The sequence below is a fragment of the Cupressus sempervirens genome, chromosome 9, assembly GCF_028749045.1.
Source record: "Cupressus sempervirens isolate cs-2001-9-10 chromosome 9, ASM2874904v1, whole genome shotgun sequence".
NCBI lineage: Eukaryota > Viridiplantae > Streptophyta > Pinopsida > Cupressales > Cupressaceae > Cupressus > Cupressus sempervirens.
The window spans coordinates 829231456-829375634 of NC_143126.1; the positions used below are offsets into that span (position 1 = coordinate 829231456).

General features: G+C 34.1%; 1 pseudogene; it reads right to left on the reverse strand.

Moving 5' to 3' along the window:
* Positions 1-32577: 32577 nt before the first annotated feature.
* On the reverse strand, positions 32578-87613 carry LOC149541244 (uncharacterized; annotated as a pseudogene).
* Positions 87614-144179: the final 56566 nt, after the last annotated feature.

Below are 144179 nucleotides of genomic sequence, written 5' to 3' on the forward strand. Positions count from 1 at the left end.
AATATGCTTTTCTTTTATCGTTAATAAGACTATTGAAATCACGACCACAACCAAACACATTGTTAATAAGAATTAAAGTAAAACTTGTCCTAAATGATGCATCATTGTCTTTTATTACTCTTTTCACATCATTTGCTAATTCCAACAACCAAAGAAATTATAGAGAACTAAAATAGACAATCCATTATATTCAATAAAATGATTGTTTGCATTCTCAAGCTATTTTTGCAGCCTCCTACAGATTCAACCAATTAAGGCATCACAGTCCAATAATAAGATACAATATAATTCTGTTCTAATTCTTTCAGTTTTACTTGAAAATGACAATTGAAAACTTAAATATTGCAAACTCTACTTGAAAATTATTTTTTCCAAAATGACTTGCATAAAATTCTTTCTATCTTGAATGGTAAGTGTGTCAAAGAGCCACAATCTTTAAAGTGTAGATACAATTGTAGAGCTCAAAACTATTAAGTAGCTAATTTATGAGTCATTCAATTAGTTGCAAACAAGAAATTAGATGGTTTCATTAATAATACAAAAGTTTCAATTCCAACTGAGAATGGATCTATCAATTTAATACTCGGGATTATGGTTCTGACACAAAAGACTAAAATACAACCTATTATTACTGATAGCTTCAATTTTCTAGGGTAGAGATATGTGCCTTGGAGCTATCAATTTTAAACTTGGGAGGGGATTTTGGTTCTTCGACAAAAGACCAAAATGTGGCCTACAATTATTGGTAGCTTCAATTTTCTAGGTTGTTGCTATGTGCCTTTCGTCCACTTTCTACCTGTTTGGGTTTAGGGCAGGTTCGGATACTTGAAAAATGATGAAGAGCTAGTCCTTTCTTACAAAAAAGTTCATAAGCCCCTTGAAGCTCATGATAAAAAAAATTTCTCAATAAGCATTCTCAACATCTTGACTAGAATTTGCTATGCTAAGATTGGTGACAATGATCCTGATGCGAGTATAAGCTGTAAAAATTAGCCTAATGCATCACTAATATAGAGCACTATTGAAGAGGCTCTAGAAGATGTAAGTACATTATTCTATGAAGTATAAAGGAATGAAATTTATACTGGCACTACATGAGGCCTTGTACATATCTAGTCAAATTGATCCACAGCTTCCAGTTTGGTCAGGGAGTATGCTAGTCCAAGTTATGGAATATTGGCTCTTGTACTTCATTTTAAAAGCTAGCTTAGATTGTCATGAACAAGACAAATCCATTTTCAAACTAAAGAATATAAGGGCATTTCCACAAACGTTCTACTCTTTAGAAGCATCTATCAGCTATATTCATTAAAACTTGAAGATAGCACTATTGAAATTTTTGAAAGAAACAAAGTTAGTGTTACTTCCACCAACCAACATGGTGTCCTTTTCTTCCATGTCAGTTTGGCCCATAGTGCAAAAACTTCTATGTGAAGAAGAAACAATTAACTTTTTGGAAACATACAAATAAAATGTATACCAAAACAAAGATGAATTTCCAAGTTATGGAATATCAAATCTTGTACTTCATTTTAAAATCTAGCTCAGATTGTCATGAATAAGAAAAATCTTGTTTTTAATGTTTTGGGCCACAAGTTTGATCAAGGACCCTGCTCACACCAAGCAAGGACCCCCGCACAAACTCGAATCCAGTTTACACCTAGACCTATTTCAAGGGTCCAGTGTGTGAACCTGGTAACTAAGCCTTTGTACAATGAAAACCTATCATGGTTAGCAAGTAAGCTCTAGCTACCATTACTAAGCACTAGACAATTTTGATAATATATATCACACCATGTCAACAATGGATTCCTTGAATTCAGCACAACTGCAAGTTTTATGCTTTAAAAAAAACTGTGATGCAACATTGCTTTAAAAATCTTACTGTAAACGCAGTTGTGTGGTCCTAAGCTTCCTCTACACTGGCTGCAAAAATGGCCGTAGATGAAAAAACCCTACCTCCCTCTGGCTAGGGACAAAAAAAAAACCAAAAACCTCTTTCTCGACAAAGCAACATTTGAGTGCCAACAAGAATAGGGCTTCATGAACACGGGACACAGACCTAAAATTTCATATTTTTTAGCACATAAAAATGTAGGATTGGAATAAGTATTCCAATTCCACCTCTTTGGGTGGAATTGCAATACCTTTTTTTCGGTACAAAATGGCATACATATTCCACTCGTATGCCTATTTCGTATTCCTACATGGCACACCCAAACGGAGAATTTGACAATTTTTGGAATAGACAAATGCCTATTCCACTCCAATTTCGCTTGCCAAATGGGCCCTTAGAGAAAATTAATTTTACAACCCGTATCATGGCAAGAAAGATGGGAATTGATTTTGTGTTTCTTTGTAAAGTACTAATATTGCACTTTGCTCCACTTACACAACTAATTTTTGTGGCTACATAATGTGGCATATATCTTAGGCACTCAAACGCTCTCTACTTCATTTCATTGCTTGGGTTAGTATCATTTCATTGCTTGGGTTAGTAACTATTGAGCCAAACCCTCCACATGCAATATATATCACTAGCACTTGCACCTACACCACAAGGAGCAAGGGGTTCGCTGATAGTGGCAAAAGGTGGAAATCTATAAAAGATGGTTGTCCAAGTAAATATAGTAATTGGTAAATAGTAAGATTTTAAAATGTTTTTTTCTATTTTATAATGTTTCTAATATTTAAGTTTTTATTTCCAAAATATAATTAGTTAAAGCATAATCATGAATGTTTGTATATTTAATTAGAAAAAGCTATTTTTTATGTTTAAAAATTTCATATTTTAAAATATCAATGTAGTAATAAGTAGTATTAAAACTATATTTTATGTTTTTTTATGCGTGAATTAGACCAAATTATTACTTTGACATTTTGCAAGATTTAACAAGAGTCATTGTAGTAATTTATTTGATGTAATTTTTAGTTCTAACATTTAAATTTAAATTTAATTTTTAAATGTAAGTGTAATTGTAGAAATAATTTTGATATTTTTGTACTTAAAAGTAATAACTATAATCTTAGTTATAGCCATCATTGTTATTGAATAATCAAATAGTACTTATGTATTATTTTTGCATAATATATAATTGTATATAAAATCTATAAATTGAAAAGTAAGTTAAACCAATCTTGATTAAATATTAACAGTAATGTGGAAATATATAATTATGTTATGTAAACTAATTGAATAGTATAATTAACTATTATTAATTTGACTAAGAGATAAAATTTGATTAACCAATATTTTAACTATGTATTTTTTAGGTGGCTAATAATTGTACTATAATTCTCGTTGTGTTGAAAATTGTAAGAAAATAGATTAGAGTAGCATACAATATACATTGAAGCTCCATATCTTACTAGAAATGAACTCCTTCAAACCAAATTGATCATAACAAAAGTAACTAAAAACTCTATAAATGATAATGAAACCTCCTATATATTATTTGGAAACAAGAGAATGCATTTGATTATTTGATAAGTAGATCATTATTTAGGATCAAATAGACCATATATGATCTATATCTATTGTGGAAGTATCATACTACCTAGGTTTAAAATTCAAATAATTGCAATCCTAACCAGTCTGATATAATTTTAACTAATTAATTAATTATCTTTTAAAAACTTTTGTACAAGACAACAATAGATTTTTCTTAACTTTAAAATTATTTCAAATCAAAATCAAGACATAAATCTAAGAATTATAATTCTTAAAATAAAATAGCTAGTAAAACTAAATACTATATCAAAATGAACTCATAGAGGTTGCAATTTACCCGGCTTCAATAGAGCTTTATGCAACTAATGATTATGTTTGGTTGATTCATAAGATCATTGTTAAACTTAAATTGAAGCAAGATCATGTTATTTTTTTCTGATCAATTTTCTTCCAAACCAATCTAAATTAGAGTATCCATGTAGATCTAGGTCTATATTTTTGTATTCAAGACCATATCTAATTGTACCTCAAAGGTATCTTAGAATATTCTTTGCAGCAACAAGATATCCATGTCGATCTAGGTCTAATTTTTTGTATTTAAGACCATATCTAATTGTATCTCAAAGGTATCTTAGAATATCCTTTGCAACAACAAGATGTATCCCTTTGGTTCACACAAAAAATGGATTAGAATATTCACTGCATAACACATACCATGGTCTTGTGTTAACCATTATTTACCTTAAAGTAGAGGTTTGGATTTGCATCATTCTTGGAAAACCCTAGTCCCAAAAGATAGTGATTAATCCTCTCATACCAAGCTCTGGGGACCTATTTAAGTCCATAAAAGGCCTTCTTTAATTTGCATACATGAGATTCAACATTATATAACACATACTGGTTCTGATTTGATATCTCACTCATAAAGGCAATGAATAACAAATTAGGCAAGAAACAACCTTGGTTTAGCATCTTCAATCACTACCTTTATTGGATAACTTAAAGAAGAATTTAATGACTATCAACTTCCACTCAATTATGTCTTACTAGAGGCATCATAACAGGTATTAAACTTTTTTGAAAAGTTTATTTGATTTGATTGTGTGGGACCATCTTCTTACTATTGAAAGTGTCCTTGGTCACCAAATACTCTAGGTTGAGAGTTATTTTGATACCATCTAAAAATATTGTTGGGTCTAAGGCTTTATGTAACCCTGTTAGTGGGTCAACAAATCCTTCTACAAAGAGTACTATTAGCCTCCTATCTAGCATATCAAGCACATATTACTCCAAGTTTCTAAAATGTTGATACATAATCTTGCACTCTGCTTTCTTACTTTAAATAGTACTAAGTTATGGAAAAGAACTTTAGGGTAATATCTATCAAACCTTTCAATAAGTCTCTAACTAAAATCTTCTATGCTAGAGATTGAATGATGTCCTTGAGTTACAAGTCCATGGTACCACCACTCATGCACTACTCCTTCCAAGTGTAAGGTGGAAAACTTGATGGCCCCATCTTCCTCATTGAGCTTAATGAGTATTCAACTTATATAACCATAATAGATGTTTCTTGTTTCATCAAAATTAGGTTAATTAATTTTACCCAAGCCACATTGAATGTCTCTTTTCTTTCCTTGCACTCCTCTCTTTGTATCTACTTCTGGATTTTAGTCCATAGTACTCAAGTAAGGACATGTTACTCTTAACTAACTCATTCAACATATTATATTCCACTAAAAGGAAGTTTGTTTCATCAATCTGAACAAGTTATTTAATTTTCAGCACTTTGTTTGACAAAAGAATTGCCCTAAACATTATAACTGATTTCCTTTCACCACCATGGACTTATTTTACTTCATTGACAATGCTTCCTTCACCCTAATTGTTAGACTTTCCTTTATTAGTAACACTTCATCACTCTCATTGGTAGACTTTCCACCATCCTAGTTTAGCTTAAGTCATCTGAGAAATTGGACAACTTCCTGTAATGTCTCTGATGAGCCGAGTTGCCTTCAGAGCATTTAACAAAGGCCTTTGCTTCTTCATTATTGTTGCCCATGTGTTGGAACTCTTCTTTTTCTCTCTTTGATGGTATTATTGTTTCCTATTACTCAAAGAAATCCTAGAGCTAGCAATATTGAGGCTCTAATACAACTATAAAGACTCAAGGTCTATGATATATATCTTTGTTTTTAAGCTATCAAGTTCAAAAATAAATTGGGCGCATAGTATAAATTCAAAAGAAGATAATTTCAATGCAAAAGCCTCCAAATTTCTTCTAGATAATTCAAATAATTAAGAGTGCGTACATAGATTCAAAGCATCAATAAACAAGTTTATTATAGAAGCTACAGATTTGGGAATCAATATATTCATAGAACTAACATAATTTTTTTAAAATGCAAATAGTTTGAAGCTTATAGATTACATAGATCTCTTGAAGATTTCATCCCAAGATTCGACATGCTCAAAGGCAGAAGCAAAATAATCAGCATACCAAAAAACAAACTAGTCTTAAATATATACCCACTTAGGGTAGTATATTAATTTGTAGTGCAAGGCAAGTAAACAATTTAATTGCATTCAATGAAAAATTGTCAGTCTGTAAAGAGCTAAGTAACCCAAGAACACATTTCTAGCCCTAAGCCCCAAGTTTTATAAACCATACCCATTTCACAAACTTGGAGATATCCAGAGATGTTTCCAAGTGGTCCCCACCCACATAAGAAAAATGGATACATCCCCAATGTAGACACCTAAAAACTTTTAGAAAATAAAGTATTTTTATTTTCTGAAAAAGTCCTGATGACATCATCATTTATTAATTAATTAATTATTTAATTTATTTATTTATTTTTATGCCATTAAATCCCTTTATCTTAATTAAAAATATTTAATGAAGGAATCCCTCCCAAAAATGTTTAAATCTTATTTAAACATTATTTCCTTATTTATAAATTATTTAATTAATTAATTGACAAAAAAACTCCAAAATAAATAAAAAATTTATTTTTTGGCCAAAACTTGGCCAATTTCCTTAAGACCACTAACCTCTTCCAAAATCTTCTAATCCTTCTTTAATTTTAATTAAAGGCTAATCCCATCATTTCCTACCCCTAATCCCAACTCAAAATATTTAATTAAGATTAAATATTAATCCTCATGTTTATTAAAAAAGTTTTAATAAATATCTCCTCAACCCAAACCCTTGAAATAAATAAAACTTTATTTATTTCCTAAAAATCTAATTTATCCTCATCCTAAGAAGTTCTAGACTCTTCTAGAAAGTCTTCATCCTCATCCTAGGAAATTCTAGACTATTCTAGAAAGTCTTTATCCTCATCCAAAGTCTAGACTCTTCTAGAAGATGTCTTTAAACCTAATCCTAATCCCCTCCTAACCTTGTCACATTCCCTAAACATGGGTTAAGAATTACTAACCCAAGCCAAAGTTAACAAATATCTCCTCCTTCACCCACCCTCATTAAATGTCATCCACTTGCCTATCCCTAAGCTAATCCTAAACCATCCTAATCCATCCTTTAATCATTTGCACAAGCCTAAACAAGCTTAAAACCTTTCTAATCAAGTCCAAGTCGAAATTGCTCTCATCACCCTCAAAATATCTCAACCATAAAACTTTATGAAGCCCACTAGGCCATAAATGACTCTTCCAAGCCCTTTTATTGCTCTTACAAGTCATTATGAGGGTCTTTATGAAAATTTTATCCCTTGAGCCTCCTTTGTTGACTCATCCTTCCCCTTTCCTCCATCCTCTCACCATGTGACATGTGTCACTCTTTGATTGGCTATAAGGAAGCACAATCCATGTGCTCTCCTCTCATCCAATTTGAGCCCTCCATGAGCTTTTTCCCATCCTTGCATCTTAGCCCTTGATCCCTCAAGCCCTTTGCCTATTTAAGGAATCCTCTCCCAAGCCATTTTAACACAATCCATGAAGTAAAGTCATAATGCCATTTTGAGAAGCCATTTTACATCAAAACCATACACTCACACCCAAATTCCAACTCCATTTGAAGCCCTTTTTGAAGCATAAAGCTTGAGCATACATCCTATCTATTTAGACAAAGCCACTCAACAAGAGAGCTTCTCATTGAGAGATTCCATTAATGGCTCATATTCTCAATTGAGATTTCATCTTAGTCTATCTTGAAGTTTATGAATTTTGTTTAGTTTGTAGAAGTTTTATTTAAATTTGGTTTCTATTAGCATACTAACATTGCTCATATACATTTTGGCACGCCCGGTGGGACCCCGCATGGGTCATCTTCATTAGCTTTTTTAGTCAAGTTTTGTATGTCATTTGCTGATTTTGGCTAATTTTGCTTGTTTTTGTGATTGGTAGGATTGTATAAATTGGTTTTGTAGGTCCACATGAGCATGAAGAAGACAAAGGAACTCATAGTCTATCTCATAGAATTTGCAGATTTTTCAAGCTTATAGGTGGACAAAGCACTTGGAATTCTTCTTCCTCCTCTTGTCTATATTCTTCTTATTCCATCTACTTCTACTTCTTCTTCTTCTTCTTGTGGGAGATCTTGGCCATTTTTTTTTTTAAGGAAGAAAAATCATACACACTTCTTTTTAGTGCTTAAAATGAACCCCCAAATCATACTTAAATCCATTAAAAAATTAAAAATTTGCAAAAAAGAAAAAATCTTTTAACAAGTGGAACTAAACCAATCTAATCATTTGCATCCTTGCAACATCAAGGTTTTAGATGCATTCATGCAAAGTTAGGAACACTTCATTTTTGGGAATTTAAAAAGAATTTAAAGTTTCCATTTCAAAAGGTTCAAAATCAACACTAAGTGCACACTAAAATCTAAATCAAACTCAAAGCATCAATAAAGGATAAAATGAACCTCATTTGCAAATATGTTAAAGTTCTTTTAAAAATCTCATGAAAACTAAGAGTCCTAAATGGTTGCCAAAATTGTCCTAAAAAGCTTTGTTATTTGTTCCAAACAAATGTCTTGTTGCAAAATCTTGAATGTTTCTTAGGTTTTTCATGCATCAAAACAATCTAGGAATATCATTTTTGGGCTTAAAACATGCAAACTAGAACACAAAATCTTGAATAAAAAGCAAAGTCCAAAGAGTCATTTTCACTTTTGAGTCCAAAAACAATCTTGAATGATCTAAGGTTAAAACAAAGCACTTCAAAGTTCTTAAAACAACACACAAAATCTCAATCTTCAATGCTCAAAGGAAAAAACTTGAATTTTTAATCACTTGTCTTTGAATGCATGTTGCTAAACACACTCTTGAATGCCATGGATTAAAATCAAATTTTCCTTGAATGCATGATTAAAACAACAAATCCAATCTTGAATGTCAAGGATCAATTAACCATTGCAATATCAAACACTTCATTTGGAGCTTCTAAAATTGAACAAAACAAATCTCTTTTCCACATGCAATTTAGGTAAAGTTTGATTTTTGGATATTTAAGAGACTTTGTTAAGTTAAATAAAAATTTGCAAAAATCAATTTGAGTAGTTTCTTGGACTCACCTCTTTTCTAATCACCCATCAATTCAACCATTGGTTGCAATCTTAGTGCCATCTATGGGGATGGGTCCACCTAAGAGGGTGTTAAGTTCTCCATGCAAATCAAACTCCACTCAGTTGGGTTTTTAGTGGTTTTTCTAAGTTAGAAAATTCCTTGAATGCACATTAATCTCGCTCACACTTCATTTGGGCATAAAAATTGGACAAATCTTGACGTGGAGGGCCTCCGGGCGCACGCTTGAAATCGAATCTCACACACCTTTGTTTTGGGCTTAAAATAAGCTCACACTCAATCTTGAATGCCTTAAAGAAAAATCAATCGATACTTGATGTGGAGGGCCTCCGGGCGCATGGGTTTACCTTCTTGTTGACCCTAACTCTTCTTCTTGTTTGCATTCTTCGATCAATTTTATTTTTGTCGACGCTTCAAAGTTGGAATAAACATTGTATCTTAAACATGAGTGCTTGCAAAGTCTAGATCAGAAAACTTAAGCGTCAGTTGGTAAAAGAACAAGCGTGTTTTTTAGCCCAAGATCATCCAAGTCTTCTCTCCCCTTGTCGTCTTTCGAGGCCATCTTGGGTGCATAAGATTAGGATCCAAAATCTTGTCTTAGCTTTTTAGGAGGCCTGCTTGGGGATTTCATCACCCCTTGGGACGACCTCAACTCCAGCGTTCCGGTAGAGTATAAAGATCGGGAGGTGAATCCAAAGACACCTCTCTTGGGATCAAAATTTTGTCACTCGAGCTAAGCCTCAAGGAACTTTATACCCTTGAGAAGTGAAAGAGGAGAAGTGGGTTACCGCTCCTCTCGGCTGTGTGACATCTTTTTGGTTTCATCTACAGATTTGGGCCTCACGTACCTTGTGTATATCGAGGACTCCCTAGGTAAACCAAATTTCATCCTTGTAGAAATCTTCCTAAGATGTTGGTGTGTTTAAAGTGCTTGTTCAAAACTTTTGTCTGCTTGTTTTTTCATAGCTTTTGAATGAATGTTTGCCAATTTTGGTCGAAATTCCAGAAAAGAAAAAATCTCCCAACTCAAGGCATACTTAGCGTAGTCACTGCCTCATCAAAAAATCATCCAAGCTCCCCCACTACAACTGAATCTATCTAGTTCCTTGCTTTAGAACAATCCCAAATCCAAAGTCTCTCCAAATCATCCCCCCAGCCAGCTAGCAACCCAATCCAAAATCACACCCAAGCCTTTAGAGATTTGTTGTCATTCTGCTAGAATTTGCTATCCAATCAATCCGACCAATCCACCAACCTCACCAAGGTTATCCCTTTGACAGAGCTTTGTCTAGGGTAATCTAGCTTTGTCACTTGTTATCCCTCATCACCTTGAGCTAAAGGTTGGGATCCACAAGTGGTCAATCTCATGTCATGCCCATAAGATCATTAGTCTATCCTTAAGTTGACACAATCTCCACCAATCCAGCGCATAGAAAAGCAAAACTCTCACTTTTTGACAGCATGCCCTTGAAGTCTTCCATCCACAGGAAAGCCAAAAATCTCTAGCCAATCCTCCTTAGGTCTGTCATGCAACTTTGACTCTCCCTAGGAAATCTTTCATCAGCCAATCCAAAATCTGTGCTTAACCCAAATCCAACCATGAGCTTCCGTGTTCATCCATACGCAAGACCCCATCCCCATCAAACTCATCATCAAAGCATGAAGTACCAATCCTATCATGATGTGTTTGGTCACATTGTCCTTGCTCCCGCCACCTCCTATTCCAATGATGATGAAAATCTTGTTGACTATGACGGGTATATTGAAATCCTTAGAAACATTCCCCCAAGCATCCCCCAAAATCCAAGAGTTATTCCAAACTATCTAGTCATGCCATTTGATATTCCAGCTTCCCCTCCATCACCCCATCAACCAAGCTTCCAATCTTCCACCCCCATCACACTAGCTATTCCTGTCAATCCACCTCCACCTTCGACACACGAGTCTCCAAGGAATCTCCTAGAGGAAATACAAGAAAAGTTGCCTCCAACAGTTGATAAGCCATGTCATCTAATCCAACCATGTGAAGTAGTCAGTGATGAAACTTCCCCATCTATAATATCACCTCCATCTCCCATAGCTATCATCCCCATACCATCCATCAAATTGCTTAAAATCCTTCCACTTCCCACAAGCATCAAAATCCTACCACCTGTCAAATCCCTCCAAATCCTATCCACATTGCCTCCAAACATTTCCCAAATCTCTCGTAATGACCCTTATGCATCCATCTTCTACTCACCCATCTCCACTACTAAATCTCCCATCTATCCATCTGCTGCCTTTGAAGAATCCATCCCTTCACCTCCTATCGCACCATCCACTCCAAACCAATCCTATCAAGATCCTGCCCAAAAGCATGTTGACATCCCCCAAAGCATAAATGAAGATATCATCGTACCATGTCTTCCATCCATAGTGCAGTCACCATCTCCTCCATCTCCAAAACCTCAAGCCATATCTCCTCCACTACAAGATATCTTGTCATCCCACCAGCTACATCAAGATCCTATCCTTCCATCTCCCTCGCTCCATGCTTCCATCTTACCACCTATCCAAGCTATTCCACCATCTATAATCTACCCTCTTGGTTCACTTACATTCATCCACGGTGGCCCTCTCTCAGCAGAAGAATTAAGAACAGTATCTCCCCATTGCAATACACCTAATAAATCACTTCTACCATTTTCTACAAGTAAAAAGTTTCCTTAGATTGTTCAAATGCTCAATCAATGGCATTATCAAGGTCAAGGTTTAGGACCACAAGAGCAAGGAATTAGAGAGCCTATTATTGCACAAAAAAATTTAGGATTTCATGGTCTTGGGTATGTATCCAAAGGCTCACCATCTAAAGGTGTTGGTACACCACACCCCCAAACCAAGCCTATCTCCAAGCCCACCATGCCAACCTCCCATCACTCCTTCAAGAAATCTTATGTCATCCCCCCTCCACCATCTTTGCAACCCAAAAAAACCTACCATATCCCCCCTTCATCCGCTAAATCCATTTTGGGTCCCTATGTCCCAAAATCTACCATCCTCCATCCTCCTATCAGCCATCATAAAAATTGTATTCCATCCATTTCTATGCAAGATCAACAAAGGCACATATTAGGGCACATCATCCATCATCATCCCCCTAGATGCTCTTTCATATCCTCTCCATCTCACAAAGCTTCTCCTAACCATCTTCCCAAAGCTTACCACAACAATGTGAATGCCAACTTCAAAATGCATAAAGCTAAAAATCCACATCCTAGGCAATCATATGTCTATTCTAAAAGACATACTCCAAAAAGGAAAAATCCAATCAAAGAATGCAAAACAATGCAAAAGCCTATGAAAAGAAAATCCAAAACCATGTGGATCCCCAAGAAAAAAGTTGAAACCCAATGCATAATGGCATCCACCATTGCTAATCCCCCATCTAGTGACTCATGTCCCCCATCTCCTAACTCCATCTTGGGTGCCTATATCCCCAAGCATGCTTCCACAAATCCTCCATCACACCCGCATCTACCATCTATCCCCCATATGCTCTTTTCACACCCGTTCCAACATGTGCCAATGTTGCTCTTGCAAGCATCCCCATCTCATGCTCCTTTTCAACATTTTCATCCCTCCATCTCCTACCATCAATCCCATCTAATCCAATCTATTGCATAAATCACACATCCGGTGTACCAACAACTAGCAAACTAACATTGCTCATATAATCTGACTCTTTGAAACCCTGTTGCATCAGCTTTTTTAATCCCCTCATCCATCTCCCCATCTTGGATTCCTTTTATAGCGCTCTGCTCCTTCATCCTCTGCAATCCCTGAGATCTTAAGCTTGCTTCCTCTTGTACCTATGATTCTCCCTTTATCATTCTCCCATAGTGAGAGTTTGAGCTAACCAAACCTCTTCTCTTAAGAAAATTTGAGTCTTCTTGCTCATCTCAGATTCTTGTACTTTTCAAGAAGCCATCAGGACTTTTTCAGAAAATAAAAATACTTTATTTTCTAAAGGTTTTTAGGTGTCTACATTTTTCCCCTCTTTGATATGATGCTGCAAGTGGCATGACATCAAAGATAAGAAAATAAGATGCCCAAGGCTAGAGCAGAAGAGGAGAGAATGGGCTGTGAGATGCCCCCTCAAGAAGGCAGCGGGGAGAGAAAGCAAGGCTCGATGGCTTCTTGAAAAGTACAAGAATCTGAGATGAGCAACAAGACTCAGATTTTCTTAAGAGAAGAGGTTTGGTTAGCTCAAACTCTCACTACGGGAGAATGATAAAGGGAGAATCATAGGCACAAGAGGAAGCAAGCTTAAGATCTCAAAGATTGTAGAGGATGAAGGAGCGGAGCGCTATAAAAGGAATCCAGGATGGGGAGATGGATGAGGGGATTAAAAAAGCTGATGCAACAGGATTTCAAAGAGTCGGATTATATGAGCAATGTTAGTCCCACCGGGTGTGCTAAAATGTATATGAGCAATGTTAGTATGCTAATAGAAACTAAATTTAAATAAAGCTTCTACAAACTAAAAAAAATTCATAAACTTCAAGATAGACTAAGATGAACTCTCAATTGAGAAAATGAGCGATTAATAGAATCTCTCAATGAGAAGCTCTCTTGTTGAGTGGCTTTGTCTAAATAGATAGGATGTATGCTCAAGCTTTATGCGTCAAAAAGGGCTTCAAATGGAGTTGGAATTTGGCTGTGAGTGTATGGTTTTGATGTAAAATGGCTTCTCAAAATGGCATTATGACTTTACTTCATGGATTGTGTTAAAATGGCTTGGGAGAGGATTCAATTTATAGGCAAGAGGCTTGAGGGATTGAGGGCTAAGATGCAAGGATGGAAAAAAGCTCATGGAGGGCTCAGATTGCATGAGAGGAGAGCACATGGATTGTGCTTCTTTATAGCCAATCAAGGAGTGACACATGACACATAGTGAGAGGATGGAGGAAAGGGGAAGGATGAGTCAACAAAGGAGGCTCAAGGGATAAAATCTTCATAAAGACCCTCATAATGACTTGTAAGAGCAATAAAAGGGCTTGGAAGAGTCATTTATGGCCTAGTGGACTTCATAAAGTTTTATGGTTGAGATATTTTGAGGGAGATGAGAGAAATTTCGACTTGGACTTGATTAGGAAGGTTTTAAGCTTGTTTAGGCTTGTGAAAATGATTAGAGGATGGATTAGGATGGTTTAGGATTAGCTTAGGGATAGGCAAGTGGATTGCAATTAATGAGGGTGGGTGAAGGAGTAGATATTTGTTAACTTTGGCTTGAGTTAGCAAGTCTTAACCCATGTTTAGGGAATGTGATAAGGTTAGGAGGGGATTAGGATTAGGTTTAAAGACATCTTCTAGAAGAGTCTAGACTTTGGATGAGGATAAAGACTTTCTAGAATAGTCTAGAATTTCCTAGGATGAGGATGAAGACTTTCTAGAAGAGTCTAGAACTTCTTAGGATGAGGATAAATTAGAATTTTAGGAAATAAATAAAGTTTTATTTATTTCAAGGGTTTGGGTTGATGAGATATTTATTAAAACTTTTTTAATAAACATGAGGATTAATTTTTAATCTTAATTAAATATTTTGAGTTGGGATTAGGGGTAGGAAATGATGGGATTAGCCTTTAATTAAAATTAAAGAAGGATTAGAAGATTTTGGAAGAGGTTAGTGGTCTTAAGGAAATTGGCCAAGTTTTGGGCAAAAAATAAATTTTTTATTTATTTTGGGGTTTTTTGGTCAATTTATTAATTAAATAATTAATAAATAAGGAAATAATGTTTAAATAAGATTTAAACATTTTTGGAAGGGATTCCTTAATTAAATATTTTTAATTAAGATAAAGGGATTTAATGGCATAAAAATAAATAAATTAATTAAATAATTAATTAATTAATAAATGATGATGTCATCAGGACTTTTTCAGAAAATAAAAATACTTTATTTTTTAAAGGTTTTTAGGTGTCTACACCCAAAACTTAGGAAATATTCCGTTCATCCTAGGAAGTGAAAAGTTTCTAATTTTAAAATAAATAAGTAAACCAAAAAAAAAACATTTAAATTTTGTTTTTCCCCACACAACCCACACATTGGAACACAAGAAAACATTAATAATAGAAGAGCATGTTACTTTGGGTTTAAAAAATAAGATATTTTAGGAAATTTATATTTATTCCTACCACATGCAAATGAACAATGGCAAGGTTCTTGCTTAGGTTGCAAGGTTTTGTTGTTTTGCAGGGTGTAGAATTTTTTCAACAATAGGGACAACGTTATTTCAACTGCAGGGGCAACATTAGGGTTATTTAAGAGGTTGGATGCAGGTGGAGTTAAAAACATGGACACAAGCAAAGATTAGACTTGGACACAGGTTGTAGATTCAAGGTAAGTGTTTAAAAAAAAAAAAAAATTAATTAATTATGCCCTATTTATTAATTATTCTAAATGTTTCCAAGTCTATTTTTTCCACAGTTTACTTAGTACTCAATAGTCATACCGTTAGTTGATAGACTATAAATGATACTTTAAAAGTTTTAACTTTTTTCAATGTTCTCATTTTGTTGAAAGTATGAAACTTTAAACTTGAAAATTGCAGTCTTTGATATGAATCTATGATGTTTTTTGTTCACATTTGATTCCTTTGATCATGATGTCATCCTATGTTCTTATTCTTAGACTTGAGTATTCTTAGATGATGATGCAAATTGATGCTATGTCTAAAATGATTAGAATTGATGCTAATTGCTATGTTTTATGATAATTTGATAAATGGAATTGACAATTTTAAATTATGTTGCTATGATGAATGTGAAATTCATGAATAGATTTGAAAATCTTGATATATGTATGTGTAGTCATTCCCTGCTCTGACCCAAAAAAATTGTCCCACAAACCCATTTCCCTGTCCCCCCTTCCCCATCTCAGAAACTTGGGGGTAACATAGGTAAAGAGGCAAACCACAATTTGCAGAGAGAGCTAAAATTGGTAGAAGCTTCTAGTTTGCAATAAGTGTCAGAGAGTTGGCAAATAGTTGCCAAAGAGAAACAAATTTGATTTTCCTCTCAAATTTGAATTGGCCCCTTCAAGAAGTTGGTTGTCACTAGAAGACAAATAAAAAAATTTGGTTTTTTATGAGAATTCATAGGGGGCAGCCAACATTTTTGTCCAAGCCAGATGGCTCCATTGCTGTCCAGGCTAGATGACTCCATTGTTGTGAAGACTTGAGGGCACGAAGTGCCTAGAAACATTGTCAAATGGATACCAAAACCAATGAACAAAAGTAAATACACTCTTGATTCTAGAAGATATATTTGATGAAGAGTGAGTATATAATTATATATGGTTGAACTAAAATTTCAAATTCTTGTTACTTAACCTTAAAAGTATATAATTGAAGAAACTCTAGTGTTTTGAGATCAAAAACTACAAATTGCATTATATGAAAGTACAAAATGAAGTTAGGTACTTTGAGTTCTTTTCTCAGATAATTATAGAATCAACTACATAGATATATCTGTCGACCTGTATATGTTATCTGCTCTAAAAATAGAGGCTATTAGATATTTCCTAGGGGAAGAATAAATCACAAGGGAATTTCAACCTTTGAAAATATTGAAGGACCCTGAAAAATTAAAGGAAATCAATAATATCATAACAATGTTACCCCATATCATAATAGATTTTTCCAACTATGAAGGAATCATAGTTAAAATAGTCATAGCAAACTAATTTTCCCTATCAGATCAAAGTGGAAAGTTATGACCATGTTATATCCTTCACCTATGTGAACAATTGTCGCATGTCCCTTTCACTCTTAATGAGTCATTTTGCTCAATATCATTAGCTAGCATCTCTAAAATCAAAGTCTATGGCTATAGGAAATAATACACAAGAGAACTCACTACCTTCCAACCATCAGGATCCAGGAAAGAAATAATTTTAATACTAAGCCCTAAAATCAGTTTTGGTTCCTGGGTCATTTTCCCACCAAGTTCCTGTGTAACTATACAAATAGCCTCTACACTCTTGTATACATCATCTGTGCCAAGTGGAATCTACTAGCGCAAATTCCAAATTTTGATTATCAAATAATAAGGTTAGTCTCCAAATCATGAATTGAGTTATTTATATGACATGCTCTTACTTGTGCATATGCATTGCCTTTGGTGTATTCAATGACACCATAATTGTATGTTAGGTCCAATATAGTTGTCTCTTCCTCTTTTGCATATCCCATCATTGCTAACATGTACTACAAGGCATTAAAGTCCATTAAGGCCATTTGCTCGCCCCCAAAAAATGGAAAACCAACATTTTCATGAATTGTGAACAAGGCCACTTTATTATATTCAAAGAAAAATCATGCTATGTATAGAAAAATCAAAGTTACCTTGTACTCAGGGTTATCCTTTTTCTTCAAGAGTTTCATTCCACAAGCCTAAATTGGAGAATATAAAGAACAATCAATTTTTTTGACTATCAGTGTGTAAATTAGAACAAGAATTTAATACATCATCTACTTATTAACTCTAAAAAATAGCATTTGCAGAGTACATTGAAACAATAATTGATTGCTGAAGTTAACACCATTATTTAGAATGTCAAACGAGTAAATAATATTTATTAACTTTTTTAAAAAACCACTATAAAACCAATTTAGTTGAGTGGCTCTTATCAATTTTTAGTTTGTTGCAGGAGTCAACCACACAAAGAGAAGGGAAGGTCAAGAGGTTTACAAGCGAAGCTAAGGAGATTACCAAGTGATGTCACATTTTGGACTGCTTGCATACATATTATTGTTTTGTTAGGCTATTTCTGCAAATAATTTGCAAATGAAACATTCAATTGAAAATTAGAATCAAATGAAAATAATTACAACTCTAAATTCCTAGAAAGTTTTATTACTTGTGTGCTTTGGATGCAACCCTCAACAACTGATTTTTTCATTTCTTGGAGATGCAGAGTACTCAATCTTTTCATACGCTCCAAACTTGGTTTATCCCACCCCTCCAACCATGTGTATGCTTTCAACACCTCCAATCCTCTGCAGTGTTTTAAACCTTGGATTTTCCTAGCTTGGTAGCAGCTTCTCAATTCAATTTCTCAGAGAGAAGGTAATAGTGCAAAATTTGGAAGGGCATACAACTTGTGGCAATGGATTATTTCCAATGTCTGCAAGTTTAACATACCAGTAATAGTCCTTCCATCTCTAATTGTACCTACATCAATGGTAATCCATACTACCTACTCAAGATTCATGGAGTTGCTTGATTTAAAAGGATAGCTCGCAAAGCAACTTTGTTATTCAAGATTCCAACTGATATTGAAAATGGATATTGTTTACACTGTTCACCGATACAATTTACATCATTCATGGAGATTGTTTATAGAAGGTAGGCAGTCACAAACATGAAACCAATATAATGATCTCACATATCATTAAAAGATCTGTTGAGAAATATAAAAATCTAGGATTTGAGATATGTAATAAATATGGTCAATGAAGAAGATTGATCTAAGATTTGAATTCATTTCTCATTGAGCAATTTTCAACTTGGAAAACAACCAATGGTATCCTGTTTGTCTAAACGAACAGGCTTGGACTGAAATGTCCACCTATAATAGCCTATCGACTAAAAAAAATACCTCCTTCAGGGTGATGCAATTATTAATTCATGCCTTCATTGTCATAGGGTTTTATTTACTTAGCAATAAATAATATAGATTTTTAGGCACAACATTTTACTGCACTTAGTATTCATTTTTTTTAATCATATGATTGTCATCAAAACTTTTAGCTTCTTACCATATCCCTATTTCTTCTAATTTCATTGAAAGTAGACACCTTGCACCATTCCAAAACCATGTAAGGCAATTGCTTGAGATGAAAACTTGGAAACAAGACTCATTTCCAATAATACAAATTTGGTATCTCGGTGATATTAAAAACTTTAGAGCTATCCTCATGTTTTTAGGAAAGGCCAATCAACCAACCTGAGTCTCTAAACCTTGAATATTGTTAAATACTTCATGTAATCATTGGTTGAGTTTATCCACTCCTTTTATATCTATACATCCATTTGGTGATAGAGTTGCACTACGTGATCATCCAAATGGGGCATAAGATTGATCACATTGAGAAACACAACACGATTGATGCCCAGGCTATCATGAGCACTAAATGTTTTTTAATGATTGTTGAACAATTTACCCATTGTGCAGCAACAAACTATGGGCACCAAAACTGATAGGGCAACATAGATACAGTAGAGATGATCATCCAAAAAAAGTGTACCAAGAGCCACATCTTGTATCATTCACAAGATATTTCCATTATCTTGAAAAAGATCATTTCCATTATGGTTGTAGCACATTAATTTTGTTTTTGAAGTTAAGTGCGTTCAGGTTGGAGTAGTACTAGGATGGGTGACCTCCGGGGAAGTCTCAATTTGCTTCACCCTTGTGAGCATCACCTAGATCCAATGAGTGCTATGTGTTCCATTTATTCTCATGAGAGATGGATTCATGTTGAATCACTACTCATGAAATATGGGTCAATGAGTTTGACTCAAAATTCCACATTTACCATACTTGAACTTGGTAAACACTAATCATCTCATCACTTGGTTATCACTGACTTCATTTCATATAAACTGATGGCTTGGTAGAAACTACGAAGCTTGGTAACCATTGAATTGCTCATTTGGAACTTTAAGAATTCACATTGCCTAAGTTTTCTTGGTAACCACTAGAATGCTCGGTAAGAGCTATGAAGCTTGGTAACCACTGAATTGCATGGAAAACACTATAGACTGTTCAATGAGCTCGGTAACCATATAGAATCTGAATAAGTGTTGTCACTAATAACAAACTTGACTTAATGTCAACAATCTCCCCCTTTGGCATTAGTGACAAAAATACTTATCATCCAAAACTTATATACATCATAGTGTTCAATACTGGCTCAGTATTGGAATACTATTTTTTTTTTGAGATTTTTCCCCCATACAATATACATACTACGCATTTCTCCTCATATATACATACAGACTCACATAGAATATATTCTGGCTCTCCCCCTTTTTGACAATAATGCCAAAGATTTACTTCAAAACTTATTTACAAAGATATACCAATGTAAGAAAGAAACTCATAATGTACCTTAAGAATAAGAGCTAAAGTCTTATCCCAATTTTCTTTCAAAACTTTGGATGTTTGTAGAACAACTTGTACTTCTGTAGAGAGTTCGATCATGTGATCTGCAATTGAGAAACTATTGTCATGGATCAATTTTTTGGAATAGGCAATGTGCTTCTACATTGTATCCATGATGGTAAGGATCATATTATGAATGTGTATCAGTGAAGATCGGATCCTTGCTTCCTCTCTCAACAATTCTACCTGCATATCTTACAAGAATCTAATTTTCATATGATGTGCATAGCTTGAACTAGGGTCAAGTTGCAACTGTTGTGCACTAGCCTTCAGATATTCATCAATCTTATTCAATTTTCTCTTTATTTTCTTTGAGAACTCAGTAACATTACATAACTTAGCAAAAAATGATGTAACATTTGTGCAAGAATTTCAAGATTGGTCAAATTTGAGGAAAGCTCCACTTGTTGAATAGCAATTTGTTGAACAATGTGCTAAAAGAACTTTGTTATCAAATTTCTTCTCTGCTTTCTCAATTAATTTCTCTTGATCACTGGAGTCCTCATTAAATTTTTGAATAGCTTCTTCCAATTGAAATAAAATGTGCTAAGAAGTATCAACTTAAACACCTATTACCTCAGTCAACATATCCTTAGCACTCTCTATGATTTTATATTCTCTATCTCTTTCTTGTCTTAATTGCTTCTACTTGGATTTCTTTTGGAGGAGTAATAGCTAATTTCATTTGATCTACAGTGGCATTGTCAAAATTCCACTTTGGAATTTCAATTTCCTCATCTAAATCAATATCTTCCTCTATCTCCTTTCCACTCAAAAGTCTTGTACAAGGTTGAGCCTTGAGTTCAATTACATTATTACAAACTACCTTAGAATCTAGAATGGAAACAATAGTAGAGATAGAAGGGCTAGTAGTAAAAATTGATATAACACTAATAGATGGAATAGTGACTGGAATGCTTACTAGATCCAAAACTGATATACTTACAAAAGTATCCAAAGCTATAGAAAAAAAAACTATAGAATCCAAAACTGTACTTACTGTTGAAGAACACAAAATTGCAGAACATGTTGTAGTCACTGGTGATGAACCTGACTCAGGAACTAAAGAAGAGGGAGGCTACAGCTTAGTAGATGAAGTGGTAGACACTTCCATTAGTGATATGCTGAGCTAAGAGGAGGAAAAGAGTGATTAGACATTTGATGTATCTGTTGTGGTCACAATCAAACTTGCTAAAGTTGACTCTAAATGTGATGTAGCTACTAATTTTCTTGGAGAATGACGAAGTGAGGCAATGACTTCTGCTGCTATCTTCATAGGATTAGTCTCTTCATCATCTTCTTTGACTTCCTTAATAGCTTCTTCCTCTTTATCTTCTTCAACTCCTTCGTTATCAAACTGAATTGTTTCAAAATTTGTTTATTCTTCCTCATCGTCACTGTCATCATCCTTCACTTCTACTAGAGAGTCACTTGGTTTCTGCAAGTGATAGATATTCTTCCACATGCCTATAGCATTCTTGACTACATGTTCTATATCCTTTAACAAAATTAAACAAGTATTGAATCTAAGAGTCATCATGTCTTCATATTTCTTCATAGACTCTTTAACCTCAATAGTTGTAACGCTTGGTAACAACTGCCTCAAGTTTTTCTCATAGATGTCTCTTGTTGTTTTCATGGTTGAGTCCCATCTTGGCTTCAATCTTTCTAGTAGATCTTTACAAATCTAAGAAGCTGTCTAATTAGGGGAATACTTCCATTTACCCATCTTGGTTAGCACCAAATCCTCAATTTTCTTTTTCTCAACCTCTATCCTAGTCTCATACTTCAATGATTTGAAGTTGGTCATGCCTGCACCTTCTTGCATTTGTTTCAGTATTTCCTAGAAGGTGAGAGGGGGCTTGCTAAACACAACTTCACTACCTTTCTTCCTGAATCTTCTGGTAAACACTGCAGTGGATGGATTTGATGGCTTGGTGATGATCACCTTGCCTTTCTTCTTCACTACCTCTTCTTCCTTCTCTAACTCATCTTCACCCTCTGCATCATCATCATCATCTTCTCCTTTACCTTTGGTCAAAAAAAGAGGTGTGTTGGTTTTGAGTTTTGTTATTCTCCTCTTACCTTTGTTAACCGCCTATGGAAGCTTAATTTCAAGCTCTATTCTTGCCTTGGCCTCATCATAGGTTCCAAAGTGTGGTGCCTTTGGATCAATAGGTTCATTTAATAAGGCTTCAATTATGTCTTTTACTTCGTCAATGTTCACCTCATAGGGAAGAGGTTTTACCCATAGAATTCTTGGAATCATTGCCTGAATGTAGACTCTATTACTGTCTACCATGAAACATAAATCATCTTTGTAATCTTCAACCAATTTCATGGGAATCCTGAATCTGTTATTCATTTTCTCCTTGAAAACATCGAAGTAGTTATCCATTATGTTGTCAAAATTCTCACCCATTTCTACAATGTACTTGTTAATTTGATACAAAATTGGCACATCCTTTGTCTATACGACTGTACCTTTTGAAGGGTAAAACTTTTGAACATAGAAAAATAGACATGTCAACAATGAACCAAATTTACAAGGATTGTTCTTGTATGTCCTTATACTTTCCATGTTTTTGTTGAATTGTTTCAACAATAAGTTTGCAATATCATATGACATATTGCTTTTTACTACTTTGAATGCCAAATCTACTACTTCACACGACACACTATTGAGATGGCTCAAACTATAAATCTTGTGTGCTATCACATGTATGCCAAATTTTAGTTCTGCATTAGTTACACTACTAATATTCATGCCTCGACCATCCCAGTCGGCTAAGGTTTTCTTTTCTAACTTCACCCGACCTAGGGTTTTAGTAGCTTTGGCTTTGAAGAGTAAATTTTTTAAAATACTCCAAAAGGCTTCCCCAGCTTGAGATGTGTACAATATACAAATTATGCTACCAATGTAGTATTTTTTAAGTTAATAATAGTCTCAATCATCTTCAAGCTTGGTCTCCATGTGATAATCCATCTTCTTAGTAATCAAAACTCATTGCTCAAGCCATAACTGACCATTGTGAACTTTGCTTAGGATGTATCTAATCCATTTGATTTGGAAACTCTAGGGTAGGTGGAGAATGTCAGTTAAACCCTTATCTTCCAAGTGCTTATGCTCGGGTTTAAGAACACCATTCACACATAATTCACCTAGGGCATCGTCCATCTCTAGGGTTCCAATTTCTTGAATTGCACACTTAAAATGAGTTCAGATATCATTAATGAGAAGTACCTTAGGAGGGATTTGCAATTGTGCTCCATTTGGATCAAGGGTTTCTGCAATTGCTGGTACAAGTTTGAAATCTAACAGTTTCCATTTGACTCCTTGGACCAACATTTCTAACCCTTTCTTTGCCTTGATGCTACCATGGTTACTCGGTAGAATATAGAAATCTTCAAAAAAATTTACTACAAATTTTGCTCAAAATCGCTTGATCGCAATAACACTTAAAATTTTCATGAAAAATGATTTCAATTTCCTACTCTTTTGATAACATTTTGCCATGAATGCTCAGTACAAAAGTAGCTGTGATGACATTATTATGCATAACAGACTGTCATCCACTATCTGCTCAACTTGCATGGTGAATACTTCATAACTCAGTAACCAAACATGTGTAACTAGTTACTCTCGACCTTGCTCGGTAGAGTCCATGACCCAAACTTACTTGGTGATAACGGATACCAATCTTTTGTGATCCCTTTGTATCTCAAATACTGATTTGGATCTTTTCTTCCTTTTCAATTTTGGAACTATTTTAGGTGTGACCATGATAATGGAATTCTAGTTCTTGCTTAAGAACTTAGATGGAAATGGTGGAATCACCCACTTCTTAAGTGACATGACCATCATTGCTTGGTCTAGCTTCCTTGGTGGATTTAGGAATCCTTTGCTACCTCATTTGGTTTTTGATGTTATCTACTTTTGACTTCTTTACATCTTCAATTCTACCTGTATTCATGCAATTTTTGGCTAGATGACCAAGTTCTATAAAAGTGTAACATCTTATGGTGGTATCTCTCTTCCTTGTGTGATGTTTAACACAGTTCATGCCAATGTGTCCATACTCTCCACCGTAATGGCATCTGCACTAGGTGTTATAGTCTCAACCAAATAATGCTTTCACAATTTGCTCTACTCAATTGAATGACTTGGTTCTGCAGTTTGATGCCTTGTGACCTTGTTTCTGGCGTTTGTGACATTTTCCTTCAAATTTTGGTTTCTCTTTGCATTCATTAGCCTTGTGACCATGTTGATTGCAATTATAACATTTACCATTGAATTTTTCTTTTCCATTACTCCAACATTTATTTAATGTATGACCTATCTTACCATAGTGATTGTAAGTAGGTCTTTGATTCCTTTAAGTACCTTGTTTGGAGGTTTCACCTTCTTCTTTGTATCCAAGTCCTACCTTACCCTTTTGCATATAAAGATTTTTCTCACTTTGTTGATTCAATTGATCCATGTCTACTTGGGATTTCATTATTCTTTCATTGAGTTGCTTTTCAAAATTTAGGTCAATTTTCATCCTTTCATTGATTTGTCTTTCAGTGTTTAAGTCATTCCTTAACTTTTCATTTTCAGATCTTAGACTCATGATTTCTTAATTTGCATTGGAGAGTTGATCAATAAGATTTTCTTGCTGAAGGGATTGATTTTGAATTTCATTGTTTCTTGCGTTCAGGTCTTCTTTTGCCTTGTTTCTTTGTTTTGAGATTTTACACAATCTTATTGACTAAATTTCTTGTTCTCTTTTCAATTTTCTTACTTCCTCTTGTAGGGAACCATTCTTTTCTAGGAGTTTTTCATATTGCATCATTTGCTTCATCTGAACTGCTTGAAGGGAAAAGATCTTCAATCTTTTCTTCAATGAACTAATAATCATTCATTTGATTTGCAAGTTCCTTCCTTCTTTTCAGGGATTGAGAAAGTTGCTCCTTAGCTTTCTTGAGTTGTGCAATGGTCATTTCTAGATCTAGCTTTTCATTGTCAATTGCTTTATCAAGTCTGAAAATCTCTATTGTCCTTGATATTTGCTCAAGTTGTCAAGCTTTATCCTGAGAACCACAAAGCTCTGATACCAATTGTTAGAAATATTCAAGACTATGCTAGGTTACTGAGAGGGGAGGGGTGAATCAGTAACCTTAAAAACTTTATCAGATTCATACCTTAATTGCAATAACCCAATAATCATTTAATTCATTAACTTAAATCTAACTGCATGCATGAGAAATTAAAAACATAAACATTCATGACACATGAACACAATGATTTGGTGACTTAGAAACCTTCCAACTAGAAAGTAAAATTAGGGTGGGGATGATACCCACAAATCTTCAATACTGCAGCATAAAGTTGGCTTGTTAAAGCTTACAATGATCACTTCTAATGATCTACCCTGTTAGGAATGATTTGGACTGCTAGGTCCACCTTGTTAGAGGATTTACAAACATACAATGAAGTATGTACTCAGTAAAGAGATTTGACAAAAGATTGTTAAGTCTACCTTGTTAGAGGATTTTGGAGCTGATTCACCTGTTAGGATGAAACAATAAATCTCTAACTTACAACTGATTTGCTGATAAAGATTCTTTGAAGTATTGATGACATTTATGTGATAGATATAACTTTGCTGCTCCTAATATGGCCTTACAACTCACTCTGTTTTGTTGCTGATTCACATTTGCATGCTTGCATTTCATTCACATTATCTCACACTTGGATATGATATAATACATTATATATATATATATATATATATATATATATATATATATATATATATATATATATATATATATATATCAATCCAATTTACAAAATTGCAAAGTCAGCCAATATACAAGTTAACACCAATATTACAAAGTCGGCCCAAATGAAGACACTCAAGTTCTAAAGACTAACTTGGTGAAGTTCTAATACACAACATCCATTGTCATTACTTGGCATCATCATGCATTCGGTAGAAGAGGAAGCTCGATCCATACTAAAACATCTCAGAGTAGTCTCAAACTCGGTCTACACTTGCAACTCAGTAGATATTGTGCAACTTGGTAGAAACTAAATTCCATATTTACCATACTTGAACTTGGTAAACACTAATCATCTCATCACTTGATTATCACTAACTTCGTTTCATATAAACTGATGGCTTGGTAGAAACTACGAAGCTTAGTAACCATTGAACTGGTGGGTAGGAACTATAAGAATTCACACTGCTTGAATTTTCTTGGAAACCATTGGAATGCTCGGTAAGAGCTGCGAAGCTTGGTAACCATTGAATTGCATGGAAAACATTATAGACTGTTCAATGAGCTTGGTAACCATATAGAATCTGAATAAGTGTTCTCACTAATAACAAACTTGACTTAATTTCAACACATCGGAGGAATCGGCAAAGCTCTAGAGCTAGTGAAGAAGCCAAACTAGATCAAAGATGGTCACTAATCTAAAAGGGTGAACACCAAACTCAGCCAAAACAATTTTGTGTGGTGTGGAATAGTGACATCTAATAATGCGTCGAAGGAAAAGAGTTTGGACTCTCTCAACAAAGGCCCAGTTAGACCCAAGAGGGAGGGGCCCCAAATTGTAGAGCCGTATAGGATAGCCGACTTGACCAGGGAATCAAGAAGAGACATCTTAGTCATGGTGTCCTAGAAGTGGTGTTGAAAATATTGTCATTCAAGAATAGCGAGGGAGTTGAGCCCCTTGTTGACTATGGGCTACATGGCTGATCTCAAGTTGAATCGCGGTCCAGAAAACTTAACCCCCATGTAAGCATATGAAGATGCAATCTCGATCTTGGTACCTTGGAAATAAAAATGGAGATGAGATGTCCTCAAACAGTTGAAGACCATAACTTGAGTCTTGCCCTAGATTTACAACTAGCTCATGTGAGTCGCATAAAGAGGCCAAGCCATCAAGGAGTTGTTGAAGACCATCGGGAGAAGATGCTAGGAGAATCACATCATTACCAAATAAAAGAATAGAGATCAATACCTGATGTAAATAAAAACCATCACCAAAGAGTGAGCAATAAAAGAGAAATTCCTTAAGCTCATCGATGTAGATGCCAAAAAGAGTGGGGGAGAGAGGACAACCCTGGTTCATCCCAATAGTGCTCTAGATAGGATCAGAGAAGCCCTGTAAAGTCCTGACTCTACCCTCGACGTGCTCATATAACCTCATAATAACTATAAGAAGAATCTATGAGATCTCGATATCCCTAAGATGCTGAAGGAGAGCTTCTCGAGGACTAGTCAAAGGCTTTGCAAAAGTAAACAAAACAACAATAAACTTTCACCAGTAGTGGTGAGCCTCCTCAATGATGGCTCGTAAAGTCAAAATGTGATCAGTGGTTTGAAAGTATGAACAAAACTTAGCCTAACCTCTAGCTCAACAATGTCATTGATCAAGCTCACTAGATAGGATATTATTCAGCAAAGTCACATAGAGTTTAGTGATGATATGCCCAACCATGATGGTCTTGTAGTTTTTGGGGTTTGAAGCTGGCCCAAATTTATGGATCGAATAAATATAATGTCGTGACCAAGAGTCAGGGAAGCCAACACAAACCACTTGATTAAAGAGCACTATAAGAAAGGGACCCATGATAGAGATACCCAACTTGAAAATTTTTGCTTGAAATCCTTCCTCATCTGGAGTTCTACTACTATTCATAACTCTAACTACCTCACAAATGTGGGAAAAGGAAAAGAGGTGACAATGGGTGGGGGGAGGATGAGATGGAGAGGGGGTTGGCCAAGAATATCATAGAGAGTGGAGGTGTGGGAGGCAAGGGAGTGAAGGTCCATAGTAGAGGCAGGGGATGGGGGGTAGGGTGGGTGGCAAGGAATCATGGTGCACCAAAAGAGCTTTGGAGACTGGAAAACATTGCACAATGAGACTTACACTGCAGTAAAGTGAACTTTTGTTTCTTATGGTGAAGAAAGTGGTGGTAGTTGAGCCTCAACTGAGAGGAAGGGGAGGAAGAAGTAGTGGATGGAGCAAAGAAAAGCATGTAATGAAAGGATTTGCAGTCCTCATCAAACCATTGGTTCATGGGGCAAGACCTGCGAGTGGGGTGAGGGGTGAGCGAGGAGGCGCAATGGGGAATGGAGAGAAGGGTAGACTCCCACAAGGTGGACACGAGTGGAACATGGAGGTGATATCCTTAGAGTCGGGGAAGGGGTCTTGGAGGAAAAGTCATTTGAGGTGGTGGATGAAGAGCTTTGTGTCACCATCAGAGAAGTGAAAAGAGGTGTGAGCATGGGGGGAGGGAAGAGGGGGGCAAGAAGAAGCAGATAAGCAAGAAGGAGAAGATGTCAAGGGTCCCTGAAGGGTGATGCTAAGGAGGGCATGGTCAACCAGAGGAAGGCACAATATGGTAAAGCAAAAAATGAGAGGGATGAAGGAGGCAGTAGAGAGAACATAGTCAACAATGCTAGCACCACCATCATGTGGCCAAAAAGTGAAGAGTTCGGATCCAGGAAAGCAAGAGAGCCCATTCAAAATCATCGAGTCAGAAGACTCACAAAGTTGTAACAAATTATGACCATACCTAGTGAAGGGCCCTTGACAACCCTCAAAAAGTCAAAGTTATCCTATAGAACCAAGATCAAAAGCATACGTACACATGGGATCAAACTTGCGATCATGGAGAGGAGGCTATAGGTCTCTGGTCCACGCATTAAAGTCTCACAGAATAATGATGTCCCCCATGGTAGAGAATTTTATTATGTACTCAAGAAGGTCCTCATAGGGGTCCCCACCCTCAATGCTAAGAACTGCATAGTACGAAGATGCTGGCGGGAAGTAACAGACAAGTTTCCTCGATCAATGCAAATCCACATTAATCTAACATAGCTATTAGAGTGAACCAAGGAAATTTCATTGAAAAGGTGGTCCCAAATAAGATAGGTGACCCCACCAGAGCCTTTAACCCCACCAAAGCACCTGACTTCGTCTCTAAAAGAGAAGAGCCACTAATAGCTAGAAATACTAGGAAGAGGACGCATGGGGCTCTCATGTGTCTTTGTAATAAAAAGGTTGGCAGAACCAATGGCATCATAAAGTAAGCTAGGCATAGATTAGAGGATGACTTAAACTTAACAGGGGTTTGATTTGGGTTCCTAGAAAGTTTCAATTAGTCACTGTAAGAAGAAAAGAAGCTCAGAGGAAAGTGCTTTGTTTGATTCCTAGCAGATCTCAAATCATTGTCATTATTTAGAGGAAGACTTCACCCTTGAACAACAAAAAGCTCAGTTGTGCTATGTAGGATTCTTAGCTAATCTGATCCATTGAAAATTGAACAGTTTAGTGCAAAGAAGCTTAGTGGATGATGCAAAGTTTGATTCCTACAAGTATAAAAACAATATAATCATTGCTAGAGGTGTTATATTTGATTCTAAGCTAACCTGGTTCATGGAAAATTGAACAATCAAGTGAAAAGAAGTTTAGTAGAAGATGCAAAAATTGATTCCTAGCCAGTCCCAGATCATTTTGTAACTTTGGGGTAGAAGATTTGTTCAATTCCTAGCTAACCTTGCCCATAGATAATTTCCAGAGCAAAAATGTAATATCATTGCAATACAGGAATTCCACAACATTTGCAAAGTAAATCTAATTAGTCCACATTCTAAGTTGTAGAATCTGAGATAGAAATGCATGATGCAGATCCATTTCTAAATGCTTGTAAGGAACTTGGAGCTTCAGAGGAATATATAGCTGAGAAAGTAATGCCATTAACTATATTAATTTAGATTGTTCCTACTGCTAAACATACTTCTATGCTCTATCCCACTTTATTAGTTTTATGCACTGCTAATGTTAATACATGAAAAGAGATGCTACATATCTGTATCTTATGTGACCTTCCCCTGCTGCTAAAGTACCTAAAAAATAGTTAAATAAACCTACAATCCTGCATGATATCCTCTGTTTTGCACTTGTTCTTTCATAACCAAAGTGCGAAGAAGAAACTGAAAAGAAACAATGCTTAAAAGAAATTAAACTGAACAAAAATACCAAGCACAAAGTTGTTTGTTGACTGTAAGTCCAATGTCGTTCACTGTTTTCTAGATCGCTCTCATTACTGCCGCTGATTTACTCATAATTTTTTGCAATCTTTCTTATAACAATAAAAAATGATTTCACCAACTACACAAAGCATGTTAGAGTGTAATAAAACATTTGATAGACTGACCAATTGTCTCTTGCTTCAAGCATAAAATTTACACAGAGCAAGCATAGAATTTAGAAAGCATGCACATTGTAGTAGTAGTTGGAATGTTTTAAGATTAGTCTGTTGTGTTATAAGATGGATATAAGCAGCACAATGTGGTCAAGTATCATTTTCTGAAACCCAACCTTCATAAATCTCTCTCAACTCTTTCCCACAAAAAAATCCTCTCATGATTTTCAATGTTGTGGTCTCCTCTTTCGCATTGGTTAAGGAAATCCTCAAAAGGGGTGATCAGAAATTTGCAAACAGAATTGCTCTATTTTTTATCAGACATCTTGCATATTTGACCATTCCAATATTCATTTAGACCCGTACAATGTAAATCTCAACTCTTTCTATTTCCTCATTGGCACTACAAAAGACAATCTATTGCACAATTTTAAAACATAATCCCTCTCGTGGGTTCTAAACAAACAGTTCCCAATGAATATATCATCCAAAAAAAAAAGGTATGAAATAAGAAAGGCAAATTAGGAAACCCCTACACACAATGTAAACAGTGGTGGACACGAATATCACGTAACATTCCAAAGCAAAAGAGGACTGGACATGACCTGTCATTTGTGATTAATTCCAGTTTGGTCACATTTCTTGTGTTCTTAAGCCGCAATAATGTACAAGAACATATTCTAAGCAAGAAGTACAAAATGAAAGAAAAGAAATGTAACCTTACAAAGAGCTTCATTCACTGTTGTTTCAAGCAGTTATTTTTATCATATGATATAATCAAGAAGTGGATAACTAAGGAAATTGTTATCAAATGGAAATTGATAAAGTTAAGTAGTATATTGCATCTATCATAAGGATGTCTTTGAACATTTGATTTGAAAATCACCCAATTCAACTGTTTAACAATCAGCAAAAATTTTCCACTTTATCCATATCAAAAAGCATTAAATATTTGTTCTTAATTTAATGACTAAAAATAAGCTTGTCCACTAAACACAACGATGTTTAAGAATAGCTATCTCTAAATGTCATTTTGCAGTCTGCTTGTAAGTCCCATTGACACCTTTACAACTGCCTTGATGTTTTTTAAAAAGAAAGATTGAGTTTAATTTATGAATAAGGAGAGGATTCAAGAGATATTGGGATATTGGGAATAAATGTTTAGCGGGTATTTTGGTCTGAAATATCCGCTGTACTTCTAGTATATGAAGAATTATGATATATGGTTCATAAACAGAATATGTTTAGCACTTAAGTCAACAAAACAATCACAATCACAAAGATAAATGTAGAGAAGTTTTCAAAATCATGAAGTGTAAGTAAGACTATTGCCAAGAGCTGAGCATTGCTGATCAAATTAGAAGCATCCTGCACCCACCGTGCAAAAGCACTTTACTGAGAAACCTGGAAGCCACCAAGATATTGGATGGAATAAAGTTCCAAAAGTCAAAAATAAATTTCAGGACTAATCTCCAATAACACCACTGTTGGGAATGAACTCTTCTTTGTACTATTTGAATGGACTCTATATAGTGCATTTAAATCTTATTATATTATATACTTAATACATACTGATATCTTCTGTAAAATCTCTGTAGGTGTTTAGTAGAAGTTAAAAGTGCAGTTTTAGTCCTTTTTGTTGCATCAACTCATTTAAAAGAAGTCAATAGAAGTTAAATATCAACATTGACAGTTCTGGGTTGCTAATACAGTTTCCAGGTAAATTTAAAGTTATGAGAACACCATCTAGATGCCTCATATTTAAAATATTAGAAAAATAAGGATCTGAAAATGAGACACGCTTACACCTATCTCTATACAATCTAATAAGCCCAGAATACTATTTATAAAGAGACCGTTTAAACATATTTCAAATACTTTATCATATAATTATTAAATTGCTAGGTTACAAAAAGTTTCATCTTCACTAAAAAGATAGGAATATACAATTATGTTTCATTACAAACTACCATATATGATTTGCATTTTTGAAAAGGAAGTGATATAATTAAAATTATTTAAGAACTGCCCCTTGCTTGCATGAAAGTATGGCTCTATACATGTGTAACGTTAAGATGAGTGCATAAATATCAAATTCTATCTGGGGAAATATAGATTCAACATTTTGATTTGCCAGCACTTACTAGGGCATGAGACTTATATTTCCTTAGAAACTATATAAGAATCATCATTTACAAACTCAATTAATTTTTTTGGCTCAATTTTACCATCAACAACTAGCCAGTGAAGTATTCTGACAGTTGAATTACTTGGAGCATAGCCTTCTTTCTTCATTTGATCCATTAACTAGATAGTTTTTCCACACTCCTATCTTTCACGAAATGCACCCAATAACATATTGTATGTGATAACATTTGGAGCCAAATCCTTTCTTCTCATCTCATTCACCATTGATACAACCAAATCAAGTTTGTTATCCTTGCAAAAATAATCAATCCATTTATTATAGGTTACAGCGGTTGGAAAAATACCAACCTCTTTCATGTTTGAAAAATACTTCAAGGCCTTATCTATTTCACCATTTTTGCAATGGGCTCTAATCAAATAGCTATAAGTGTCTTCATTGGGAGTCAAGCCTTCATCTCACATCTTATTCATGAATGAACGAGCTCTACAAATATATCCTACCTTGCACAGACCATAAACGACTGTATTGTATGCCACTTCATCAAGTTTCAAATTCCTTGTTGGCATCTCCCCTAACAACTTTCCTACCATGTCCAAGTTTCCTGTTCTACTGAATTCACATATCAAAGTAGTATATGTGATCACATTAGGAAGATGTCCTACATTTTCCATCTCAGAGACAAGTGTAAATGCTTCATTTTGCCTGTTACTCTGACATAAACCATGAACTGGAATGGAGTAGGTAACAACATCTGGAGAACAACCTCTCTTTAGCATCTCTTTGAACAACTTATGAGCCTTTTCAACTTCTTGCAATTCACATAGGCCGCATATCAAAGAACTATAAGTGATTACATCTGGCTGTAAACCATTTTTGAACATGAGATGACAGCAATCCCAAGCCTTGTCCATCCTACCATCTTTGCACAATCCATCAATAACTGCAGTAAATGTCACTTTATCGGGCAAAGGACCAAAGTTCATCATTTGTACAAACACATTGTAAGCTTTGCCTATTTTTCCAGCCTTGCAAAAGCCATCTATCAGGTCAGTATAAATATAGGTATCAGGAAAATAGTCATCTTGTAACATTTTTGCTACTAACCCTAGAGCTTCATCTACTCTTTACCTTGCAAAGGCCATCTATCAGAGTGCTATATGTAACAATATCTGGAGAGCAGTAACCATGTCTCATTCTAACAAGTAACCTGAGAGCTTCGTCTTCCATACCTACCATCCAGAGACCATTTAGAAGGGTACTATATGTAACATTTTCAGGAGACAGTCCATCCTGTATCATTTCAGCTACTAAAACAAAAGCTTCATTTACTCTAGCAATCTTACAAAGACCATATATCAGAGTTTTATATGTAACAATATTTGTAGAGCAGTAACCATGTCTCATTCTAGCAACCAACCTGAGAGCTTCATCTTCCATACCTACTATATAGAGACCATTAAGAAGGGTACTGTATGTAACATTATCAGGGGACGGTCCATCCTGTATCATCTCAGCTACTAAAACAAGACTTTCATTTATTCTACCAATCTTGCAAAGACCATCCATCAGAGTGCTATATGTAACAATATCAGGAAAACATTGAGCTTGCCTCATTCTATGCAAGAGCTCACGTGCTTCCTCTATTCGATTCTGTTTACGCAGAGCACTTATGAGGGTGTTAAAAGTGATAACATTTGGATGTACTCCTCTCCCTTTCATTTCACCAAGAAGGACGTTGATTCTGTAGGTATCACCGTTGTTTGCAAGACCAGCCAAAAGAGCAGTGAAAGATATGACATTGAGAGGGTAGCGTTTAGTGAGGGCCGAGTGGAAGAGATCCCAGGCCTTGTTTGTGTTTCCTGATTTATAGAGGAAATCAATGGACTGGGTGAAATGCACAACATTAAATTCATGCGTGCTGTGAGGAGGGGGTTTCTTGTGTTTGTGCATGTGTTGAGATGCAGAGGTTTTGAAGTGTTATTTTGAAGAATGAAAAAGAGGAGGAGACTTTACCAGTTTAAAGAGAGGGAGAATCTAGTTCAATTTGTGTATTATCGCCATCTTCATCGTCTTGCAGAATAGAACAGAGCAGAGTAGAACAAAGCCCTAAGTTTTCGTCTCCCGCGTGTTAACGAATAAAACATAATTTGCACACATCAAAATTTAGAATTGAAAATCCCCACTTTTAATTTTTAAGATTTTAGTAGGTATAAATATTGTCACAAATATTTTGAGGAAAGTGAAAATAGAGACTTGTTTCGGCACAAGGGGGCTGGTGTGCATCTTTTGTAAATTAATTTTTCATTTTATTCGCATTTGTGTTTGTTTTACAATAAAAAATTAAAATATTTATCTAGTTAAGATTTTTTTTTTAATTTTTTTTTTGATGAATAGTTCTTTTTTATTAATAAAATATACTAAGAATACAATTCACAAAAAAAGAGCCAGGGGATACAAGATCACCTCGCGAAAGAGTTCACATGGTCGAAGCTGGACTTAAAAACATGGCCTCAGCCGAAAACAACAACTATTCATTAAAAAATAAATAAATAAACAACCTCAGGCTGCCAAGGCAGTGCCAGCCAAGGGAGGAGGATTATCTTTATTGGGAAATCCCCACGTATCAATGGGATTGTGGGGCAGACTAGGAACATACCAGCCATCATCAGCAACAACAGGATAAGGGGCAACCTCCGCATCCTTAATCGTTGGCCGCAGAGGACAAATCACCAAAGCCAAGCAAGGAAATTTCCTAAAATGTGCTCACCGAGGCCCAGGGGGAGGAGCTAGGGACCAGCCAGAACCACCGCGGGGTGGGGAAGCAGAGTGGCGCCTCCATCTGCCATCACCACCACTGGGAGAGCAGTGGCAGGAAGCTTGGGAGCATGGTGTGTGCGAGTGGTGACCTGAGGATTGGCGGCGAGAACGACGGCCACGAGGCGTAGAGGCATCAACCAAGGCATCCAGAGGAACTCTAGCAATGGTGCAAGGAGCATTGCCCTAGTGATTTAACAATTTCTATAAGTGAGAAACTTCTAGGAAAACTTTATTAGCTTGCACCTAGATCTGCATAATCACATTGTTACAAATGCATGCCTTAGTGTACATAGCAATGTTAACATCCAAAAAATTGTGAGTGAACAGAACAACATTCCTATCTTTCCACAGAGAAAACAAAATTTCCATCCTAAAGGTATGCCAAATCTGAGTGAATTTTTGAGAAATTTTGGGTAAATCACCCAATAGGATCATGTGCCATGAAAATGGTTCGGGCCTTAAAAGCTTGAAAAAATCATGAATCCAGTGCCAATAATTTTGAGCATGCTTACAAAACCAAAAAATATGCAAAAAGGACTCAAGTTGACCATAGAAGGGGCATCTGGGATCAGGAACCCCAATGTGCTTAAGTCGAGGCCCCATGGGAAGACCTTGGAAGGCAAGGCACCAAGAAAAGTGGGCAATCTTGGGTTCTGTAATAGCACTCCAAATGGTGTCAAAACATTTTTGCCATTGAGAAAGAGAAGATTGCAAATGCCACTACTGGTTAAGCGTGTCAACCATCGAAAGATGGGGTGAGAGCCATCTATACCCCATATTGGGCTTATAATTGGCAAATGGAGTGGCAAGATACCACTTCCAATCATGCCACCAAGGCCGAACAGATTGAATCTCCACCTTATGAACTAGGTGCATAGGGATGGAAGACAACAAAAGGTCAAAAGTCTGTTTGACAAGGCGGTACTGAACTTGCATATATTCCCATGACTTGAAACTCATGGGGACTCTTGAAAAGAGATCCTTAGGAGTTTGGATGCCATGTTTGAAAAAATGCAAAGCACTGGCACCTTGAATCTTGGTGAGAGGAGTACCCTAAATTGCAAATAGGGGAGACCACCAAATGTTATGTTGATTCAAGGAGAGCCCATTGCGAAACTCATCTCCAACCCAATGAAGCCATGGCTTAAGAGCTTCCTAGGCTTTCCAGATACTCTTAATAACAAAAGAGCCCTAAATGGCCACTAGTTCACGCATGATGAGAAGGGTTTGAAAACCAATCCCCTTCCACGCAGGCCTGTTAACAAGGAAGCTGGAAGAAATGCAGTGCCTTACTAGAATCTTCCAAGCTTCGTCCCCAGAAAGAGCTTGGATAATCCATTTTGCATAGAGAGCAAGGCCCTGTTTCCCAGTGGAAAGTAGGCCAAGACCACCAGACTCCCTTGGGAGACAACAAAAATTCCAAGCAAATCTATGAAAACCATGATGGTCAGAACCAAAAGCCCAAAGAAAATCTCTGAGCAAACGTTCTAGCTTGAGATAGGAAGCTTTGGAGGGTGCCCAACAGGAAGAATAGTGCACATGAGTGGCAGCCAGAATCTTAGAAAAAATATGGAATTTACTAGCAAGAGAAAGCAGCTTGGTGATCCAATAGTCGAGCTTTATGCTAATCTTGGCAAGCACAGCATTCCAAATCTCCACATGAGAGGCTTGGAAGGCAAAGGGAATGCCAAGAAAGTGGAATATTTCCCCATGAGTAACCCATTTCCACTGGAACTGGCTGAGCCAAGGTGGAGCTAGCAAAAAAGAATGGTGTAGCAGAGCATTTTATGCCATTGGATGGCAAAGCCAAATGCTTGACAAAAGGTGTCCAGACAATTTAAAGCATTTTTGATGTTTTCTTCATCCTTAAGAAGCGTAAGAAAGGAATCATCAGCAAAATGACCATTGACTAACTGGGAGGAAGATTCAGGCAAGGAAATGCCATGAACCAGCCCTAAAGACACAAAATGAGCTAGCAAATAGCCAAAACCTTCAGCAGCAAGGACATAAAGTGCTGGAGCTAGAGGGCAACCTTGCTTGATTGAACGAAAAAGTCCAAAAGCCTTAGATTGCAAATTATTGATGGTAATGCAAGTATTAGCATCACCAAAGAGCATCTCCATGAACTAAAGAAAATTGGGACCAAAACCCATAGCCTAAAGCATAGCCAAGATGAAGGGCCATTCAATGCGATCATAGGCTTTAGCAAAATCTATCTTTAAAAAGATAGCCTGCTACTTGGACTCGCAAGCCCAATCCATATCTTTCTAGACAACAATGATGTTGTCAAGAATATATCTGGATTTGATGAAGCCAGTTTGCTCAGGCCGCACACTTAAAGGCAACATGTGCTTGATTTTGAGAGAGTGTGCCTTGGCAATGATCTTATAAGACACATTCAGAAGGGTAATGGGCCTCTAATTGCATATGTCCTCAAGATCACCAGCTTTATGTATGAATTTGATATTCCCTTTATTTATTATCACTCCTAAGCTTTTAGTATGATATGCTTCGAGATAGACTTTGTTCAAGTCAGGACCTATTTGTTCCCAAAGGTGTTTGTAAAATTCACAGGAAAAGCCATCACACTCAGGAGACTTGTCATCCTCCATGGAGTAAACTACCTCTTTAAGGTCTCTGAGGGAAAGAAGTTGCTCACACAAAGCACGTTGCTCAACTGCAAGATGGTTTGGAGTAACAGAGATACATTTTTTGAGAGCTTCCTCCTAAGCAACCAAATTTCCCTACAAAGCAAAGACATTCTCATAATAATGAACGAATGCTTGTAGGATGTCAGGGAGACTAGATAGAATAGTCATTCCCTGTTTGATCTTTTTAATCCCAACATTGGTATGACGGGCCTGGAGAGCCTAAAAGAACTCCTTTGAGGCTTTATTGCCAACCTCCAACCAGTGGAGATGGGCCTTGATTTGAGCTCCATGAGCATCATAGTTGTCAGCAATTTTCTTGTCATGGTGAAGCTTGGCAAGGTGAATTTGTGAATCCACATCAAAGGGGTTAAAGGTGGGAGCCTCAGAGGCTTTTTTTTAGGGCAAGGGTGTTGGCTTCATAAGAGCATTTCTTGAAAATTGCTAGCTGGCGCCCATAGATGCGTAGAAACCAAGCAGTTCTAGTAATGGCATCATTCCATCATTGAATCCATCTCCGCTGGGAGGGTAGACGTGGCTCCAAATTCCAGACACGTTGGATGTGCGAGATGGTGGAAGCATGTAGTAGCACAAACGTGTTGAGGAAGAACTAAGACTTGGCCACCTTGGGGATAGTTGTTTGCCAAGAAATGACAAAATAGATGGGATAGTGTTTGGATAATGTCATATCTCTCAAGGGAATAACAAGCAGATCTCGATCTTCAGTAAAAGAGAAAAAAGATTGCATAGAGATCATAGCACAATTGAGATGTTTTAAAATATGGTCAGAGCTAGTTCAAAAGTTGGACCAAGTGTGCCAAACCCCACTACCCTAGCAGCGGTTTGTATTAGGATCAAAAAGGCCCAATTTATTTCACATGTAGCACCAAGCTTCTCTTTCCCCAGCTGTCCACTGAAGGGGCAAAATGCCATCTTTGTCAGATGCCACTTCAACCATATTGAAGTCCCCACACATGACCCAAGTAGCAGGAGGCAAGTTGTCAACTAGCCAAACCCACATCTGGGACCTTTCCACAGCATCATTGGAGGCATAAACATTAATGACTCCAAAAGAATGATTGTGAATGGAAAGCAAAAGCCAGATAATTCTATGCGTGGGGTTAGAACCATGTGAAATAATAGCAAAATGAAGGTGAGGTGACAGGAGAGTAACTACACCACCTCAGCCAAGTTCATCCTAAGAGGAAAACATAACGCCATCCTGCCAAATGATGCGACACGTAGCAGAAAGCATGAAACTAGAAATCTTAACTTCTTGCAGGTAGAGAAAATCTAAATTACCAAGTCTATGATGGGTGTCCCGGACATAGAATTTTCTAGGGGGGTCTGTAAGACCTTGAACATTCTAGGAGAGGAAGTTCATGAGAACTCTTCCATATCATCTTCATCCTCAAGAGAGGAGTAGCTATTCTGCAAGAAGGTAGAAACCGGGTGGAAGTCAAACAGGAAATCCTCTAACCTAATGGCCTGCTATTTCACTTCTGGTATCTCCGCACATCCAGGAGGATTGCAAGAATGCCTTGTCACTAATGGTACGATGGAAAAAACTACAAGAGGAGCACGAACTCCATCCAAGGCAAAAAATGTAGCGACTGCCTTAATCCCCTGCGTACTAGCAGGGTTTGGAACCTGCGAAACCCCCAGAATAGGCACTGTAGAATTTTCTTGTGTCCCCACGCTAGCTGGTGTGGATGCTCTTGTGGGAATAGGAGGAATCGCGGTGACCGCCGCATAAGATTTCTTGGGGGACAAGGGATTCAAGGGAACCTTTCCCTTGCACCCAACAGTAAACCATTCTTCAGCTTTTCCTTTGGCCTATTTGGCAGGTGCTTCTTTAGGCATGGGCTTGACCCTAGGCATAGCCAGAGGGCAATCCTTGATCTTGTGTTCCATGGACTAGCACCTATAACAGGTGTTAGGTAGATTCAAGTAAAGAACCTTTTGGGAGAAGGTTTGAGCTCCAATCTGGATTTCCACTAAATCCTTGAGATCCTTGGAAAGATCAACTTCGACACAAATGTGTCGCTGTGGGCGAGCATTAAAAAATTTCTCAAGCTCCTTGGTGAGAACTTTGCCAAGGGCTTTGGCAATGGACTCAATGAAAGGCTAGCATGGCAAGGGAAGACCTGGAAACTCGACCCACATAGGAACCCTAAGCTTTTTATCATCCGAGACTGTGAAGTCTCGAGACCATTTTTGGAAAACAAGCAGAGAGGAATGCATAGACCAAGGTCTGTTTTTAAAGACCGTGTCTGCTTATGACGGGTTAGCGAAGAAAAATTAAAAAAACCTTTAGGCGAACTCCATGAGGAGTCCAGCATTTTTTAACCTTGTCTCGGAGCGGAGCTTTAGGAGGAGTCCTACCAACAAAATAACCTATCAAGGTATGTTGCTCTAACCAGTCACAAGCAACATCAAATTCTTGCAAAGGAAGGATAATGTTAGGATTACCTCATGAAAGACCTTTGGGAAAAACTTGCATGAGCATTTTTTTTGAGGCGGTGCCATGTCAGTCTGAAGTAGCAGCATGAATACCAGAAACAACTAGTTCATCGCTGGCCAGAGCCAATATATCCTAACGTAAAAGCTCTTGCAGTAAATGCAGTTTGACAAGTGGTGCCTATAGAAGGAAAGCTCAAACGAAGAGTCATACACAAGAAAACTAAAAGTTCGCATGAAGCAAGAAACCCTAGCAGAGCGAAGGCATCCGACTTGCTTTTTTAGAATTATTATTTTTTGATAAAATAAAAAGTATGAGAAAAAATGATTAAAAAAAATATTACATTTACATGAGTCTTAGGTTTCTCTATAGATAAGAAAATATGTAATCAAACATAAATATATAACTGTTTATTGTACTCAACTATTGCATTTCTATTCTCATGAAATTAATCAATAGTTGTTCACTCAAAAACTAATTAGACATTCCTATTTTTGGGGTTTGATTATTACTATATTTTTAATAAATTTTTCTTAATAATTTTTTTATTATAATTGATTTAATTCACTTCTGATTGGATGAACCCTCCATATTCATAAATTTCAACAAGATTTTAGGATTTCTTAAATTTTATTAGTTTCCGCCAATCACAAGTTATTATTATTCTCTAATTCACTTATTCTATAGTTTTTAAATTTATTTGTGTAATTTATATTTTATAAAAAAATATTTATTTCAAACATTATTGGTTGAATTGCTTTAGTGTTAGAGACCTCTTTTGCGGCCATTTCAGAATGCATTAAAATAAATATTTTTTAACTTTTCAAACAAATATTAGTTAATTTAAAAAAAAAGGTTCATAGAGAATGCAAAGTTGATCTCCACTCCAATCAAATGTGAAATAGTCATATATTTAATTTGTACTTAATATTTTTTATTTAAAATATTTTAACTTTTAATTATCATTTTTAAGTTTTAAATGCTTAAATTTCAAAACTTAATTTTTACTTGTATGTGATAGATTTTAACTATATTAATTACATTTAAAAATATTTCAATTTTATAATCTCATTTCTCCTCAATCTTAATTGGTTGATGAAATATTTAATTTATAAATAATAATAAAATTGTTAAAAATAATAATAATAAAATTGTTAAAACCAACTATTTTATATTATAAATGATAATAATTTCAAAATGAACATTGATACAATATTGATATGTATGGTCACTTTTTAACAATATCATTAAACAAATTATGATTTGTTTATCTCAATATTTACTAATTTCTTAAAATTGTTCACTATATTTTAACCTCTATCTAATAATAATATTTGCGAGATATTAATATATCTATACTATTTCTAAAAGAATATATATTAGTCAATTCTTAATTATCAATAGTCATTCTCACATTTTATAATTCAATTGACACATCATAATTTAAATCAATTCAGATATATACAATAAGATTTCTAATTTAATTTAATTTATTAATTATTATTGTCAACTATATGAATTAAATTACTTGTAACTAGTCTAATATTATTAACAATAATATCTTTAACAATACTTTAATCATTTTTAATATCTTAAATTTTATTGGATCAAACAAAATTAAAATAATATTATAAATTATTTTTAAACTATAACGATAAATACACGTCACACTTGTTACACTCATATATTTGTATATTTACTAGGCATTTCTATATTTGATAAATTATTTAAAATGTAGTAACTCCTAATAATATGTAAACCACTTCTTCCACCTTTTTACCATAAACCTACATGTATAAGTTAGTTACAAACCCTTTCATACTCTTATTATTCAAATAGACTAGCATACCTAAAAAATTAATTCAATTTTTTTGTAAAATAAGCCGAGAGGTAATTTTAAAAGAATTAATATAAATTTAGTAAATATTGTATTCAAATGAACACAAAAATTCCATGAGTAAACTATTGTATTTTTAAGCTAAGAGGTATCTAATGTCAAAAGAATTAATATAAATTTAGTAAACATTGTACTCAAATGAGCACGAAATTTCTATGCATAAAATTATTTTCAAAATGGAAAATGTTTACATTGAAGATTGTTGCCACTGTAGAAAGCCTCTCGGCTTAATTAACTGGTAGGGATACTATTAACAATCTCAGTTGAAAAATATGGTCTAACATTTCCTATATGCTAGAATAAGATTGACTTAAAACGTTAAATAATTTTACATTTTCCTTAAATTCATTTTCAATGAATAACTTTGTACTCATTATTTGTGGCAAGGTTTTTCAATTTGTTAAATCTTTTAATAAAATTTAGACTAAATAAATTATAATCTTATTCAATTTGGGTTTTTGGTCCCTAAAAAACCAAATATACATTACACTATTATTCACATTGAATTTTTGGTCTTTGAAACTAATTTTACATTACACTCGAAACAATATAGTATAGCTTACTCTACTTACTCTTATATGAAGACATATTTTATTGCACACTAAATTACTTTTTAATATGCAGGTATATTATTCTTATTTTATTGCACAATGTATTACTTTTCACTATCAATATGCAAAGAGTTAATTAACATCATACAACGTTGCACAGTATACTACTTTTTACTATGGATACATCTTATGTTACATTACTCAAATTTTAATGCACACTACATTACTATTCATTATTAATATGCAAAGTTAATTAATGTCAACTATTTATTTATTTTATTATATTTGCATAGGCATACTTGTTTCAATGTCTAACCTATAAAATGTTACACAATTTAATTATACAATTTGAAAATGAAGTAAACCAATGAAATGTGTAGAAATGGATGAAGTTTAGAATTATAATTTTTAGTAATTATTTGGAATAAGAATTGATATATTTTTCCAATTTTTATTAAAAAAAAATCAGTTACTGAAAAACTTTGAAAATTAGAGATCTAGTTCCCACCACAAAACTAGATGGAAATAAATTTATTTCACTTTGATCTCAGACTATGTTATAGGTTACATAAATAGGTAGAGCAATCAAAAATAAAAATCAACTTTAGACCTATATTTTCTCTTTTATAATGATTCAAATTTCAACTCACCTAAAATCAATAGTTTTCATCTCCCACCACATTTTCCTAAAGAAATCTATTCTAACCAGGAGAAAAAATGTACATTCTAAAAGAGGACTCTCTCCTCTAGAATCATATTATTTTTTTAAATTTTTTTTATATAGTTTAATATTTTCTCTTAATCAAAATTAATATCTTTTTGAGTGTTAATATATGTGTTTGTATAATTTTTAAATTACAATATACTATATCTAATTAGAACACCATAAAATCTATATGAGAATATTTTTGACTCTGAGCTCTATAAAATGGTGTTTATATGTTATTAAAAAAAATCATAAAAAATAGTAAGAGTTATTGAAATGCCACTTTTCTAAAATAATTGTATTTCTTTAGTAATTGGATACAAACTAGTATAAAACATGTATTTAATAGACATTTCCATTTGGAAAAGTGTGAGACCATATCTAACTTAGCTAAAATGAATTTATCTTAGATCATATGTTTGGAGAAAAATGATTTTTAGATAGAAATACTGAAATTTAATCGTTTTGATAAGTCAACCTAAAAGGTGACACAACTTCATACTTTTACCTTTCAATATTATAAAAGTCTATTTATTTTTAAGAAATTTAATATATTATCTAAAATGACTTATCTTGTTCAATCCATTTGGTGTTATAGACCCATTTTTTATGGAGGAGTGAGTATTTAAGAGATTAATTATCTTGAATATTTGATATTTTAAATGCACAAACCATCCAACAATTGCTCAGATAACCAATTTGGAAAATAATTATGAAAGATATTATATAAAACAAATTCATAGGGAGTATTAAATTTTCAATGCACACACAACTTAATTATTTATTTTTAAACTAATGTTAATATTTATTTATCTCTTAGCTATAATTAGTTTACAATTACTATATTAAGATATCATGATAACTATTTCTATTAACTATAACTATAATACAAGTACGGGCTACTACAAAAATTACATAATATTTCAAATAAGTTTGTACATAATATTAAATTATAATGTACACTAAACTTGTTTATTTATTTTTAAATTAATATAAATTTTTTATCTCATACTTATAATTGATTTATAAATACATCATTGTGGTTGTCGTAGGCAAATATCACTTCTCACAATTAGTGAATTAGTACTACCAATGATAATAAGTATTTCATAAATAATTATCTTTAAAGTTCATCTATATATTATAATTAAATATAGTATATAATTTTTTTTTTTATCTCAACTATGATAAGCTAATTCAATTTGGTGTTATAGGAGTCTTTTTTTCAAGCCCGTAGTGCTTTTTTGTGGCAAAATGTTAGGTGTTTAATTTATTAAAGTATATGTTGAATTTACATTTAAAAATATTTAATTTTTTTTTGGTCATATTTCTTTAAGTTGATTTTTTAATATACAATTTATTACATGCATTATATTATTAGTACTTCTTGGTAGGCTGAGTACTATTGTGCCACCTTTTCAATTACTCACCTTAACTAGTTATTAAATGAACTACTATTATACTAATTAAAACTCATTTTCTATATACTAGTTACAATTTGATTTGATGGTTTTTATATATATTATGTCAGTGAAATATACATGCAATTTTTTTAACTATGTAATTTATACATATGATTGGATGAATGAATTAGAGTCTTATATGAAATTTCTGAGTTCATGAAATATGATTTTTAAGAAAATATTTGAATTTGTTTCTCTTCTCCCTAATTTTTCATTTAGCACATTTGTTTTAGGTTAAATTCTATTTTAGAACTTTAGTTATTGTATATGAATTTTTAGATAGAAAATCATTCATTATAATAATATAGTTAATAAAATGATTTTTTGTATTTTAACTATTATAAAAAAAATTTTAAAAAATTATAAATAAATACATTGAAATAATTTTATTTTTAAAAAGATTTTAAATGTTTAGTCTAATTATTTATTACAATTCTTAGTTGAGTCCATTCCATTCCATTCAATTTTTATTAATTAGGGATATTGTGAAACAAAAAATTATTATTCCACTTATATAATAAAATTAAAACTAGTATTATTAAAAGCAAGTACTAAGCCACTACGTGGCACTTGTTAAGATATCATGATAACAATTTCTACTAACTATATAATAGGCCTAATTATATATTATATAGTTTCTAGAAATTCATACCAAATAATAGGCTTTTGTTTCAAATTCAGGCTTAGAAATGGATCTTTAATTCTTTCTTTTCCATTTAGCACTCATTATTGTTTCAAACTTGAGGGTTTCTAAAGCATTCAATTGGGGTTCATACCAAATAATAGGCTTTTGTTTCAAATTGGGGTTCAATGTTCATTCCATTGTCTTCTTTAGCTAGTGCCTAATTGTAGGCACATGCATGAGTTGACAATAGATAAAATGTTAAAACAAACACTAGCCATGTAAGGATTTTTTAAAAATAGTACTTGTTAAATCCTAGAAACATCCTTGATTTTTTTTTGAATTTTTCAATGTGAAAAGTAACAATACTATCAAGAAAAATGGACATATCCAACAGAAAAATATGAATTAAAAATTAAAAAGTCACTATAATAGAAATATTCTTTTAAACCATAGTATAAATGGAAATTGCACAAATTTTGAGAAGTAAACTAATTCAATTTTGTGCAATGAAAACTTTAGTCTCCACATTAGGTAGGTAGGACTAATAATATAATTTATTGTAGTTTCAGAAAGACCCATGGGATAAACTAATTTAATTTTGTGAAATGAAAACTTGAGTCTCTTCCTTAAGTAGACATGACTAATAATTAAAATTTATTCTTAATTTTTTATAATTTCATCAAGACTGATGGGAAATTTGGCCCAACTCAATCAAACAAAACCATCGTCAAGACAACAAATCCAACTTTGGTGAGCCTAATGGCGATGGTTTCCCTGATAACAATGCCTTGTCTTTGCATACCCATAGCATTAAAATTTGATGGAGAATAATAAATGGTCGCATAAATTCCCTCGAATTTCTAAAAAAACCACACTCCAATGTAACAATCAACGTTCATATAACTGATGTTGTCAGCCAAAAAATCCCTCCCCACTTCTGAAATGTTGTATGGCTCTATGATGAGGGCACAACCCAAGACAAAATGAATGTGACATGAAAAGGAGAATTTTACTATCAATGATATGATATTACATTCAGTACAACAAAAATAGACTCCCCTACATGCCTTATGGGATTACAATATTATCATATTCTAGAGAAAAACCCTTCTCATAGTAATTCTCCCAAACGCCACAAAAATTTCCTTTACAATACAATAAATTACCTTAATTAGCCCAAATTAAGTTTAGGGTTAGAAATATATTTTATAATATGCCATTTGGAATCCATTGCCAAAGCAGAAGGTTTTATAAGACACGTCAGAATTTGGTGCAAAATTAGAAGAATCTAGATATTGTAGTCTAACTTCTGAGAGGCATAACTTTTGATCCAGGACTCTGATTGACAAATTGTTTACATTTTAGGAAAACTTTGTGAGCTCTTTATACCCCAATGGGCCAAATTTTTTAATCCTCCATTTATTGGGCCTGCACAAGGTCATTTAGTATCTCAATTGTGACTTTGATGCATTCGTAGGGGGTCTCCAAGCAAATTAAAACTACAATAATTTTCAAACCGTAAAACATTTTGACCTGATTCTTTTTCTAGAATGTTGTAAAATATAAGTACAATCATCCCTCCAACTTACACCCTCTAATTCATCATAATTATGGCTCAATTAAAACATAACCCATTTTCTACATTGACATGTATCTTGAGGTGCTCAAAAACACTAACCTAGAAAAACAATATTGGAACTATGAGAGTTGGAATCTCTATTCAGCCTAAATGGCTATCCAAAAAATACAAACACATTAAACATAACTAACACTAAGAATATTTTTGGATGATACATGATTTCCCTTACATTAGTGGATGCTCCTGCATCACTCTATTGTCACTAACATTTTTCTTGGCATACTTGATTCCATCCACAATTTGAGAAAGCCTCTCATGTGCCTTAGAGAACAATCTTTACGTGTAGAAGATTATGATTACTTTTGTGATGTAAGAACTTTATTTAGGAATGTTCATTAAATTATGAGGGAAAACATGAAAGAGATTCTTTTGTTGAAAAGATGGAAATCAATGGAAAATTTCCAAAAAATCAATCACATTAGCCTTTACAATCACCAATAACTATTGTATACATCTAGAAGAATCTCAAAATTTTGCAAGCAATTGATAAATGATAATAGAATGTAAAAGTACATAATATTAGATGATTGTTTTAAAAAAATAGGATAGTAAATAATATTAGATGATATATTTAAAAAATAAATAAAAAATTTAGTGAATATATTAGGTGATAATTTTATGACCAATTTATTAGATTTTATGAAAATCAAATTTTTTTGTCGAATATTTTTTGTTTGCATACTTTTATGCTAATGTTACTATGCTTAGATAAAAATATTATATTACAAATTGATGTGACCATACATTTTCCCATTCCTACTAGTTATAACCTTATTTTTAATCATAAATAATTAATTAGAAAGAAATTGCCAAATACTTATTTGTTGGTTTAAAGAATAATTTTGACAACTGAGTGTCAATACACTTAACCATTTTTCACTATACATGTGGAGCAAAGAGTTTATCAAGTGTTGAGTAATATCAAGTGCCGAGTGATACAGAGTTTATCAACTGTCGAGTGATCTAGAGTGATCAGGTGCCGAGTGATACAGTTTTGTTTAGGTGCTAAGCTATCCAAGAAATAGCATGTGTCGAGCATCAGTAATGCTTCATGAGCCGAGTAACTCAGAATATCAGCATAAGAGTTTGTAATTGCACAAACTATGATGTAAACCATTTTTGTAGCCGACACAAGGTAAATCTCGAAAGATCTAGAGATAAGAACGAATCTTTTACATTTCCTATGCAATCTACATGCAACCAATTGGAAAATTGGAAAAGCATGCAACCAATCAGCAAAAGGCAAGTATTGAGCGAGAAATTGAGATTCAATGTGGATCGTAGATCCATACCTAACCCTAAGTCTTCGAAGTCTTTTTAAGGAAGACAAAATTCTCATTGTAACAAGGATGAGAGAGGGAGAACAGTGTTAAGGGGAAAACATAGTGGAATTCAGTGAAAGGAGACATAGAGGGTAAGAGCAGCAATTCGATATTCAGTTGATCAGAACAAAGCAAAGGAGACGAACAGAAATCAGATTTCAGAGGATCAAAATCAGAGACAGAGCCAGAACAAGTGCCTGAATTCAACAATCAAGGATTGCAAACTATCAGGTTTATAATACCTAATTCTCTCTTACCATTGTATTAGAAAGGAAACCCTATGTAGATAGGTTGGCTTAACAGCTATTTGTAGATCCTTATCAAAAGGTGATTAAATCCTTTAACAGGGTAACACTTCATGTAAAGTGTTGGTAAATCCTTTAACCAGGTCACTATTGACACAATGTAAATCCTTTAACAGGGCAGGCCTTTAACAGGGTAGACCATCAGAAGTGGTTGAACAATGTTGTTGCAGTGATTTTGTGGGTATCATCCCCACCCCAGTTTTACCTTCTTATTTTTGGAGGGTTTTTGGGTTACCAAATTCCAGTGTTATGTGTTGTTGATGCATGTATTAGTTTCATGTTTATTTGATGTGTTTACATGCATGCAATTTACTTTCAGTTAAAAGTTCTATTGGTTAAAGTGTGATACTTCTGATTCACCCCCCCCCCCCCCCCTCTCATAAGTATTCTTTCCATATTTGAATATTCCAACATTATTACTATCATTACTAATAATAAATAAGTAAAAGAGAAATTATTATTTGATTAAAGTATCTATAATTGACTCTTTGATTTTTTTAAATAATAATATAGATCTAATTTTATGATTTGTCATTTAAATTATTTACCAACAAAGTCATGTTATGTTTGAAATATGGATAGCGCGAGAGATCTAGAGGGAGGTTTAGTAATAGAAAGAGGTAGATATTGAAGAGGGCAATGTGACAAAGAAAGAGGTAAGGAGATAGAAATGAGAGGAAGATGAAGATAGAGATGGAGATGGGTATGTAGCAAAGAAAAGGATAGATAAAGAGAGAGGAGAAAGGGATAGATAGAGGTGGTGTGTATATATATATATATATATATATATATATATATAGAGAGAGAGAGAGAGAGAGGGCATGGATATGGAAATCATTTATTCTACCAATCTTTTATGTTCCATCTATCATAGTGTTATATGTAACAACATTTGGAGAGAAATAACTATGTCTCATTCAAGCGAGTAATCTAAGACATTTGTCTTCCCTACATCCCTTACAGAGACCATTTGGAAGGGTATTGTAAGTAATACTATTAGGAGATAGTTTATCATGTATCATTTCAGCTACTAAAACAAGAATAAAACAAGACTTTCATTTATTCTACTAATCTTGCAAAGACCATCTATCAGAGTGGTATATGTAATAATATTAGGAAAACATTGAGCATGACTCATTTTGTGCAAGAGCTTATGCACTTCCTCTTTTTTATTCCATTTACATGGAGAATTTATGAGGGTGTTAAAAGTGATAACATTTGGATGTACTCATCTCCCTTTCATTTCAGCAAGAAGGATGTTGATTCTGCAGATATCATTGTTGTTTACAAGACTAGCCAAAAGAGCACTGAAAGATACAACATCGAGAGGGTAGCATTTAGTGAGGGTCGAGTGGAAGAGGTCCTGGTATAGGAGCACCTAAAGTAAAAAAGAACAAGGAGTTTAAGAGTCCTTATATCAGATATTAAAACTTCTTTAAGACATTTATAATGTGTTTGAGTCCATAAGTTGAGATGTAACGGCAAGAGAAGCCATTTGTACTAAGTTATCAAATTGTGCAAGGAGGTCTTAAAATGGTCAAGAAGGTCAAAATATGAAAGAATTCCTTATAAAGGATAAAATTGATATAAAATATCCATTTAAGTCTATTTTAGGGTGATTCAATTGTCCATGCAAAGATTTGTCAATTATAGAGTAAAACTTGTAAAATTTGTAATGCAAAATGCATAAAATGTTGTCATGAAAATGCATAATGATTAAAAGAATGTAAGGAGTTGGTTAAAAATTTAGTTGGGAAGTTTTAAACTAAAGAAGAGTCTATAAAGAATTATGTATGGTCAAACCAAAGCATAATGGAAGGAAAGAGTTACAATTGAAACAAATTTGGAGTGATTTTAAGTTGTTATTTATGAGGGTGTTAAAAGTGATAACATTTGGATGTCCTCCTCTCCCTTTCATTTCAGCAAGAAGGATGTTGATTCTAAAGGTATCGTTGTTGTTTACAAGACCAGCCAAAAGAGCACTGAAAGATACGACATCAAGAGGGTAGCATTTAGTGAGGGTCGAGTGGAAGAGGTCCTAGTATAGGAGCACCTAAAGTACAAAAGAACAAGGAGGTTAAGAGTCCTTATATCAGCTATTAAAATTTCTTTAAGACATTTATAATGTGTTTGAGTCCATAAGTTGAGATGTAAGGGCGAGAGAAGCCATTTGTACTAAGTTGTCAAATTGTGCAAGGAGGTCTTAAAATGGTCAAGAAGGTGAAAATATGAAAGAATTCCTTATAAAGGATAAAATTGATATAAAATATCCATTTAAGTCTATTTTAGAGTGATTTAATTTTCCATGCAAAGATTTTTCAATTTTAGAGCAAATCTTGTAAAAGTTGTAATGCAAAATGCATAAAATGTTGTCATGAAAAATGCATAATGATTAAAAGAATGTAAGGAGTTGGTTAAAATGGTAGTTGGGAAGCTAAAAACTAAAGAAGAGTCTATAAAAAATTATGTATGGTTGAATCAAAGCATAATGGAAGGAAAGAGTTACGTTCAAAATAAATTTGGAGTGATTTTAAGTTATTTTGATTGGTTTTTTTAAATCTTTTGTGTTGGTTCCAAGTCTTGTACGTCCATGTATAGCCTGGAGACCATGTATAATCTGTATATTTTTATATTGTAGTGAGTAACTTTTCTTGACTTTGGTTTGGGTTTATTTCATAGAGAAATGAATAAGTTATGAACATTTTGGTAAAAGTTGTTATTTACAAATCTCAGGATATCCAACTATAGTCAAATTGAAACATTTGGCATGGCCACATTTGAATGAATCATAATATCTAATTATACTCAATGGAAAGATATGTGAACTATATTTTGTTTCATGTTGGATTGAGTCATTTTGATTAAAATGTATGACAGTCATGATAAGTTTGGTGAAAATTGTCATTTAAAGATATTCATTGAAGTTAAAGTCAACGATTTATTCTTGTAGAATTATTTATGCATTGGAAAAATTAATGGCTTACAAATTTGGAAACTAGACTCTCAGGTGGTTAATTTTTAATTGGTTTTGTTTCATTTGGACTTTTTGTAGAAATATATCAGATTCCCAAGGCAGGGTTTTGAGTTTTACTTCTGAAGTTTTACAGTAATATTGGGTCTCGATATAGAGATCATAACTTTCAATTGGTTTGTTGGATTGGGCTCATCTTTGGATGATTTAGAATGAATGATTTTAAATAATTTCTCCAATTGGTTTGGCAAGAAATTTTCTAGAACAAACGTTATGAATGATGGAATCCAAAATAGAAACTAGGCTATGGGAATGGGGTAATATTAAGCTTGGTTATGTTTAACTTCATGAAATGCCTCTATGTTGAATGTTGAATGTTAGAGATATCTAGATTTTGGTTTGTTTGAAATCCTTCTTACATAAAATTGGTATCAGAACCCAGCAAAAGATCTAGGTTGGTAAAGTTGTATTGTGGATTTTTCTTATTATGGTTGCAAGGTTTTCATCCATCAAAGCTACATAAAGAAAGTGTGTGAGTGGAAGACCTAAGAAGGGGTATTGATATTGTCTCCATCAAGATGAAGCTAGGTAGAAGGTACAAAGAGAGAAACCACAAAGAGAGAGTGATAGTGCATCTTCCAGAGTCTTGTATGGGTAAGATGGCAGTATGCGAGTAGTTGAGTAGCAACAAGAGGATTGATGGATTTCTGGAACCTTTTTTTATCAGTCATTTGAATCTATTCATGAGATTTAGTTGCAAGATAGAGTGCACAATAGAAGCATGAGGCAAAGCTTGTTTATAGATTATTCACAAAGGCATTTCCATGGGACACAAAAAAATTCAAAGTCTAGAGTATGGTGCAGGAGCACCTAAAGTACAAGAGCACAAGAGCATTAAGAGTCCTTATACCAAATATTAAAATTTCTTTAAGACATTTATACTATGCTTGAGTCCATAAGTTGAGATGTAAGGCTAGAGAAGCCATTTGTAATAAGTTGTCAAATTGTGCAAGGAGGTCTTAAAATGGTCAAGAAGGTCAAAATATGAAAGAATGCCTTATAACTTGGATAAAATTGATATAAAATGTCTATTTATGTCTATTTTAGGGTGATTCAAGTGTCCATGCAAAGATTTGTTAATTTTAGAGTAAAAGTTGTAATGGAAAATGCATAAAATGTTGTCATGAAAATACATAATGATTAAAAGAATGTAAGGATTTTTATTTCAAAAGGTAGTTGGGAAGTTTTAAACTACCAAAGAGTCTATAAAAATTGATGTATAGTCAAACCAAAGCATAATGGAAGGAAAGAGTTAAATAATTAAATAATTAGGTCTAAGTTACCTAGATGGGACATAGACCTAGTAAGTACAAATAAGGGGTCATGAGTGAGTCATGAGTTTGTGTGTGAAACAAGGAACACTAAGGTATTTTGCATTTGTTGTCAAGTAGGCGAAAAAGTGCAAAAAGTTGATTTAGAGGGCCAAATAAGAAAGGTAGGATAGGTAGACAAAGGAATGGTCAAAATAAGGCCTAAGTGTCTTCCATTCATGTTTTCTAATCATATGGTATGGTCCTACCAACTCTAAGTTGCTAAAGTGCAAAAATTGTCACTTTTGCAAAAATTGCATATTGACAATTTTGCAAAAAGTGCAATTTTTGACAAGAAAAGTTGTAAAGTTGGTTAATGTTTATTGGGAGGTTACCAAAATTTTGAAGTTGGTTGAGTTAGGTTTACAATGGGTATGTAAATCCCTCTAAAACATTTTGTACGGTTATCCTATAAAAAATCAACAAATCAATGATAGATTGAATGAGAAATCGAGTTTTTTGTTGCTATGTGATTGGAATCAAGAATTTTTTTTTCAGTATAGTTTCTACTTTGTGTTTACTAAGTTTTTGGTTTTGTTAGAAGTTTTTTTCAATCCATTTTGTGTGCGAAATAAATGTTTTGGTAAACAGACCACTTCTTGTCTTCTATTGGGCAATCTGGACAAAATGATGTCTACCAGCATTCCCCATGGTTGAAACCTCATGAAACCTTGAGAAATGCTAGTAGACATCCTATATAGTATGTGGAAAAATGAATGGAGTCAAAAATGAAGGGCCAAGTGAATTCCTTGGAAGCCCTAGGTGAAACCATGAGGTATTCGGCTAAAAATTAAGGCAAGAAAAGAGTGAATCTTGCAAGGGTGGAGCCATTTGAGTTGAATGGGTGTTATGACCTCGTAAAGCATTGATTGGAGCCACTATATGTGGAAGGGAAAGTCTCCAAGATCACTAGGAAAGAAGAAAAAGTGACTTTATTGCTAATTGGTCTAAAAGGCTGCTAAACCCTAGTAAAACCTTTAAAATAGGGTTAGGGCATCTAGTAGACATTGGGAGTTTGAGACCTTGAGAATATTGAGGGCCATGGAAAAGAGTATCAGCATATGGAGTTCTTTTGGAGACTTATTGAGGAAATTTTTGTACAAAACCCAAATTAGTCAATTAGGAGGGCTAATAGTCCTGATAGGAGATTTTCAAGAGTTTCAAGGGATCATATAGAAATCTAATGAATGAAGTGTTGGAAATGGATGGAAAGGAGTCCAAGAAACCCTAGGAAGATCCTCCAACCCTTGTAAGAACATATTAACCAATTAGGTGGCCAAAATGAAGTTTCAAGCTCATGAGTGAGCCTTCATAGATAGGTTAGGATATGGGGAAAGTTGTTCCTAGTATAGTAGGGATTAATTATGTAGGAAAGGATATCAATAAGCGTTTATCCTATAAATACATTACCCTATCCTCGTTCTATCAAATTGGTATCAAAGAAAATTTGATTTTGGAAATAGAAGTGCATGTCTAGCAATGAGGGAGAAACCTCCATAGGATCCATCATTGTGAAAAATGTAGAGTTGGCTAAGAAGACACACCCTAGGAAGATCCTCCAACCCTTGTAAGAACATATTAACCAATTAGGTGGCTAGAATGAAGTTTCAAGTTCATGAGCAAGCCTTCATAGATAGGTTAGGACATGGGAAAAGTTGTTCCTAGTATAGTAGGGATTACTTTTGTAGGAAAGGATATCAATAAGAGTTTATCCTATAACTACATTACCCTATCCTAGTCCTATCAAATTGGTATCAGAGAAAATTTGATTTTGGAAATAGAAGTGCATGTCTAGCAGTGAAGGAGAAACCTCCATAGGATCCACCATTGTGAAAAATGTAGAGTTGACTAAGAAGGTTCAAGAAAAAGATGAGGAGAATGTAGAGTTGAAGGTAAAGATAAGAGACTTGGAGGCAACTCTTGAGAGAGCAGCTCTCAAGATTAAAGCAGTGACCAATAAGGTCAATCAATAGGAGGAGTGTAGCTAGAAAAAGTAGCAAGTGGCTGATGAAGAGGAGGCACCCACACCTAATCTTGAGATAGTAGAGAAACCTTTTCTTAGGGCCATTAAAGCATTGAACCAGAAGGCATTAGAAGGAGAGCCACTTTTTTGTGGAAATTTGAATATAGATCATGTCTTGTAATGGTTGGAAGGCATGGAGAACTACTTTGAAAGTGAGAATGTGATAGAAGCATAAAAGGTGAAAGTGGCAAAGGCAAGAATGAGATGAGAAGCTCTCACATGGTAAAAGTTTGTTCAAGATGAAAGAGTGAAAGAGGGTAAGAAGCCCTATGCAAATTGGAAGATTATGGTGAGACAAATACAACAAACCTATCTTCCAGAAGACTTTGAATTACAAATGCATACTAAGAGGTAGAATCTAAAGCAAAGAGATAATGATGTGGCAAGCTATACTGAAGAATTCCAAAAGCTACGCCTTAGATCCAAGGTGTAAGAAACTGAAAGAATCAAGGTAGCAAGGTATGTCAATGGCTTAAGGTGGAATATTCAAGAGGAGGTTCAATTATGGACTCCTAATACAATGCAAAAATGCTATCAGTTAGCACATAAGGTTGAAGAGAAGCTAAAGAAGAAGCAACACTTTAGCAATAGAAGCAGGGATAAAGGCAGAGAGAAAAGAAATCAGAGAGGAATCTTTGGTGGTGGTAGAGGCCAAGAAAATATACCCAAAGGAGATAGTAAAAAAAATGAAGCAAGTGGTTCAAATAGTCCAAGAGAAGGATTCAATCAAAGACGGAGTAATAATTTTAGGGTTAGAGGTAACAATCAAGGAAGGGGACCTTCTAACATGAAATGTTATACCTAAAATCAATTGGAACATCCCTCTTATAGGTATCCAGAGAAGGCTTCTTCATTAGGAGAAAGGAAGGTGGCTTATGCTCAAGAAGATGGAGGAAGTCAGAAGGCAACAGATCTCCCATGGGATTCAGACGAAGGAGAAAATCTGATGTTTACGAGGACACTCATTAGAGAGCCCATTTAGGAGGAGCCAAGTTAAAGGAGAGCCTTGTTTAGGATCAAATGCAAGGTATAAAACAAGGCATGTAAGGTTATCATTGACTCTGGTTCTACTGATAACATAGTATCAAAAGAGGCAGTAGATAAGTTGAAACTTAAGAAGCTTCCTCATAACAATCCTTATAGGGTCACATGGCTAAATAAGGGTCAACATGAAGCGGTGAATGAAAAAGCATGTATAGACTTTAACATTGGAAGGTATAAGGATAGAGTGTTATGTGACATACTACCCATGGATGCATGAAATCTCCTTTTAGGGAGGCCATGGCAATATGACAGAGAGGCATAATATGATGGTAGAAAAAATGTATACAAATTTAAGAAAGGGGAAGAATCTTACAATATTCAATATTTTTTGGAAGGGGAGAACAACACAAAGATGGAACTTAATGGACTCATGGTAGGTGAGAAGGAGTTCCTTAACATCATGAGATAAGGAGAAGGTACAGGGTATCCCATTGTTGTCAAGCCCTAAAATGCAAAGAGAACAATCAGATCATAGTTTCATAAGAAAGTGTAAGAACTCTTGAATTAGTTTGAGGACATTATAGGTGATGGAGAGCACACATTTCCACCTTAGAGAGCTATTAGCCATCAGATAGACTTCATCCCTAGAGAAGCCTTACCTAACAAAGAAGCTTATAAAATGACACCTATCCAACATGAGATTTCCAAGCAAGTGTAGGAGTTCTTGAACCATGGCTTAATAGGGAAAAGTATAAGCCCATGTGTAGTACCAACTGTCTTGGTGCCAAAAAAAAGTAGGTACTTGGAGGATGTGTACAGATTCAAGAGTAATCAACAAGATAACAATTAGGTACAAATTCCCAAGCCCAATAGACTTGATTGTTTGGGAAATGCAAAGTACTTCACCAAAATTGAATTGAAGAGTGAGTATCATCAAATAATAATTAAGGAGGGAGATGAGTGGAAGAAAACTTTTAAGACTACTAAAGTGTTATATGAGTGGCTAGTGATGCCCTTGGATTGTCAAGTGCCCCCTCCACATTCATGAGGCTCATGCATGAAGTGTTTTTTGATTACCTGGGTAAGTTTTGTGCAATTTACCTTGATGATATCTTGATTTTTAGTAGTACTAAGGAAGAACATTTAAAGCACCTAAGTCTAGTTTTGAAAAATTTATCTGATGCTCAACTCACCATCAACTTGGAAAAGTGTAATTTTATGGAGGAATTGGTCTATTTGGGCTTCGTCATCTCACGGGGGCAACTCAAGATAGATCCTAGCAAGGTGGAGGCTATACTTAGTTGGCCAAAATCCAAGTTTGCATCAGAGGTAAGGAGCTTCCATGGCTTATTCTAGTTCTATAGGAAGTGCATTAAGCATTTTAGCCATATATGTGCACCATCTCTAGAGACTATAAAAGGTGGGATTAGAGCCAAGCTTAAATGGACTAATGAAGCCACTAGAAAATTTGAGGAGTTAAAACATCAGATTTCCACCCAACCTATTTTGGTTCTACCTAGCTTAGAGAAGTTATTCACTATTGAGTGTGATGGTAGTAACCTTGCCATTGGAGTAGTACTTAGCCAAGAGGGTAAGAAAGTTTCCTTTCATAGTGAAAAATTGAATGAAGCCAAGAGGAAGTATTCTTCCTATGACCTTGAGTTGTATACCTTGGTCTAAGCTTTGAGGATATGGAGGCATTATATATTGACTAAAGAATTTGTGGTGTATTCTAATAATCAGGCCTTAACATTTCTCAACTCACAAGATAAGTTAAGTCACAAGCACATGAAGTGGGTTGAGTACATTCAAGCATACACCTTCACCATAAAACATAAAAAAGACATTGCAAATAGAGTTGCAGACGCACTTAGTCATAGGTTATTGACTGTACAAGAAGTTTAGTTAGGACTATGAGGATTTAGAACTTCAAGGAGATGTATCCTGATGATCCAAATTTTTCTCAGCCTTATAAGGTGTGTATGGATTATGCTAACCATTTTCATCATGAATACTCTTATTTTACTTTGCAAGAGGGCCTCTTGTTCAAAGAATTTGCCTTAGGAAAAAATTCACCTAGGAACTAAGAACTCAAACACAAGCACTAGTGTAGACCAAAAATGGATATGATCAATTAATCAGAGTATGTCCTAATACATTGCTTTGTTCAGTATATCCACACACACTAGGAGTGCCTGCATATAAAGGCCTCTCAAGAAGCACCTAGAATGTCTCTAGAAAGAACCAGGAGATAGGATAAGCATCATGACAACTAAGAACATGCCTTATCTATCATTCTAGATGAGTGGATAAGAATGACAAGGTTTTAGACACCATGTGCTTAATTAGTGTACTAACTCCTATGTTGTAGACACCATATGCATAAAAGAGGTGTAGACAAGTGTGTTGTCAACATGACAACTCACAAGAGTATGCATACTCCTAGGTAGCTAATAAATAAATAATAATAAATGCATTAACCTAAGTAAACTTAAGTAAGTGTAAATAGTGAATACTTATTTACACCAACACCCCCCTTTAAGTGCAACTTTGGGTAATGCCCTTAAGATTATGAAAATTAGGATGAAATGCATGATGCGTCCCAACTACTAGGCCATGTTAGGTACCCATGTATATAATGATATGCAATGCAATCTCTCATAAAGTGGAGAAAGAGGGAAAACCTCATGGGAAAAACCCTCCCCCAAAAAGAGAGATAAATAGGGATTTATAGATGGATGGAGTAATTAAGAGACCCCCCCCCATTATGACATACATCCAGTATATACAAGAGAAAAATTGAAGAAGGACAAAAAACCCCATAAGAGAAAAAAGTCCCCCCAAAAAGGAGACGAGCTGATCCCCCCCCCCTGCCCAAAAGTAGTGTGCCGACCAATATACAAACTAGGGACAAGCCTCCTAGGCCATGTTAGGTACCCATGTATATAATGATATGCAATGCAATCTCTCATAAAGTGGAGAAAGAGGGAAAACCTCATGGGAAAAACCCTCCCCCAAAAAGAGAGATAAATAGGGATTTATAGATGGATGGAGTAATTAAGACCCCCCCCCCCCCCCCCCATTATGACATACATCCAGTATATACAAGAGAAAAATTGAAGAAGGACAAAAAACCCCGTAAGAGAAAAAAGTCCCCCCAAAAAGGAGACGAGCTGATCCCCCCCCTGCCCAAAAGTAGTGTGCCACAAGAAGTTATTGACTGTAATTATAATACTCCACAAAATTATAATAGGGAAATATGTGTCTTATTTATTTTATTGCTTAAGGCCCATTTTAGGTATAGTGGTTTTATATATATATATATATATATATATATATATATATATATATATATATATATATATATATATATATATATATATATAGTAGGGATGGCTCTCTAGTGTGACTTTAATAATAATTTATGTTATTTAAATGGTCTTAAGTTTGAACTTCACTAATGTTTTGTTGTGGTGCATATGATGGATCTTATTGACGTGAACCAATTTTTGAATGCCTCTGGGGATATAGTGATGCGTAAGAGCGTAAAGGGCATTCATTGTATGGACGTAAAGGAGGTTCGAAATTGAGAATCATATGAATGTAAAGAAAAAAATTAAAGTAGGCCGATGCTATGGGGAAATAAGGATATGGGAGATAACACATGTGTACATGAGGGCGTAAAGAGATATTCAAGGGTTCATGATTCTATGGGATTAAAAGTAGTCTTAATTTTAGTATTTTTTTTCCTGATTGTGTTTGTTATTGACTGTACAAGAAGTTTAGTTAGGACTATGAGGATTTAGAACTTCAAGGAGATGTATCCTGATGATCCAAATTTTTCTCAGCCTTATAAGGTGTGTATGGATTATGCTAACCATTTTCATCATGAATACTCTTATTTTACTTTGCAAGAGGGCCTCTTGTTCAAAGAATTTGCCTTAGGAAAAAATTCACCTAGGAACTAAGAACTCAAACACAAGCACTAGTGTAGACCAAAAATGGATATGATCAATTAATCAGAGTATGTCCTAATACATTGCTTTGTTCAGTATATCCACACACACTAGGAGTGCCTGCATATAAAGGCCTCTCAAGAAGCACCTAGAATGTCTCTAGAAAGAACCAGGAGATAGGATAAGCATCATGACAACTAAGAACATGCCTTATCTATCATTCTAGATGAGTGGATAAGAATGACAAGGTTTTAGACACCATGTGCTTAATTAGTGTACTAACTCCTATGTTGTAGACACCATATGCATAAAAAAGGTGTAGACAAGTGTGTTGTCAACATGACAACTCACAAGAGTATGCATACTCCTAGGTAGCTAATAAATAAATAATAATAAATGCATTAACCTAAGTAAACTTAAGTAAGTGTAAATAGTGAATACTTATTTACACCAACACCCCCCTTTAAGTGCAACTTTGGGTAATGCCCTTAAGCTTATGAAAATTAGGATGAAATGCATGATGCGTCCCAACTACTAGGCCATGTTAGGTACCCATGTATATAATGATATGCAATGCAATCTCTCATAAAGTGGAGAAAGAGGGAAAACCTCATGGGAAAAACCCTCCCCCAAAAAGAGAGATAAATAGGGATTTATAGATGGATGGAGTAATTAAGACCCCCCCCCCCATTATGACATACATCCAGTATATACAAGAGAAAAATTGAAGAAGGACAAAAAACCCCGTAAGAGAAAAAAGTCCCCCCAAAAAGGAGACGAGCTGATCCACCCCCCTGCCCAAAAGTAGTGTGCCGACCAATATACAAACTAGGGACAAGCCTCCTAGGCCATGTTAGGTACCCATGTATATAATGATATGCAATGCAATCTCTCATAAAGTGGAGAAAGAGGGAAAACCTCATGGGAAAAACCCTCCCCCAAAAAGAGAGATAAATAGGGATTTATAGATGGATGGAGTAATTAAGACCCCCCCCCATTATGACATACATCCAGTATATACAAGAGAAAAATTGAAGAAGGACAAAAAACCCCGTAAGAGAAAAAAGTCCCCCCAAAAAGGAGACGAGCTGATCCCCCCCCTGCCCAAAAGTAGTGTGCCGACCAATATACAAACTAGGGACAAGCCTCCTCAACATCCCCCACCAACAGGCTTCACATTTGTTTACGAGTGGGAGCCTTTGTTTTCAAAACAGGCAAAGGCCCTCTGCACATACAATGTGGGATTATTATTTTTAACCCCACCGACCACAAATATAAATCTGGCATCCTTTATGGAGTTCTCCAGTAGTGTATAGACTCTGGCATTCAGACTAAACTCTGGCAAGTTTGAAAAGTATTTGGCCCCCGTGCTAAGGTTTTCGACTGGCATCAGCTTGCTTTGGCAATCACTGCAAACATTTTCTCTGGCGTCACGTTATCATCTCTGGCCTATGCATTTTTGCTTTTCTGATGCCGCACTATTTTTCCAGCCACCTACTGCGAACTTCCAACCAGCTCTCTATGCCACGTGGTAGTGACTGCACCCACCAAGTGTCAACATCCCAACAGACACACCATGTGTACTGTACCAAGCCACGTGGACGAGTAGTTAAACAACCATTCACAAGATGACACATGGATAGATGCCAGCTAGTAGCAAAGTTGCGTCCTTTGCCATGTTAGACTAGTAATACGTAAGCAAAGACAAGTCAGTGCTACGTTGTCAAAGCCATACTGCCACGTAGGACCCGACCTTGTACAGTTGTAGGGAATATTCCTTGTTCTTTGGAATATTCCATCCTTTACATTCAGTGGCAAATTATTTCTTTTTCGTCATTGGACATCCCAAATTTTGACTGAATAATACATCAGATCAATGAGATTTCCACAATCCATGCATAAGAGTTCTAGTTTTCGGGTTAGATTGTGTGCAGTTTTTTTAATCATCAACGTTTCGGATCATACTACATGATCCATCATCAGGATGCTAGAGAACAAGAAGAACAAAAAATGATAAGATGCAGATGTAGCAAACTCCTAAAAAAGGAACAGGAGAGAGGGACGGGGGGGGGGCGGGTAGCTAGGTTGAGAGTACTGAGGGTGACAAGAATAAAACAAAAATAATAATAATAATGAAAAAGAGAAGAAAATTAAGGGAATAAGGAGCCAACGGTGAAAAATTATTTAAAAAGGGGGGGGTAGCTAGGTTGAGAGTACCAAGGGTGACAAGAATAAAACAATAATAATAATAATAATAAAGAAAAAGAGAAGAAAATTAAGGGAATAAGGAGCCAACGGTGAAAAATTAATAAATAAAAAGGGGGGGGGGGGGGGGGGGTAAATACAACCGGAGAAAGCTAGAAAAATAAAGATAAAAATTAAAATTAAAATTAAAATTAAAATTATAAATAAATAAATAAATAAAAGTAAAAATAAAATAAAATAAAAATAAAAATGTTATATATATCCATAAATGGGCGAGACCAAAAATTTAGAAAAAAAAACAAACTGCTCACTAGAAATAGCAATTATAACAATAAGGAAATAAATCTGCGAGAGAAACCGAGCCAAACAAGACAATAAAGCGCCGAGAGGTGACCTACAGAAACAAAAAAAGGGGGGGGGGGGTGGGGTGTGGAGGGGGCGCAGATGATAAGGGGGAGAAACAAGAGATTGAGAACACAGGAAAGAGAGCGAGGACCTCAACTCAGGGAAAGAAGACGAGGGCAAGAGGGGACGAGGATTGGGGGGGGTGGGGGGGGGGAAGGGGGCAAGGTACGAGTAAGAGGACCTCTTCTCTTTTTCATTATTATTATTATTTTTGTTTTATTCTTGTCACCCTTGGTACTCTCAACCTAGCTACCCCCCCCCCTCCCTCTCTCCTGTTCCTTTTTTAGGAGTTTGCTACATCTGCATCTTATCATTTTTTGTTCTTCTTGTTCTCTAGCATCCTGATGATGGATCATGTAGTATGATCCGAAACGTTGATGATTAAAAAAACTGCACACAATCTAACCCAGAAACTAGAACTCTGAATAATACATTCTGACAATACAATATTTTGGCAACAAACTTGGCGGGTGGGCAACAATTATTCGACGACTATATACCTCCCACCGGCCAGGTACGAGTAAGAGTACCGTTGGCTCCTTATTCCCTTAATTTTCTTCTCTTTTTCATTATTATTATTATTATTGTTTTATTCTTGTCACCCTTGGTACTCTCAACCTAGCTACCCCCCCCCCCCCCCCTCTCTCCTGTTCCTTTTTTAGGAGTTTGCTACATCTGCATCTTATCATTTTTTGTTCTTCTTGTTCTCTAGCATCCTGATGATGGATCATGTAGTATGATCCGAAACGTTGATGATTAAAAAAACTGCACACAATCTAACCCAGAAACTAGAACTCTGAATAATACATTCTGACAATACAATATTTTGGCAACAAACTTGGCGAGTGGGCAACAATTATTCAACGACTATATACCTCCCACCGGCCACCTTTGTGAAGCTTATGGTGTGGCTTGTATTTATACAAGCGCGAAGATTAAAAACCCACGAATGTGGGATTAATAAACTAAACACCAATCTAACGACTGCAGATTCCAGCTGTCCTTGGCATATTCAGGCATTGCGAGTAGGTTCACAGCTTTGTCATTACCTTTTCTGATGGTGCCTATTTGAAACTCTATGCCACACAGTGCCCCTGCCAAAAATGGATATGATCAATTAATCAATCCTAATAGATTGCTCTGTTTAGTATATCCAAACACACTAGGAGTGCCTATATATAAAGGCCTCTCAGGAAGCACCTAGATTGTCTTTAGAAAGAACTAGGAGATAAGATAAGCATCATGACAACTAAGCACATGCCTTATCCATCATTCTACATGAGTGGATAAGAATGACAAGGTTGTAGACACCATGTGTATAAAAGAGGTGTGGACTCCTGTGTTGTCAACATGAAAACTCACAAGAGTACACATACTCGGTGGCTAATAAATAAATAATAAAAAATGCATTAACGAAAGTAAACATAAGTAAGTGTAAATAGTGAATACTTATTTACACCAACAAAGGGCAATCAACTATGTGTGTAGAGGGGCTCTATCACAAATATGAAAGAATACCTTATAAAGAATAAATTGGTATAAAATTTCCATTTAAGTCTATTTTAGGGTGATTCAACTGTCCATGCAAATATTCTTCAACTTTACAACAAAACTTGTAAATAATGTAATGCAAAATGCATAAAATGTTGTCATGAAAATGCATAATGACTGAAAGAATGTAAGGAGTTGGTTCAAAAGGTAGTTGGGAGGTTTTAAACTACCAAATAGACTATAAAAAGTTATGTATGGTTCAACCAAAGAATAATGGAAGGTAAGAGTTACATTTGAAACATATTTGGAGTGATATTAAGTTGTTATTTTGATTGGTTTTTCATCTTTTGTGTTGGTTCTAGGTCTTGTAAGTTCATGTATAGCCTGGAAACCATGTATAATCTATAGATTTTGATATTGTAGTGAATAATTTTTTTTTGACTTTGGTTTGGGTTTATTTCATGGAGAAATGAATAAGTTATGAGCATTTTGGTAAAAGTTGTTATTTGCATATCTTAGGATATCCAACTACAGTCAGATTGAAACATTTGGTACACCCACATTTAGAAAAATCAGAATATCTAATTATACTTAATGGAAAGATATGTGAACTAGCTTTCATTTCTCATTGGTTTGAGTCAATTTGATGAAAATGTATGAAAGTTATGATAAGTTTGGTGAAAACTATCACTTAAAGATATTCATTGAAGTTACAGTAAAAGATTTGTTCGTGTAAAATTATTTATGCTTTGGAAAAATTAATGTCTTACAAATTTGGTAATTAGACTAACATATGGTTAATTTTAAATTTATTTTGTTTCATTTGAATTTGTTTCGAGAAAACTATCAGATTCCCTAGATAGGGTTTTGAGTTTTACTTTTGAATTTTTACAGTAAAATTGGGTCTCGATACAAAGATCATAACTCACTATTAGGTTTTTGGATTGGGCTCATCTTTGGATATGATTTAGAAGAACTAATTTTAAATAATTCCTCCAAAGGGTTTGGAAAGAAATTTTCTAGAACAAACATTACGAATAATGAAATCCAGGATAGAAACTGGGCTATGGGAATGGGGGAATATTAAGGTTGGTTGTGTTTAACCTCATGAAATGCCTCTATTTTGAATGTCTAATGTCAGTGATATGTAGACTTGGGTTTTTTTGAAATCTTATTTATATTAAATTCCAGACCTTGTTTATGTTTCCCAATTTATAGAGTAAATCAATGGACTGGGTGAAATGCACAACATTAAATTCGTAAGTGTGTTGAGATGTAGAGGTTTTGAAGTGTTTTTTTGAAGAATGAGAGAGAGGAGAATAATTTACTAGTTTAAAGAGAGGAAGAATCCAGTTCAATTTGTGCATCATCACTATCTTCATCTTCATGCAAAATAGAGCAAAGCAAAGCAGAACAAAACCCCAAGATATTTTCTCCCACTTTGTTGAATCATCTCTATGTAAACTCATAAAATATAAAAGGGAATACAGTTAATTAATTGTTAATTAATTTAATCTAAGAACCCTTTTAGTCTTTAGTGGCTCAAGTTAAACTAGCCATTGCACTTGGTGTACAATAGGGGCTTCGATGAGGAGTATAAAATATGAAAAAAGTGTAGTTCTATTAATGTAAAAATAGGAAATTAAATACTAGCAATCGCTTTTTTTGTCTAATGATTATGTGGAAGATATGTAGAAGGGGTATAAAATGTGAAATTCAAAATAAATTAGAGGGTGCATTCCTATTAATGTAAAAGAGGTGTTTTTTTAGTAAGAAGTAACTGTTATAAATTTGTAACTAAAGTATAAAAAGATAGAGGTAGTAGTAGATTTCAAGTGTAGTGTCAAAATAAATGACACCTATATAACTAGTGGGTAAGAAAGAAACATTATGAATCTAAAATAAACTTGTAAATTTAGTTCTAAGATTTCTAAAATGTGTGCCTAACATATTTTTTCAAATCATTTCTTTTTATATTTCAAAATTTTCTTTAATAAATTTTTTATGAACAGCGTGTGGAACGATGCAAAAATGTTTAGATTCCAATCTATATGTAAAAATGAAAGCTCACTTCATAAATTTCACTCTAGAGTATAATAAGTACACAATTTTATAGTGTAACCAACAACAATACAAGATATTTATACACATCATTTCATACTTTTGAAGTTGTATGAATTTCTTGAAATTTTTAAGTGAAGAAAGTTTCATTGGATTAACAACTCTCTCTCTCTCTCTCTCTCTCTCTCTCTCTCCCTCTCTCCCCCCATTTGTAGGAGTAATGTGACCCCATTGATAATGTTAATTTATTTTGTAATATGATTATGTCTATAAACTATTTATAAATTAAATTATTAACTAAAATAGATATTGTTTCTTCTAAGATTTAATATTACTAAAATATAAATATTAATTGATATACTATATTACACCCTCAACTTATCACTTCTTTGATTCCTTCTTCTTTTTTTAAAATTATTTTTTCAAATATACAAAGTAACTTTTAAACATTATAACATTAAATATTTAATAACCATAAATATCTATTTAAAAATTAATATTTGTATATAATCATTTTATATAAAAAAATTTATTCAATAATAATATTATCTCAATTCTATTTAATATTATGTAGCAATTTATAAATTATATTAATATTATTATATAATTATAAGGTATAATTAGTAATAGATATTATTTAAATTCTATTTACCATTACATAATAAATTTAAAAGAAAAACTAGCAAAAGGAGAATAATAACGATGCTAAAATCTCAAGGAAATGACCATCATTGAACCACTTTATTTATTATTTTTATGTAGATAGAATGTAGAAACTGCATGGATAAATATTATAGAGCCATCACATTTACTCTAACTTGTTATGAACTTGTTGATATGTAATTACTACTTTTATAAATAAAATTTACACAAAGATCCTACCAGGGATCAAGTCTTGTTGAGTGCAAGGCTTCGACACCATAAGGGATGAGGTCGGGACCATGCCCTGGGCAATTTTTATGGTTTGGATGCCCCTCAATCCTTGGCTCTAAGCCGAAGAGGTTTCAGGCACAAGTGGGCTCGTATCAGGTTCCTAAATCATTTCTGTCGTGGTCTTCACTGGTTGGTAGCTTGCAAGCCTTGTGCCTCGTTCGGTAGCCTCTTGTGTGTGTGTGTGTGTGTGTGTGTGTGTGTGTGTGTGTGTGTGTGTGTGAGAGAGAGAGAGAGAGAGAGAGAGAGAGAGAGAGAGAGAGAGAGAGAGAGAGAGAGATCAAATGTAAATAATATTTTATTTTTCTTCTAGGTGTTCAACAAGTAATAAAATTTTAGGATGTAGTTTCTCAATCCTCTACATTTGATAGAGGTAGGTCCCTTGTATGATATGAATATTTCAAACAAAGGATATTTAAACATAGGATTAGATAGATATGTGAAAGAAATGAATAGAAGAAAACACATCTCCACATATAAGGAGACAAGTAGCTTCAACATTTATGATCAAGATACCAAGGTGTGAACATGTTTCATCCTTACATACATCCAACATACCTAAGGGATGACCAATTTAACATACAAGAAATTGATAATAACAATTTCAATGATTTCTCTCCATGTAAATATCACTACTAATTTCTCTTTGATTTCACTTACACATTACAATAATAATTAATTATTTCAACATTCTCACCCCATCAACTTATCCAATTTTCTCTTTTTACTTTCATTACCACATTACAATAATAACAATTAATTGTTTGCACCATTATTATTTGAAGAATTATTGCTAGCTTATAGTAATTTTCCATTTAATTATTTTTCATATATATATATATATGCTTCATGGTTGATCTCTTACATTTGAGTGATAGTAGAATACTTATTCCAAAACTCTAGTTAACATTGGCTCTAGCTAGGGGATGCATTCTGTGTCAGGATGTAGAGAACTCCAGACTCCAGAATCTCTTGCTGTGATCAAGTGTCTTCCTCATTGGCCCATAGAGTAACTATTTAATGCACCTTCTACAATTCATTTCATCATCCTCAAAAATCAGATGTGTCCTTATTTGATAAATTTTTGACCTTGTTGTGAACTCCACATTGTTTTCATCATCCTCTCAAATCAGATGTGTAAATTTGTGACCTTGTTGTGAACTTCGCATCGGTTTCTTGTCAACAATGTGTCATTTGAGTTTTCCACAAAATTCTTCCAAACTCTTGAGTAGCACTTCAAAGTTTTAATAGTGCCATTTGAAAATGCATAAGGATTAAGGAATAGTTTTCCCATCTGTTTGAAAAGCATTAGAGCACTAATGACCATCACAAACAACAACCATTTTGGCACTAGATTTCCTTTAAGTTTTAAGTTTTCAAAATTGTCTTCTACAAGAAAACTTCCACACCATTGAATCTTCTAACGAAGACACAACTATCTGAATTTGCTTCTTTGGTTGTCGAGAAGTTGTTTCCATCAAGCTCTCAATAAGAGCAATATCACCCATCTTTGACATTTCCCATATAAAAAGAAAATATTTTAAGACAAAATCTAAAGGCTCTCCTCTTTATAGCTTGCATCAACTATCCAATATCTGAATAGAATTTGGTTAGGGAAAATTAATTTTACAACCCGCACTGTGGCAAGGAAGATTGGAATTTGATTTTGTGTTGCTTTATAAAGTACCAATATTGTGCTTTGCTCCACTTACACAACTAATCTTTGTGACTGCATAATCTATTGTATATCTTGGGCACTCAAATGCTCTATACTTTATTTCATTGCTTGAGTTAATAACTATTGAGTCAGACCCTCTACAGATGCAGTATTTATCAAAATAATACCTCCTCCTTTCATGGCGATCCTTTGGTATCTGCAATTATTTAGCCATGCCTTCATTGTCATAGGGTTTCATTTACTTGGTAGAAAAATTATGTAGATTTTTAGGCACAACATTTTGTTGGTGATGTAGGCTTCTAGCTGTTCATTTAATCTTCCCTGCCCTTACCTACTCCAACTACTTTATTTATTATTGTCTTCTCATCGAGAGTTCTAGATCTCTCATTTTAAACTATACTTCTAGATTATTAGGTTTAGATTTAGGGTTTGTTCCAAAGGAAGAGTCGCTGTAATATTTTTTTCTAGAAGTTTGTAGATGTTTTGTCTTCTCAGCTAATAGTAGATTTCTCTAGAATATTGTATGCTTTCTTATAAAAACACTATGTAGTCATTTGAGATTATGGTGGAATGAAATATAATATAGTTTATTGTGCGGTAGCACATCATATTGTTCTGTGTCTTTCTTATTTTTTGTCCTTTGCCTATCCATCAGATTGGTATGAGAGCTATAGAAAATTTGGACATTATTTTTAAAGGCAGATGTCATTGTGGGTGAAGGGAAAATGAGAGCAAAAAGATCTAAGGAAGAGATTATAGTTGCTATGTGAGGAAGGAAGAGAAAGGGTTTGTAGTGGTTACAAGTTAGAAAGTTTTACTATTAAATCATGGTAGGACCCAGTGGAAGTATTTCACAACCACAAATTCCTACTTTTAATGGAAAAAATTATGATTATTGGAGCATCAAAATGAAAACACTTTTTCATTCTCAGGATGTTTGGGATTTGGTTGAAAGTGGGTTCCCTGAACCAGTAGACTAGCAGGCATATCAAGCTCTTTCACAAGCTGAAAAAGATTTATTAAAGGAAAATAGGAAAAAGGATACTAAGGCATTATTCTTTATTCAGTAGGTAGTGGAGGAAGCAATATTTCCAAAGGTAGCTACTGCCACAAGCTCAAAGCAAGCATGGGACAACTTGCAATCAACATACTAGGGCACAAGAAAGGTAAAAACTTCAAAGTTACAAAATCTTAGAAGACATTTTCAAAATTTGCAAATGAAAGATTCAGATTCAATAGACTCATTCTTCACTCAAATAATGGGGATAGTAAATCAGATTAGATCATATGAAGAAACCCTTGGGGATCAACAAGTTGTAGAGAAAATACTTAGAAGTCTACCAAATAAGTTTGATTCAAGAGTTGTAGCCATTGAAGAATCTAAGGATCTCTCCCTGCTATCAATAGATGAGTTAATGGGTTCTCTCTTATCACATGAACAAAGGTTGAATCATTCAAGAACTTCATCATTGGAGAATGCTTTCAAGACTCAACTTTCATTTGGAAGAACAAGAGGAAGATCAGATTACAGTAGAGGCAAAGGATGGTTTACACCAAGAGGAGGAAGAGAAAATCAACAGTTTGACAGTAGAAGGCCAGCATCAAGCTCACAAACCAATTTCACATCAACAAGAGGAAGGGGGAGCAACCATCATCAAGGAGAAAAGTATGGCAAATCTAACATCCAATGTCATTATTGTAATAAATTTGGGCATTTTACATCTGAGTGTATAAAAAGACAATATGACATGAATAGGAAAAAGGCACATTTTACAAATGAAAGTCTGCCCAACACTAGTCAGCAAAACACCATCTTGATAACATGCAATGTTGCACAAGAAAGTTCTAAAGAAGTATGGTTCTTAGATAGTGGTTGTAGTAACCATATGAGTGGGTCTAAGGAGATATTCTCAACAATAGATGAATCAGTAAAATCAAAGGTTAAGTTGGGGAATGATCATCAAATCTCAGTCATGGGAAAAGGGTCAATTAGCATAAGAAGTAAGAAAGGTGAAGAAAAGGAAATTCCTGATGTATATTATGTTCCTGGATTGCAACACAATCTCATAAGCATTGGGCAACTAGTACAAAAGGGATATAGAATTCATTTTGAAAATGGTAAATGTGTGCTTCTAGATAAAAGACCAAGTAATAGGCTGATTGCAAAAGTTGAAATGACTAAAAATAAGATGTTCCCACTTAAAATCCAAAGTGAATTATTCTTAGAGCCAAATGAATTGCAAAAAGTAGCTAAATCTGCATTCAAAGCTTTACACAAAAATGAATCTTGGCTATGGCATTTAAGGTTTGGTCATTTAAACTTTAAAGGGTTACAACTCTTATATAAGAAACAAATGGTCTATGGGTTGCCATCAATAGAGCCACTTAAGACAACATGTGAGAGTTGTATTTTGGCAAAGCAACATAGAGAAAAAATTTCAGTTGGAAAGTCTTATAGAGCAAAACATCCACTTGAGATAGTCCATTCAGATCTTTGTGGGCCAATGCAAACACCATCCTTAAATGGAAAACTTTATTTCTTGACAATTATTGATGATTTCAACAGAAAAGTTTGGGTTTATTTTGTGAAATATAAATCAGATGTATTTGTTGTTTTTAAAGAATTAAAGGAAAAATCTGAGAAAGAAAGTGGATACTCTATTAAAACATCAAAAACCGATCAAGGTGGAGAATACATATCAAATAATTTTTTGAATTTTTTCAAAGAAAATGGCATATGGAAACAATCTATAGCAAGGTACACTCCACAAAAAAATGGAGTAGCAAAAAGAAAAAATAGAACAATTATGGAGATGACAAGGAGTATGTTAAAGGAGAAACATTTGCCAAATGAGTATTGGGTTGAAGCAGTTGCATGTTCAACATACATACTAAATAGATGTCCAACAAAAGAAGTAATAAATAAAACACCAGAAGAAGCTTGGAGCAAAAGGAAGCACAATATAACACATTTGAGAATATTTGGTTGTGTGGCATACTCATTGGTACCTCAAGAAATGAGACAAAAATTGGATGATAGAGGAGAGAAGTGCATATTTGTGGGATATAGTGAACAATCCAAGGCATATAAGCTATACAATCCTATCACAAAAAAGTTAATAATAAGTCGTGATGTTGAGTTTGTAGAAGAAGAAGCATGGGATGGTAGCTTGGATAAGTCAACTATAGTTGTAGCTAGTGTTCCACAAGAAAATGAAACTCAAGATGTGCATTCTACAACACAAACAAATGTTCCTAAAACACCTACAAGGGCACCTACCACTCAAAACACTACTACTCTAGCAAGCACTAATAGTAGTGAATCATCTAATCCAACACTTGCTTCATTAAGATCAAGATCTATAAATACTTCAAGAAAGACACGAAGTCTTAGAGACATATATGATGAATTACAAGAGGCTGAAAATGATGAATTGTGCATTAATTTTGCACTCTTAGCACATGCTGATCCAATTTATTTTGAAGAAGCTATTAAAGATGACAAATGGATTTCAGCCATGGATGAAGAAATTCAGTCAATAGAAAAGAATGATACTTGGGACTTAGTAGATCTTCCTAAAGGGAAGGATGTGATTGGAGTTAAGTGGGTATACAAAACAAAATATAATGCCGATGGAAAAGTAGAGAAACACAAGGCAAGACTAGTAGCCAAAGGCTTCACACAACAACTAGGTATAGACTATAATGAGACATTTGCACCTCTGGCAAGATTAGACACTGTTAGAATGATTTTATCCATTGCAACCCAAAATAATTGGAAGGTTTTTCAAATGGATGTGAAATCAACATTCTTGAATGACATTTTAGAAGAAGAAGTATATATAAAACAACCACCAGGATATGAAATTTTGGGAGAAGAACATAAGGTATACAAGCTGAAGAAGGCACTATATGGCTTGAAGCAAGCTCCTAGATCTTGGTACAATAGAATAGACTCTTATTTTGTGAATAATGGTTTTAGTAAGTGTGGCTATGAACCAACTTTGTATGTCAAAGTGAAAAATGAAGGAGAAATATTGATAGTTTGCTTATATGTAGATGATTTGATATTCACTGGTAATATGTTAATTAACAATTTCAAGGCAGCCATGAAAAATGAATTTGGTATGATTGATTTGGGACTCATGAGATATTTTCTTAGGATACAAGTAAATCAAAATGATCAAGGCATTTTTATTTGTCAAAGTAAGTATGCTACTGATTTGTTGAAAAGATTTAAAATGACAAATGTGAATTTAGCCCCTACACCAGTTGCATTGGGTATAAAACTTAGCAAGAATTATGAAAGTCCTAATGTAGACACAACTTTATTCAAAAGATTAGTTGGAAGCCTTTTATATTTGACAGCTGCAAGACCAGATATAATGCATGGAGTTAGTCTCATTTCTAGATTCATGGACAAACCAAAAGAAACTCATTAGAAAGCTGGAAAGAGGATTTTGAGGTAGCTAGAACAAAGAACTTTGGGATCTTATATGCACGTTCAAATCATTACAAGTTGATTGGCTATATAGATAGTGACTGGGCAGGTAGCTTTGATGATAAAAGAAGCACTTCAGGACATATTTTTCACCTAGGACCAGGAGCTATTTCTTGGGCATCAAAGAAGCAACCAATTGTGACATTATCATCAACTGAAGCAGAATATGTTGCAGCAACATCAGCACCCTATCAAGCAATATGGATGAGAAGAGTACTTTCAGACTTGAAGCATCCACAAGAAGAACCTACAAGAATATATTGTGATAATAATTCTGCAATTGCTTTATCAAAAAAGCATGCCTTTCATCAACGTAGTAAACATATAGATGTAAGATTTCATTATATTCGTGAATTAGTGAACAATTGTGACATATGTCTTAAGTTTTTTAGGTCCAAAGAACAACTGGCAGACATTTTCACAAAGTCTCTTGCAAAGAATGTCTTTGAACATCTTCAAGAAAGTATTGGTATTACAGACATACATGGTAGTGAAGATTAAGGGGGAGTGTTGGTGATGTAGGCTTCCAGTTGTCCGTTTAATCTTCCCTACCCTTACCTACTCCAACTACTTTATTTATTATTGTCTTCTCATTGAGAGTTCTAGATCTCTCATTTTAAACTATACTTCTAGATTATTAGGTTTAGATTTAGGGTTTGTTCCAAAGGAAGAGTCGTTGTAATATTTTTTCTAGAAGTCTGTAGATGTTTTGTCTTCTCGGCTAATAGTAGATTTCTCTAGAATATTGTATGCTTTCTTATAAAAACACTATGTACTCATTTGAGATTACAATGGAATGAAATATAATACAATTTATTGTGCGGCAACACATCATATTATTCTGTGTCTTTCCTGTTTTTTGTCCTCTGCCTATCCATCACATTTTACTGCACTTAGTATTCATTTTTTTGAATCATATGACTATCATCAAAACTTTCAGCTTCTTAGCATATCCCTATTTCTTCTAATTTCATTGAAAGTAGAAATTGCTTGAGATGAAAACTTGGAAACAAGACTCATGTCCAATAAAATAGATCATTGGTATCTTGGTGATATTAAAAACTTTAGAGCTATCCTCATGTTTTAGGAAAGGCCAATCAACCAACCTGAGGCTCCAGACCCTGAATATTATTAACTGCTTCACGTAATTGTTGGTTGAGTTTATCCACTCCTTTTATATTTGTACACCCATTTGGTGACAGAGTTGCACTACGTGATCATCCAGATGGGGCATAAGATTGATCACATTGAGAAACACAACATGATCTTTTAATTTAATTTGAAATTCATCCATCACTTTAGTACTCAGAACATTTGACAATAGGGGAAAGAAGCACATCAATTTTGTTCATAGAAAGAATGATTTTTTTGCTTCATGATAGAGGGAAAGATGCAAAGATTTTGTAATCTTACAGAAAGAGAAGGTAAAATTTGGAAGGGGCATGAGTTATTTACAATGGGAGGAGGAGAAAAACAATAAACTAAATGAGACCATTTATATGATGGAAAAAGTAGAAACCTTTTTGAACCAACTTCTGATGAAATAGAGGCATATCAGAGATAGTCAACAACAACAAAAATGAAATATTAACCACATCAATGAGGAAAATGTAAGTTATGTGTGGAAAACTAAATGCCAGTTCAAAAGATTTAAAAGAATTTTTCTCATAGACATGAAAAATAAAACTAAGATTATAAACAAAATAAATATTAATCTTAAAAAGAAATTTATAAACTTATTAGACCTCAACCAAAAAAAATATAAGCATGGTTATAAAATGGTTTAGAGTTGCAAGAACATATAAAGATAATAACAACATGGCTTGTTCCTAAAGAACACTCTTTTTGTATCAAATTTTGAGAATGTTTATTTGTTGTTTTCTATCTAGTTTGTTCTTTTTCCTTAAAAACACGTAGTCAAGGCTGACCCTTAGAAGAACCACAACCCAAAGACATCAAAAAGAACAATAGCACATAAACAATGATTCTAATTTTTATTAGTAAAGGCCATCAAATTATTAACGGATTGGGAACAATAAATGCATTGTCAAAAACAAAATAAAACAAAATAGAACACCAATATGAAGGCTAGTAACCCCCTCAAGAGTTGGGGGCAACTCACTCCCTGCATGTGGTGAAGAATGTGATTTTAAAGAAATGTTTTTCCAGCGTTGTCAAACAACTAGTCAGGCAACATTGTCATCACAAATGGAAGCAGCCAATGAAACTCAATTCGGACAATTGGCTAGGGTGTTGAGTAAGTTGTACATTGTTAGTTGACTTTGAAGCTAAGAAAAAAAAAAGAGCGAAGAATGGTCCTCATGCCTAGATTATGAGCAAGAATGGGATTTCTTATTGTTTGCAACATGGGCATCACCTAGATTTGTAGGAAGATCATTACCCAAGAGCATCACCCAAGAGCATCATTACCCAAGAGCTTCATCCTTATTGTCAACATCATTAGAAGCTCAAACGGTAATGATCATCCTCTGTATGCCACATGTCCCCAAAATTATGATTCCTCCAAATGCACACTTTTCTCAGTGTGAAATGATGGTTTTCAGAGGGAGAAAATGCAGTGATAAAAAACCCTTTTGCACAAGGGAAAAGTTCAATGTTACTAGAGATCAATAATCATTAAAGACAATCCCATCAATGACAACCCTAGAAGCAGAAACTCCTCCATCCCTAGCATGTCAAAAAGCATCCATCAACGATCCCAAAAGTTCGCATGCATAGCCTCATTTGTGCACCATTTAATTGATAGTTAGGGCTTTGTGCGTGTGAAAAATCAACTATTGCAGTCATTGATTATTAATCTCCTATCGTAAACGATTATTAAACTATTGAAAACAAATTCCCAGCTAATATTGAAAATAACACAACTACAACTTCACTTATAAAATACAGAAAGAAATGAACAACACAATGAACACAATATTTTCAGACAAATTGTCCCTGGAAAAACCCCTAAGGGAAAACCAGTTCTATAGATGAGGAATTATATTAAACTTCAGCAAATCAAGAGATACAAAATTCCTTGCCTCTCACTGGCAGAACTCCGACGACCTCCTAATTTCTCCTACTGATATTCCCCATTGCTATCCCCACACTAATAGTGCGCCCTTGCTAACACTGCAAGACAATTTGCTATCATTGCAAAAAATGCTTCTCCAAAACTTGTATCTCCAAATGACCCAATGACCCCTTTTTATACTACCCTATTGGAAAAACCAACGACTGAGATTAAATCAAACCAATGGCTGAGATTAAGACAATTCGATAGCAAATAATAGAATTGGTTGCAAGGTGTCCAAAAGGGAATCACTAAAATTAGTAAATAATTATCGTTGCAATAACCATTTACTAATTCTTGGCAAGTGGACAAACAGCTATCCAAACTACCCATAACTAATGCTGCTATACGTAGCTAAAGACGAACAGCTGTCCAAGCTACCCATAAACAATACTGCTATTTTCGGGTCAGAAATAACAACTATCCAACTAACAATAATTAACACTCCCTCTTAGCGAGGAAGTTGTTTTATAGAACACCTAACTTATCTCTGAAGAAGATAAATTTTTCCTTCCCCAATGCCTTAGTCAGAATGTCTGCTACCTACTCCTCTATAGGTATGTACTATAGCTGAACAACTCCCCTTTGTACACAATCTCTGATGAAGTGATATCCGATATCTATATGTTTAGACCTATCATGAAACACTGGATTCTTAGACAATTTGATGCAACTCTGATTTTCACAATGTATCACAGTAGTCTCAACCTTCTAACCAAACAAGGCTACTAACAACTTTCGAAGCCATATAGCTTCACATTTCGCCATGCTAGCTGCTATGTATTCTACTTCTGCTGAACTTAGAGCCATAGACTTTTGCTTCCTGCTGAACCAAGATACAACTCCTAATCCCAAGCTGAAACAACACCCTAAAGTGCTCCTTTTGTCTTTTGTACTTCCTGCCCAATCTACATCAGTATAGCCTATCAACCTGATACCTTCACCTTGAACATATCTGATCCCATACTCGACTGTACCACGCAAGTAACGTAGCACATGCTTAGCTTCTATCCAATGCATTCTCTTTGGTTCAACCATGAATTGACTAAGAGAATTTACTGCAAATTCTATATTTGGTCTAGTGTTGACCAAATACATAAGCGAACCAATCAACTGTCTATATAAAGTGGGATCTACATTTTTCTCCTTAGTTGTATCTACCTTCCTCCAATTCGTGATCATGGGTGTAGACATGGCTTTGCAATCTTCCATCCCAAATTTCTTCAAGATTTCAATGCAATATTTCCCTTGACCAAGGAAAATCTCCCCACCTCTCTGCCACACTTCTATGCCTAGAAAGTAGTGCATAAGTCCTAAATCCTTCATCTTGAACTCTTCTGCAAGGTTCCTCTTGCAATCCACTATGAGCCCTAGTGAACCTGTAAGAAATAGGTCATCCACATAAAGAATAAGAATGAGAATCTCACCCCCAACCATCAAGTAGTAGAGGTTAGCATCTGCTTCACTCTTCACAAAGCCCATTTTCTACAAGTATGTATCAATGCGCTCATACCATGCTCTAGGAGCCTGCTTGAGTCTGTACAATGCTTTCTTCAATCTGCACACGTGGGTTTCTTTGATGTGTTTTACAAAGCCTTCTGATTGTTCTATGTATACCTCCTCCTTCAACTCACCATTAAGGAATGTTGTCTTGACATCCATTTGATGGATTTGCCATCCCATCTGTGTTGCAAGTGAGATTACAACTTGTATAGAAGTATACTTGGCAATAGGAGCAAATGTCTCCTCATAGTCTATTCCCTCCTTCTAAGAGAACCCCTTTGCCACGAACCTTGCCTTGTATTTCTCGATGCTACCATCTGCACCGTGTTTTATCTTATAGATCCAACGTGATCCAACTACAGCCCTATTTGTTGGTTTAGGTACTACCTCCCACACATTATTTTGCATTATTGAAGAATATTCCTCAACCATAGCATCTCGCCATACCTAATGTTCTGCAGCTTCTTGATAGCTAGAAGGCTCACTATCTACCAACTAACTAACTAATGCCACATAGTCATTGAACTTGGCTGGTTGTCTTCGCTATCTAGTACTCTTCCTAGGAGCTCCCACAAACTCCTGAGTATCCCTTTGTGTATCTGGAACCACATGGTTCCCGCTGCCAACTGTAGAGGATGAAATGTCAACCTCTAAGTCTTCTAGATGCATTTCCTGTTGCACCTATTGCTCCATACTCTTTGAATATTCACTAATTGAGTCTACACTCATAGTAGTAACTGTACTTGATCTTTGTTGCTCTTGATTTGGTCTTGAAGCTTCTGTTGGCTGCTCACTCTGATCATCTACTGGCAAATCTCTGGATCTCCTGAATGCCTTGTCCTCCATGAACTTGGCATCCTGTCTGACAATAATTCTTTTAGTCCCCAGAATGAAAATCCTGTATGCCTTTGAGGTCTCACTGTACCCAACAAAGTACCCCCTCTCTGTAGTCTGATCTAACTTTGTACGTGTGTATCTCCAGGAATATGGCAATATGCCAAACTCTCGAATATCTTGAAGTGACTAACATTAGGCTTCTTCCCTGTGAAAGCCTCCTCTGGTCTCATCTTCCCTAGCACCTTGTGTGGAACTCTATTCTAAATGTAGACTATTGTATTACATGCCTCTGCCCATAAGTAATAGGGCATGTCCTGGTCATGTAGCATAGCTCTTGCTGCCTCTGATATAGAACTGTTCTTCCTCTCAACAACTCCATTCTGCTATGGATTGTAAGGAACAATCCATTCTCTCTTGATTCCTTCTTTGGTACAGAACTCCTAGAAGACATTTCTTTTGTACTCGCCTCCATTGTCTGACCGAAGAAACTTTATCTTCCTTCCTGTCAAATTCTCCACAAGAGCCTTGAACTCTTAGAATCGACCGAAAACCTCATCCTTAGTCTTCAAGAAGTATATCCAGGCCTTTCTAGAGAAATCATCAATAAAAGTAACATAGTACTCATATCCTATGAGAGATTTTGTCGACATCGGTCCACAAACATCTGAATGTACTAGATCAAGAACACCCTTAGATCTGGTGTCACTCCTTGAAAAAGATGCTTTCGCAATCTTCCCCAACACACATCTCTTACATACATCCTCATGCTCTGTGCTCACCTCTGGAACACCTGTCACCATCTCACGAAGCAATCTTAATGCTCCATGATGAATATGACCTATCCTCCTATGCCATAGCTCTCTAAGATCTCTAGGATTACTATTGCTCATGAGTGCCTTAGGAGTATCAAACTGCAATCTATAAAGGCGACCGCTCCTAACTCCAATAGTTATGGGTGATTTCCAATCCTTGTGTTTAATCAACACATTTGTCCCTCTAAAGAGTACATTATACCCCCTACCTTGAAGAACAGATACAGAAATCAAATTCATACCTAAGCCTGGCACATATAACACATCATGAAGTCGGATTATCTTTCCATTCTCCCTCTGAAACTGAACAGTCCCTTTACCAACAGGGTTGAGTTTGGACAAGTTTTCCATAGAAATCTGGATGTTGGTGTCCTCCTCCTTGTAACTAGAGAAGTACTCTCTAAGTCCTGTCATATGAAATGATGCCCCACTATCTATATACCAAACACACTGTGAGGTTGAGCTAACCATACAAGCTATGAGTGCAAACTCATCTTCCATTCTACTGGAGAGTTCTTCCGCACTTGCTGAAGCTGCCACCTGCTTCTTACCCTTCTTCCTCTCGGGGCAATCACTGACATAGTGGCCAAACTCGTGACATCCAAAGCACTTGACCTTAGAAAGGTCCTTCTTCTTCTTCTCACTTTGTGAATTTGATCCTTTGCTAAATCCCTTCTTTGCTTTCCCTTTACCCGCTAGGGCAACGTTCTCTTGTTCCACCTCATTTTTCTGACTCTTGTTGGCCCCATTGACAAGACTTAGTCTAAACTCCTTGTGAGTGAAATCAATCCATAGTCGATCCCAACTCGATAAAGTATCTCGTCCACTGACAACTTGAACAAAGAAACTCCATTGTTTAGTAAACCCATTTAGGGCTATTCTCACTAGCTCGTCATCACTAGGGCTATCTCCAACAGCTGTTAACTCATCCTTGACAAGTCTGAGCCTGGTGAGGTAACTTGTGACGTCTTCTCCCTGATTCATCTGGGTATTCTTTAGCTTCTCTCTGAGAATTAACTTCTTGTTGGTGGTAGCATTCTGGTACAGATTTAAAATGGCATCCCACATCTTCTTCGTTGTATCTAGCTCTGAGATATGTGGAACAATATGATCCTTGACACTATCAAGGATTATCCTCCTCGCCTTGGCATTGTCCTTCTTATATGCTGCAAGCTGTGTTGCATTCGTTGGTACAGGTACAACACTGGTAGCATAATCCTTGATACCATTCTCTTCCAACAATAAAGAAATTTTGGTCTTCCAGACACCAAAATTTGAGGCACCATCCAATCTATCCTGATCTCTCAAACCAGTTGAAGCCATCTCAAGGGTTTAAAGCAATAATAAATCTAAAGAGATCAAAATTTCTTTCCTAGGGCAAAACTCTTCTACCCTTAACAATGCTATGATACCATGTGAAAAATCAACTATTGCAGTCACTGATTATTAATCTCCTATCGTAAACGATTATTAAATTGCTGAAAACAAATTCTTAGCTAATACTGAAAATAACACAACTGCAACTTCACTTATAAAATACAGAAAGAAATGAACAACACAATGAACACAATATTTTTGGACAAATTGTCCCTGGAAAAACCCCTAAGGGAAAACCAGTTCTACAGATGAGGAATTATATTAAACTTCAGCAAATCAAGAGATACAAAATTCCTTGCCTCTCACTGGCAGAACTCCGACAACTTCCTAATTTCTCCCGCTGATATTCCCTACTGCTATCCCCACGCTAACACTGCAAGACAATTTTCTATCACTGCAAAAAATGCTCCTCCAAAACTTGTATCTCCAAATGACCCAATGACCCCTTTTTATACTACCCTATTGGAAAAACTAACGACCGAGATTAAATCAAACCAAAAGTTGAGATTAAGACAACTCGACAGCCAATAATAGAATTGGTTGAAAGGTGTCCAAAAGGGAATCACTAAAATTAGTAAATAATTATCCTTGCAATAACCATTTACTAATTATTGGCAAGTGGACAAACAGTTGTCCAAACTACCCATAACTAATGCTGCTATACATAGATAAGGACGAACAGATGTCCAAGCTACCCATAAATACTACTGCTATTTCCGAGTCAGGAATAACAGCTGTCTAACTAACAATAATTAACAGTGTGTTCTACTTATTTACTGATTTTTGGGTTTGCAAAAAGGCTAACCATATCATCTTTAGTTATATTTAGGGCCGCAACCTCATCATAGTCCAACCCATCATCAAGCATGGCATGCATTTGGTTACGCCAATGAAGAGTAGCATTTTGTTCATTGGTAAGTGTTTCAATATTATCCACTATGGTGTTTAACGTGGATAACATGAGAGCCAATGCGGGTATAGTGTTACATGTGGTTCACAAAACCCTTAGTTTGGCGAGATTTTCAAATATCAAATCTTCAATTTGAGGAGGGTTTTGAGGGGGTAGGGGATCGTTTGGTGGACGGTTTTGAGGGAGTATTGGATCGTTTGGTGGAAGTTCACAAAGAACATTATTTCCTACCTCAGTATCATCATTTGGGTCAGCCATACCCATTAATTTGCAAAACATAATTTCTATAAAAAAACAACCTAAATTTCAACAATTTCTATTACAAAAAAACCTATTTTTTAACAAATTCAATTAAAAATAACTAATTTATAATAATATTCATTCAAAACATAGAAGCTCAAATGGTAATGATCATCATGTGTATCCTTCAATAAGCAGTGGCATATTTGCAGTGCCAATGCCGAAAAAGGGAGGCCCACAGATCCAAGGTATGTCCCCAAAATATGAGCCCCACAGCAGCCCACTGAAGCCGTAGCCTCATCCGCTTTTTAGCAAATGATCTACAGAGTTTTTGGTGGTCTCAAAGCAAGAAACCCACACAGGTCACACATTGAGTGGTTTTTATAAGAGGGTTGAAAGAGATTTTCTAGGATTCTTCCAAACGCACAGTTTGCTCAGTGTCAATTCATGGTTTTCAGAGGGAGAAAATTCATGGTTTTCAGAGGGAGAAAATGCAGCAATAAAAAACCTTTTGCACAAGGGAAAAGTTCAATGTTACCAGAGATCAATAATCGTTAAAGACAACCCCATCAATGACAACCCTAGAAGCAGAAACCCCTCCATAAAATATTTGATACACTGACAGATCATCTTTTGCTTCAAGCATCAAATTTAGACAGACCAAGCATAGAAATTAGAAAGCATAGCGGTTATTGATATGTTTTAGGATCATTCTGTTGTGGTCTCCTCTTCACCCCTGATGAAGGAAATCCTTTCATGACTTTCATGACTTTCAATGCTCTGATCTCCTCTTCAGAAATTTGCAAACAGAGTCACTTTAGTTGTGACCAGATATTCTACCACCCTGATATCAGCCCATACAATGTAAATCTCAACTCTTTCTATTTCATCATTGGCACTACAAAAGACAATCTAGAATGCTACTAAACAGAATCTATGAAGTTGTTATAACTTACGAAGGGATTCACAACCATCATCAGTGTGCCCAAATCCTGTTTACTATGTTCATGTCGAGAAGCGGGTTTACATACCCATGCCAGATTCGTCAAATAATTATTGATTAACTCGTATTTTGTGTATTAGATTAAGTAGTAGGTGAGTTGAAGTTTTTGAACGGCATTATGAAGTTGATAAGTGTAAGAAACACAAGCTTAAAACATTGTTTTCAGGCCAGCTTCAAATAATTTTATGACTAATTTCAATCTCAAAAAAATGTATAGTTGAAGCTTATTGCACAATGCGATGGCAAAATGAGGCACGGTTAACAAATTTTATTAAATCAACTCCATCCACATTCATCCGTCAGCTCAATGACAAGCAGCTGCTTTGTAAATCCTAGACTTTGCCACACCCACATACTTCAATCATCAATCAATTCAGTTTTTCATATGACACACCCACATAGTTCAATCAACAAATAGTAATCTTATCATTTATCAGTATTTTGTTTGGGCCTGATTAAGAACATCTTGCAATCTTATGATTCTTATGCAGTGTCATTCTATATCCTTGGAATTATTCGTAAAAAGTGATAGTATATCCAAATTCTCATATAAACGAGTTTAACTCTCATATATACGAGAAGCCATCAATTAAATCCAAAACAACAATTTAAAAAACCTCATGTAGTTGATTACAACTTGCATACAAAATAAACATTATGCTACATTTAATTTTTTTTGGTACCTTGTTATCCAACACATTAGGGCTTTACTCTCTGCTCCCCTTCTCATTTGAACCTTCCCCCTTCAATCGGGGTACATTTTTCCATCCATAACACTATAACAAACCTTAAGAAACTTTTAAACTCAGAAGTTTATTTTGTATCAGATTATGACACCCGAGCCAACTCACAAAGCATTTAGTAGCACATTTTAAAAAATATAACCCCTATCCTGGGTTCTAAACAGATAGTCCCCAATATATATGTCATCCAAGAAAAAGATATATAAAATAGACAAATGAGAAAATTCCCACACACAACATAAACAATGGTGGACAGGAATATTGCATAATATTCCAAAGCAAAAGAGGAATGTCATTTGAAATAAATTCCAGTTAGGTCACATTTCTTGCGTTCTTTAGCTGCAAGAATGTACAAGTACATATTCTAAGCAACAATTACAAAATGAAAAAAAGAAATGTAAATCAGTTTACATAAAGCTTCATTCATTGTTGTTTCAAGCAGTTATTTTTATCATATGATATAATGAAGAAGTGGATAGCTGACGAAATGGTTAACCAGCAGAAATCACTATAGCTAAACTATAATAAGGATGTCTTTGAGCGTTCTATTTGAAAATCACTGGATTCAATTGTTAAACTATCAAAAACAACTTTGCACTCTATCCATATCAATAAGTGTTAAATATTTGTTCTTAATTTAATGACTGAAAAAACCTTGACCATTAAACAAAATGATGTTTAAGAATAGCCATCGCTAATTTCCTTTTGCAGTCTGCTTCTAAGTATCATTGACACCTCTCACTGCTAATCCTTATGTTCATGATTATGTTCGTGACTGCCTTGATGATTATTGATAGGAAAAATCGATTTTAATTTATGAATAGGGGGAGGACTCGAGAGACATTGGGGTATTAGGAATAAATATTTAGTGGGCATCTTGGTCTGGAATGTCCCCAGCACTTCTAGTATTACCAACGGATGAATAATTGTAAAATATGGTTGATAAAAGTGAAGATGTTTGGCACATTAGTCAACAAAATAATCACAATATTGCTTTTAACTACTCACAATTTCATATTTTTCTCAAGAAATCTACCACTTTAGCCCATTTTTCATAAGAAAACTTAATTGATAATAGGAATAATTTGCATGTGGACTTAACCTGTCACCCAGAAGACAGATAAAATTAAAGAAGTTTTCAAAATCATCAAATGTAAGTAAGACTATTGACAAGAGCTGAGCATTGCTGATCAAAATTAGAAGCATCCTGCACCCACCCCTGCAAAAGCACTTTAAGCCTCCATACTGAGAAACCTGGAAGCCATCAAGATATTGGATAGAATAAAGTTCCAAAAGTCAAAATAAATTTCAGGACTGATCTCCAATAACACCACTGTTGGGAATGAACTCTTCTTTGTACTATTTGAATGGATTCTGCATAGTGCATTTAAATCTTATTATATTATATACTTGAATACATATTGATATCTTCTGTAAAATCTCTGAAGGTGTTTAGTAGAAGTTAAAAGTGAAGTTTTAGTCTTTTTGTTGTATCAACTCATTTAAAAGAAGTCAATTGAAGTTAAATATCAACATTGACAGTTCTGGGTTGCTGATACAGTTTCCGGGTTAGTTTAAAAGTTATGAGAGCACCATCTAGAAGCCTCATATTTAAAATATTAGAAAAATAAGGATCTGAAAATGAGACACGCTTCCACCTATCTCTTTACAATCTAATAAGCCCAGAATACCATTTATAAAGAGACTGTTTTAACATATTTCAATTTTTTTTATCATATAATTATTAAATTGCTAGGTTACAAAAAGTTGTATCTTCAATGAAAAGACTGGAACATACAATTATGTTTCATTACAAACTACCATATATGATTTGCATTTTTGAAACAAGGAAGTGATATAATTAGAACTATCTAAGAACTGCCCCTTTCTGGCACGAAAGTATGGCTCTATACATGTGTAACCTTAAGATGAGTGCATAAATATCAAATTCTATCTGGTGAAATATACATTCAACGTTTTGATTTGCCAGAACTTACCAGGGCACGAGACTTATATTTCCTTAGAAATAATATAAAAATCATCATTTACAAAATCGATTAGTTTTTTTGGTTCAATTTTACCATCAGCAACTAGCCAGTGAAGTATTCTGACAATTGAATCACTTGGAGCACAGCCTTCTTTCTTCATTTGATCCATTAACCAAAAAGTTTTTCCACACTCCCGTCTTTGACGAAATGCACCCAATAACATATTGTATGTGATAACATTTGGAGCCAAATCCTTTCTTCTCATCTCATTCACCATTGACAAAGCCAAATCAAGTTTGTTATCCTTGCAAAAATAATCAATCTATTTCACCAATTTTGCAATCGGCACCAATCATATAGCTATAAGTGTCTTCGTCAGGAGTCAAGCCTTCATCTCGCATCTTATTCATGAGTGAATGAGCTCTAGAAAGATCCCCTGCCTTGCACAGACCATAAATGAGTCTATCGTATGTCACTTCATTAGGTTTCAAATTCCTTGTCGGCATCTCCCCTAACAACTTTCCTACCATGTCCAAGTTCCCTGTTCTACTGAATTCACATATCAAAGTAGTATATGTGATCACATCAGGAAGATGTCCTGCATTTTCCATCTCAGAGAGAAGTGTAAATGCTTCATTTTGCCTGTTACTCTGACATAAACCACGAACTAGAATGGAGTAGGTAACAACATTAGGAGAACAACCTCTCCTTAGCATCTCTTTGAACAATCTATGAGCCTTTTCCACTTCTTGTAATTCACATATGCCGCATATCAAAGAACTATAAGTAATTACATCTGGCTGTAAACCGTTTTTGAACATGAGATGAAAGCAATCCCAAGCTTTGTCCATCCTACCATCTTTGCACAATCCATCAATAATTGTAGTAAATGTCACTTTATTAGGCGAAGGACCAAATTTCGTCATTTGTATAAAGAGATTGTAGGATTTGCCTATTTTCCCAGCCTTGCAAAAGCCATCTATCAGGTGAGTATAAGTATAGATGTCAGGAAAATAGCTGTCTTGTAACAATTTTGCAACTAACCCTAGAGCTTCATCTACTCTGTTTACCTTGCAAAGACCATCTATCAGAGTGTTATATGTAACAATATCTGGAGAGCAGTAACCATGTCTCATTCCAGCAAGTAATCTGAGAGGTTCGTCTTCCATGCCTACTTTACAGAGGCCACTTAGAAGGGTATTGTATGTGACATCATTAGGAGATAGTCCATCCTGTATCATTTCAGCTACTAAAACAAGACTTTCACTTATTCTACCAATCTTGCAAAGACCATCCATCAGAGTGCTATATGTAACAATATCAGGAAAGCATTGAGCATGCCTCATTCTGTGCAAGAGCTCACGCGCTTCCTCTATTCGATTCCGTTTACGCAGAGCACTTATGAGGCTGTTAAAAGTGATAACATTTGGATGTACTCCTCTCCCTTTCATTTCACCAAGAAGGATGTTGATTCTGCAGGTATCGCCGTTGTTTGCAAGACCAGCCAAAAGAGCAGTGAACGATACGACATTGAGAGGGTAGCGTTTAGTGAGGGCCGAGTGGAAGAGGTCCCAGGCCTTATTTGTGTTTCCCGATTTACAGAGGAAATCAATGGACTGGGTGAAATGCACAACATTAAATTCGTGCGTAATGTGAGGAGGGGGTTTCTCCTGTTTGTGCGTATGTTGAGATGCTGAGGTTGCGTATCATCGCCATCTTCATCTTCTTGCAGAACAGAACAGAGCAGAGCACAACAAAGCCCTAAGTTTTCCTCTCCCGGGTACTGAATCGTCTCTTTGTCAACGAATAAAACATTATTGCAAACATCAAAATTTATAAATTGAAAATCCCTACTTTTAATTTCTAAGATTTTAATAGGTACTTATAAAGATAAAAGTTTAAACTATTAATAAATAAGAGCTCTGAAGAGCTTTAGTCCCACCTTATGCAAAAGGATAGAGTGCAAAGATTTTAAGGTGAAATGGTTTCAAAAATAAATAAATAAATAAATAAATTTATATATATATATATATATATATATATATATATATATATATATATATATATATATATATATATATATATATATAATTGTTGAAGAATTTATCAAATTTATTAAATTGTAATATATAAATATATTAATAAATTATTTAAACGTGTAATTTTTTTTTGTTATCTTTCCTCAAATTTGATAATTTTAACATAAATAACTATTAAAGTTGTTTAAAAATATTACTTATTGAAAATAATTTGTACTAAAATATATTGACAATAATTTAAAATAAAATGAAAAAATATTAAATTAAAAAATTAGAAGAGTAAATATAATGAAAAAAAATGATAATTTTAGAGGGTAACTAATAAAAATATATGAGTCTATTGTTGTAAAAGAACTTAAAAATTGAGGGTAAAATATTTTTAAAATTCTTTAATATCATAATTTTTTAAAATCAAATTTTATAATTATTCGTTTCATTTTTATAATAATTTGAAAGAGAAATTAAATTTAGATTACAATTTTTTTAATTTTAAATAAATTTTAGATTTTTTATATGCATCCTTCAAATTAAACTAAGAATAATATTAACAATGTTTTTTAACCTATAATTATAAATAAAATTACAATACTTAGAAAAAATTTAATTACATTCAAAGAAATTTTTTAATTACATTCAAGAAAATATAAGACATAATATTCATTTATCATTTATAGAGAAACTCCGGCTAAAATTTAGGTAGTGGTGAAGTAATGAGAGTTCGATGATTGAAGCAACATTGATCTTTGCCTTTATCAAGTCAGTAATAAATGCAAAGCATTGATCTTTTCTATTTTTAATAAATATCAATATGGACGCTCTAGAAACCTCCCTCAGAAAGAATCTCGCTCGGGAAAGTGTCCTTAAAAGCACCGACATTTTTTTTTCCTATTTTCTAATTAGAAAATTAATCGAAACCCCCAGGAAATTGCCGATGAACCAATCAAAAAGACCGAATTACTATCTGATAATTGTTTTTAAAAATCAACGCTTTCAAACTTTAAACAGACTTTGGAATATGACATTTTGTTTGCGAAAAATTAATTCGGGCCGGTCTATCGAAAACATTAGTCTCGCCTTTAAAAAGGCGGGACTAACAAATGTTTAACTAGCAGTTGGGCTTTTTGGAAAAGCTGATAGGAGTGATAGACTTCCAATATTTTGGTACTGTTCTAATAGATAACATAAACTAGCTTATATATACTTATATATATATTACGACGAGAGTAATCGTTCTCGAGGCGCCTATTTTCATTTTCATAAATCCCAACTATAATTAAAATAACATTGGGATTAAATGAAAATAGGCGCCTCGAGAACGATTACTCTCGGTGTAATATATTAATATATATATATATATATATATATATATATATATATATATATATATATATATATATATATATATATATATATATATATATATATAAATATATATATATATAAGCTAGTGGCAATCGCGGCGCAACAGGAAAAGTATATTTTAAATTTTTAAATTTTTTTCTTTTTAAATATAGTTGTATAAACTTACTATAAAATTGTAATAGTGTAAACTTACTATAAAATCATTCTTGAACATTTTATTTTTTAATTCTATATATGGTGTTTATTTGCATCACTTTGGTTTAGTTTTATTTTAAGCATATTGTTACATAAAATGTTATACTAAAGAGTAGAGTTATAGTTAGCATTAGGGTTAGGGCTAGGGTTATAGTTAGGGTTAGGTTTAGAATTAGTGTTAGGGTTAGGTTTATATTTAGAGTTAGGGTTGTATATAGAGTTACAGTAGGGTTAAGGTTAGGGTAAGGGTTTGAGTTGGGGTTAAGGTTAGGGTTAGAGTTTTGAGTCAAGGTTAAGGTTAAGTTTAGGATTAGAGTTAGGCTTAGGGTTAGAGATAGCTATAGAGAAAGGGTTAGGGTTAGGTTTAATGTTAAAATATGAGTTAGCCTAGTTAGGGTTATAGTTTGAGTTAGGGGTAGATAGAGCATAGGAATTATGGTTAGGATTAGGGTTAAATTTAGGGTTTGAGTTTGAGTCAGGGTTTCAATTAGGGTTAGGGTTAGAGTTTTGAGTCAGGGTTAAGGTTAGCATTAGGATTACCATTACAATTAGGGTTGAAGTCCAATTACAGTAGAGTAAGATTTAAGGCTACAATTAAAGGTAGGGGTAGTGTTATAGTTATAGTTAGGTTTAGTGTTGGACTTAGAGAAAGGGTTAGGCTTAAGGTTATTGTTAGGGTTACGTTTATATATAGAGTTGGGTATAATATTAAAGTCCAATTATGGTAGAGTTAGATTAACGGTTAGAGTTAGGTGTAGGGTTATATATAGAGCTACATAAGGGTTAAGGTTAGGGTATGAGTTTGAGTCAGGGTTAAGGTTAGAGTTAAAGGTAGTGTTAGGGTTTCAATCAACATTAAATTTAGGGTAAGGGCTAGGGTTAGAGTCTAATTATGGTAGAGTTAGATTTAGAGTTAGAGTTAGATTTAGGGTTAGAGTTAGGGGTAGGGGTAGGGTTAAGGTTAGGGTTAGTGTTAGGATTAGAGTTAGGGTTAGGTTAGGATTAGAGTTAGGATAAGGTTAGGGTTAGAGATAGGGGTAAAGAAATGGTTACAATAAGGGTTAGGGTTAGGGTTAGGGTTAAGGTTAGGATGACGGTTAGGGCTAGGGTTAGAGTGTAATTATGGTAGAGTTAGAGTTTGGGTTAGAGTTAGGGGTAGGGGTAGAGTTAAGGTTAGGGTTAGGGTTAGGATTAGAGATAGGGGTAAAGAAATGGTTAGGATGAGGGTTACGGTTAGGGTTAGGGTTAAGATTAGAATCACAATTAGGGTTAGAGTAAGGGTTAGAGTTAGGGGTAGGGGTAGGGTTAAGGTTAGGGTTAGAGATAGGGGTAAAGAAATGGTTAGGATGAGGGTTACAATTAGGGTTAGGGTTAAGGTTAGGGTTAGGGTTAAGATTAGGATCATAATTAGGGTTAGAGATATGGGTAGAGAAAGGGTTAGGGTTAGGGTTAGGGTCAAGGTTAGGGTTCAGTTTACTATTAGAATATAAGTTAACATTAGATTCTAAGTTATAATTAGGGTTATAGTTTGAGTTAGGAGTAGACAAAGCATTAGAATTATGGTTAGGGTTAGGGGACAAAGTAGGACTATGGTTAAGAGTTACATTTAGTGTTCCATGTAGAGTTACATTTAGGAAGGAATCTTGTTCTCGTTAGACAAGCCTCTTAGCATAATGGAGCAATATAAGGATTACAATGTTCCTTAAGTAGTTTTATAATTTTATCAGTTAGGTTTATAAATAGAGCATTGGTTAATGTTAATTATATTTAGGGTTAGAGTTAGGGGTAGGGGTAGGGTTAAGGTTAAGGTTAGTATTAGGATTATAGTTACGGTTAGGGTTAGAGATAGAGGTAAATAAAGGGTTAGGATTAGGGGTAGGTTTAGGGTTAGGGTAAAGGTGAGGGTTAGGTTTACTGTTAGAATATAAGTTAGGTTAGAATTTAAGTTACAAATAGGATTATAGTTTGAGTTAGGGGTAGACAAAGCATTAGAATTATGGTTAGGGTTAAGGTTAGGGGACAAAGTAGGACTGTGGTTAGAGTTACAATTAATGTTGCATTTACAATTATATCTAGGAGGGTAGCTTGTTGTCGTTAGACATGCCTCTTAGAATTAAAGAGCAATATAAGGATTACAATGTTCCTTAAGTAATTTTATAATTTTATTAGTTATTTTATTAGTTACATTTATAAATAGACCATTGGTTAATGTTAATTATGCTTAGCATGAATAGTGTAGCTAGAAACACAAAGGTGAAGGAAAAACATTTCAAATATCTGCAAGTATAGTCGAGAAGAATTTGAGCTAAAAAGTTAAATCATTTATTTATTATTCTGAAACATAGATGAAAGGAGAACTATATCTCCTAATACAATTATTTAGATGAAGTAATAACTGAAAAAATGAAAGATGAGAAATCATCATATGGACCATGTGTAGAGTTCTCCATAATGATGTAAGTACATAACATATTCTTCAGAGATTAAAATTGTATTATGACCTTTGTTTGTAATGTGATCATCATAGACCTTTCCCATCATGGGTGGAAATGCATCTACTTTTGTAGAAGTTTTGCGTACATATTTGGCAACATCTTCCATCTCCATTATCTCTATCTCTTGTACATGATCAATTGATAAAGCTGAATTCTCAAGTGCTTTTACCATAGTTGCACAACATTGTTTAATTATTCGTGCACACTTTTGAAACTCTGTCTCAAAAAAATGATTTGATCCTATAGAAGAAGTTGGGCTCATGTCGAGAATGCTTGACTGTGTATCAGAGGCTGCCATGCCTAAAAAAAATCATGGAAAACAATTTAGTAAGCATTAGCACCAATAAAAAAGAATAATAAATGCATAGTTAATGAGAGGGACATAAATTTTATATCAATAATGGTTTTGAAAAAACATAATAGGTCACTTAGTATAAAAACCTAATTGTATTAGAATTGGTAATGAAATTTTGGGTATGGAAACATGGTAATATTATAACCTTTGAAGGATAGTGAAGAATATACAAACATACTTTTCAAATATTGAATAGCAATGTATTGGTTGAAAGTCATGAAGCATAATCATTTTGATTTATTTCAATCAAAGGTGGTCTTTATAATTTGAATTAATGTTATAGCTACCTTAATTTGAGGACCCAATTGATGATCATAGTTAAAATTAGAAATTGCAGAATTAGTAAAATTAAATTTCAGCGTAATTGTACTTGCAACCATTAAAAAGTGCAAATAATAAGGTTATAATGTTGCATTGTGCATATCCAATTATAGTTGTCATTAACTGTGGAATATAAACTATCAATGTAATAATAAGAATAACAACATAATAGTTGATGATGATAATAACATAATGTAGTAGAAAAAATAAATCTTTATTATTAAATAGTCTGTTTGAAAACATCAATGATTTTCAAGACTTCTCAATCTACATTCTTCTACTTTTCTCTTTGAAAGTTGTTTCCCACTTTTCATTTTCTCATAGCGGTCGTATGTAAATGGTGGCATTATCCTCAAAGCTTCCAGTGACTTAACACGAGATATGGCCACAAATGTCAATCTTGCTCTTTCTCTTGGACCTATGTCAATTGTGGCTTTTGAAAGAGTTAGCCCTTGAGATTTGTGAATAGTCAACGCCCATGCCAACCTCAATGGTAGTTGGAAGGTCCTACCCCTCTGAAATGGAGCTATTGGTATTATGTTTGGATGATGATCATCAAATGGTACTCCAGAATAATTATCAAATTCAACTGTAACATATGCTGGTGGCTGAGGTGGAGCAGTTCTTGGTTTGTAGACAATATTTCTGATATATCCCAATGATCCATTCACAAGACCAGCTTCTATCCATAGATTTGTAGTCAACATTACTCTTGCATTATGACTAATCAATAACTCTATTTCAAGTTCCTCACCTGATAAATCTTCATTTCTATTACCATTCGTTGACTTGGTTGCAAGGCTGCATGCAACTGGATGTCTTAAAGAATACAACATCCTCATGTTATGGTTATGAACATTTACATTTGTAGAGAATAAATGCACTACCTTATCAAACTCATCATTTCTTGCAACATCTAATCTTATAGGTGTTCTTGTCATGAGCAAGTTCTAGTCATCTATTTGTGGATTCGCATCTCTAACATTTGTGAGAAGCTAACAAATTCTTTGTTGTTGGATATTTTCTCCATCTTGCCTAAATACTTTATCTAGTGTAACCACTATCTTGAATTCCTGCCATAATAAATTTGCCCGCCTGTTGCTATCATATGTTGGTCTATCATTAACCGGAGGTAATTGCCCCAAATCACCAACTAAAATAATAGAGACACCTGAAAGATAGTTGCAAAATTTTAATTTATGTACATAAAGTAAAATCAAAAGATATACATTCTATATGACCAATGTTAATAAGAATTGAGAGACATTAATAACACCATGTGTTGTAAGGAAAGGGATACCTCCAAAGCTTATGTCTGCTTTATGTGGGAAGGCTTCTCTAAGTCGACTATCTATATTTTCCAGCATATTTTGGCCAATGAAGCTCATTTCATCAATCAAAATATATTTGATATTTTCCATCTCTTGTTGAAAGCTTGGAAGTCTTGTTCCTTGTAATTGGGCAAAATCTGTAATTGGAATCCGCAACTTTGAATGAATGGTAGATGCTCCTATATTGAAAGCTGCAACTCCAGTTGGTGCAAGCAATAGAAGTGGAGAAGGATTTGTCATCGATGCCATCTGAAGAGCTTGATTGATGGCACCAATTAGATAAGACTTTCCCGTTCCTGTTGTTCCTTGAATTATCATAAATAAAGGATTTTGCACTTGATTGGTATGGTAGTGTGTCAGAATAATGTCAACTGCCTTTTGTTGCTTGTGACTGAGAGTTGTAAAGTTGATGCATTGTGGAATGTCGTCATACATAAGACATCGATGCTTTTTCATTTCAGGTATGAAATTTATTGCTTGGATTGTCTCCTCTTCAGTTTGATATTGACTGGACCAATTTGTATTTCTATCAATATCTCTCCTTGCCAACATGTCAATTTCAGAAACTGGCATATGTTGACCATGGTGTAACCCAAATATTATTTCCCACTCATGTTCTGTAGTATTTTCCTGAATGGCTCTGTTATCTTCCATATCTGAATCAGTTGAAGGTTCATCATTTTGTGCATGTTCTTGCCTTTGGACATGCCAAGGATTATAGTTGAATGAGTCCCAATTTGCTACTATAGTATCATCATCATGACCAATGTCTCTGTCAACATTACGAAAAGGTTTGTATAGTATCAACTCAGACAAACAAAAGTCCACCCATTTATTAGAATCTCGCGAAGGAATAGTAAAATACCTAGGGAAAACTCTAACAATAGCTGCTTTCTTTCTTGGGCTCCATTTATTATCTCCTCTTCTTTTGGGATTATATATCCAGGACCTTGCTGCATCAATCAAACTAATACCTTCCATAGAAAGTGGTCTTATTTTATAACCATCAACAAAAGATTTTGTGAGTTCTTCCTCATTTCCATCATCATTGATTACCACGGGTTTGAAAACTTCATGTGAGACGTTTAGATTAACAAACTTTCTGCTACACTCCACCAATGGAAGTTGTAATAACATATGACACGTTTCTTGAGCTCCAATATCTCTTTCTATAACTATCTCAGTTAAAAGCTTTCTATATGCCCATGACGCTAAATCATCAGGATTTTCAAGATTTGAAAGACGCATCAACATTTGTTGATATGTTTCAAAACTTTTCTCTTCTTTTACTGCATACTTTGCAATATATTTGATAACTGCATGTCTTGAAAGGACAGGTTGCCAATCAACATTGGCCCTCCACAATTGCAGTATGTACCGATTGTGTGTATTAACTCTATCATCATTTCTTGCTGGTTCAAATTGTCTCTCACCCAAATCTGCATCTGTGTATAACTTTGACCCATCCAAATTTAATTTCCAAGGAGCATTATACCTGAAACATTGATGAATAGATATCTTGTCAATCCAACTTGTTGAAAAAGGTGAAATAGATAATTTAGATATAAGTTTTTTTGAATTTGATTAACCTGCAAACCATGCGTCCTCTTTTTTTACGAAGGCATGCTCCCTCCTTACATACCGTGTGTCTTTCAACACAATTGAGTATCTGTTCATAATCTTGATCTATATCCATCTTAGCGAGTTGTGTTGTATTCTTCAGGCATGTATGCTGACCAAAATTTTGGAAGACCTAAAAATGATAATTTATATATTATTCTATTGGATAGAGGTGAGAAACATATAATAATATTTAATTGATTTATAATATGAAACTTACATGTATATTTCTTTGATGCAGATCATGTCTAGGATTCCATGCATGAATAATGGAGTCAAAATATCTTTCTACACTTTTTCATTCATCCTCATTTGACTAATTAATAGTGTCCATATTTGGTGCCCCTTCAAGCCATAAGAAGCCGTGAACATGAGGTGAACCACGATGTTGCCACTCATATCTACACCAAAAGTCTTTTACTTTCATACCTTTTTCAAGTATTTCTTTCCTAAACATTGTATTCCTTAAGTGCATGTAATAAGTGACTATATGTGGATAGTCAATGATATTCTTCCTTCTCCATTTTTGAGCCTCTCGTGGATCAGTAGGTGGTGTACCAGGCATTAGTGCATGTAAATCAGGCCATTGCATATCAGTTGCACTTAATGTAAAGAAAATCGTAGGTGTGCCAAGCTGGTCAAGCAAGTCAATTAATTCTACTTTATTTTTTGCCCAATATGATCTTGTTCCTCTTAGACTTGTTCCGAACCGCATTAGCCTATCTGCGAGATTATTAGATGGCATATTCTCCATATGTTCACGCAATTCATTAATAGTAATTGGCATTTCATGAAAGCTCCTTTTTACAAAAATAGATGCTGAACTTTGCGCGCGATGTCTCATTACCATGTTTTGTGCAAAATACCTAAACTGTGGATGTTCTCCAAAGCGGTGATCCCTGTATTTGATCAAATGCTTTACAAATTCATGCAAGTATACTCGTTTCATTCTAGGCTCTAACCAATCACAACTTCCATCTGGAAATAATGTTGGGAAAGCCATATCCAACAACCCAGATGTGACATACTCATTGATAGGTGATGCACCTATAGATGGCCACTCAATTAAAGCAGAGGGAACGACATCAGGATTATTAACCCATGCATGAATTAATTCCATTTCCCTTTGTGCATTAGGTGGCCTTGAAGCCATAGAGTTTGTGTGCTCAATTATATTACCTTCATCTGTCTCCATGAGAGGACCTAGGAATACAACTTCATTTGCATCTGAATCAAACTCCATGTGCACTGTCTTTAATCTATGAAAAATATTCTCATCCGTATTTGTAGGCAAGTCATTAAGAGCACTTTCATCTATCCTGACATCTGCATAGAATTTATCATTTTCAACTTTGTATTTCAATGCTCTATAAACACGATCCCTATTCACAGTAAAGTTATATTGTGTACCACATTGATCCCTTCTTCGAACAATAATGATTGGTAAATGATCAATTGTGTGTGGAAAGACTTTTGATAGCTGTTCAACATGCTGGGGAAAACTAATGGTATGTCCTTTATACTTATACTAACCACCAGTTGCATGTGTAACTTGCAATATAGGGTTTACACGTGCAATCAACATCTCTTCAACCTGAGTTAAATTTGCAAGCTCTGGTGGTTGACATCTAGGATCCATATTATTTGCAGATGAAAACCTGTGAATTCCTGTCTCTTGACGACACCTATTGCATATTGGACCCTCACTAGTGCGATATACTTTCATTCCTACATACGACTCCTAACAAACATAACACATATTTCGTGTTTTCAAACTATCTATCTGATATCTAAACTGCATTTGGAATCTTCTAAATTTGGACTGAAGCATACCATTTGGGTTGGGCATGTTTTTTGTATCATTTTGAAGCGTACCATTTGGGTTGGTCATGTTTTGTCTATCATTTTGCAACTCTAAATCAACATGTATGTGACTTCCATGTTGTGGTGTTTCTGGTACAAGTTCTATGGATGGTGAGTGTCCATTCTCAATATTTAGTTGATTATTTGTATTTGGAGGATGATCATATATGTGGCTTGGTTCTGCTTGAGGATGTTGAACTTGGTAGCTTTTTGAATTTTGAGGAAGGACCCTCTCAGAAGTACATTGACGATGGTTTCTGTCTACATTTTGTAGATCTCGATTTTCAGTTTCTAGTTTTTCAACCATTATTTCTACTCTTCTTCTGGCATATCTTCGCCTGCGCCCTTGATTTTCTATTACTCTTTGTTGTTCTCTTTCAAGTTCTGTCTGTTGTTGTTGTTGACGTCTACGATATTCTCTACGATACTCTCTTTGATATTGTCTTTGGTATTCTCTCCTTTCCTCCTCCGTCTCAAAATTCAACCTAGGTCTCACCATAGCTAGTAGGAAAAAAACATTAATGAAGTAACATTTATTTATATATACATGAGAAATATTTAACCAATAAATATTATTAAATTTATCTATGCATAAAAATTACATTCTAATGTTGGAAAATGGCAGCATTTCCTTCCACATTTCAAACATTAAAATTATTTATGGATAAAAATTGCATTCTAATATTCTACGAAAAAAATAGATTATAATGTTTGAAAATGGCGGCATTGCCTTCCACATTTCAAACATTAAACTAATTTATGAATAAAATATATTTGAATAAAAGAATTAGCAATATAATATAAGAAAAATGGTGGGAGTGCCTTCCACTTTTGAAACATTATTTATGGATAAAAATTACATTGTAATATTGTACGAAAAAATTGCATTATAATATTCTACAAAAAAATTACATTCTAATCTTTGAAAATGGTGACATTGCCTTCCACATTTCAAACATTAAACTAATTTATGCATAAAATATATTTGAATAAAAGAGTTAAATAGAATTAATATGTAAACAATAATGTAAATGAAAATACTATTGTAAATCTAAATATTATTGAAAATCTAAATAGTTCTGTAAACAAAAGGACTATTATAAATGAAAATAATACATCGTGTTACACAATCTCTATAAAGGAATAGTTAGTATTGAAAAATGTGTTAAAAAAAATACATTGTAAAATTTATCTATGCATAAAAATTAAAAACCTCAACTAAAGTTATCATTTAATTTTTATATAGATATTATATTTTTATATTCCATTGTGAATGTATTGAAGATCTTAAAAAATGTGTAACGGCTCCCATTTCTTTTTTGTTGACGAAGAATTAGGGATTCGTGCTGTGATTGTATAACGCCTCTCAGCGTAACAAGAATCACTTGCATTTGTTGAAAAGAAAAATCTTTTCCACTTTATGAAATTTTATAAATATCCTTTCACCCAACATATTTATAATGATACGAATGTTATTTACTATTCTAACGGCCCTCTTACAGTCTACCATTTGCACCTCCTTGTTCTATTTCTAAATTGGTCTCGATATATTCATCACTTCAATAAGAATACAAAGAAAGTGCTTACTAGAAGTTCCTTTCATTGAAGAAGAAATATATTATCTCAAATATCATTAATCTCTTTCAATCAAGGATATTTCTTTCATGTTTAAGCCTACGTATTAAACCAGTTGCTCAAAATTGAGTTTCTGGCATTGACTATTTCCATAAATATCAGATATTATCTTAGATCTTTTCCTGTAAATAAACCTTGACTAAGTATGAAATAACCTTATCCGAGTTATTTATGTTTCAACATCTTGTGTAGATATGGAGTAAAATGTAATAGAAATATGCCACAAGACATTTACAACATTGAATATGAAAACCACAAAAGTGCAATTTCAAAAAACTAGCATAAAAAAGTTACAACCATACAAACCGTTGATAAAAAACATAAAAAATCTGAATGCATGAACAATACCTGACTGAATGCTATGCAGTCGAATTGGCACCTTCTTCAGATCTCCACAGGAAGCATTAGATTATGGCATAGCAGAAGTCGGATCTCTGTGTATGTTCATTATGGCAAGGACAACGTATTTAACATTTTGGAATGACTTTATGCCTTCCTGCCGTTAGAAGATTGAAAACCGATTTGCATTCCATCGGTTGGAAAAAGAAAAAGAAAATGCAAAGCCAAATGCAAAGCGAAACGTAAATCGAAACATAAATGTGAAACGGCTCCCATTTCTTTTTTGTTGACGGAGAATTAGGGATTCGTGCTATGATTGTATAACGCCTCTCGGCGTAAATATAATAGTTTGAATTTCAAAAAATTTAAATGAATAAGAATAAATTTTTTATAATAAACTATTATATAATTATTACATGATAGAAAATAAAATTTTAAATTAATGTCGTAAAGTTGGTTTAGAAGAATCTAAATATGAGAAATTCAGTCTAATAATCTAACTTTTGCAAAATAAATTAGTAAATATAAACCAACAAATTTATTTCATAATCAAAAGCTTCCTTTGAAACAAAAATTGTATGGATTTTTTATTTGAATTTTTTAGCCAATAGATCTCATTAGATGTAAGTTATATAAAATTGACATCCATCAAGGAACTTCAAATGTCATCCAATTATATTAAATTAAAAAGAAATTAATCAACATCCACACTAAATACAAAGTTAAAAAGAAATTAATAAACTTTACAAATATAATGAAGATATAATTTCTATAAAAAGACTTCTATCTAAATATTTTAATATTTTTTTTCCTTTTTGATTTATATCAAATGAAAAAATATTATCAATTAGTGTTTCTTTTAAAACATAAATTTCATAACTTACATGGAAAGTCAAATCATTAAAAAAAATGTGATATTAATAAAATGTTTGATGCTACATTTTCAAATCTATTATCTCTATATCAAATTACGTGTTTAAGATATTCTTGAATTGATGTAACATCTTCACCTTCCACTGCATGTAGACGTGATGTTATGAATTTAAGCCTATCAATGAGTTCCTTGTGTTGATTCAGAACATCACTTGCCAACTTTTGAACTTCTGTATTTGTATAATCATTTGAAGCAATACTCGAATGTGGGCTCATGACTGAATTTTTAGAATTGACGTCTAGAATCTTGGAGATTTCTAGTTCTTCTAGACGATTTTTGATGTTTGGATTCTTAGCCATGTCTATTTCATCAATATAACTTTTCATGACCTGGATTAAATAATAAAATGATTATTTACATATGCAAATAAAATATGTATGTTTAAAATCTCATTCTTATGTTAGGAACCAACATTTTAAATTATACCCTAATTGTAATTAAATTATGATAGTAACTAAAACCCTATGTATTATCTTATTCAAACTTATATTTATTATACCCTAATTGCAATTAAATTGTGATAGTAACTAAAACCTTACATATTATCCTATTCAAAATACTATTTAGAACTTTATTTAAAACATCCTATGTTTAGAATATTATGTTAAAAAATTTATTTAAAATAAAAAAACTTGTATTTTGTCTACATTCGATTCATTTCAATTTTAAAAACATTCTATTCTATAATTTAATAGTTACTTTAATTTAAAAAGTATTGTATTGTAATAGTATGATTTGATAGTAATTCTAATTTTAAAAATATTGAATTTTTAAAATTATATTTAAAATAATTTATTTCAAAACATTCTACTTATTCTCTTGTTGCATAACAAAATTAACTATTGTGTTTATAGTCGGAGTTTATAAGTGAACATTTACACTACAATGAATTTTAGACTTCAGAATGAAAGGTTGGCTGTGCAAAAAAAGGAAAGAATGTTTTTGTGTTTTTGATAAGTTTGATGATTGCAAACACTACAATTTTTATGTTAATACAAAAAATTGATAATTATTCTTATATTACATTATTTAACATTCGTATTATTAAAATAATCTTCAGAAATTAGATATTAAATATTTCTTTAATTATATTTATTCATTAACTAATATTTACTCATTTTTTATTCCTATATTAATAGACCTATTAGATCTATTAGTCATTACTCAAAAAATCAAGGATACAATACATATTTTCTCAATCAAAAATATATAAATATATACAACTCACACTAAATTGAGAATAATTTCTTTTAAAAAAATTATAAATTAAAGAAACTTTGATAAAATGTAGCAATGATGTCAATATTGACAACTCACACAATAATTTGAAAATACTTTCCTTTTAAAAAGTATTAAATTGAGGGAACTTTGACAAAAATTAGAAATGATGCATGCATGAAAATAAATTGCAACTTAATCAACCTACACATCCAAATCAATCATATAAAACCTCCTTTCTCTATCCATTTTATTTCACTATCTTGATTTATTTGTGCTATGGTTTTCTTCTTCTTTGTAATATGGAGAAGCTGAATGCAACTCCATACATTAGCCATGGATCTCTTTATTTCATTGAACACTCTAGCTTTTGGAATGCAAAACCTTGAAGCAAGGAAATTTTAGATTTGTTATGAACATTGTTTTCTTAACATCAATCTAGCATATTTTTGTATAGTTTCATTGTCAATCATGAACCATGTTGTTTTCTATTTTAAGTTCTATGTGTTTGTAGAAATGCATATTGTCAAATGCATCTTTATTTATTTTTATTTCTATATACAATGTCATTTATTTTGGGAAATAAGAATTTTCTTTATAAAATGAGTGAAAATTTGATCTAATGGTTTATAGAACTACATGTCATTTTTCTTATTTTATTTTGTTTATAGGATTTATAAGGAGTCTAAGATTGCATCTCAAATAAGATATTTTTCATACAAAAGAGTTTGCAGAAGTGCATGCCACAAAAATACTTACAGAAATGGATGTAAATTTTATTTATATCTACGAGTCTAACATCTTATGTAAATTGTTTGTGAGAATGAAATAGCCTTCTTGTATAAATGAATGAGAATGTTTATTTGACTTTCTAGTTCTAATTTCTATGAGTGCATGCCATAAAAATATTTTTCTTAAAAAAATGATTTAGTGTTTATCTATCTAACTTCAAGAAGTGCATCTTATAAATTTTTGTAAAAATGAATGAGAAGGTATACTTGTCATTCTAGTTCCATGAATTTCTAGAAGTACATGTCATAGAAAGATTTTTAAAAAGAAAAACCAAATATATGTAGAGAGCATACCGGTAACATTGCTTGTCTCAAATGGTGGAATATGGCTATGAATGTCGTACCTAGTGCATAGACATGAAAAATATCTAAAGAAACTCACAATCAATATCAAAATGAAAAATATCTAAAGAAACTCACAATTTCAGAGTTCTGTGACTGTGAGCTGAATAGAAAGCTTCTTCTTCCTGTATAATCTAAAATGCTACTTCTCCAATTTATTAATGCATTCGAGAAAGACAAAATAGGATAGATGACCCACTCAGTTCATTTGTTAGTCATCTTTATTCTTCCACCTTCCCCACTTGCATTTTTTATCTCCCACCTCCTACCTGCGGTCTAAAAATAGACATTTTAAAAATTGTTTTCTTAATAATATGAGGGGAAACATAAATGAATCTGATTCCATATTCTGGGTAACATACAATTCCTTGGTCCCATTCAAATTTATATTGCAATCCCATGTTTCCAAGATTATCAAACAATTATTAACTTCCAAACAAACTTATATTGCTATTTCTATTTCAGACTCATAAGAAAAATAGTTTACTTGAATTATTTAGCATTCGGGCGGTTATTGGTTTATTTCATTTTTCTTTAGGAGGGTTAATTGTAGATACTGATTCTGCCATTCTCCATGTCAGTATTATCAACATAACCAGTGCTTTATTGATTAGATATGACTATCACATTGAGAAAAGTACAGTGTAAATTATGCAGTTTGTTTTAATCGACATCTAAAATCATTTGCATGTTTGACTTAAGGCTGTGAATGAAAGAATTCTATTTTCTGCTTATGCGAGTGTGAAAATGGAAGTAATATTACAATATCTTTGCAGAGAAAATGAAACTGACGGCAGGGGAGAATATTGGGACAATGCATGCAATCATTGGGAAGATTGAATGGCGGTGATAATTTCTTCAATTTTTTTCTCTTCATATGCCTACGATTTCTTTCCACTTTCCACTTTCTATTTTCGGCAGAATCATTCTTTGGGGGCACCTTGGTTATGCGCTTTAAGTCCAGGTTGTGACATTGCAATCATGTTTTGGAGGGGTCCATAATGACATGTTAGCCGTTGTTTTGGTGTCTTTTTGAAATGCTTATTAATATTAAAAAGATTTTGAAGAGACAACTAGAGTGATGGAGCATCTAAGTGACAACTGGTGTTTGTATGACAGCTGGTGTAATTCTTCATTCTTACACCATTACACTCGTTGGGCTCTTATAGTGGAGTCTGCTGCCATTGTAATGTTATTCCTCTCGACATAATAAAAAATAACTTTCAAGTAATATCCTCTCCCAAAAACAATAATCTACCACTCAAAACTTACATTTTCTACATTAATTGTTGGAAGTATCAAGGTTATGAGAGGGGAGGTGAATCAAAACACAATTAAATTATCTCACAATGTGGTGTCCTAGCAGTAGAGTATTGTCTTTTTATTCCATGCTTCTCACAATACTCAACAAATTCTTGAGAGGTGAATTCTCCTCCCCTATCTGATCTCAAACATTTCAGTTTTAAATCAGTTTCTCTTTCTACCATTTTCCTAAAAATTTTGAAGCATTCAAAAGCTTCTGATTTGTGTTTCAGAAAAGTTACCCAAACCATTCTTGAATAATCATCTATAAATAGCATGAAATATTTTTCACCATTTAGTGAGGTTTTTTTAGTTGGACCACACAAATCAGTATGCACTAATTCAAGTGGTCTATTTGACAAGTATTCTTTTGATTTAAAAGAAACTCTTGTTTGTTTGCCTTTAACACACTCTTCACAAATATTTGCTGGTTTGGTAATCTGTGGTAGACCTCTAACCTTTTTATTCTTGCTGATTCTGGCAAGATTATCAAAGTTTAAATGTCCCAATCTTTTGTGCCATAGCCAATTTTCTTCTACTTGACTCATTAGACAAGTATTAAGTAATGAAGTTTCTTGGATAGTTGAATCTATTAGGTTATAGATATTACCATTTGTTCTCAACCCGCTGGCAATGACTCTATTCTTTCCATTTTTTATATAACAACCTTTTGCATCAAAAGAAATAGAATATCCACTGTCACAGATCTGACTTACACTTAGTAAGTTATGTTTTAAACCTTCAACAAAGTACACATCATGAATTAGTGTGTCTTTATTTAGAATTATTGAGCCTTTTCCAGTAATGTGAGCTCCTGAGTTATCACCAAATTGAACAAACCCTCCATCAAAATTTTCTAGGGTTTTAAATTTGTTTTTACACTCAGTCATATGGTGTGAACAGCCGCTATCCAATACCCACGTTGCAAGTTTTTGAGCGAATAGAGTTGTTTCAACAATTAAAGACTTTTCTATTGTCCTTACTTGCTTCCAGACTTGTTTTGGTCTCATATTCAGTTTACATTGATTTGCATAATAACCATAATGAAAGCATTTAAAGCACCTAACCACTTTTCTTTTTCTTTGATTTATGCTATTTTCACAAAAGATAGCCTTGTGCCCAAAAATATTACAATTAAAACATTAACCACTAAATAATAACTTTGTTTTCTGGCTGGTGGATACTTCTGATGAACTCTACAAGACTTTTAATTTTTTATCTTTTTCCTCAAGCAAGAGTTTTTTATTTTCTATAATCAAATTTGCTTCCTTCAACTCTTCTTGAAGTTTTTGATTAGAAATCAACTTCTTTAGTCTTTTAAGTTCTTGCAATGATTTCATAAGTTCTTCTTCTAGATCTACTTCTACATTTGAATCAGATGATGATTCATATTCATTGGGTTCATGTTTAGGGGTATGGACTATTTTAGCCATGAATAGTCTTTCCCCTTCTTCATCAGCATTGCTAGAATCTTCATTTGAATCTTCTTTAGAAAGAAGACTTTTCTTCTTATAATCCTTGAATCTTTTATTCTGATTCCAAGGCTTCTTTTTAGAAAACTTCTCAATTTTCTCATCACAATCATCGAGTTCGACATTTGGGCACTTTGCAGAAAAGTCTCCTAATTGACCACAGAGCATTTAGGTTTGCCTTTATATTTATTTCTCATTCTTCTAACTAGCAATGCTTCTAAAGCATCTATTAGATCTGAGTCACTCTCATCATGTTTTTCAGCTTTAAAAGTTGATTCTTTTGATGAGGAACTAGCTTGATGGCTAATCCTCATTTCATATGCAGTTAATGTGCCTTGAAGTTGATGCAAGGTCATTTTAAAAAAACTTTTTTTTTCTTCTAAAGTGGATATTTTTGTTTCAAATTTAGGTAACACTGACCTAATGACCTTTGAGACTACATCATGTTCTTCTATCTCTTCTCCTAGACCCTTTCTAGCATTTACGACTTCATCTACACTTAAAGAGTAAGCAGCAATAGTTTCATCTTCATTCATTTTCAGATTGTCGAATTGTGTTTTAAGAGTAATCAATTTAGATTCTTTTACTTTATCATCTCCTTGATATATAGTTTCAAGTTTAACCCATATATCATTGGCTGATTTGCAATAAATGACTTTGGCAAATACGTCTCTAGAGAGACCACAAAGAAGGGCATATCTTGCCTTCTTATCCAATTCAAATTTCAGTTTTTCATTAGTATCAGTGAGAACTGTTGCTGGGATAGTATATTTTGTTATTACAACATCCCACATTCTTACATCTAAGGAATGTATGAAGGCTTCCATCATAACTTTCCAGAAAACATAATCATTTCCATCAAATAGTGGAGCCCTATTAAGAGAAGCTCCTTCAGATTGAGCCATGACTTCCAATTAATATCCTTGGAACAATTCCAAAAGGAATCCTATGCTCCAATACCACTTTTTGGAAGTATCAAGGTTTTGAGCGGGGGGGGTGAATCAGAACACAATTAAATTATCTCACAATTTGATTTCAATAACTTTAATTCACAATTTACAGCAGTGGAGAAATCAAACTGTACTAAAATGTAAACATACAAAATAATATCAACTCACAGAAAGAAGAGACACCAATTTTGTGCCGAGTGGAAAACCCTCAAAAATCCTCACGGTTTCATCATAGGGAGAAAAACCACTCCATGAACTTGTATTCTTTATTGAGTTCCAACTCTTTTACAATCAGTAACTTCTACTATTCAGGGTATTTTAACCCTTTTATCAGCACTGTAATTACAACCTTATACACATATATAAATGTGTATGTATGACATTTATACATGCATACAAGTTTCTAATAAGACTTTCAGTCTTTACAAACTGTTTTGAAATATAAGTCTTCTTTTTTGCCTATCTTCAACTCTCTCACTTTAATTTACAAATGATCTCTCTATTTATAGAGATGAAATTCGAAACTGATAAGTTACATGAACCTAACTGAACCAGTTAGGTTTGTTCAAAAAACTTCTTTCAAAATGTTGTTAAGGAAACCAACTAAATTCAGTTAAAACTCGAATGTGTTTTTTCTTTATGAAATTGTCTGTCATATCTTCCTTTTTAATCAAAATTGTGCTGGAAGTATTTGAGTTTAATACCCTCAAAAGAATCTTCAAGATAATCTATTTACTCTTCAAGAAGAAAAACATTTTACCACTAGTTATTCAGTATTTCTAGTTTGAACATGCAATGCTTTTGAATCCATCTATGTTACAGATAATGTGTTTTTTTTTTTTTATCTGACTTCTCATTTATTTCTTTTGTCTTTTGAAACTTTCGTTTAGGGTTTATGTCATTCTTGTTTGAATCTTAGTAAAGACCCAACAACATTAAACAAAAAACTTCTTTGTTATCTTCTCATAAAAATTCTTTTTCAAAAGCCTTGAAAGATTATAATTTTATAACTGTGCTTTGTTCTTTTCTGTTTGGAGTTTCGATCTTCCATGTGAATAAAAAGATCTAACAACAGCAAGGAAAGAAAGAACTAATATTTTTTAAACCCTTATTTTATCCATGGTTTGTCTTTCTTTCTTCTCACATTTCTTACTGCTTTTAAGAGAAGTATCTGACTGAAAATCATATTTTATAACCTAGCTTTCTTTTTAAAAAAATTGATAGAACTGAAAAATTTCCATTATTGCCTCTTTTAAAAAAAACTTTTTTTACACCCTTTCAAGAAATGAGTGAATTTCTTTCTGGTTTTTGATTTTCTTCTTATTCCAAAGAAGACAGACTTAAATTTTGAACTGATGATACAAAAGAAACTACAATGTCATACCTTGAATCATAATTGTGAAGAAGAACAAACTGACCTGCGAAGTCCTCTTTTTCTTCCATTATTTTTGAAGAATCTCTTTTTCTTTAGAAGAAGAACATATTGACCTGCGAAGCCCTCTTTTTCTTCCATATAGAAGAAAACTTTATCTCACCATGTCATGCAATCAAATTTTTTAAAAAATGTGAGAAAAATAAATTCAATTCACAACAAGAAGAAAAAAATTTCTCCATAAGAATTCATGCATCAAGGCAAGGGACCTGAGTCATCATGTATAAATGAAGACCAACAATCATTATTTCTATTCAAGAAAAAACCTTTCAGTTCATCAAGAAACCATATTCCGGTCGAAAACCTTTTCATTCTGATGACTGGTTTGAAAACAAAATAAGTCAAAATTGTTCATATTTTCTTAGAAGCTTATCAGTAACGATACCCACAACCTTAACATTTTTTAACTTTGTTTTGAAGTCCGCCATACATTATGGACATCTGGCGAAATCTTTGCAAACCTTCCATAAATGTCTACGTACAGCCAGTGATAGTGTTTACCATACAAGTGCCACGTTACAATTGCTATGTTATGCAAGTGCCGCCAAAATTGACTTTATTTAATTTTTCCTTATTGCCAACATTCAATGCATCTGACAGTTATTATTAAATCTTTTTTTTTTTCACCTCGATGTTAAAATATTTTGCCAACATAATTTGCCACCTTTTTAAAACAGTCGTCATAGTCAACAATAATGACTTTGCTAGAACCTAAGAAATTGCACCATAATAAATAGTTGAAACAAATTTTACTAATTGAATGCCAAAATTGTCTATTATGACGTGCAATATCAATGAAACAATTCTTGAAATAATGTTTTCCACTGTTGTCATGTACAATGTCTTGAAAGCCCAAAAAATTTGACAACTATAAAAGGCAGACCTATCTTTTAAAATTCTAATTGCAATGGCTTGATCACTATAACCATATGAATTCTATGGAGATTAATATACTAGTATATTAAAGATCATATATCATAGATCAAGGGGCACCAAGATAAGATCATAGATTCCATTCAAAAAAAAATTTCTGCAAAACTTTTGTTCATTTCAATGTCAAATTTGTTATAGTGGCACTGTGATAAATTTGGCAACTAAATTAAAAGCCATCATCATTGTTGCATAGTAATTTGTGCCTTCTGTTACTCTTGTAAATCCCTTCTTCTTCATCATGCCAAGTTTTTTACAATTGAAAAAATAATAAACAAGTCCTAATAAGAGAAAAGACAATCATAGAAGATTCTGAAAAAAAAAAAATTCAAAGAAGATAAAAATGGAAACAAATCAAGGTAATTTAAGAAAAATCTAAAGTTCTTTTCCTAGTCAGAAAATTAAACTTCACGGCAAAGGGTTGACAATTATCTAGCTAGAAATTAGAAATGGTAAAATCCACGAGCAAAGCTCCCACATATAAGCCTATCGGCTTAAATATTGTCACAAATATTTTGAGGAAAGTAGAAATAGAGACTTGTTGGGGGTGCAAAAGCTAGTGTACATTTTTGTATATTAATTTTTCATTTTATTAGCATTTGTATTGTGCATCTATGGATTGTTCTTCAATAAATAAAATAAAATATTTATATTGTTAAAATTATTTTTTATTGATAAAAATAAAAACTATGAGAAAAAGGATAAAGGAATATTAGATTTACATGAGTCTTAGGTTTCTATATAGATAAGAAAATATGCAATCAAACATAGATATATAACTACTTATTGTATTTGTCGTAGCCAATATACTATTGCATTCACTTCTCTACAAATACTTTAATAATTCTATTGTTTTACACCAATCAACAATAAGTATTTTTCATAAATTGAATATTTATAAAGTTTTGATATTAATTTATTAATTTTTTATATTGTAAAATTTACTTTTCTCAAATACTAATACTATTGGCTCTAACAGTTTAATGTAATAGAAACCCTTTTCTCGGAAGTTCCTCCATATTCATTTTTTTCGACTAAATTTTCTATAACAATTATTAATATTAATATATTTTTAAGATGAAACTACAAATTATAATTGTATTAAAAAAAATTATATAGTTATATAAATAAATCTATTAATATATATAAATTTTTTTAATATATTAATGTAAATTTTTAAATAAGATTATAATTTATGACATATATACTATAAATAATTATTATAATTTAAATTATATAAAATATATTACCATATAATCTATATAGAATATAATAATATAATTTAATATTTTGTAATACAATCTGATCATTAATATTTTAAAATATGTCATAGGTATATAATTTTTTTTCAAATGTCATGTAAGCTTTATCAAATTTAATGTAATCTTTAAGGAAAATGGTTTTATGTCATAATCGTTATAAAAAGTATTCTTTATTTAGGATTCTAGTTCAAGTTAAGTTAAAGTTAAGAATTTTAGTTAATAGATTCACAATATTACATTCTATTAATACAATATTTCACCCAACATTAATGTAATGGCGAAAGGTAATATTCACTTTCTTTTATTAGTAATTAATTTTTAAATTCAATTGCTTCTACAATATTAATATAATAAATGAAAAAGAATAATTGTAACTAATGAGAAAATATTTTTTGAAATTTAAGTAGAATTAAACAAACAATAAAAAAAATTACTATTATTATTATTATTATTAAAGTTTAAATCTAGTATTTTCTTATGATATAGAATTTATTTCAATTGACTAATCTATTTTGTTTTCAAAAGATAGACTATTATAATAAAATTTCTAAATTTATTATTTAAATTTTCAATTAAAATTACTATAAAAATTATAACAACAAATATAAGCCACTACGTGGCACTTGTTGTACTTGCCCTTAGGCAACTACTGCATTTAGTTCTCATGAAATTAATCAATAGTTGTTCACTTTGTTCGTATTATTTTTAGATTTGATCATTACTAAATTTTTAATAAATATTTCTTAATTTTATTTTTTATAGAATTGATTTAATTCACTTCTGATTGGTTCAATCAATTTGTTCTCATAGGACCCTTTTTTTCCGAATGAGTCCTCCATATTCATAAATTTCAGTAAGGCTTTAGGATTTGTTAAATTTTATTATTCATTTATTGATATTTTTAACAATTTACATTATTGTATTTGTTGTAGGCATATACTATTGTATTCAATATTACTCAAACCTAAATTAGTTTCCACCAATCACAAGTCATTATTATTCTCTAATTCGCCTATTCTATAGTTTTTAAATTTATTTGTGCAATTTATATTTTATAAAAAAATTTATTTCAAATATTATTGGTTGAATTGCTTTAGTGTTATAGACCCCTTTTTTCGGAGTTATTTCCATATTATTTTTTTTTAGCCAAAATTTTTGGAATGCATTAAAATAAATACTTTTTTAACTTTTTAATTAAATATTAGTTCATTTTTAAAAAAAGATTTCAAGATTAGCAATATTGATAGAGAATGCAGAGTTGATCTCCACTCCAATCAAATGTGAAATAGTCATATATTTAATTTGTACTTAATATTTTTTATTTAATATATTTTAATTTTTAAGTTTCGAATGTTTAAATTTCAAAACTTAATTTTTACTTAGCATGTGATGGATTTTAACCATATTAATTACATTTAAAAATATTTCAATTTTACAATCTCAATTCTCCTCAATCTTAATTGGTTGACGAAATACTTAATTTATAAATAATAATAAAAATGTTAAAACTAACGATTTTATATTATAAATGATAATAATTTCAAAATGAACATTGATACAATATTGATATGCATGGTCACTTTTTAACAATATCATTAAACAAATTATGATTTGTTTATCTCAATATTTACTAATTTCTTAAAATTGTTCACTATATTTTAACCTCTATCTAATAATAATATTTGCAAGACATTAATATATCTATACTATTTCTAAAAGAATATATATTAGTCAATTCGTTAATTATCAATAGTCATTCTCACATTTTATAATTCAATTGACACATCATAATTTAAATCAATTCAGATATATACAATAAGATTTTTAATAGAATATAATTTATTAATAATTATTATCAACGATATGAATTAAATTATTTGTAACTAGTCTAATATTGTTAACAATACTTTAATCATTTTTAATATCTCAAATTTTATTGGATCAAACAAAACTAAAATTATATTATAAATTATTTTTAAATTATAAGGACAAATACATGTCACTACATGTCACTTGTTATACTCATATATTTGTATATTTACTAGACATTTGTATATTTGATAAATTATTTAAAATGTAGTAACTCCTAATAATATGTAAACTACTTCTTCAACCTTTTCGTTGAGAATAGATTGAAAAGAGATTGTTGAAGAAGGAGATTGTATGTTTCAATCATTGTTTTGTCACTAATGTCAAACCTGCTATTTTTTGGTAAAACAATTGCTTATAAGATTTAAGTACTATCACTTATTTGATTGATGAAAAGGATTTGATCAAAAGATGTAACAATAGCACTTCGAGGAAAGGTTGAGTTATCATTATGCAAAGGAGTACAGGAATTAGTTAGACAGTGATAACATGATGTATTGATAATCTACTTAAGGTTACAAAGGTTGGTTACACTAAGAAAGTTTAGGAGAACAAGTTGCACAAAGTTTGTTTGCAAAGCTTGACTGAGTGGATAGTAGGTGCCGAGAAAAGTCAATACAAGCCGAGCAAAAAATCAGTTGGAGCCAAGTAAAAGTATATTCTAGTGTATGGGTGAACCCACAATACTGGGTACCACAAAGGAAATCGCGAAATGATGAAAAAATTGCATATAGAATTTTACGTATGTTCGCCCGAATGTGCTAACTATGTTCGCGTGAACATATAAGCGTTCTATGTTCACGCGAACATATTAAGTTTAAATAAGGTATGTTTGTGCGAACATACCTTGTTAATATGTCCGTGCGAACATATTTGTAACGGCAATTTTGAGATTAAAATTCCACTTTTTCATTTGAGATCTTGATAAATTTGTTGTTTTTGTATGTTCGTGTGAACACAAATTATTATAAATGTTCATGCGAACATGTTAAATTAAATTTCTGGCTATCGGATTATTTTTTTCATACATTTGTGTGAACATATGTTTGCATGAACATATTAGACAAGTTTGTGAGAACATTGTGTTTATGCAAACATCTCAAATTACAAAATTTTTGTGTTGTTTTCTGGAGAAAAAATGAAATTGGCTCTTTTGACCCCTAAAATTGAGATTGAATGATCTCCTACTGTAAAATAAAAAATGCCAATTTGTGCTACTCGGAGCAAGCTTTCCAATGACTATAATTGTAATACATATTATATTCATTAAGACTTTCAAATATGAGTTTAACTCATTATAGGTTCATTACTGATTTAGCATCAACTGACTTTGACACCTCGAGAAAATTAGTAAATTAGGTCAATTTTTTTTTGAAAAATATGTAGGAACTAGCTTATTGAGATACCTTTCTATTCAAAAAAAAAAAAAAGGTTTCTAATAAATTGACTTCAAATTATCTGTGTCAAATGGAACGTATGTTTGAATTATGATTCGTGTCACTTCAAAACTTCATAAACTATACAATATTCAACCAAAATGAATCAAATCGAATGCATCCTCTGAATATTGATGTTAGGAATCTAACACTGAAATAATTACGTCATTATCATTTCTAGAAAAAAAGTTATGTGTGTCAAACCAACTTTCACTCTTTAAAAATATTGAATTTTATTATGTACCACTTTTCGAAGGAGATGAAAAAATTAACCTATATAATTTTTTTTTTCAGATTAAAAAATATGGTTACAAAGTAGGAATAGAGTACTCAAAATCATTAGTTTATGTCATCTTGAAATTATTTATAGTTTTCAAGATATAGTCAGTTGAACGTGATGTTGCAAAAATATTGATTTCAATGTCAAAATTGGTCAAAAAGTGGAACCCATTATTGTGGGATCACCCGTATGCAGAGCACAACAATGGATGCTGAATAAAGTTTAGTTGATGTCAAGCACTTGTAAACTTTAGTTTGTGCCAAGTAATTTCATAGAGGATGTCGAGCAATGCAGTGTGTGCTGAGCATCAAAAGCTAGATAATACCGAGCTGTTGCATTATTTAAAAGATCGTGAATTTGATGGATTTGAGCTGACAAGTTCATTTTCTTGGATTATGTGAACTAGGTGGAAGATAAGGTTGATGAGTTGGTGGCATAGAATTCAAGGTAAACTATTTTTAGGCGATTTCAAAGAGGATTCTAGGAGAAGTTTCTAGAAGAGATATGGAATGTGGGATGGATTCATTGTATCCTACCTAATCCATCCTAACATTAAATTGGACGATGGAGAATGAGTGGAAAAAGATCTTAATTTCCTATTTATAGGAATGGTTGGTTAGAAGCAAAGGTTGTCATGTGGGAGAACCTAAGGAAGACAAGAAGTCGAGAGTTTTGCTTCATCAAGTGACCTAAGAGAAGAGACTACATTGGTATGTTAAGCAAGAAGGCTTAAGAGTATGAATGCTTGAAGGGTGAACAAGCTATCAGAGTTGCAACGTATGAAGGCCAAGTAGAATGGAGGACTGAACAGTGATCTATAATCTGCAAATGAAGTTGTGATTTGTTATTAGATCAAGCCTTACTATACTCTCTAACAATTGTATCAGTCTAGGGTAAATCCTTTGGATTAACGTTGACCTAACACTCATTTGTAAATCCTTTAATTGGGTAACATTCCAAGTGAATGGTCTAAAGTCCTCTAACAAGGCTCACTCCTAACATGGTGATTGAAATCCTTTAACAGGGTCACTTTTACAGTGTGTATTGTAACCTTTAACATGGTTGGCCTTTCACGGGGCATCACTTCATAAGAGTGAAAAGAGTAGCATATCACAGGTGGTTTTTTTCAAATTGGGTTTCTACGTAAATCATTATGTCAAGTGTGTTGATGAGTTTGTTATGTTTCATGTTTACATTTCTACAAGTTGATTTGATAGTAACCTACAATTTTTAAGTGATTGCATAATCTTCTGGATGCATGCATGATGAATAATGTTTTATAGGTTCACTAAGCTTTGAAAAGTTTTATTTATACATCTGAAACTTGGATAATTGATTCATCTAACGCCTCCCCCCCTCTTATTTATTCTATAGTATTCCAACAATTGGTATTAGAGTCATCTGCTTAAGAGGACTAGTTTGAAGGTACTAGATGCACAAAGATCAAAATGTCAAAAAGAGAAGTACCCAAGCTTAATAGAGATAACTTTCCTGCATGGAAAAGTTTGATGAAGCTACAACTTGGAGGACTTGGAGATCATGCACAATCTACCATTACCATTAAGCATGTTAATCCTATGGGGGCTCCAATTGTTGAGGATATGAAAAAGAAGATAGAACACAACCAGGCAATGTTGGAGATTGCCTCTGCCTTAAGTTATGTCAAATTTGAAAATATCAAAGGTCTTGACAATGCAAAGAAAATGTGGGATGCCCTAACCACTATCTATAGATGAGATGCAAATGTTCTATGAGCCAAAGTTGAAAGTCTCATAGATTAGTTTGATGATATGAGAATGGAAGAAGGTGAGAATATTGCTCACTATGTTGCAAGGATAAAAGAAGATTTTAATGCAATAAGAGGAGCTACTAGTAATATAGATGATGAAACTATACTAAACAAAGTTTTGAGAACATTACTGCCTGTATATGCTATTAGAGTTTTTGCAATTCAAGAACTAAGATGTATTCTAGAGAATAATCTATCACTTGAAGATCTGGTAGGTAGACTCACTGCTTTTAAGCTATCTAACTTTGACAATTACAAACTTGAGAAGATTGAATCTGCTTTGAAAGTTGAAGTGTCATTAAAAGAACCTCATGAGAAAAAGAAGAAGAAAAAGAAAAAGTACGTGTCTAGTGATAGTGATATAGATGAAGAGGATGTAGAACAACTTGAAGCACTACTGGGAAGAATATTCCACAAAGGTAAAGGCAAGTTCAAAGGTAAATTACCTATCATTTGTTTCAATTGCAATGAGGTTGGTCATATTGTTCCTAGATGTCTAGAGAAGAAGAACTACAGAGGTGGTGATAAATATAAGAGTAGAAGAGATGAAGACAGCAAGGACTACAAGAAAAAGGAAAGAAGTCTTGCTATATTGATGAAAAGGAAACAAAAGATGAATATGATGAACATAATGATGAAGTGGTGCATGTTGTAATGAAGGACGAGTCTGATGAAGATGAGGTAACTACACTTGTGACTTGTGTGAACAAGAATGATAAATGAATCATTAATAGTGGGTGTTCATGTCACATGACTGGAGACAAAAGTAAGTTCATTATCTAGAATTTTTATGATGGAAATAGTATAAGATTTGGTAATGATGCACCATGTTTGATAAAAGGAAAAGGTTCAATCAAACTCATAGATAAGATTTTATGTGACAATGCTTACTATGTTGGAGGACTTAACTATAATTTGTTAAGTGTGTCACAACTGAATAATTTGGGATGTAAGGTTGAGTTTGAAAACAAGATTGCTAAGATATATGACACAGATGGGAAACTGATTGGAAAGGGTGATCAAACTAGGAATAATTTGTTCTATCTTGACATAGAGGATGCTACTTGTCATGCTGTAAAATTTGATGATGTGTGTCTACAGAACAAGAAGTTATGTCATGTTAATTTTGATAGCTTGGTTAGTATCAATAACATGAAAAAGGTTAGAGGTTTTCCTAAGTTGAAGAAGCCTAATAATGTAATATGCAAACAATGTCAGTTAGGAAAAATGACAAAGTCAAGTTTTAAGAGTAAAACTTATACCTCTAAGGTATACTAGAGATTGTTCATACTGACTTGTGTGTACCAATTGATGTGCAAAGCTACAAAGGAGATAAGTATATTATGTTGTTTGTTGATGACAATTATGTTTCTGAAACATAAATCTAATACTTTCCAAATGTTTAAATGGTACTTAACAAGAGTTGAAAAGGAAACAAGTAAAAGTTTGAAGTGTTTGAGATCTAACAGAGGAGGGAGAATTTACATCAAATGAGTTTGAGATGTTTTGTAATGACAGAGGAATCAAGAGACAAACATCTACCCCTAGAACCCCTCCACAAAATGGAATTACTGAAAGGAGGAATAGATCTATAATGGACCATGCTAGAACACTCATGATGGAGAAGAATGCTGCTTTGAAATACTGGAGAGAAGTTGTAAGTACAACATTCTATACCTTGAAGCATGTGCAAGTCAAGAAAGGTACTCATTCAACACCTATTGAACTATGGTATGGATACTCACCTAATGTGAAATATTTTAAGGTATTTGGAAGGAAATGTTACATTCTTAAGGATTTTGGGAATGGAAAACTTGATGTAAAAAGTGAAGAAGGTATATTCCTAGGATATTTGACAAGAAGTAAAGCTTATAAGTGTTTGAATACTAACACTTAAAAAGTTGTGGAAAGTGCAAATGTAAATTTTGATAAATATAAAAAAGTATATGAGGCTGAACTTATGAAAGAATTAGAAGAATACAAATCATTTGTATACTTTTATAAAGGTATGCATGTCGAAGAAGATGTTGCAAATCAAGCTACAAACCAACAGCAAGTTTCAGTGACTGCTGAGTCACATACTATGAATGTCGAGTTGCATTCAAGAATTGAGCTACATTCAAATTTTGAGTTACTGAATGAAGTAGGTGCACATTTTGATTCTAAGATTAGTGTACATAAAAAAAATGTTGAACTAACTCACAAAGATGCACATAGTGTTTCTGTAGTTGAAAGACAAAATGAAGAAACTAGATTTGAACCCAGATTGTCCAAATATGTGAAAAGACATCATCCTGCTACTCAAATCATTGGAGATAAAGATGCAAGACCAAAGACAAGAAATAGATTGAGAAATGATACATGTTTTTTGAGCATGAAGGAACCCAAATAAGTGAGAGATGCATTAGAAGATGTAGACTGGGGTAAAGCCATGTAATAAGATATTGAACAAATAGAGAAAAACAAAACATGGAGTCTAGTTCCTAGACCAAAAGACAAAAATGTGATTGGCACCAAGTGGGTATTCAGAAACAAGCTAGATGAAAATGGTGAAGTCACAAGGAACAAAGCAAGATTAGTTTGCAAAGGATATGCACAAGAAGGAATTGACTATGGAGAGACATTCATCCCTATTGCTAGGTTAGAAGGAGTAAGAACTTTACTTGCTTATTCTACATACAAAGATTTCATAGTTTAACAAATGGATGTTAAATTTATATTTCTGAATGTCATATTAGAGGAAGAAGTTTACATAGAACAACCAAAAGGATTTGTTGATGTTAACAATAAGAACATGTTATATAGATTACACAAAGCTCTATATGGTTTGAAACAAGCACCAAGAACATGTTATGAGAGACTTCATAATTATCTTGTGAAGATTGGATTTGAAAGGACTGATGATAACAACAACTTATATACTAAGAAAAAGAAAGGAAAAGGTATTTTGTTATCTGAAATTTTTTTTGATGATATTGTAATTGGAGGTCAAGATGCTTTATGTAAGGATTTTGCAAATCAAATGAAGCAATAGTTTGAGATGTCTATGTTTGGAGAGATCAAATTCTTTGTGAGTTTGCAAGTATATCAGATGAAATATGGTATATACATCACTTAGTCAAAGTATGTCAAGAAAATATTGAAAACTTTTGGATTGGAGGATTCCAAACTAGCAAGTACACCCATGGTGATAGGGCACAAATTTTCAAAGAATGATGATTGAGCTGAGGTGAATCAAACATTGTATAGGTCTATGATCAGAAAATTACAATATGTAGTGCATAACATACTTGACATTGCATTATCGATAGGGATAGTTGCAAGATTCTTTGCTAATCCCAAGGAGAATCATTTAATCGTTGTAAAGAGAACAATGAGATATCTAAAAGGAACATAAGAGTTTGGTCTGTACTATAAGAGAAATGAGAAATTTGAATCAAGAGCCTATATTAATGTTAATTGGGCTGGAACATTGATGAAAGAAAGAGCACCAGTGGAGGAACACTTTTCTTAGGCAAGAGGCTAGTTACATGGACTAGCAAGAAACAAAACCACACTTCACAATCTACTGCTGAAGTTGAATATGTTGTTGCTAATGTAAATTGTACAAACATTGTATGGATCAAACAACTACTCAAAGGTATGAAGGAAGAGATCACAGAACTAGTGATACTTTATTGTGATAATACAAGTGCTATCAACATATCAAAGAATCTTATGATGCAAACAAAGACTAAGCACATTGCAATCAAGTATCATTACTTGAGAGATTTAGTTCAAGATAAAGAGGTAAAGATGGAATATGTTAACACAAAAGAACAAATTGTTGATATCTTCACAAAAGCATTACCTCAGGATGCTCATGAGTATCTAAGAAGTAATGTATGGGTGATACCTCTATCAAAGGCTATCTAAGTAACAAGAGGAGTGCCTTGCATCAAACAAGCTGATGTTCATATGTTACAAATTGATGTAGAGGATATTACTTTAGGAGTTTCCTAAAGTAATCAAAGAGTTGAAACTTCAAATCAGTCACAAGTAAGGTGATAGGGGGAGAAATTAGAGAAAATAAAAAAGCTTATATCTGCATGTTTAAGAGGACAAGTCTTTGGCATTGTTGTCAAAGAGGGAGAGATTTACTGATCAAGAGAGATACTTGCTAATCAAGGAAATGATCAAGAGAGATAGTAGCATGGAGAGAATTGTTGATTAGGAGAATAGAGAAAGAGAAATCCTAATATCTACCTTGTAAGAGGGAGATACAAGAAGAAACTTAGAGGGAGATTATTGAAAAGAGTTTTGTAACCTATTCCAAAGATGGAAGTTGCCGATAGAGGGAGAGACTTCAATATAAGGAATTTTTTTTTGGTATTGTCTTATTGTTTTAACCTAGTTTGTTTGGTTGAACAAGGTGTTTTCCATTTGGTTGATTAGTTTGGTTTACCATTAATGCCAAAGAGGGAGATTGTTGAGAATAGATTGAAAAGAGATTGTTGAAGAAGGAGATTGTATGTTTCAATCATTGTTTTGTCACTGATGTCAAACTTGCTATTTGTTGGTAAGAAAACTGCTTATAAGATTTTAGTGCTATCAGTTATTTGATTGATGAAGAGGATTTGAACAAAAGGTGTAACAGTAGCACCTAACAAAAAGTTTGAGTTATGATTGTGTAAAGGAGTACAAGAATCAGCTAAGATAATGATAACATGATGTATTGATAATCTACTTAAGGTTGCAAAGGTTGGTTACACTAAGAAAGTTTAAAAGAACAAGTTACACAAAGTTTGTCTACAAAGCTTGACTGAGTGGATAGTAGGTTGCGAGAAAAGTCAGTACAAGTCAAGCAGAAAATTAGTTGGAGCTGAGTAAAAGTATATTCTAGTATATGTCAAGAAGAATAGTGGATGTTGAGCATAAGTAAACTTTAGTTTATGCCAAGTAATTTCATAGAGGATGTCGAGCAATGCAGTGTGTATCGAGTATTAGAAGCTAGATAATGTTGAGTTGTTGCATTATTTAAAAGATTGTGAATTTGATGGATTTGAGCTGACAAGTTTGTTGGATTATGTGAACCAAGTGGAAGGTAAGGTTGATGAGCTGGTGGCACAGAATTCAAGGTAAACCATTTATAAAGAAATTCAAAGAGGATTCTAGGAGAAGTTTCTAGAAGAGATATGGAATGTGGGATAGATTCATTGTATCCTACCTAATCCGTCCTAACCTTGAATTGGATGATGGAGAATGAGTGGAAAGAAATCTTAATTTCCTATTTATATGAATAGTTGGTTAGAAGCAAAGGTTATCATGTGCAAGAACTTGAGGAAGACAAGGAGTCAAGGGTTTTGCTTCATCAAGTGACCTAAGAGAAGAGACTACATTAGTATGCCAAGCAAGAAGGCTTAAGAGTATGAATGCTTGAAGGGTGAAAAAGCTATCAAAGCTACAATTTATGAAGGCCAAGAAGAATTGAGGACTAAATAATTATCTGTAATCTGCAAATGAAGTTGTAAGTTGTTATTAGATCAAGCCCTACTGTTACTCTCTAACAATTGTATTAGTCTAGGGTAAATCCTTTGGATTAAGATTGACCTAACACTCATTTGTAAATCCTTTAACTAGGTGACATTCCAAGTGAATGGTCTAAAGTCCTCTAACAACCCTCACTCCTAATAGGGTGATTGAAATCCTTTAACAAGGTCATATTTAATAGTGTGTATTGTAACCTTTAATAGGGTTGGCCTTTCATAGGGCATCACTTCAAAAGAGTGAAAAGAGTAGCATGTTACTGGTGGTTTTTTCCAAATTGGGTTTCCACATAAATCATTGTGTCAAGTGTGTTGATGAATCTGTTATGTTTCATGTTTACATTTTTGCAAGTTGATTTGACAGTAACCTACAAGTTTTAAGTTATTGCATAATCTTATGTATGCATGTATGATGAGTAATGTTTTATGGGTTCACTAAGCTATGAAAAGTTTTATTTATACATCCGGGCCTTGGATAATTGATTCACACCCCCTCCAGAAGTATTCCAACACTTTTTACCATAAACCTACATGTATAATTTAGTTACAAACCCTTTCATACTCTTAATGTTAAAATAGATTAACTGATAGGGATACTAATAACAACCTCAATTGAAAATTATGGTCTAACGTTTCCTATATGCTAGAATAAGATTAACTTAAAACATTAAATAATCTTTACATTATCCTTAAACTCATTTTCAATGAATAACTTCATATACATTATTTTTGGCAAGGTTTTATGATTTTTTAAATCTTTTAATAAAATTTAAACTAAATAAATTACAATCTTGTTCAATATGGGTTTTTGGTCCTTGTAAAACCAAATATGCATTACACTATTATTCACATTGGATTTTTGGTCCCCGTAAAACTAATTTTACATTACACTTGAAACAATATAGTATAGCTTCCTCTACTTACTCTTATATGAAGACATATTTTATTGTAGACTAAATTATTTGTCAATATGTTGGTATAGTATTCTTATTTTATTGCACAATGTATTACTTTTCACTCTCAATATGCAAAGAGTTAATTAACATCATGCTACATTGCACACTATACTCTTTTTACTATAAATACATCTTATGCTACATTACTCATATTTTAATGCACACTACATTATTGTTCATTATTAATATGCAAAGTTAATTAATGTCAACTATTTGGTTTTTTTATGGTATTTTTATATGCATACTTGTTTCAATGTCTAACCTATAAAATGTTACACAATTTAATTATACAATTACACATTATTATTATTATTATTATTATTGATCAGTAAATAGCCAAGGCCTTGATTAATTTTATTAATTCAAATAAATAAGTTACATCAGGTTTACTCCATTCAAGCGGGCACTGGTAGGAAAGAATGAAGAAGAAAACCTCCAGTCTAGCCCGAGACAAACATCCTTTATAGTTACATCTTAAAAGGGGCATACCCCAGTGAGATCATGTCCTATATAAATACATCATTGTAAGTTACAACATAAAGAGGGGCATACCCCTGACAAATAACATCTAATTTGGTTACAAATTATCAATACATTTATCAAGATCCACATAAACTAGAGTCGATTACCACCTATGTGCTCACATATCTCTTGATCAAAGCAATCATCCCTCCTTTTAAGCTTTATCAATTAACATGGTTAGAGTATGATTTAACCAAAAAATAGATAATGTCTGCCTTACAAGGTTACCAAGAGATACTAAATTCCTATAATAGATGATAAAAATCTACCAACAATATAAAGGACAAAATGCTCTATATTAAAAATCCATCCAAAATACTATTACATTAAACTATGTCAAGAAAAGACTAAAATAGACTCCTTAATCAATCAAGATATATTAAACAACTAAACCTAACCTAAAAAATACATTGAACCCCAAAATAATTACCGTTGTGAGCCTCTGTAGATTATTCAGATCTGGATTCAAATAATAAATAAATTACCAATGATACTAGATCTAGATTCAGAGCCTAGTGCCAAAACGAGACAAAATAAACCAAAATCACCAATCAAAATCAGCTCTATTTTGAAGAGGAACCAAATGATCTGAACACCCTACTATCATCCATTCTCAAAACTAATAACAGGGCATCTCAATAGAGCCCCTATACTATGCTTTGGATCTGTACTATCAAACTGTAATGACTCGACAATACCTACAATAGCCTAACCTAAAGGAAATAAATCCTAATCTATAATATTTATCCAAAACTCAAAGAATCATTCATCATGATAAGTAAAGGTTGAAGCAATATTAATAGCTACACCAAATCCTATAGGGAAATAAAGGAGATTAATAAAACCTACTAAAACACTATGCAACACCATTGAATAGTATATTTCCAATCATAATGGTGATACTTAATAATGCTTTATCATAAATCACCCTAGATGCAGAGCATAAAAGTATCGAGTCGACATATATTGGAATGCGATAATAACCTATCTCAACCATATAATAATTTAAAGGAAACAAACCATTAAGTGAGCATAGAAAACGATATTGACTTACTGACCAAATAAAGGGTTGTTGATATTAACTTAGAAAACACCATCTTCCAAATGTAACATTTGTTTAAGTCTTGCAAAAACTTTTCAACATTGCAAAGGTCTACCTAGCTAGGTCTTGCAAAGCATAAAGAGTAGAAGAGTTGCTTGCTCCTGTAAATGAATCTTGTTAGTTGGCCATTGATCTAGGAAACTTGTTGATGGGAGGGAGTAAAGCTAGAAATTTTTCTAAAGCATCAGCTAGGAAAAATGCACTGAATAAAATGGGGACTCTTCTTGGGAAGAATGTTCATGTTTCATAATATAGCATAGGGTTTCTAGGCTGCAATTTCATGGTTATCCTTCTTTCCCATTTTGTTAGGATTTGATATGATAAAAAATGGTTATTCTAAGAAATAATCTCACCCTTGTACTACTGCCTACATTGAATTCGCTAGAGAACGCCCATGAAGTTATTATTCATTAGTTAGGTTCAATAATATGGAAGAATATGACCAATTATGCCAAGTATAGAAGAGAAATTGAATTTTTAGAAGAGGAAGAAGAGGTTGAGTGTTGAGATAATGGGTGTTGCACACATTGCATAATATTGTTATTTTATTATTTTATTTTATTATGTAATGTTGTACCTAGATGGACGTGCAACATGTAAAGATTCTCATGGAATATTCTTGATGAGTTGTATTGTAACATTGTGAAAATATTTCATGTAATTATTTAATATTGGAGAAAAGAATTAAATGCCCAATATTAAATGTGGGGTCAGTGGGTTAGGTAGCACATGGTTTTAGCACATGGTTTATGTAATACCACTTAGTGGTTTTGTGGGAATTGCTACTATATAAGCAGCCATAAGGGTAGTTGTTGTAGAGTGATAAAGAGTGACAAGGAGAAGACAAAAGGCAAGAGTCGAGCAGGACAAGGCTTGACAGGTTAGCCAAGGGAGCATTTGTGAAGGTTGAAAGCATGGCATGGGATGTGTGGATTCATGCTTGTTCACATAGTTTGCTCGGTTGTGGCTATGGCCATGAAGGCTTCCATGGTTGTATGGCAATGGTATTTTTTGCTGAATAATACATGGTGATGGATGCTTTTGGAGGCTGGGTTTTTTCCCTCAATGAGGGTTTCCCAGGGTATATCTTGTATCACAATTTTGTGGGTATGTTGGCTATTCTCTTGCATGTAGATTTTAATTCCGTATTTATTAAAAACTACATGCAAATATAACCAATAACAAAAATAATAGAACACACAGAAATGAACACAAGGCACCAAGATTTAACGTGGTTCACCCAATCCCTGGGCTACGTCCACCAAACAGCAAGTCCGATCTTATTACAATCCAGTGATTACAACCTGATTACAATCCGTAATCCCTTACAGCTCAATACCGCCGCAAGAACCAATTTCGTATCACCACACCTTTACCAAGAACCCTGTGAGTCCTCAAGATGCAACCATCTCCACACACCATGAAGAAAACCATCTCCACATACCATGAAGAAAACCATCTCCACATACTAGGAAGAACCATCTCCACATACCATGAAGATAACCAAGAACTCCATGAGTCCTCAAGATCTAACCATCTTCAAACACCATGAAGATAACAAGTGCACCATGCAAATGTCAAAGACGCTTCTGCAGCAATAGGATCTAAGACAAACCTCCAACATCTGCAAACACTCAATAAATATATCAATGCCAACAACTCCCACTCAACTATGGTACCAAGTCACCTATGGCATCATAAAATTCATCCTCTCCAAACCAAGAAGATATAAACCAAACCAGGAACTAATCCTGCACTGTCACCCCATCACTGTCATAAGCTCCCACTAAACCGTGTATCCAAGCTATCCATGACATCATGATGAAAAATAACCATCCTCTAACCATGAGAATAAACCAAGGCATCAAACTACCAAAGAACTCAAAGTGCACATCATGAGCTCCTCAAAAGAATTAAATGCCCAATATTAAATGTGGGGTCAGTGGGTTAGGTAGCACATGGTTTTAGCACATGGTTTATGTAATACCACTTAGTGGTTTTGTGGGAATTACTACTATATAAGCAGCCACAAGGGTAGTTGTTGTAGAGTGATAAAGAGTGACAAGGAGAAGACAAAAGGCAAGAGTCGAGCAGGACAAGGCTTGACAGGTTAGCCAAGGGAGCATTTGTGAAGGTTGAAAGCATGGCATGGGATGTGTGGATTCATGCTTGTTCACATAGTTTGCTCGGTTGTGGCTATGGCCATGAAGGCTTCCATGGTTGTATGGCAATGGTATTTTTTGCTAAATAATACATGGTGATGGATGCTTTTGGAGGCTGGGTTTTTTCCCTCAATGAGGGTTTCCCAGGGTATATCTTGTATCACAATTTTGTGGGTATGTTGGCTATTCTCTTGCATGTAGATTTTAATTTTGTATTTATTTCAGATCTATTATGGGTTATGTGGAAACGGTTATATTCTTTGTTGCCAAGTTTCCTTACAAGTGGTATCAGAGCCTAGTTTTGGCTTGGTCATGGGTTCAAATCTCCCCGGTGCCTTCCCGACCTGTGTAAGCACCTGGTATGCGCGTCGAGGGGGAGATTGTTGGGTGATGTGACACGCTCCCCTACCCACAGGTGGTTAATTATGTGGTGTTCCATGTTCACTAAAAGTCATGGCTTTTGGTGCAACGGTAAATGGGCCCTACAAGTGGTATCAGAGCCTGGTTTTGGCTTGGTCATGGGTTCAAATCTCCCCGGTACCTTCCCGACCCGCGTAAGCACCTGGTATGCGCGTCAAGGGGGAGATTGTTGGGTGATGCGACGCGCTCCCCTGCCCATGGGTGGTTAATTATGTGGTGTTCCATGTTCACTAACAATCATGGCTTTTGGTGCAACGGCAAATGGGCCCTACATTGAGATGCTAATGAAAATTTACAAAGGTTGATTGTTCTAACCATATCATTCAGATTTGATGTTTGTTTGACAAATATTGTTTTCAAGCATGCTAGATAGAGAATAAGTTTATGAGTGTTGTCCCTAAAATCATTGGTATTATTTCACAAAATTACCCAAATTTGCAGTCAATAAAGTATGTAGCAAGAGATCTAATTCAGATTTGAAATGTTTTAGCTTGAAAAAGGTTTTGTTGTAGCATAAGTGAGGAGTATTTGAATTAATGGCTTTGCTGCGAAAAATTCACAATGAATTAAAGATTGGAATTGTTCCCAAATATTTTATTTGTTTTCCTCTATAAAGGAGGTGACAAATCTTTATTAAAAGAACATGAATGTATGAAGCAAAAAGTTGCAAACCCTTAAATTTTCATGCAATAAGAAAGTGGACTATTGTTGCAATTTCTTTCTAAGTATTCCCCAAACTTTAGTAAAACAACAAAGTTCCTTAGTGTAATGAATTAGTACCAAAATAGGGAAAGAGTAGTGTCATCTGATATAATTTTCATGTATGAAATTGTCGTAGATGCTTAAGGAAAAGTATATAGGTATTTCAGAAATTTTATATTCATTGTAAGAAATCTGGGCATTTACTATTATAGGTCATGTCTATTGTGATCTTGAAACTTGTGATGTCAAATATTTGTTTAGAGCTTTGGTTTAATATGTTTAAGAAGTTTGTGTATCCCAATATGGTTTTTAGTGCAATCATGTCATGTAATCATCCTTCATTGCATAACTTGAAAATAAATTTCACAAGTTAAAGGTAAAAGACCACAAATTTTGATAGCATTAATGGTTTTCCAAATGTTATATAGTCTAGAATCATAGATAGGCTTCTAGGATTCAGTGGTAATGGAGATGAAATGGAAAATAAACATCTTCAATAGGTTAAATGACCTAATTGAGGATTATGAAATTGATTGTGAGGATGTGGTTATGAGACCATCTGTGCAATTTTTGAAGGACAAGACCAACGGTTGGCTCTCTAATTTGATATCATGATCAATCAACAAAGGGGATGGTCTTTAGTCATTCTTTATGAAGCAGCTTGGCAAGAGAGTTTTTGAGTGTAGTTATAGAAGAGTTTATGGATATTCATGTCAAAAGTTGAGAGTTAATTCCTTAATTTATCCTTAAATATATAAAGTCATTGAAGAGGATTCTAGAAAGTTGTAGACCTCATAATGTACATTGATTGTATTTTAGGTTCCTTTGACAAGAAAGTGAGTTACAAATTTAGGAATAAAGATCTAATAGGTTTACATGAGCCTCTCAAAATTGGAATGAACATAGTTGAAAAGGTATCCAAGTACGGAATGGTTAGAAATCGCAAAACCAAGAAGAAAATTCCAAATGAAGATCATTTTTTTGTCTTAATGATGTACAATCACTATGCACCCAAATTGAGTCAAAAACTATTTATCGACATTTTCTAACTCTTGTCAAATCCATAACACAATTAAAAGCATTAATTGACATTGAAAGAAGGATTGCTAAAAGAATATATGTCACACTAATCAAGGTTCACCTGGAACCTTGTGAAGATTCTAATCTTAATGAAGAATACAAAGATGTTAATGCTATGAAGATGGTCCATTTCTTTTCAAATACTCAAGATTTTTACTATCCTAGTGTTGAGGGTAGGGTATAGAAATTTGAAGTAGACTGTCTTGTATGCTTTGAATATGAGGGTAATATTGAAAATATAGTTGATGGGGTGAATGGAGTAAAATCATCTTTTACGGAAATATTTCATGGAATGATGGATTTTGGCATAGATGAAGACATTTTTTTTGGTCCAAAGAGAAATTTTCTAGTTAAGTGTGATTTCAGGGAATTCTCTAATCTATTATATGGAGAAAAAATAGATAAGGACCAACTAAAAGAATATGATGGAGCTTTTGAAAGAGAATTTTTTAGGTTATTGTAAACCCCTTGTATGATGATGATTAAGTGCCTTGGGATGATAAGATATTAATGTCTTGTAGGTAGGTAGTCACTTATTTAACCATTAGAGGTAGTGTAAGGTAGGTAGTTAATAGTTGAACAATCTTTGAATCCCAGGATTACTATGATTTTCTATTTGAAACACCTAGGTGGTGTTGAAAATGAAAATATGAATCTCCTCAAAGTTAATACATTAGGTCATAGAAGCAACATAATGTTCCAAAAACTCTTTCCAACTTCATGCTTTCAAGGAAAAAGTATAAGCAAAAAATGTCATTTATAAATTGGTGGATAATAAAAGGGTAATTAAGGTTCGAACTTTGATACCTTTGAGAGCTCCAAATCTACTCATACTTGTTATATTCTTCTTCTTGACTTCTAACATCAAAATGAACTATTGGGGGGATAAGGTGTCTTCTTACATGAGACCCACAACAATTTTGAAAACACCATGACATGGCACTAACAAATATAAAAAATTTGGCAATGATAATACACTCAAGAATTAGTCTAGTAATATGATTTTGTTAGACCAAATTTTTAAGATCCATATATAGAAAGTTTCAAGGGACCCTATGAGAGGCTTTAAAAAGTCAAACTTTGAAAGCCATGCCTTGAAATTTACTCATGGAACAAGTTTTTATAGGTTGCATATAAAAAGATTTAAAAGCAAATTCATGATGGACAAAGTCTAAAGGCCATTTTCTTATTATTGAGGAGAAAATCACATTCAAGTGCCTAGAAATCTTGGATCATTTCCTTATTGTGTAGATAAGATAAGATAAGATAAATTTATTTATGTCCAACAAGAGACCAACAAGGGTCTAAGGGACTACAAATAGTACAAAGGGAAAATGCCAGGAGGCGGAGCACCAAATAGTGTTCGCAGAAAGAATGTGAAAGAAAAATAGAAAAAGAACTAAGAAAAAGAAATAACAATAGCTAAGAACTTCTCGCAGGTGAGAAGTAGTCTAGAATGGAAAGGTGGACATTAGGGTAATCATATATGCTGGAAAGTTGCCTTTGAGGTCTACTATTGGGACATTGCCAAGTATAATCTCTACGGGGTCTCACAGATATGGTGTGAACCAAGATAGTGCAGAGAGGCCACTTTGATCCTCAAGTAGGAACTGTAGGACTAAAGAAAGAGGTGATGAGCTATGTAGGGGTCGAAGTCAAGAAAAGCCATAGCTATATAGTGTGCCCACGAAGCTACATGGTCTCCTAAAGATAGAGTGCAAGACAATGCTAATCAATATATTTGAAGAATGAGGGAAGAGACCAACACTTTCTAAATAAACAATAGAATCTCCCTCAAATCTCATAGTAAATGGGACAACAAAAAATAAAGTGAGACTCAGTCTTGACCTCCCTGAGGTGACAAAGTGGATAGGTCCTATCCTCCCTACCAATCTGGTGATCAATCTGAATACATAGCTGGTGAGATCCCACCCAAAAAGATCCCAAGGAGATGTGAAGAGTGTGATTCCAATGACGAGTGAAGCACCAGGGATGTACGATAATCTCATCCTGGATATTAAGAAAGTGCTTAGCATAGAAGGCCATGCACAAATAGAGCCCACCTAGGAGATTCTTCTAGGTCATAATAATATAGTGCTTGTAGATGTCGAGTCTAACATGCTCATTCAACTCTCGTTGAGGTGGATGAAGATGGGTTGGAGCATCCAGAGAAAACTAGAAGGGGGGGAGATGATCCAAGCTAATAGAAATTGAGCCCAAGAGAGTAGAGACTTGGGTGTACCAACAACAAGACCTATGACCAAAGTCTAAATATACAACCTCCATAGAAGAATAGTAAGGCAAGTAGGAATATTTGTGATGATCATTGGAGGAATCGCCAAAGCTCCAAAGCTAGTGAAGAAGCCAAACTAAATCAAAGATGGTCCCCAATATAGGATAGTCGGCTTAACCAGGGAGTCAAGAAGAGACATTGTAGTCATGGTGTCTTGGAACTAGTGTTGAAACACTATTGCTCAAGAATAGTGAGGGAGTCGAGCCCCTTGTCGAATCTAGGCTACATGGCTGATCTGAAGCTAAATCGAGGTCTAGAAAACTTAACTTCCAAGTAAGTATATGAAGATGCAATCTCAATCTCAGTACCCTAGAAGTAAAAATGGAGATGAGATATCCTCAAACAATGGAAGACCATAACTCGAGTTTTTCCTAGATTTACAACTAGCTCACGTGATTCACAGGAAGAGGCCAAGCCATCAAGGAGTCATCGAGGACCATCAGGAGAAGAAGCTAGGAGAATCACATTATCAACAAATAAGAAAATAGAGATCAATACCTGATATACATAACAACCATCACTAAGGAGCAAGAAATCATAGAGAAATGCCTCAAGTTCATTGATGTAGATACCAAAAAGAGTGAGAGAGGGAGGACAACCTTGTTTCACCTTGATAGTGCTTTGGATAGGATCAGAGAAGCCCTGTGAAGTCCTAAATCTGTGTTCAATGTGCTCATATAACCTCATAATAGTTGTAAGAAGAATCTTTGAGATCCTGATATCCCTAAGATGCTTGAAGAGAGCCGACCAACGAATAGAGTTAAAGGCTTTGTGGAAGCCAACAAAACAACAATAAACTTTTATCGAGTGGTGGTGAGCCTCCTCAATGAGGGCTCATAAAGTCAAAATTTTATCAATGGTCTGAAAGTCTAAGCAAAACCCAACCTGACCTTTAGCCCGACAATGTCGCTGATCGAGCTCACTAGATAAGATACTATTTAGCACAGTCACATAGAGTTTAGTGAAGGTATGCCCAATGATGATGGTCCTATAGTTATTGAGGTCTGAAGTTGGCCTAGATTTATGGATCGAATAGATAATATGTCATGACCAAGAGTTAGGGAAGCTAACAAAAACCACTCGATTAAAGAGCACTATAAGAAAGGGACCCAGGAAAAAGACACCCTACTTGAAAAATTCTATTTGAAATCCTTCCTCATCTAGAGTTCTACTACTATTCATAACTCTAACACGTCATAGATGTGGGAAAGGGAGAAGAGGTGACAATGGGTGGGGGGGAGGATGAGATGGAAAGGGGAATGGCTAGGAATATCATAGAGAGTGGAGGTGTGGGAGGCAAGGGAGTGAAGGTACAGAGTAGAAGGAGCGGGTAGGGGGAAGGGGGGTGGTGATGAAACATGGTGTGCTAAAAGAGATTTGGAGATTGGAAAAATATTGCACAAAGAGACTTAGACTGTAGTAAAGTGAACTTTTGTTTCTTATGGCAAAGAAAATGGCAATAGTTGAGCCTCAATTGAGAGGAAGGGGAGGAGGAAGTAGTGGATGGAGCAGAGTGAAGCATGTGATGAAAGGATTTGTAGTTCTCATCAAACCACTAGTTCATGGGGCAAGACCTGTGAGTGGGGTGAGGGGTGAGTGAGGAGATGTAGTGGGGAATGGAGAGAAGGACAGTCTCCCACGAGGTGGATGCAAATGAGTGGAACATGGAGGTGATGTCCTTGGAGTCAGGGAAGGGGTCCTAGGGGAGAAGTCATCTAAGGTGGTGGATGAAGAGCTTTGTGTTAGCATCAGAGAAGAAAAAAGAGGTGCGAGCATAGGAGAGGGAAGAGGGGGGTGAGAAGAAGTGGATAAGCAAGGAGAGAACATAGTCAACAATGCTAGCATCACCATCATGTGGCCAACAAGTAAAGAGTTTAGATCCAGGAAAACAAGAGAGCCCATTCAAAATCATCGAGTCAAAAGACTCACAGAGCTGTAACAAATTACAACCATACTTGGTAAAGGGCCCATGATAATCCTTGGAGAACCAAAGTAGACCTACAGAACCAGGATCATAACTAGTCATACACATGGGATCAGACCTGTGATGATTGAGAGGAGGTTGTAGGTCTCTAGTCCATGCATTAAAGTCTCCCAAAATAATGATGTCCCCCATGGCATAGAATTTGGTTATGTACTTAAGAAGGTCCTCATAAGGGTCCCCACCCTTAGTGTTGTGAATTGCATAGTACAAAGATGCTAGAAAGAAGTAACATACAATGATATAGGTATCTCTATAGAGAAAGGTTCCTCGATCAATGTGAATCCACATGAATCTGGCATAGCTGTCAGAGTGAACCAAGGAAATTTTACTAAAAAGGTGGTCCTGAATAAGATAAATGACCCCACCAGAGCACCTAACTTCACCTCTAAAAGGGGAGAGCCACTGATAGCCAAAAATATCGGGAAGAGGACGCATGGGGCTCTCATGTGTCTCTATAATAAAAAGAAGGTCTGCAAAACCAATAGCATCATTAAGTAAGCTAGACATAGACCAAAGGATGACTTGAAACTTAATAGGGGTTTGATTTGGGTTCCTAGCAAGTTTCAGTTAGTCATTGTAAGAAGAAAAGAAGCTCACAGGAAAGTGCTTTGTTTGATTCCTAGTAGATCTCAAATCATTGTCATTATTTAAAGGAAGACTTCACCCTTGAACAACAAAAAGCTCAGTTGTGCTATGTAGGATTCTTGGCTAGTTTGATCCATTGAAAATTGAATAGTTTAGTGCAAAGTAGCTTGGTGGAAGATGCAAAGTTTGATTCCTAGAAGTCTAAAAAGAATATAATCATTGCTAGAGGTGCTATATTTGATTCTGAGCTGACCTAGTTCATGGAAAATTGAACAATCAAGTGAAAAGAAGCTTAGTAGAAGATGCAAAAATTGATTCCTAGCAAGTCTCAGATCATTTTGTAACTTTGGGATGGGAGATTTGTTCAATTCCTAGCTAACCTGGCCCATATATAATTTACAGAGAAAAAGTGCCATATCATTGCAGTACAAGCATTCCATACCATTTGTAGAGTAAATCTAATTAGTCCGCAATCTAAGTTGAAAAATCTGAGACAGAAATGCATGGTGCACATCCATTTCTAAATGCTTGTAAGGAACTTGCATCTTCAGAGGAATATATAGCTAAGAAGGTAATGCCATTAACTTAATTAGATTGTTCCTACTGCTAAACATACTTCTATTCTCTATCCCACTTTAATAGTTTTCTGCACTGCTAATGTTAATACATGAAAAGAGATGCTACATATCTGTATCTTATGTGACTTCCCCTGCTGCTAAAGTACTTAAAAAATAGTTAAATAAACATACAATCCTGCATGATATCCTTTGTTCTGCACTTGTTACTTCATAACCAAAGTGCAAAGAAGAAACTAAAAAGAAACAATGCTTAAAAGACATTAAACAGAACAAAACTACCAAGCACAATGTTGTTTGTAGATTGTAAATCCAATGTTGTTCAGTATTTTCTAGTTGGCTCTCTTTACTACTGTTGATTTACTCATAATTTTTTGCAATCCTTCTTATAACAATAACAAATGATTTCACCAATATACAATGCATGTTAGACTCTAATGAAACATTTGATAGACTGACCAATTGTCTCTTGCTTTAAGCATGAAATTTAGATAGAGCAAGCATAGAATTTAGAAAGCATGCACATTATAGTAGTAGCTGGAATGTTTTAAGATCAGTTTGTTGTGTTATAAGATGGATATAAGCAGCACAATGAGGTTAAGTATCATTTGCTAAAACCCAGCCTTCATAAATCTCTCTCAACTTTTTCCCACAACAAAATCCTCTCATGACTTTCAATGTCATGGTCTCCTCTTTGGCAGTAGTGAAGGAAACCCTAAAAAGGGGTGATTAGAAACTTGCAAATAGAATCACTCTACTTCTGACTAGATATCTTGCATATTTGACCACTCTAATATTCAATTCAACCCATACAATGTTAATCTCAATTCTTTCTATTTCCTTAATGGCACTACAAAAGACCTAAGTTATCGATGTTGATTCTAATGTTGATGTGGGTGCAGGGTGCTAATGTGCTGATGCAAGGAATTTTTTTTGGGGGATTTTAGATGCGTTTGGGTGTGTCCATATATATATATATATATATATATATATATAGTACTAAAATTTATGTATGCAAAGAAATGCAAGAAATATACAAAAATAAACCATTCCATAGCATGATGCTTCACCATTGATAGTTCAACTTCAAATTCACTAATCAAATTTAGTCATTCAAAATCATAAGGATTCTTAAAAATTTCCACATTCTCATCATCACCAATTAAGTATATGCTAAAATTGACATCTAAAGGCATTTTGGCTACAGGTGCTTTCTAGATGGGCCGGGATGCTTCTCAGATTCTCCTAGGAAACACATCTTGGACTTGTGGATTCTTTTTGGATGCACTATAGTGCATCCACCAAAAACCCAGTCCCAGGATTCACTTTCAGGGAGAATCTGCATAGCATCCTAACACACCCAAGCATCAGGAAGCATCAGAACCAGCATCTGGCCATTTCAACATAGAATCAGTAACTAAGCAAAAGACAATCTATTACACAATTTTAATAGAATCCCTCTCTTGGGTTCTAAATAGACAGTTCCCAATGAATATAGCGTCCAAAAGAAAAGGGGTATGAAATAAGCAAGGCAAATGAGAAAATCCCTGCACACAATGTAAACAGTGGTGGACAAGAATATCACGTAACATTCTAAAGATAAAGAGGACTGGACGTGGCCTATCATTTGTGATTAATTCTAGTATGGTCACATTTCTTGCATTCTTTAGCTATGATAAAGTACAAGGACATATTGTAAGAAAAAAGTACAAAATGAAAATAAAGAAATGTAAGCTTACAAAGAGCTTCATTTATTATTGTTTCAAACATTTATTTTTATCATATGATATAATCAAGAAGTGGATAACCAAGGAAATCGTTAACAAGTGGAAATCAATAAAGTTGAGTTGTATATTGCATCTATGATAAGGATGTCTTTGGACATTTGATTTCAAAATGACCCAATTCAACTATTAAACAATCAGCAAAAAAATTGCACTTTATCCATATCAAAAAGCATTAAATATTTGTTCTTAATTTAATGACTAAAAATAAGCATGTCCACAAAACACAATGATGTTTAAGAATTGCCATCTCTAAATGTTGCTTTGCAGTTTGCTTGTAAGTGTCATTGATACCTTTCAATGCTAATCCTTATTGAACAAAATGTTGATGACTGCCTTGATGTTTATAATAAGAAAGATTGAGTTTAATTTATGAATAAGGAAAGGATTCAAGAGATATTGGGATATTGGGAATAAATGTTTAGTGGGTATTTTGGTTTGAAATATCTGCAATACTTCTAGTATATGAAAAATTATGATATATGGTTCATAAACAGAAATAATATGTTTGGCACATAAGTCAACAAAACAATCACAATCATAGATAAATGTAGAGAAGTTTTCAAAATCATGAAGTGTAATTAAGACTATTGACAAGAGCTGAGCATTGTTGATCAAAGTAGAAGCATCCTACACCCTTTACTAAGAAACTTGGAAGCCAGCAAGATATTGGATGGAAAAGAGTTCAAAAGTCAAAATATATTATAGGTTAGATCTATAATAACAACTAAATGAATGATCTCCAAGAGCACCACTGTTGGGAATGAGCTCCTCTTTGTACAAATAGCATGGACTTCTATATAGTGCATTTAAAATCTTATTGTATTGAATTAAACTTAAATACTTGAATACATATCAATATCCTCTGTTAAATCTCTATAGGGGTTTAATAGAAGCTAAACAAAGAGTGTAGAATTTGCCATTATTTGCAAGACCAACCAAAAGAGTAGTGAAAGATACGACATTGAGAGGGTAGCATTTAGTGAGAGTCGAGTAAAGAGGTCCAAGGCCTTGTTTGTGTTTTTTGATTTATAGATAAAATCAATGGACTGGGTGAAATGCACAACATTAAATTCATCCGTGATGTGAGGAGGGGGTTTCTCCTATTTGTGCATGTGTTGAGATGCGAAGATTTTGAAGTGTTGTTTTGAAGAATGAGAAAGAGAAGGAGACTTCACCAGTTTAAAGAGAGGGAGAATGTAGTTCAATTTGCGTATCATCACCATTTTCATCTTCATTTAGAATAGAACAGAGAAAAGCATAACAAAGCCTTAAGTTATCATCTCTTGTGTAATGAATTGTCTCTTTGTCAATGAATAGAATATATATGCAAAAATCAATTTTTTTTTGATGAATAGTCCTTTTCTATTGATAAAAATATACTAAGAATATAGTTCACATAAAAGGGCCTAGGGATATAGGATCACCCCATGAATAAGTTCACACGGCCGTAGCCAGAATAAAAACACATGGCCATAGCTAGAATAAGAAACTATTCATCAAAAAAAACATATATAAGGTAACCTCAGGTAGCCAAAGCAGTGCCAACTGAGGGTGGTGGTTTATCTCTTTCATGGAAGCCCCAATCATCTTTGGGATTGGGGGTAGGCTAGGAATAGTCTATCCATCATCAATAGCAGCAACAAGAGGATCAATGGCAGCCTCCACATCTTTGATCTCTAGTCACGAAAGAGAAATCACCAGATCCAAGTGAGGCCATTTCCCAGAAAGTTCCTGACAAGCACCAGAAGGAGGAGTCAAGGACCAACTAGAGCCACCATGGGTGGGGAAGTTGAGTAGCACCTCCATTCACCATCACCACTACTAGGAGAGTGGTGGCTAGAAGCCTAGTAGTGCAGGGTGTGCAAGTGGCGACCTGAGGAATGGCACCGTAGATGGAAGCCAGGCATCAAGGTTTCTGTTGAGGCATCAGGAGGAACTCTGGAAATAGTGTAGGGGGCATTGCCCCAGTGGTTCAATAGCTCCTACAGGTGAGCTACCTCGAGGGAAACTTTGTTAGCTTGCACCTGAATCTGGATAATTACATTATTACAAATGCATGCCTTAGTGTACATGGAAATATTGATATCCAAAAAATTGTGTGAAAAGAAAAACATTCCTATCTTTCCACAAAGTAAACAAAATTTCCATCCTGAAAGTATGCCAAATCTAGGTAAATTTTTGAGGGGTTCTAGGGGAATCACCTAGTAGAATCATGTACCAAGAAAAGGGTTCAGGCCTGAATGGCTTGAAAAAATCATGAATCCAGTGTCAATAATTTTTGGCATGCCTACAAAACTAGAAGATATGCAAGAAAGACTCTAGTTGTCCACAAAAAGGGCATTGGGGATCAGGAACCCCAATATGCTTGAGCTGAGGCCCCAAGGGAAGACCTTGGAAGGCAAGGCACTAAGAAAAATGGGAAATCTTGGGTTTTGTTATAGCACTCCAAATGGTATCAAAGCATTTTCTCCATTGAGAAAGAGAAGATTGCAAATGCCATCTCTAGTTGAGCATGTCCACCATCAGAAGATGGGGTGAAAGTCATCTATATCCTAGGCTTGGCTTATAATTGGAAAATGGAGTGGCAGGATACCACTTCCAAACATGTCACCAAGGTCGAATAGACTGAATACCCACTTTATGAATTAAGTGGGTTGGAATTGAAGAGAGCAATAAGTCAAAAGTCTACCAATTTGAACAGATAAGGCAGTACTAGACTTGCATATCTTCCCAGGACCTGAAACTCATGGAAACCCTTGAGAAGAGGTCCCTGGGAATTTTTGATGCCCTGTTTGAAAAAATGTAGAGCACTAGCACCTTGAGTCTTGACGAGGGTAGTACACTAAATGGAAAAGAGGGGAGACCACCAAATGTTTTGCTGATTCGAGGAGAGGCCATTACAGAACTCATCACCAGCCCATCAAAGCCAAGGCTTAGTAGCTTCCCAGGCTTTCCATATGCTCTTGATGAAAAATGAGTCCTGTATATTGGCTCACACATGATGAGAAGGGTGTGGAAATCAATCCCTTTATAAGCAGGCCTGTTGATAGGAAAGTTGAAAGATATGCAATGTCGAACCAAAATCTTCTAGGCTTCATCTCCAGTGATAGCACAAATATTCCATTTAGCACAAAGTGTGAGGCCTTTTTTTTGTGTGGAAAGTAGGCCAAGACCACCAGATTCTTTTGAGAGACAACAAAAATCTTAGGCAACTCTGTAAAAGCCATGATGATCAAAACCAAAAGCCTAGAGAAAATCCCTAAGCAATCTTTCCAAATTCTGATAAGAAGCTTTGGAGGGAGCCCAATAAGAAGAATAATAAACATGAGTAGCCACAAGAACCTTCAAAAAAATTTGGAATTTGCCACCAAGGGAGAGCTTTTTTGTAACCTAATAATCAAGCTTCTTGGTAATCTTGGCAAGCACAACATTCTAAAGTTCAACAGGCGAAGCTTGAAAAGCGAAAGGAATGCCAAGAAAGTAGAAAATCTCCCCATGCATAACCCATTTCCATTCAAATTGGCTGAGCCAAGGTGGAGTTGGGAAGAATGACTGGCACAAGTAGAGCATTTTATGCCATTGAATGGTAGATCCAGAGGCTTGACCAAAGGTGTCTAGGCAACTTAAAGCATTGTTGATGTCTTCTTCATCCTCTAGAAGAGTGAGAAAGGAATCATCCAAAAAGTGGCCATTAACTAACTAGGAAGATGATTCGGGCAAGGAAATGCCACGAACTAGTCTAGAAGACATAGAATGAGCTAGCAAGTAGCCAAAACCTTCAACAGCAAGGACATAAAGCACTGGAGCCAAAGGGCAACCTTGACTAATTGAACGAAAAAGGCCAAAAGCCTCTAATTGTAAATTATTGATGGTAATGCAAGCACTAGCATTGCCAAAGAGCATCTCCATAGACTGTAAAAAATTGGGACCAAAACCCAGAGCCTGGAGCATAGCCAAAATAAAGGGCCATTCAATGGGATCATAGGGTTTTGCAAAATCAATCTTTAGAAATATGGCCTTTTGGTTGGACTTGCGAGCCCACTCCATGCCTTCCCAGACAACAATAATGTTGCCAAGAATATATCTAGACTTAATAAGGCCAATTTTCTTAGGGCACACAATTAAAGGCAACATATGCCAGATTTTGAGAGAAAGTGCCTTCGCAATAATCTTATCAGACACATTCAGAAGGGTAATGGACCTTCAATTGTAGATGTCCTCTGGATCACCCACTTTAGATATGAATTTGATATTTCTTTTATTTATAATGGCTCCTAAGCTTTTAGAATGATAAGCTTCAAGATAAACTTTGTGTAGATCAGGACCTATATGCTCCCAAAGGTGTTTGTAAAATTCACAGGGAAACCCATCACACCTAGGGGATTTGTCATCAGCCATGGAGTAGACCAGAGGGAAAGAAGTTTCTCAAAAAAACCATGTTGCTCTATTGCTAGGAAATTTGGAGTAACAAAGATACACTTTCTAAGAGCTTCCTCTTGAGCAACCAAATTTCCTTGCGAAGCAAAAACATTCTCATAGTGATGAACAAATGCTTGTAGGATGTTAGGGAGACTAGAGAGAACAACAGTTCCTTGTTTGATTTTTCAAATCCCAACATTGGTATGATGGGCTTGAAGAGCTTGAAAGAACTCCTTTGAAGTTTTATCACCAACCTCCAACCAGTGGAGACAAGCTTTGATTTGGGCTCCTCAAGCGACTTAGTTATTAGCAACTTGTTTGTCATGACAAAGTTTGGCTAGCTCAATTTGCATATCCACATCAAATGGATTAAGGGTGAGAGGCTCAGAGGCTTTTTTGAGCGTAGAAGTGTCAGCTTCATATGACTGCTCTCTGAAAAATGCCAGTTGGCACCCATATATGTGCAAAAAATGAGCAGTTCTGGAAATGGCATCATTCTACCATTGAATCCATCCCTTCTGAGAATGCAAATGTGGCTCCAAATTCTAGACATGTAGGATATGTGTGATGGTGAAAGCATGCATCAACATAGACATGTTGAGGAAGAACTGAGACTTGGCAACTTTCGGGACAACTGTTTGCCTTGGAATGACAAAATAAATGGGATAGTGATCAGATAATGTCACATCTAGTAGGGGAATAATAGGTAAATCTCAGTGCTTAGAATAGGAAAAAAAAGATTGTGTAGTAATCATGGCACAATCAAGATGCTTTAAAATGCAATCAGAGCCAGCTCAAAAGTTGGATCCTGGTGGCAGTTGATATTGGGATAAAAAAGGCCCAATTTATTGTGTATGTAGTACCAGGCTTCCCTTTCCCTAGCTGTCCAGTGAAAGGGTAGAATGCCATCTTTATTAGAGGCCACTTCAACCATATTGAAGTCACCACACATGAATCAAGTAGCTGAAGACAAGTTGTCAGCTAGCCAGCCCCACATTTGGGATCTTTCCACAATATCATTAGAAGCATAAACATTAATGAATCCAAAAGAATGATTTTTAATGGAAAGCAAAAGACAAATAATTCTATGCATGGGGTTAGAACCATACAAAATAATAGCATAATGAAGACGAGGTGACAAGAGAGTAACTACACCACCTCAGCTAGCTTCGTACTGAGAGGAAAACATAACTCCATCCTGCCAAATGATGCAGCATGCAGAAGAGAGCATGAAACCAGAGATCTTAACTTCTTTTAGACAGAGAAAATATAAATTACCAAGTCTATGATGGGTATCTCAGACATAGTACTTTTTGGAGAGGTTTTTAAGACATTGAACATTTCATGATAAAAAAATTCATGAAAATTCTTCCATATCATCCTCGTCCTCAAGCGAGGAGTAGCTATTCTGCAAGAAGAAACCTAGTTGAACTCAGAAGGAAAATCCTCTAAACTTATAGCCTACCATTTCACCTCTGGTATCTCCGCACATCCAGGAGGACTATGAGAATGTCATGTCACTTGTGGTGCTATTGAAGAAGCAACAAGAGGGGTATGAACCACAGTCAAGGTAGAAGCCCTGGCGATTTCCTTAATCCCCTATGTACCAGTAGGGTTTGAAACTTGTGAAACCCCCCAAAATAGGTGCTGTGGAAATTGCTTGTGTACCTATGCTGGCTGGAATTGAAACTCTTGTGGAGATGGGAGGAGCTGTGATGATCACTGCATAGGATTGTTTAGGGGGTAAGGAATTCAAGGTAGCCTTGCCCTTACACCCAAAAGTAACCCATTCTTCATTTTTCCCTTCTTTTTTCCCTTTGGCTAGTTTGGCAGGTACTTCTTTAGGCATGTGCTTAACCATAGGCGTAGCCAAAGGGCAATCCCTAATCTTATGTTCTGAAAATTGGCACCTATAACAGGTGTTGGGGAGGTTCAAATAGAGCACCTTCTGAGAGAAGATTTGAGCCCCAATCTAGATTTCCACAAAATCTTTAAGATTCTTGGAAAGATCAACCTTGATACAAACATGTCTTTGTGGGCGAGCATTAAAAAAAATTTTAGGCTCCTTTGTGACAACTTTGCCAAGGGTTTTGGCAATGGACTCAATGAAAGGCCAGCATGGCAAGGGCAAACCTGGGAACTCAACCCACATAGGAACCCTAAGCTTTTTATCATCAGAGACTATGAAGTCTCGCGAACATTTTTGAAAAATAAGTAGACACAAATGCATAGACCAAGATATTTTGTTAAAGACTGTGTCTAGTTGTGATGGGTTAGCAAAGCAAAATAAAAAAACCTTTGGTAAGGTTTTGCATAGCATCAAGGAAAACTCCATGAGGAGTCCAACTCTTGTTAACCCATTCTTGGAGCATAGCTTCAGGAGGAGTCCTATCCACAAAATATCCTATCAAGGTATGTTGTTCTAACCAGTCACATGTAGCATCAAATTCTTGTAAAGGAAGGATAATATCAGGATTACCTTGTGAAAAACCTTCAAGAAAAACTTGCAAGGGCAGTTGTTCTATGGCGGCACCATGTCAATCTAAAATAGTAGCGTGAACACCAAAAATAACTAGTACACTCCTGGCCAGGGCCATTATATCCTAGCCTAAAAGCTCCCATAGTAAATGCGGTGTGACAAGTGGAGACTACAGAAGGAAAGCTCAGATAGAGAGTTGTACGCAAGAAAACTGCAAGTTCACAGGAAACAAAAAACATTGGCTTCATAGAAAATATTAAGTCACAAGAGAATCATGTTTCGTAGCAAAGTTTCCTATACCAACATCAAAATTTATAAATTGAAAATCCCCACTTTTAATTTCTAAGATTTTAATTAGCCAAGATGCTTTAGCCTAGAGGCTACTTCAGTCTTATAACAGACCCCCAAATCCGTGCAAGAATATTCTTTCTGTGTAATTCATTATAAAATAAATATTATTATATATTTGATACCAAACCATTTTAGATAGTAGTCATAACGTGGACACCAAAACTATTTTTTTCAACTGTCTCCTATTCTACTTTGCTTTCATTGATTTTGTTGTACATTGTTTGCATCGATTGTTTGATGTTGTCCTCTATTTTATACTATTAACATTATAATTCATGCATTTCATATGTTAATGTTCTATAAAAAAATTTTGTAGATAATTTTTCTAAGAGTTGGGAATATTTCCTTTGAGTTTTCTACACATTAGGAGCGATTTTGATTTAAACAAGTCACATAGATTGACAACCTCATACAGGTAACATTTTTCTTGACTCATTTTGTAGTTTGAAAAAATATAAGAATTCAATTGATAGAAAGACTGGGGTTTCATGTCTTAATTTGGTGTAAACCGATACACAGACGGTCTCTATGCCAAAGAAAGAAACCATAACTTGATCATGTCTAGAAACTTAATTTCCTTTATATACACTTTGCCTATTGAGAAAATTGTTACCAAGATGGAGTGAAAACCCTTTTAACAATATGCTTTCATAAGCTTTTCTACCGTGAATAGGAGAGGAATTCAATTGTACACATTTAATTGTTATTAAAAATATTTATCTTTTTAAAGAGCCAAATAGAAATCAATTTCAATAATGGTTTAGGCATTTTTTTTCCATCCAAATTGTGTGTTCATTCGAATGCGATTTGCATGTCTATTCTCAACTCTCTACTCCATCTTTCCCAGCATTCTATCTTTCTTTTCTTGGCTTCCCAACTTTGTGCATCCCTTGTAGGTAGTGGAAAAATGGAGGAAAATGGATAAGGAATGTATATTACTTCCCATCACAGTAAAAGAATGTGCAACATACATGGTAAATGATGAATCTTGACATGGTGTAGGGAGGATCTATAAACCAGTCAGTTCAAGAGTACGCACGATTGCAGAGACCCCAAAACATGACCATAGTTACAAATTTTACATCTATGTAGGGGAGGTGCAAACCATTTAAAAATATGATGGTCACATCATATCAAATTTTAGAATGCATCAATCATGCATTTTCATTTTCTCAACTAATATGCACATTCTTCTTAATCGATAGAGCTCCCCTCCTAATCAATGAAGCAATTGGGTACACACAACATTATCGTGCTCATCATGGTAATTAAAATTTCTTTTAATGTTCTACACTAAAATCTTAGCTATATATTGATGGATGGGCAGAGGACAAAAAATAACAAAGACACTGAACAATACGATGTGCTGCCGCACAATAAATTGTATTATATTTCATTCCACTATAATATCAAATGAGTACATACTACCTTTTATAAGAAAGCATACAATATTCTAGAGAAATCTACTATTAGCCGAGAAGAGAAAACATCTACAAACTTCTAAAAAAATATTATAGCCAACTCAACCTTTGGAAAAAACCCTAAACCTAAACCTAATAATCTAGAAGTATAGTTTAAAATGAGAGATCTAAAACTCTCGATGTGAAG